At 48.6% G+C, this 141,263-nt stretch overlaps 4 protein-coding genes across 14 annotated transcripts; 2 read left to right on the plus strand and 2 right to left on the minus strand.

Annotated features, from left to right (window-relative positions):
* Positions 1 to 5,176: 5,176 nt before the first annotated feature.
* Arsa (arylsulfatase A) lies at positions 5,177 to 9,030 on the minus strand. Of its 2 annotated transcripts, none has more exons than XM_075960354.1 (8): positions 8,293 to 9,030; positions 7,908 to 8,148; positions 7,588 to 7,806; positions 7,345 to 7,514; positions 6,894 to 7,018; positions 6,675 to 6,802; positions 6,340 to 6,442; positions 5,177 to 6,241 (listed from the first exon to the last, which is right to left on the minus strand). In XM_075960354.1, the coding sequence occupies exons 1-8, from the start codon at positions 8,508 to 8,510 to the stop codon at positions 5,922 to 5,924; spliced, it is 1,524 nt and encodes a 507-aa protein (XP_075816469.1). In that variant the 5' UTR covers positions 8,511 to 9,030; the 3' UTR covers positions 5,177 to 5,921. The 2 variants fall into 2 exon arrangements, with proteins under 2 accessions (XP_075816469.1, XP_075816470.1); XM_075960355.1 differs by having other exon boundaries at positions 5,177 to 6,257; positions 8,293 to 8,997.
* A 24,512-nt stretch (positions 9,031 to 33,542) lies between these two features.
* Positions 33,543 to 94,071, plus strand: Shank3 (SH3 and multiple ankyrin repeat domains 3). 4 transcript variants are annotated; one of them, XM_075960358.1, is made up of 23 exons: positions 33,543 to 33,665; positions 34,801 to 35,460; positions 35,755 to 35,958; positions 36,912 to 36,983; positions 38,561 to 38,669; positions 38,761 to 38,912; positions 39,004 to 39,171; positions 39,248 to 39,364; positions 39,752 to 39,829; positions 41,402 to 41,468; positions 56,240 to 56,513; positions 59,221 to 59,414; positions 60,340 to 60,453; positions 66,558 to 66,633; positions 66,859 to 66,941; positions 67,351 to 67,475; positions 67,585 to 67,717; positions 68,660 to 68,740; positions 73,052 to 73,075; positions 77,187 to 77,317; positions 77,900 to 77,984; positions 81,694 to 83,953; positions 91,610 to 94,071. In XM_075960358.1, the coding sequence occupies exons 2-23, from the start codon at positions 35,173 to 35,175 to the stop codon at positions 92,196 to 92,198; spliced, it is 5,424 nt and encodes a 1,807-aa protein (XP_075816473.1). In that variant the 5' UTR covers positions 33,543 to 33,665; positions 34,801 to 35,172; the 3' UTR covers positions 92,199 to 94,071. The 4 variants fall into 4 exon arrangements, with proteins under 4 accessions (XP_075816473.1, XP_075816475.1, XP_075816474.1 ...); XM_075960360.1 differs by lacking the exon at positions 33,543 to 33,665 and adding an exon at positions 90,628 to 90,655 and having other exon boundaries at positions 34,512 to 35,460; positions 91,610 to 91,775; XM_075960359.1 differs by lacking the exon at positions 33,543 to 33,665 and adding an exon at positions 88,935 to 89,051 and having other exon boundaries at positions 34,512 to 35,460; positions 91,610 to 91,740.
* Positions 94,072 to 100,206: 6,135 nt separating this feature from the next.
* Acr (acrosin) lies at positions 100,207 to 106,978 on the plus strand. The gene is given in 6 exon segments (XM_075960356.1): positions 100,207 to 101,045; positions 101,917 to 102,123; positions 102,311 to 102,594; positions 105,614 to 105,759; positions 106,294 to 106,876; positions 106,879 to 106,978. Coding segments are annotated over 6 exon segments (1,320 nt in total). The 5' UTR covers positions 100,207 to 100,968; the 3' UTR covers positions 106,902 to 106,978.
* Positions 106,979 to 111,989: 5,011 nt separating this feature from the next.
* Rabl2b (RAB, member of RAS oncogene family like 2B) lies at positions 111,990 to 121,670 on the minus strand. 7 transcript variants are annotated; one of them, XM_075960367.1, is made up of 10 exons: positions 121,592 to 121,629; positions 119,879 to 120,032; positions 119,264 to 119,298; positions 117,940 to 117,969; positions 116,609 to 116,688; positions 115,592 to 115,671; positions 113,789 to 113,900; positions 113,398 to 113,495; positions 113,040 to 113,123; positions 111,990 to 112,872 (listed from the first exon to the last, which is right to left on the minus strand). In XM_075960367.1, the coding sequence occupies exons 4-10, from the start codon at positions 117,963 to 117,965 to the stop codon at positions 112,792 to 112,794; spliced, it is 561 nt and encodes a 186-aa protein (XP_075816482.1). In that variant the 5' UTR covers positions 117,966 to 117,969; positions 119,264 to 119,298; positions 119,879 to 120,032; positions 121,592 to 121,629; the 3' UTR covers positions 111,990 to 112,791. The 7 variants fall into 7 exon arrangements, with proteins under 7 accessions (XP_075816482.1, XP_075816479.1, XP_075816480.1 ...); XM_075960364.1 differs by lacking the exon at positions 119,264 to 119,298 and having other exon boundaries at positions 121,592 to 121,670; XM_075960365.1 differs by lacking the exons at positions 119,264 to 119,298; positions 121,592 to 121,629 and adding an exon at positions 121,385 to 121,558.
* Between the last annotated feature and the right edge of the window lie 19,593 nt (positions 121,671 to 141,263).

Consider the following 141,263-nt stretch of genomic DNA (forward strand, 5'->3'; position numbering starts at 1 on the left):
TCCATCATGAAAGAAAGTCAGGGCAAGAACGGAGGCAGAACCATGGAAGAAGGCTACTTCCTGGCTTGCTCCACAAGACTTGCTCAGCTGCTTATACAACCCAGTGCAACCTGCCCAGGGGTGTCACTGAATACCCCTGATAGCCTGGAGCCATCCACATCGGCCCTCAAGCAGGAAAATGCACACAGACTTGCCTACAGGCCGATCTTATGGAGGCAATCTCAATTGAGATTCTCACTTCCCAAATGACTCCAGCTTCTGTCAGCTGACAAAAACCAAACCAAACCAAAACAAAACAAAACCTTACCAGGACACCTTGTAAATAAACAATAGTGACTCTCCTCTTCCGCAATGGAATATTAGAAGGACCTGTCTCTTGAGAGTCTCAACCCGTGCAGGTAACTGTAACTGCTTTGATTTTGAGAGGGGAATGGCCTTGTCTTGTCTGGAAGATAGAGCCTCACCTCAGCTCATACTGGGATGGTCTCAGTTAAGAGCCTTATTTATTTAGGAGCAGTACAAAGGGTCATACTGTCCAGATAAAGCTCCTTCCTTAGAAGGGCCCTTCCTCTTCTTTTTTTTCTCAAGACAGGCTTTCTCTATGGGACAGTCCTAACTGTCCTGAATTCACTCTGTAGACTAGGCTGGCCTTGAACTCACAGAGATCCACCTGCCTCTACCTCCCAAGTACCGGGATTAAAGGTGTATACCACCATTGTCTGGTTAGGGTTCTTTTTCTTTCTCTTTTGTTTTTTTTTTAAATTATTTATTTATTATATATACACTTTCCAGGATACAGTGCCAGATCTCATTACAGATGGTTGTGAGCCACCATGTGGTTGCTGGGAATTGAACTCAGGACCTCTGGAAGAGCAGCTAGTGCTCTTAACCTCTGAGCCATCTCTCCAGCCCCCCTTTTTTTGTTTTTGTTCTTTGTTTGTTTTTTCGAGACAGGTTTTTCTCTGTAGCTTTGGAGCCTGTCCTGGAACTAGCTGTTGCAGACCAGGATGGCCTCGAATTTCTAGAGATCTGCCTAGTTCTGCTCCCCAGTGCTGGAATTAAATGCGTGCACCGCCACCGCCTGGCCTCCAGTAGAAACTTCTAAAAGGGAATTTATTATTTACTGGACAGATACTGGGGTCAAAAGAAGGAAGAGCAAAGGAGACTAAAAATACAAAGTCCTCTTCCTTCACTGCTTCTTGGCTCCTAAAAGGAGTGTGTTCATGGTGAAACAAGGGTAAGACGATTGCTGAAACCTCTCGGGTTAAATATTTCAGCTCCGCAGAGAAAGATGCTTGGCTATGGTATCACTCCCTTCCCAGACTGAGGCTGCTGAGTGTCGTGTTTGTTCTGATGATGATACATTGTAACTGGCAAAAGTATCTAGTTCGAGGAGAACCAACAGACTAGGCTATCCATTCCAAAACACAAATAAAAAAAGCCAGGCGGTGGTGCACGCCTTTAATCCCAGCCCTCAGGAGAGAGAGGCAGGTGGATCTCTGTGAGTTCGAGGCCAGCCTGGTCTACAAGAGCTAGTTCCAGGACAGGCTCCAAAGCTACAGAGAAACCCTGTCTTGAAAAAAAAAAGGGGGGGCAATGGATGGGGTCAGGGTTGAGAGTTTTCATAACCGAGAGCATCTAGATGATCTTGTGGCGTGGACCACATGACGACCATTGCTGCTTGACAAGGTTCCAGCATTTCAGCATTGCAGACCACACTTGTCCAGCACAGTTTACTTTCAATTTTAACGATTCTTAATACTAATCCCTTTTCCTTTGGGAAATTTTGTGTGGGCTTTGGCAAAAGGATAAAAATGTGCACAATGGTAGCCTCTAAACAAAATAATTCATCGGAAAAAAAATCCCCGCAACCACGGAACCAGGAATCCCATTGTGCCCTCCTAATAACACCAAGTGCAGGCAAGTGAGAGATTTACTAGACACACCTGATTCCAAGGATGAACTGCCTACAGCTCAGATCCAGAGCCTGAGGCCATTAAGGGCTACTGTTCAGTTAATAAATACAGAGAAATCAGAACGGTGGGGTATAATGGGAGGAGAGTAAGACTTTCCCTTTTGGGAGTGTATGAGGGGAACTGGCCAAAAGAGTAAGACTAAGAAACTGTAGTATGGTGTCTGCTCCCCAGAAGTCCTTTTCCCAAGGCCAGGAGTTTGGATCAGGGTCTCCATTCCCTTGAGGACTTGAGAAAACTTCCTGCTTGATAAAGCAACCATTCCTTTATCTAGCAAGAGGAACTTGTGGCCAGTCGTAAAAACAAAGGACTGGGGCCTACTGTCAAGATCAAGGCTAGTTCCTCAACTCCTGATCTCAAGCCACACCCCAGCTCACGTGCCCCTTGTCGTCTCTAGTTCAGTCCTAGGTGAAACTACACAGTATAAAAGCTGTAATCTTTTCTCAATTAAAGGTTGCAGGCAGCCAACGTGATTCACCCTCAGACCGTGTCTGTCTTCCTCTCCTCAGAGCCTCCCCCTGCCCCCCAACACTCCACACATCCTCTTTGGGAACCCCCTGCCGAAGCCGGTCTCTGGCAAGGCAATCTTGGTCAGGTCACTTTTTCAGTTCTTGTTCTCCAAGGGATGCTGCAGAAGTCACCACTGTCATTACTTAAGAGCAATCTGGTTTCCAAAAGATTGCTCATTCTCCATGGTGCAACCTTGCCATCCTAGGTAGTCACCCTCATTTGAGGGATGATCTGTTTTGCAAAGCTCAGCTGTTGCTTTGTGGGTGGTTCGAATCCCTGGATAGAAAGATGTTTATCAAGCAGTTCTAACCAGTACTGTCGTCCCCAGCACAAAGAGGGAAACACTGACACGGGGGAGAAGAAAGTTAAAGAGGTTAAAAACAGAGCCAGAGAGGGACAAAATGGAGTCAGCCCAGTGACTTGTGCCCTCCTCAAAAACTACGTTTGTAATTAGGAACATGGGAGAAGAGGTAAATTGAATCCAACATTATTAGTCCATGAAACATTCCCTTTTACTCCCCCTTCTGGTCACTTGGGAAAATGCATAGGCAAGGACAGCTAGGCCAGCTCCTAGGGAGAGGTGCTGGCTCCCCCCCCCCCCCATATCAACAGTATAGAAATGAGAAAGATAGAAGTCCTTTGATGGCACCTTACTCCAGCACTGCACAGAAAACATTATGAAATCAAAATCACGTGGGGACAGCATCTGCGGGCATGTGTATATGCTTGCCCATCCTCCATGTGTGAATATACCAGCTACTGTATGCACGTATCTGCACAAAGACCCATGCTATGCCTGTGTGGATGTGTGCACGCATGTGTCTAAACACATGTGTATATGTATCGGTATACCTGTATATTTGTGTGGGCACATGTAAGTACACACAGATGTGCCTCTGTGAGCAGATGTTGCATTAGGGAAAAACGATGAAAAACAAGCATTTATGCATGCCTACGAATATAACAAAGACAGAGTTTGGCTGTTAGAGTGTCTGGCTAACTCCTACCCCACAATTATGCTCTCATGGTAATATGACCAGTATTGCGTTGGGGGGTGGCTACTGGTTTTATTGAAGTGTAAATTACAGAATGATATAAGGAAGTATGAAAATCCTGAGTGTGTGGCCGCTGATTGCTTTATTACATACATGTCTCATGTCACCTCTTGTTCAGACTGTAGAATGCCCAGGTTTCCTTTTGCCTGTCTAGGCAATACCCACACACTGCTCTCTGCAAGAGCCAATGGTTTCTATGGCACGGAAATCTCACATGTGCCTGATGTCCCCATGTTAAGATCATCTTTATATTTGAGCATACCTTGCTCCAGCACTCCAGTGCAGTAAATATGATGGGATCAGCATTAAAATACACTCTATGCTGATGAAAGAATGGAGCAGAGGTTCTTCCCCAGGGTTGGACTCAGGTGCTGACAGGGACTGGTTTTGGGGGGGGGGCAGGTTGTTGTTTTCAATGTGACGTATGGATGACCCATGTTTCAGTTCTCTCCTCTCTTCACCTCAAACTGCGGTATCGATCATCTGACACCAGCCCTCCAGTTAGATAAATTCCTGCTGGGTACCCGCAAAAAAAAAAAAAAACAAAAAACCCTTTACCTTGTGTGCATAGCCTGGGATGCGGCAGTTCTTGGAGTGTGGCCAGTGTAGCTTCTTAGCCAGATAAGAGGTTATGGAAGAGTTCTATGGAAAATGGAGTTGTGGAAGACCTCAAGCAAATATGAGGTGTCCTTTCCCCACAAAGTGGGTCCCATATACTCCATTCAGGCCTCATTCAGACCAGGCCACGTCAGCTGCAAGTACTTTTGATGCTCTCCAGGCAGGGCAGCTGGAGACACTGGTTTAACGATCGCCTGGTTCTGTCCAGGGCCAGCAGCATTGCTAAAGTTAGGTTCTCACTCAGATCACCCCAACCTTTCACTACCAGGACCCCTAGTCACATGCCACTACTGGACCAATCACTGGAACGTAACCAGCTCAGACGGCTCACCACCTTGAAGGACAGAGGCTGTATGCCTGACTCCTGGAAGTCTGTCCCCATTGAAAAGAGGCAACAGTAGAAATATTGCTGGAGATATCGGGACACCCTGAGGTTCTGAGGTGACCAGTACTGAGGGGCACTTGGGATGCACAGCACACCCTGCCATACAAACACAGCTCAAAGGTCTCTTTCTACAGAAGCTAACATCTGAGGCAGAACAGTGCCATAGGAAAGAACAGCCAGGCCAGCTCGCAGTGGGCCTGAGGGAATGGTGGGTCACTGAACGAGTTTGGAATTTGAATATGGTGGACTCCAACCCAATAGACTTCTTCTTTTTTGACATTTATTATTAGTATTATTGTTGCTCATGTGAGTGTGATATATGTAAGTTCAGACATGTGTGGGCCACAGAGCGTGTGCAGAGGTCAGAGCACAACTCTGGGGATCTGGTTCTCTTCCTATCTCGCTGAGGCGGGATATCTCTCGTTTCTACCATGCTGCATACTCTAGGCTAGCTGGCATACAAGATTCTGGGCAATCCTCCTTTCTTCCTATCTTCCCTGAGAATGCTGAGATTACAGGTGTGGGGCCCCTTTTATCAGGCTTTTTCATGTGAGTTCCTGGGGATTGAACTCAGGTTGCCAGGCTCGCAGAGCCAGCATTTTACCCACAGAGTTATCTCACTGGCCCCTGACAGATGTTTTCGGTTTTTTTTTTTAAAGATTGCTTTGTAGAAAATTAGAAGGGATGAGGAGACTTGAAGTATTACGCAATGGAGGAATGCAGAGCTGGGGAGGCCGGCGAGCCCCAGGGGGCTGTCTCAGGAGCTGCTCATGTTCCTTCTTGGGATCTAGCAGGGCCCCCAATTCCTTAACTCTATCTGGAATGGGCAGTTTATCACCTAATTCCAGATGACAGATTTTTTGTAAGACCCAAGGTGGCCAGCTGCAGTGCCTCTACTAACAATGCTTCTTGAGGAAGACCTATGTTCCAAGGATTGGGCACTTTTAGGGTCTCCTGGATACCATGCCTTCACCACCCTTCCCTCACAGTTCCTGGCACCTGAATGCACTACTGGCTTCTGTGAACAGACATGTCCATTGCTTCAGTGACAGGGCAAATTTCAGACCCTGGATGCCCGGGTTCAAATCCTAGATCAAGTTCTTTCTAGTAAGGTGACTTTGGACTTGGACAGGTCCATGAGATTTTCCCCGTGCCTCAGTTTCCTCATTTGTAGCACAGGAGAATAATAGCACTGATCTCAGAGTTACCACAAGGACTAGATGAATTAGCACACCTGCAAGTCTCAGCTGATGTTATTACACTACCAGATACAAACTACACACTTGCCCCTGCCCTTCTTCTGGTGACCATCACACACTCAGGATACGGTTAGGGGTCCTGGGCTACCCTTGGGGGACCCCTGTGATTTTCTCCAGGACCTTAGGACTGGGAGTCTGGGCAGTGGCAGCAGGCTGGGTGGGGAGTGCAGCTCGGCTGACAGCAGATCTGCAGGGCAGGGTCCTCACCCTTGGCTATCTGGCTGGGGCTGAAGGTCACAGCTGCATCGTACTGGGCCTTGAGCAGCTTGAGGTGTTTCAGAGCCTGTAGAACTTCTGGAGGGACCTCTTCCATATTTTCCAAAAGATTGTAGTTCTCACCAGGGTCCACAGACAAGTCATAGAGGAGCGGGGGATCATGGGCAGTAAGAGGGTTGGCAGCGTGACAGGCAGGATCGAAAGTGGTGTCGCTGTGAGCAGAGCCTGGGGAGGGGGCCAGCTTTTTATACAAGAAGGGGCAGAGGATAGAGCAGCTAGGGGCCAGCAGGGTTGGGGAGAGGAAGCCAGGGAGAGAGAGTTACCCTGAGTGAAGAAATGAGCCTTGTATTTCCCACTCCGCACAGCAAAGACTCCATGAACCTCGTCTGGGTAGGGCGGGTAGAAGAAGACAGACTTCCGTTGGCTCTGAGGGAAAGTCAGGGTCACAGGGTAGGAAAGATGTCTAAGACCTCTTGTGTAAGGCAATGGTAGTGGACTCCCTTTTGGCCCACCCAGGAACTTGAGAGGTGGTACTCAGAGACCACTCATCAAAGGAGACATGAGGCATGGACTCTCCTCCGCCACCGCACCAGATTCATACCTAAAGGAGGAGCAGTATGGAGTAGTGGAGTTGGGATCAAGGGATTATCGGCCCTACCTTGCCTGTGCCTAGCAGCACGGAGCTGAGGTCAACACCATCCAAGGTGACATTGGGCAGTGGAGCTCCAGTCAGGGCTGCCAGGGTAGGCAGCAGGTCCAGAGAACTGGCCAGCTCATGGGTTACACCTGTGGACAGATGGCTGTTTGGTGACTCAGATAACATCAAGGCTGTGGAGATGGGGTCAAGGGTCTACAAAAAGAGGGCCAGAGGACTGACCAGGCTTAATGTGGCCTGGCCAGAAGGCCACGGCAGGTTCTCGGACACCACCTTCATAAGTTGTTCCTTTCCCACATCTCAGGAGGCCAGAGCAGCCACCTCTGGACATACGCATCAACTCGGGACTAGGACAAACAAGGAAGTTATCAGTAACGAGGGGCCAAGGGCCCTCACCCACCACTGGTGACCACCAGCCCCATATTTTAAAGTTATAAATCTTGCCAAGAATGACTGTTATGTGTCTGTTTCCTCCTTTTCCTACCAAGACCAGCAACTCTGTGTGCCTGTGGTCCCCAGAGGTCCCCATTCTGTGACCCATGGATTACTGTAACAAGATTAGCATTTCTCTTAAGAGCCTTTTATAACAGTCTTCAACAAACAGCTAGTGTGGATGGACCCTAGAATCCTCACCTATGATCAAGCAATGTGCATCCCCTGCTCTGGCTCGTACCCATTGTCTGCAGTGAAGATGACCAGTGTCTCTCCGAGCAGACCCAGGTCTCCCACAGTTGTCATCAAGGCCCCTATAGCTGCGTCCAGCTCCATCAAGGAGTCCCCAAAAGGCCCACGGCCTGAGCTCTCTGTGAAGCTTTGTCCACCGAACTGAGGGTAGTGGGTGTGCTGGGGGCAGAGAGTGGAGTCAGCACTGAGCACAGTCTTGGGCAGCCAGGAGGGTGAGGCCAGGGTCACTCACGTGGGAAGCGTAGTACAGGAAGAATGGTCGGCCCTGGCGCTGGGCATCAGCCATGAGGTCTCGGGCGAAAGACACATAACGGGCCTCTAGACCAGGCAGCCAAGGGGGCTGGGCCTCCACAGACAAGTTAGCCAGCAATGGGATGGGAACCAGGCCCTGGTCACAACCACCATCGCAGGGGGTGTCTGGTGGGAAGCAGGTTAGGTTCTGACAGGGACCCTAGGGAAACAGTTCCAGTGAGGGAGATCTGGCTATGGGTTAGAGGACATTGATAAGAAGATTGGGGGGGGGGCAGAGGAGGGCCCAGGTAAGGTTTGTACCTGGTCATGGGAATACGGGATGCCTAGGAATCGATGGAAACCTTGATGTGGGGGCAGGAAGGCCCCTTCTGGCCCCACTCCAAGATGCCACTTGCCAGCCATCCCTGTAAGATAGCCTCGAGCAGCCAGGATCTCAGCCAGGGTCACCTCCTCCAGGGGCAGGCCCCCTTGGGAGCTGGGCCCCAGAACTCCAGGGTACATTCCTGATCGAACTGGGAGCCGGCCAGTCAGGAGAGCAGCCCTGTAGTACAAGCCACATAACCCATACTCTGTGAGACCCACAGGGAGGAACACAGAGAGGCCAGGGACAACTGTGGATCCACCCACAGAAAGACTCAAGTGGGATGGGCGAGGGGGAGGGGAGGGGTGAAGGTCCCTCACTCACCGAGATGGTGTGCACAGAGACACAGGCACATAGAAATCTGTGAACCGCATTCCCCCTGCAGCCAACTGATCCAGGTTGGGGGTGGTGGAACTGGGGTGCCCATAAGAGCCTAGGTCCCCGTAGCCCAGGTCATCAGCAAATAACAGCAAGATGTTAGGTGGGCTGGCAGTGCTCAGGCCTGCAGCCAATGCCAAAAAGACGGCCTCCAGGGCCCCCATGGCAGAGATACAGATGGGCCTATGTCTTCAGACCCGTGGTAGGGAAGGCAGAGCTATTCCAGCAGGCTCGTTCCCTGAGTCCCGAGGCCAGCCTCCACCCCTCGCCTGAGTCCCCAGGCCCAGTCCTTCTCCTCCCCTGAGTCCCCAGATCCAAATACTCCTTCTATCTATCAGAAGGCCCACTTTCTGAATCTTCAGCGAATCTGTCAGAACTCGGGAGGTGGTGGTCTGGGGAGTAACTCCTCAGAGTCCCTAAAGGACCAGGGCTTCTTTAGATTCACGCGCGGGAATCTGACCCTGTTCACCCAGGCTTGAGATCAGAAGCAGACGACACTTCACGTTTACCCGGGGGAGCTCCGGCGCCAAGGGACAAGGGCGGTTCAGAACTGAGGAGGAACTGGTCATAGACAGCGTCGATCTCAGGCCGTCTGGGATACGCCCGTGGTCACGAGACACTCGGCTGCTCGGGAACGGCGGGGCTGGGATCGGGCGGTAGCGAGTCGGGGCGGGGTGGAGCTGCGACGGGGCGGGACGAGTCGGGGCGGAGCTGGGCAGCTGAGCGAGGCAGGTTTGTGTGTCGATTGGCCTTTCCGGGGTGGAGCTTGTGAGGACCTGGGCTCTGGGAGGGGTGGGGTGAGACTCGGGGATTACTCGCGCGCTTCGGACCCTTTTCTGCGCCGGTTGGCGTGTCCCGTGCTGGACTTGGTAACCTGCGCTCTTTGCTCCTGCGCGGTGGGCTCAGCTGCTAGACCTGTCTAGCCGTGCACTATATCAATTATCTGGCTCTCCTGCTGTCTCCCGTTTTCAGTGCGTGTCTGGAGTTCCTCTGGCGAGGGGTGGTTTGTTAGTCCCATTTCCCCTGATGAGATATTTGAGGGATCCTTGTTGAAAAGACCTCAGCATCCCCTTCTAAATGAGCAAAGCAAAGAGAAAACCATGCAGTCGGGTTGAAACGAAATCAGGAAGACGAATCGAATTAGGCTGGCGGCTTTTTGCTCACAACCACCTTTGGTACATTTTGTGAAACACAAGCTATAAAATCTTTTAAAAATCATTTTCCTTTTACATGTGTGCCTGGTGTTTAAGGTTGAATGTGTGTGTGTGTGTGTGTGTGTGTGTGTGTGTGTGTGCCTGTGGTGTTAGAGGTGGGGTGTGAATCTGTGGGATTTGAATTAGCATTGTACGTGTTTGAGTTTTTTTTTTTTTTTTTTTTTTTGTGTGTGTGTGTGAGCGTTTCTGGCTGGTGTTTGAAGTGGGAGAGTTGTTGAGTCTGTGTGTGACATGACTCGGTACATTAGTATTGAGGAACTCGTGGAGACAACATGACTTGTTTCCAACTCTTTGTTTATGCAGTCTTGAACTACACCATTTTGGGGACCAGTTTTAATTGTCAAGGGAGAATAACAGATAAGCCCATCTGAGGGTGGAAGTGTGGGTACTTAGTGTACTTTAACATCTAAAGGACCCTGTGGTAATTGGATTTCCCAGATCACTCCACCCCCAAAAGTCCCTGACCTGAGTCACTTTTCCAGGGCAAGTTTCTTCCAGGGTATTTCCCTGCAAGTGGTTGTTCCTAGAGCAGTAATTTGTCCAGATTCTTGGCCTCTTTCCATAAACTAGAGTTCCACTCGAAGACTCCTGGCATTTAGAAGGCCATGACCTCAGTACCTAGGAAGGAGAGACTTTCCCTGGTTACTAACTCTGGAGCCAGGGGGAAGATAAACAGGGTTCTGGAGGGCCTCCCGACTACAGTAGGGGTCAGGACTCAGATTCACGTGGGGAGAAATGACCCTGTTCACCCAGAGGTCCAACACTGACTCGGGGTTGGGTCAGGGGCAGACACCCTGTGTTACTGGGTTGAGGGTGCCCTCTGGCAGGCAGAATGAGAGATTTCAGAACTGTAAACTGGTCATGGACTTCCTCTGAAGCCTGGCTGCTTGGGCATCTGGAATTTTCCTGATGAAATCTGCTAAATAACAAGCACCACAGGTGCAAAGTTTGGGTGGCTGAGACCCCAGAGATGGCACAGAAAAGGAACCTGGTCTGAGGCTACTGTGGCGGGGGGGGGGGGGGGGGGTGCTCGACAATCTTCAGTTAGTGATTCTCTTAGAGTCACATTCCAGCACTGTTTCTGGGCCTGTGCAAAGGGTGGGGGTTGCCGGTAGTTCTTCTATTTAGAGTCAGGACAGAAAGCTCTTCTGTGGCCCAGAAATCTTTGAAACTGTAAATTGGAGCTCGCACAGCTGGTGGGCACTGTGGATTGTAATTTGAAAGGAATCAACCAAAAGCACTTTCTTCTCTTTCAGTGGCAAGCTGGGAACTACCCCAGGGCCTGCCCATTATTTTCTGGGAGAGCCTGTGTGGGGCTGTGATGGTATGCAAATTGTGGTACTTTTCGCCCAGGTTCCTGACGACCCTCAGGTGCCTTTACACGTGAAGGCTGCCAGGGCTCAGCTCTGACCTGGAGCCTTGGAAAACTTGGAAAGAGTCTGCTGCCTGCTCTGTTCAAAGCCACGCTCTGAAGGCCAACCTGACTTTGGAGATGTGAACTCTTTTTTTGGAAATAGCCTGCTAGGGTTCAGGAAGTGGCTTCAGATGATGCCTGGGGAGTTGCTAATTTTGGACAAACGTCCACAGTTGAGAAAGGAACCTTGCAACAAGGGGCAGGTCTTAGTTCTGTACCTTGGAAAGGGATGGGCGAGGCTTCTGCATGGGGGTAAGAGGGGGTTATTGTAGCCCGAGTAGAGTTCTGTGGCTGTTCTTGCACCAGCTGCCTTGGGACCTGGGACACATCAGGCCGTCACCTTTCCTCCCCCATTACCGCCCCATGATATGGCTTGCTGTAGTGTGGGGGTTGGGATGCTGAGCAGGACCAGAAAGGGTAGTTCTCCCAGAAGAGGAAACATCCTAGCTGAGACCTGATACCTGACGGAGACCAATTGATATCACAGGGCTTTGGCGGGTGGGGGGGGAGGGAGGCGGCTGGAGAGATGGCTCAGCAGTTAAGAGCATTGCCTGCTCTTCCAAAGGTCCTGAGTTCAATTCCCAGCAACCACATGGTGGCTCACAACCATCTGCAATGGGGTCTGGTGCCCTCTTCTGGCCTTCAGGCCTACATGCAGACAGAATATTGTACACACAGGGTTTTGGGGATTGCTGAAGGCAAGTTTTCAGTAGAGTTGTGATCAGGGCTTAGGTTTTGTTATAATCACAGATCTGAGGGAAAACCCTGAAAGATCCCCCTCAAACATACTTAGGGGAGGGACAAGAATTGCTGTCAGGTGACACAGAGATGACCTCTGGTAGTCACGTGACCTGTGAATGACAGTCTGCTGGGCAGGTAACTAGTTTCTAAAAATAAGTCCTACAGTATAGAAAAATTTAAAAAAATGTTGTAAGCATTTTATTAGGAATGCTGGTTCTGCCACAGCAAAATTCCTTCCCAGTGCTTTCACAGAACCGAACAGAGCTAGCAAGAAGGACGTCCTCAAGCAAAGCCAGGCCCCAAAGTGACTACAACGATAGACATTAGACCCAGGAGTAATGGTAGCCAGGAGCCAGAGTCAGTGTGGCTGTGAGGAGGGCGGGTTGAAATGCAGCTACCAGCGTATACTGTACAAGTCCAAGGACCTGGGAAATGCACAGACTGTGAGATGAAACATGGGTAGATTGACAACCAGAACTTTCTGAAGAGGGAGGAGTCATTTCAAGTGAGTCTGGGGAGAGAATACTCAAACGCCGAAACAGTTGTACCATTTCACAAATCTTCCTCAACCACGTCTCGAAGCATGGATATTGGAAGGAGTTGGTCCCAAATCAGATGGACCAATTTGCTGATTATTGGTTTTGGAATGCAAGGGTGGTTGGAAAGGCTGGAAGGACTGTTTCTACTTGGATAATTAAGAGCGGGGTTTAAGAAACCTATGAGAACAATAGCAAAATATTAGGAGCTCCTGGATTTAGCATAGAAAAAGACAGGAATATGCATTGTGGATCATCAGCTCATCTCTCTCCTGGGGAGGGGGGCGGCTGGAGGATACCCTCCAAGACTTTAACAGGTGTACTGTGGACGTGTGTTGAGGGGAACGTAACTCAGGGGGAGCAGGACCTGCAAGCATGAGGACCTGAGCCCAGATCCCCAGTACCCACACAAAACCTGGGAGGCCAGCTCCTGTAGCACCTGTGCTAGGGGAGGGATGGAGACAGATGGGTTCTTGGGGCTTGCTGCCACCATCAAACCGTAAGTTCTGGAGAAAAAGCTGGGCAGCGATGGCGCACGCTTCTTTTCTTTTCCTTTCTTTCTTTCTTTCTTTCTTTCTTTCTTTCTTTCTTTCTTTCTGTCTTTCAAGACAGGATTTCTCTGTAGCTTTGGAGCCTATCCTGGAACTAGCTCTTGTAGACCAGGCTGGCCTCAAACTCACAAAGATCCGCCTGCCTCTGCCTCCTGAGTGCTGGGCTTAAAGGCGTGCGCCACCACTTCCTGGCCCTGGCACACGCTTTTAATCCCAGCTCTCAGGAGGCAGAGAGGCAGGTGGATCTCTGAGTTTAAGGCCAGCCTGGTCTACAGAGTGAGTTCCAGAACAACTAGGACTACACAGAGAGATTCCGTCTTACAAACAGATAAATAAAAACCAAGGAGGAAAGCAATAGAGAGAGACAACTGGCATTAGCCTCTGTCCTCTACAAGTTCATACACATCACATACACGTATATTACGCACACGTGCACACGTGCACACATGCACACATGTATGCACAGCAAAGTCCTTGGAAAGCCCTGAAGAGGCTGCTTGTCAGGCAGGAATGAAGGAGAAATGCAGCTAAGAAGCAGAGTGATGGAGTGAAGAGGATGCTGGTGGGCCACAGACCACGTGATTAGCCAGGCTGGTGAGGTCACCTTTATCGGCACACAACCCTAGGTAGCCCCCGACACCTTTGACTCACTGACCATGAAGTCACCCTAGCCTAGAACAAAACAGAAAGCAGCACTGGGGACGGTGGAAAAGATCTGGGTTTTAGGAATATGTCCTGGACTTGGTTGTAACACAATGGAGCAATTCCTGGATATGAGTCATTCCTGGATCCGGAGCCCTGTGTTGAGTGCCAATCCTGATGGAGACATTCAAGGCCACCCCCTCCCCCAAGGGAAGTACAGGCTTTAGCCAGAAAAGACGTGTCTTAGGGGAGCAATTCCATGCACTCGGGTTATTGGCTTTGGCTAGGAGTTTGAGGTTCTTAACAAACTCTGATAGCCTTGAATTCACCGGGGATTTCAGAAGTCAGGTGATGCACTGTATTTTGTTTCTTGAGATTCTGCCTTGCTATGTTGATACCCATGCTGGCTTCAGACTCATGGGCTCGAGTAGCCCTACCACTTTAGCCTCCCTGGTATTACGGTTGAGACTGTATGTATCACCATGCCGGGCTGGGACATTCATTTTGGATCACAGACCATCTTACAACGGGCACAGTGGATATATGGAACATCCCGTGTCAATTTCCAATTCTCAATCCTCTGAGCACTCAGACAAAGAGTGCTCAAGCTCTCTTTGTATGTGTGTTATTTTATAATGCTGAAGATTAAACCCAGAACCTTACAAACGCTAAGTAAACATTACCTGTGAGCGACACTCAGCTTCCACACCAAATTTTTACACCATTCACATCTCCTCAAATCCCCGAAGCTTCTCAATGCGTTTGTCTTACTGGTTATAAGAGTTCTCTAATATGTATATATTCCATACTTTCTTCATCCATTCTTCCAATGAAGGGCATCTAGGTTGTTTTCAGGTTCTGGCTATTACAAACAATGCTGCTATGAACATAGTTGAGCATATATTTTTGTTGTATAATAGGGCATCTCTTGGGTATATTTCCAAGAGTGGTATTGCTGGGTCCAGGGGTAGGTTGATCCCGAATTTCCTGAGAAACCACCACACTGCTTTCCAAAGTGGTTGCACACGTTTGCATTCCCACCAGCAATGGATGAGTGTACCCAAACACTATCCTGAGTGAGGTAAGCCAGACCCAAAAAGAGGAACATGGGATGTACTCACTCATAATTGGTTTCTAGCCATAAATAAAGGACATTGAGCCTATAATTCGTGATCCTAGAGAAGCTAAATAAGAAAGTGAACCCAAAGAAAAACATATAGGCATCCTCTTGGATATTAACCTTCATCAGGCGATGAAAGGAAACAGACACAGAGACCCACATTGGAGTACCGGACTGAAATCCCAAGGTCCAAATCAGGAGCAGAAGGAGAGAGAGCACGAGCAAGGAACCCAGGACCGCAAGGGGTGCACCCACACACTGAGACAATGGGGATGTTCTATTGGGAACTCACCAAGGCCAGCTGGCCTGGGTCTGAAAAAGCATGGGATAAAACCGGACTCACTGAACATAGCAGACAATGAGGACTACTGAGAACTCAAGAACAATGGCACCGGGTTTTGATCCTACTGCACGTACTGGCTTTGGGGGAGCCTAGGCAGTTTGGATGCTCACCTTACTAGACCTGGATGGAGGTGGGTGGTCCTTGGACTTCCCACAGGGCAGGGAACCCTGATTGCTCTTCGGGCTGACAAGGGAGGGGGACTTGACTGGGGGAGGGAGAGGGAAATGGGAGGCGGTGGCGGGAAGGAGGCAGAAATCTTCAATAAATAAATAAATAAAAATAAAATAAAAATAAAAAGAGTTCTCAATGCGTTTGTCTTACTGGTTATAAGAGTTCTTTGTGTTTTCCTTCTGTGTCAAGTGAGCAAGCACTGACTTTGGCAGACAAAAATCTACAAACCTGCTGGGCGGTGGTGGCATATGCCTTTAATCCCAGCACTCAGGAAGCAGAGGCACGCGGATCTCTGTGAGTTCGAGGCCAGCTTGGTCTACAAGAGCTAGTTCCAGGATAGGAACCAAAAAGCTATGGAGAAACCGTAAATAAAAAAATAAAATAAAAAATAAAATAAAATAAAAAAACAAAACAAAAGAAAACAACCACAAACCTCAATCACTTACGAGTGGCATTTATTTATTGCTCACAGTGAGTCTACACCACAACATAGTTAAGGGTTGCAGATGCTTCTTGCTCTTGTAGTCATTTAGGAACCCAGCTAAAGGAACTGTATCATTAAAATGTTTTAAATTATTATTTTACTTTATTTTTTGTATATGGGTCTTTTGCCTGCATGTGTCTGTATACCATATGTGTGCCATGGCGGCAAGGCCAGAAGGGCTTTAGTCCCCTGGGACTGGAGTTACAGACAGTTTTAATAGTCATATGGGTGCGGGGTATTGAACCCTGGTCTTCTTGAAGACTTAAACCAGTGCTCTTAAAGGCTGAGCCGTCTCTCCAGCCCTGGAACCAACCAACCAGCCAGCCAGCCAGCCAGCTAGCCAGCCAGCCAGCCAACCAACCAACCAACCAACCAACCAACCAACCAACCAACCAACCAACCAGCAGGAGGACTGAAAGAGTGTGTCACTTGGAAATCAGAGGCAATACAATTGTCTCAAGCTTGAGGCTAGCCAAGCCAATCATATCTACAGAATAAGCGTCTTACAAATAACAACAAAACCACACACACACATGAACAAATAAAATTGCAAACCGTCTAAATAAGTTTTTAAAAATAGTTCTATAAGATTAAAAAAATGCACTGTGCAATGTAGTGCAGGATTCCAACCCTAGCACTTGGAAGACAGAGGCAGGAAGACCTCTGAGTTTCAAGCCAGACTGACTTACAAAGTGAGTATCAGGCCTGCTGGGACTCCCTAGTGAGACTTTGCAAGCCCCCCCCACCTCTAATTTTTTTTTTTTGACAGGGTTTCTCTGTGTAACATCCCTAGCTGTCCTGGATCTCACTTTGTAGAGCAGGCTGGCCTCAAAGTCAGAGATTGTCTGCCTCTCTCTGCCTCTCAAGTGCTGGGATTAAAGATATGTGCTACCCCTCCCTGCCTGGTTCCCACCCCCAATTTAAAAAATGCAATTAAAACTGAGCATGGTAGAGCCTGCCCATCATCCCAGCATTTGTGAGGCTGAGGCAGGAGCATGGTAGAGCCTGCCCATCATCCCAGCATTTGGGAGGCTGAGGCAGGAGCATGGTAGAGCCTGCCCATCATCCCAGCATTTGGGAGGCTGAGGCAGGAGGAATACTACAAGTTTTAGGCCAGCCGGGACAACATAGGGAATTTCAAGACAACTTTAGCTACAAGAGTGAGACCATCTCAACAAAGAAACAGCTGACAAAAAACAAACAAACAAAAACCAGATAGACAGAACTAACCAAACAAAACAATGTATCCCAGGCCTGGCTTAAATTTCTGATCTTCTTGTATCAGCCTTTCAAGTCCTGGAGTTACAGGCAGGCACTACCACATTCAGCAACCGCCCTCATTCTTAAGTGAATAGAAACTGTAATTCTAAATTTGTGCTTATTTTCTTTTTCTTTTTCCTTTTTTTTCTTTTGGATTTTCTAGATAGGGTTTCTCCTTAGCTTTTTGGTTCCTGTCCTGGAACTAGCTCTTGTAGACCAGGCTGGCCTTGAACTCACAGAGATCCACCTGCCTCTGCTGGGATTAAAGTGCTGGGATTAAAGGTGTGCGCCACCACCGCCCGGCTTGTGTTTATTTTCAATAGCTCTTATTTTATTTATTTATTTATTTATTTATTTATTTATTTATTTATTTATTTATTTATTTATTTATTTATTTATTCCTCACACGTAAGTGCTCAAGGAGAGCTCACAGGACAGTTATAAAAGTCAGTTCTCAAGCTCCTTCAGCCCCTAAGACTGAACTCAAGTCATTCAGGTTGGCAGGCTTGGCACCAAGTGCCTTTGCCCACTGGACTGTCTCACCGGCCCTTTTTGTTTTTTGAGAAAGGCTCTGGCATAGCCCAAGCTACAGTTTGAATTTACTAGTAGCTGAGGAAGACCGTGACCTCCTGCCCTTCCTGCCTGCTCCTCCCCCGCGGTAGGTCTATGTCTACCACTTCTGGTCTCCAGCCCTTTTCTTAACCGTCATTGTTGTCTCTGGGAATGTTTTCTAAAACCGACAGATACGTTTTATTTTATATTTGTTTTATACAACACATTATTTGGAAATTCATATAACACTACCAGATCGAATCAGTCTCTCTCTCTCTCTCTCTCTCTCTCTCTCTCTCTCTCTCTCTCTTCTCTCCCCCCCCCCCCGTATGTTTATTGTCTAACATATTTTTTTTTTCTGGTGAGAAAATTGGTCTCAGCTTTCGTTCCCCATCAATTCTGAGGGTTGAATCTGGGGTCTCACAAATGCTGAGCAACTGCTTTACAATTAATCTCAACAATATTCTTTTCCTTTTAAAAAAATTAGGAAGATATTTTATTTTCAGTTTCCTCAAAGATTATTATAAACACAGAGGAAATATCATTCTAACGTATCCCAAATTAAACCAAAGACACATCATCCAAGTGAAAAACACTCGCGAGGCCAGGCATGTGGTACACAATTTTAATCCCAGCACTAAGGTGGCAGAGGCAAGTAAATCTTTGTAAATTCAAGGCCAGCCTACTCTACAAAGAGAGACTCTGTCTGAAGTCAAAACAAGCTAAAACTGTGACACGAAGGGTTCTTTTACTTTGCAATATTTTCACTATTTATTTATTTATTCATTCATTCATTCATTTTGCATTGGTGTTTTGTCTGCGTGTCTGTGTGAGGGTGTCAGATCTTGAAGTTACAGACAGCTGTGAGCTGCCATGTGGTTGCTGGGAATTGAACCTGGGTCCTCTGAAAGAGCAATCAGTGCTCTTAAGAGCTGAGCCATCCAGTTACCTCATTTTTTTAAAACCACTTTCAATATTTGGTGTATAAATCAGGTTTAGACTTTAAAAAAATTTAAATGGGTGATGGTGGCACACGCCTTTAATCCCATCACTTGGGAGGCAGAGACAGTTGGATCTCTGTGAGTTCGAGGCCAGCCTGGTCTACAGAGAAGGCTCCAAAACCTACAGAGAAACTCTGACTCAGAAAACAAACAAACAATAAATTTAGGTTTCTTTTTATAAATTTTTAAAGAAGTTATTCTTCTCTCATACAATATATCCTGACCACAGCTTCCCCCCCCCTCTTCTCAGATCCCCTCCTCCCTCCCCTCCCCCCAGATCCACTGCTCCTCTATTTCCCTTCAGAAAAGAGCAGGCCTCCCAGGAATTTCAACTGATGCTATAACAGGATGAAATAAGACTAGGTATAAACCCTCATATCCAGGCTGGATGAGGCAACCAGTAGAAGTAAGAAGGTCCCACCAGCAGGCAAAAGAGTCAGAGACACCCCACTCTCATTGTTAGGAGTTCAACAAAAACCCCCAAGCTAATGCCTTAAAAATACTTATTATTTAGCCAACACGATTTAAAAAAGCAACGAAGTGGTTAGATTTATACGATCTTGTTTCAAAAGTTACTATAAGATGTTAGAAATTAGACAGGCTGATCCTGAAGAAAGTCTATGAATACAGATCAGTGGAAGAATAGAGTCCAGAAATAGGCCATACATATGTGGCCGGCCGATTTCCAACAGAAGTGCAAAGGCAATTCAAGGTAAAGGGACAGTCCTTCAAAAAACCAGTGCTGAGCTGTACCTAGAATAGGAAGACCGTAGAAAGTAGAACAGTATTACAAGGGCCGTCAGTGGAAAGGGACAGGAGGTGGCTGGTTAACAGTAGCCTAGAAGGTTTCCTTTTTAACCGTGTGTTAGCGTGCAGCTGTGTATATGAGGTATGTGCATATGTATGCAGCTATCCATTTCTCAAAGTTTCTCATGCCCCATGAAAATTTTATGCTATGCAAATTTTACTGTAATTTTTTTTTGAGTCAAGGTCTTGTTATGTAACCCAGGGTGATCTTAAACTAATCCTGCCTCAGTCTCCCAAGTGCCAGAGCACAGCTGTGCCACTACATTTGGTATAAAAGTACTTTTTCTTTTTTAAAATTTTTTAAAAATTTATTTTACATAGCAACCACAATTCTTCCTCCCACCCTTCCCCCAGTCTTCCTCTGGCCCCGCCTACCCCCCCCCCCCATCCACTCCTCAGAAAGGGTAAGGCCTCCCATAGGGAGCCAACAGAGCCTGGCACATACTGATGAGGCAGGACCAAGCCCCTCCTCCCTGTATTAAGGCTGAGCATGGCATCCCTTAGGGAAGGGGCTCCAAAAAGCCAGCTCATGCACCAGGGATAGATCCTGGTCCCACTGCCAGGGGCCCCTCAAACAGACCAAGCTACATACCTGTCTTCTATATGCAGAGGGCCTAGTTTGGTTCCCTGCAGGCTGCACAACTGTCAGTGTCATCCCAGTCCCCAACACCTTGCTCATATCTTCCCTCCTCCCTCTCCCAACTGAACTCCCAGAGCATGACCTGACTGTGGATCTCTGCACCTGCTTCCATCAGTTCTTGGATGAAGGCTCTATGATGACAGTTAAGGTCATCAAACTGATAACAGGGGAAGGCCAGTGCAGGCACCCTCTCCACTATTGCTAGGAGTCTTAGCTGGGGTCATCCCGTGGATTCCTGGGAATTTCCCTAGCACCAAGTTTCTCCCTAACCCCAGAATGGCTCTCTCTATCATGAAAGTATTTTTAAAGGGGCTGGTGAGATGACTCAGTGGGTGTCCTGGTTCATTCTTTAATGTAAACTAGACAAGGCCCAGAGTCACAGGGAAAGAGGGAACTTCACCTGAAGACTTGCCCAGATCAGACTGGCCTGTGCTCGTATCTGGGAGAGATCATCTTCATTGATGATTGATGTGGGAGGGTGCAGGCCACCACGGACAATACCTTACCTGGGCAGGTAACCTTGGACTGTAAAAGAGCCAGCTGAGCACGAGCCAGTGAGGAACCAGTAAGTTGTGTTCTTCCATGGCTTCTGCTTCAGTTCTTGAACTGACGTCCCTCAGAGATTGATTGAGTCCTGGAAGTGTAAGCTAAATAAACTTTTGGTCATGGTGTTTACCACCCCAACAGAGAGAAAACTGAAACCCCGAGTTTGATCTCTGGGATCCACACAGAGAAAGAGAACCGACTCCTGCAAGTTCTCTTCTGACCTCCACACTCAGTTACATGTGAGTGGCTCCACCCCTTAAGTACATGGAATGAATAATAGTTTTAAAAGGCTTTTAAAATCAGAGGGCAATGGGTTTTTGATCCTACTGCACGTACTGGCTTTGGGGGAGCCTAGGCAGTTTGGATGCTCACCTTACTAGACCTGAATGGAGGTGGGTGGTCCTTGGACTTCCCACAGGTCAGGGAACCCTGATTGCTCTTCGAGCTGATGAGGGAGGGGGACTTGATCGGGGGAGGGGGAGGGAAATGGGAGGCGGTGGCGGGGAGGAGGCAGAAATCTTTAATAAATAAATAAATTAAAAAAAATAAAATTAGAGGGCTAGGGGGTTGTAGTTCGGTGGCAGAGTTCTTGTCTAATGTGTATGAGGTCCTGGAATTGGTTCTCAGGACACACACACACACACACACACACACACACTTAACTCTTTATGTGTGTGTGGTGCTAGGATTGAACCCAGGTCTCACCCATATCAGGCAAACATTCTACTACTGAGGTATATCTCCAAACTCTAAAAAATGTTTCTGAGCAACTTGACACCCCTGGGGTAAAACATAAGCATCTACTTTTTTTTTTGACACCAAAACTAGAAATAAAATTATTCAGGGACCTAAAAAAGTAAAACTGTTGGGCTGGACGTGGTCGCAGACACCGTTGGTCCCAGCACATGGGAGGCAGAGGTGGGCAGATCTCTGTTCTCTGTGAGTTCTATGACAGCTTAATCTACAGAGTCTGTTCCAGGACAGTCAGGGTTATGTAGAGAAATCCTGTCTCGACCCCACCTCCCCTCACCTCCCCCCCCCCCCAATAAGAAGAGAAACTATTGGGAGTGCAGCTGAGTGGTAGAGAGCTTGAAAAACACACTAAAGTTCCTGCACTGGGCAGTAGGCGTCTGAGGAAGGCAGGAGGAACAGGAGCCAAAACTATAAAACACAGGAGAATTTTTTTGTTTTTTGCTTTTGGTTTTTTTGTTTTGTTTTGAGAAAGGGCCTCACTATGTATCCTTGGCTGGCCTGGAACTCATTATATAGATCAGGTTGGCTTCAAACTCATAGAGATCTGCCCATTTCCACCTCTGGAGTAGCGGGATTAAAGTTGTGTGCCACTAAGCTTGGGAAAAATTTGTTGACTATGATGTAGGTAAAGATTTCTTGGGTAGGACTCAAAGAATTTTAATAATGATATTGAAAAAAAGAGCATTGAATTCTATAATAATGAAAACTTAAGCCAAATGGTGTGGCATAAACCAATAATACTTGACCAGGCTGAGGCAAGACCGCAAGTTCAAGAGCAGTCCGAGACACATACTAAAACTGTGTTGAAACACCAGAAACAAAAAAGGAACACAGCAAAACCAAAAGAATTCACTGTGGGATGTGGTGGTGCCCACTTTAATCCTGCCATTCTAGAGGCAGAGGCAGGTTGATGTCTGTGAGTTCGAGGCTAACCTGGTCTATTTGGTCTATATAGTAAGTTCCAAGCCAGACAGGGCTACATAGTGAGATGTCTCAAAAAAAAATCCACAAAGTTATTATGAGGCATGAAATTATAGTGTTTTACTAGGTTGTAAATATTATTTGGAGGCCAGTTGTGGTGGCAGACGCCTATAATCTCAGAATTTGGGAGGCAGAGGCAGGTGGATTTCTCTGAGTTTGAGAGGCCAGCCTAGTCTACATAACGAGTTTTAGGATAGCCAGGGCCCTGTCTCAAAACCAAAATAAGTAAATGAATAAATAAAAATTATTTGGAGGGCTGTGAGATGGTTCAAGGGGTAAATGTACTTGCCAACTAGCCTGATAACCTGGGTTTGATCCTGGAGCCCACAGGGTAGAAGGAGAGAACCAACTCCTGCAAGCCTCCCCTTACCTCCACATGTTACGGAACTCATTAAGAAAAAAACGTTTGGCCGGGCGATGGTGGCGCACGCCTTTAATCCCAGCACTCGGGAGGCAGAGGCAGGCGGATCTCTGTGAGTTCGAGACCAGCCTGGTCTACAAGAGCTAGTTCCAGGACAGGTTCCAAAATCACAGAGAAACCCTGTCTCGAAAAACCGAAAAAAAAAAAAAAAGAAAAAAACGCTTTATATGTAAGGCTGTTTGCATGTATGTTTGTGCATCACATGTATTGTATGCCTGTGGAGGCCACAAGGGGGCATTGGATCCCCTGAGACTAAAGTTACAAGTGGTTATTAGAAACCATGTAGGTACTGGGAATCGAACCAGGGTTCTCTGGGAGAGCAACCAGCCAGTGCTCCTAACTGCTGAGCTATGTCTTCATCCCTGGCCTAGAACTCTTGATCCTTCTGCCTCAGTTTCTTGAGTGTTGACCTTCCTGAGATCAATAGACTAAAAAAGATATTTCATGAAAGATACTTGGAGACCAATAAGCCCGTAAAATATGGCTCAGTATCAGGTAGTGATCTAGGAAATACAACTCAGACCTACTATGGGCAAACAGCTTACAGTTTTGGGAAGACTGAGGCCTAGGTCTTATGATACCAAATTCCGGTCATGACACAGAGGAAGTGGGAGACGCTGGAATGTAAGCATGCTGTCACTCCAGGAGCCTGCTCAGGATTTAAAAAGCTAGCAAGTATCTACCACAGAGGTACAGCCATTCTTTCAACCGGGAGAAACAAGGAGCGTAAGTTTAGATCAAAAAGTGTGTGACTTTTGTTTATGCTGCATTTGTTTAACTCTGTGTTGAAGCTGTGATTCTTGGCCTGTCTAAAACACTTGATGGTCTCATAAGGAGCTGAATGGCCAATAGCGAGGCAGGAGCAGGGATAGGTGGAGTTGGCAGGCAGAGAGGATAAATAGAAGGAGAAATCAGCAAGGAGAGAGAGCAAGAGGCAAACAAGGAGAGGAGGATGTCATGGGTCAGCCACCCAGCCAGTCACAAAGTAAGAAGGAAAATAAGATACACAGAAGAAAAGGAAAAAGCCCAGAGGGAAAAGGTAGTTGGGATAGTTAAGTTAAGAGAAGCTGGCAAGAAATGAGCTAAGCTAAGGCCAGGCATCCATGGGAACTGGGTGGTGGGCCCCTCAAAATCTCAAAAGAGTAAAACATCACACAACATTTTGCGTTCCAAAATGAGGCTTGAATAGCCATCTAGAGCCTGGTAAAGCTGGGGGTTCGGAAATGTGGCTCCTTTAAGAGTTTGTGTCTGCTGGCGAGCACTTGAACAGCCCGTATGTTAAGTAGTACCAAAAATGAAGTAAAAACGCCTGCCACAGCATAGGTCTCAGTATTTTAGAGCTCTAGGAAGGTTGAATGCATTTCCTGGTCACGAACCTCTGACCTGCTTGCGAGCTTTGGGCTTGGCTTTCACTACCCAAACTAAGAGTGGGCAGAATCAGTTGCTAGTGCCCGCGGAGGATCCAGATATGAGAGCAAGGAAAGAGATATCTGGATTGAGGGAGCCATTATAGGGTTAGCAAGAAACCTGGCCCTAGAAAAATTCCCAGGAATCCACAAAGATGACCCCAGCTAGGACCCTAAGCAATAGAGGAGAGGGTGTCTGAACTGGCCTTGCCCTGTAGTCAGACTGATGATTACCTTAAATATCACCATAGAACCTTCGCCCAACAACAGATGGAAACAGAGGCAGAGACCCACATCAGAGCACTGAATTGAGCTCCTAAGGTCCAGCTGAAGAGCAGAAGGAATGAGAACATGAACAAAGAGGTTAAGACCATGAAGGGTTCATCCACTGAAACAGCTTACCTGAACTAATGGGAGCTCACCAACTCCAGCTGGACTGGGAAGGAACAAGAATAGGACCAAACTCTGAATGTGGTTGACAGTTGGAGCAGAGTGAGGGGCCACTGGCAGTGGCACTGGGATTTATCTCTACTGCATGTCCTGGCTTTTTGGGATTCTATTCTCTTTGCATATATACCTTGCTCAGCCTAGATGTAGTAGGGAGGCCCCTGGACCTTCCACAAAGCAAAGTGCCTTACCCTATTTTAGGATTAGAGAGGGGTGGGGAGGGAGGGTGTGTGGAGGGAATGACAGGAGAGGAGAGATTGGGAATTTGGATTGTTTTTTTTTTTTTGGTTTTTCGAGACAGGGTTTCTCTGTAGCTTTTGGTTCCTGTCCTGGAACTAGCTCTTGTAGACCAGGCTGGCCTCGATGGATTTTTTTTTTAATAAATAAAAAGTAAATAAAGTTTGCTTGTGCAGTCAAAAAAGGCTAAAAAGATATGCATTAAAAGAAGTTCACATGGAAAAAAACCCTCTAAACAGGTTCTGGTGTGTTTTACAATGCATGTAGGATTAAGAAATAAAGAAAATGGGTTCAGGCAGTCATAGAAAGAAATAAATAGATTAAAAACAATGTCTTTAAAGAGACAGTAAAAGTAACATAAAAGGAAAAAAGCCATGTAAAGATGGGAACCACACAGGGAGTCTGGACCCTGTATAGTATTGTGTTGATTTTGAGTTTTTTGATTGCTGAAAAGCAAAGGACAGGTGCTAAGAGACCTGGAACTGAAAGAGGGGCTGTTGAAATAAACCAGCCTAGGTATTTTAAGAATGCCTCAACTTCAAAAAAGTCAAAAAATAAATTTGTCAGCCAGGCAGTGGTGGCACATGCCTTTAATCCCAGCACTCGGGAGGCAGAGGTAGGCGGATCTCTGTGAGTTCGAGGCCAGCCTGGTCTATAAGAGCTAGTTCCAGGACAGGCTCCAAAGCTACAGAGAAACCCTGTCTTGAAAAAAAAAAAGTATTTGTCAAATGGAAACCAAAAATGCTTTGGAGAAGCAGTTTTGCTTTTGTTTCCACAGGAAATAAGAGGCTGTGGATTCATTCCAGGTTGATTTGTACCTGGTTTGATCAGGGGAGACCTCCTGAAACCTTATAGGTGATATCTATCAACAAAGGTTATCATTGTGGTCTTCCCAGGACTTGCCCACTATTTCAAATTTTCCATCTGGGACCCTAAAAATATTTTGTCCACATTCAGCAAGAAGCGGTCTAGAGAACACAACATCCACATTCCCAAGAGAAAAGGGGGTGTGGGTAGCCCTTGGTTATTTTGTGGGTCATAGATGCTTGTTGTATTTAGGGGAATATAGGATAAAAAGACAACTATTAATCTCAGATATTTTGCATTGGCATGGATTTTGGTATTTGGGTACAAATTCAAAGTCAATTTTGTTACTCTATATATATGTTTTTACTCTTGTTTAAAGAACTTTTGTATATTGATACAAATTTAAGGTAATTTTTGTTATAACACACTGTATATCTATTTCTTCTCTTGTTTAAATGATTTTGTATATTGATACCAATTAAAGGTTACAGTATTACATATTGCATACATATTTTTGCTCTTATTTAAGGTATTGTACCTATGCAGTTCATTTTAAAATTTAAGGTAAAATTGTAGTTTTGAAAACTATTATTATGAACTATTTAGAATAATCAAGAAACACAGGCCAGTATTCAGTCATCTATAACAATCAATTTTGTAGATGATGCTAGGTATGTTTTCCAGATCATATAGAAATATATTTTAGATCCATAGATGATCTTTAAACCTTTCAAACCTGCAGAATATGGGTTTCAAAATGTTTTGTTAATTTAGGGCTTTTCATGACAATGAGACACCTCTGCTCCTGGCAGCACCAATTTAGAGACAATAGGGACAAAATAGAGACAATAAAACTTCTTATGGAGTTTGCTTTCATTGTAGCAAGATTAGCCACTCAACAAAGAAATTGCTCTTGCCTTTGCTGACTACATGCTGTGCAGACTGGACTTGCAGAACCTGCTGTAAACTTTGCTGAAACAAGGTGGGATGGTCATTCAGGGTTCCTGTGTCACAGAAGAAACTGCCAGACATTCCACAGGACACAGAGAAAAGTGACTGACAAAAGTTGCCAAAATAGGCAGGACAGTCTTTCAAATTTCCTGTTTCATTGAAAAGTCTGCCAGATAGTGTGTACCTTTAGGTTGAAGATAGATGTCCCAACAATGCAGAGGAACTCTGGGTGACTGTCCAGGCCGTCAGATGTCTCTGTCATTTCTAGAGTTTTTGGTAGTTGTTTGCAATGCACTCTTTGTTTACTCAAATAATATTATCTTTCTGGGGTCTTTGATGGAGTTGAAGGCTAGATAGTTACAGTTGCAGTTTTCCTTTGTTACAATAGAGAGTAAATTAGAAGTAACACTTTAGATTCAATAAGATAGGATAGACAATAGGGTATTTTCTTTTAATTTGCCAGACACAAATGAACTGGAATTCATTACATTGTAATCTTTACTTGATAATTGTTCTTATTGTGTACAGTCTTATTACATTAAAGTTAAAACCTTTTTTTGTTTAAACAAAAAGGGGAAATGTAGACTATTATTTTAAGGTGTGTTACTTTTGTTTATGCTCTGGAACATTTGTTTAATGTTGCAAGGATGTGTCTGATTAAATAAAATTCACTTGCAGTCTGGAGGCTGAGTCAGCAACTGACAGGTAGCGGGGAGGAGGTGGTGGAGAGCATTTATAACGAGGGGCAGAAAAAACACGAGGACTTCTTGGGAAACAGAGGAGGTGGGCTGCTTGCCATTCAACCTCTCTGGGAAGCAGGATTCTACCTCAACCTTTGAATCTTGAGTTCTTTAGTGAGACAGAGATTTAGATAAGTTCTCTTAGTAGCATTGAAAGAGTCGGTGCCCGAGGAAGCAGAATTTCCTCAGGTTGCGGTTCCTGTGGCCTAGCTGCTGCTGCTGGTGGGGTTGCAGTTCTGACTAGGATAGCCATAGCTTAAAAGGCAGCAGAAATTAGAAAAGAGGACAAAAGTGTGTCACTGAGGGGATGGCTTTGAGGCTTCAAAAGATCAAAGTCTCAAGCTCTCTCTCTCCCTGCTGTCTGTGGATCAGGATGTAAGCTCTAAGCTACTGCTCCAGCACCGTGCCCACCTGACTGCTTACTGCCTGCCTGCTGCCTGCTGCCATGCTCCCCACCATCATGGTTAACAACTAACCTGAAACTGTAAGCAAGCCTCCAAGCAAATGCTTTCTTTTAGGAGTTGCCTTGGGTCACGTCGTCTCTTCACAGCAATAGAACCGTAACTGAGACACTCAAATAGTTACATCCTAGATAAATCGATAAGCAAAATGTGCTTTTTCTTTTTTATAATCCTCAACCATCAAACCTTCCGTGAATCTACCTGCCACAGTAAGATACTCTTCTTCTCTCCCTCCTTCTCTTTCTTTTTTCTCCTCCTGCTTTCCCAGAATGTGTTCATTCCACCCACAACTCCCTAGTCTCAGGTATCTGTAGTCCAGGACGGCTCGGAATTCATATTTGTGAACGCTCTGCTTCGTCCTCCGGAGTGCCGGGATCCAGGCTTGCGCGGCTATGAATAGCTCCCACCGGTTTTTCGACTGCCTCTGTGACTTTGAAGAGACTTACTTAATCTTGTTTGTGAAATGCAGACCATAACAGTGATTTGCTCAGTGATTCTGTAACCACGGAATGAGTTAATACATGTAATATACTCAGAATGGCTTGTTAAGTGCCCAACATAATTGCTATTACTCATTTCTTTTTAACTTAAACAGTTTTCCCAAAGCTTTGCCAAGATCTGGTTAAAAAAAAAAGCCTCTCCTCTCTCTGTGTGTGAAATAGTAACTGTTATCTCCCCCGACTAGTTTTGGGAACCCTATTATCCTCTGTGTTCCTCAAGGCTACATAAAAGCTGTTGGGCTGGTGGTCATCCCCTGAAGGGACATATCAAGGTCCCTCGGGATTCTCACTTAAATCCAAGGTGGTTATGAATTTATAATCCTGAACCATCAAACCTTCCGTGAATCTACCTGCCACAGTAAGATACTGCAGAAATCTCAAAGGCAGAGCAGAACAGCCTATCACCAAAGTGTCACACTAATAAAACAAAAATTTAAGATAGTTACATTGCATTTTTATTTTCAAGACAGGGTTTCTCTGTATAGCTTTGGAGCCTGTCCTGGAACTAGGTCTTGTAGACCAGGCTGGCCTCGAACTCACAGAGATCCACCTGCCTCTGCCTCTCGAGTGCTGGGATTAAAGGCGTGCGCCACCACCGCCTGGCGTTAGATACATTTGAAAAGACTAAGAATGAAAGAAACTTCAAAATTGAAATAAGTGAAAACCAAAAAAAAAAAAAGGTAAAAAAAAGAACATGAAGATTTAAGAATGTACCATGTGGAGTTTCTAAAAATAAAAATTACAGTTCCTAGAACGCAAATAGGGTTGATAGCAAATTAAACACAGTCAAAGAGAATTCTGTTATAGGAGTAAGAATTTCAATACTATCCAGAAGGTAGCACACAGAAAGAAAGCTTCACAGTGGGATGTAGCTCGATGGTAGAGTGCTTACTCAGCATGCATAAGGCCCTGGGTTCGAGCCACAGTACCACAAGAACGAGGGGAAAAAAAAGACTTCAAAAAACTTTGAGGAAAGTAATTATTAGTTTAGGATTATAATATTGACTCAGTTGTCATTCAAAAAAAATAAAGGTTATTGGCTGGGTTTGTGTGTCAACCTGACACAAGCTAGAGTCATCAGTGAGGAAGGAGCCTTAGCTGAGAAAATGCCTTCATGAGAGAGCCAACTGGAAGGCATTTTCTCATTTAGTGATCAACAGGGAGGGCCCAGCCATTGTGGGTGGTGCCATGCCTGGGTTCTATAAGAAAGCAGGCCGAGCAAACTAGGGGAAGAGAGCTAGGAAGCAGCTCCCCTCCATGGCCTCTGCATCAGCTCCTGCTTCTGGGATGCTGCCCTGTTTGAGCTCCTGTCCTGACTTCCTTCAGGGATGAATGGCAATGCCGAAGTGTAAGCCAAATAAACCTTTTTCTCCCCGACTTGCTTTTTGGTCATGGTGCTTCATCTCATGGCATTTCATCTCAGCAATAGAAACCCTAGTTAGGACAAAAAGCAAAGCTGTAAGTATGGTGGTATAGATCTACAATCCCATCGCTGAGGCTGAGGCAGGAGGATTGCAAGTTTTAGGCCAGACCAGGCTGTTTGGTAAGACTCTGTGTCTTAGTCAGTGTTCTCTTGCTGTGAAGAGACACCATGACCATGGCAACTCTTATAAAAGAAAGCATATAGTTGTTTACAGTCTGAGAGGTTTAGTCCATTGTCATGATGACTGGAACATGATGGAGGCAGGTGGACATGATGCTGGAGAAGCAGCTGGAGAGTTCTATATCTGGATCCACGGGCAGCTAGAAGAGAGACTGGCCTTGGCATGAGCTTTGTTTGTTTATTTTTGGAGGCCTGGTTTCTCTGTGTCAAATCCTGGCTGTGCTGGAATTTGCTTTGTGGACAGGGATGGCCCCGAGCTCAGGGAGATCTGCCTGTCCCTGTTGCCTCGGAATGGACTTTTTGAAATCTCAAAGCCCAACCCCAGTGACACACTTCCTTCCTCCAACAAGGCTACACCTCCTAATCCTTTCAAATGGTACCACTCCCTGGTGATCAAGCATTCAGATCTATGAGCCTATGAGCTCAGCGATCAATTGTGTGTTCTGCTCTTGCAGGGGACGTGATGTCGCAATCCTCTTCTGGTCTCTGGGGCACCTATGCTCACACATACAAATCCACACCCAGACACAAATATACACATGATTGATAAAATACATCTTAAAATCTCAAACGAAAGCAAAACAAAACAAGAGTGGGGCAAAATGAGACATTTTAATGAAAGACAAAGCTTTCACCCCACTTTACAAGCCAGTCCTGGGAAATCTCTAAGGGATGTACTTTCAAGAGGGTGATTTAAGCCCCCGTTGTTTAAGAGTGAGCGTCAAGGAAGAAGGAAGGGCAAGTAAAGAAACTCATCAACATACGATGAAGACTGAAGAAGTTCTTACTGTTTCACCTCGGGAACAGTAACAAAACCAGCAAAGACAAAGACCTGTAGGATGAGAAGATCAATTGGAAGTTGCTATAAATTCTTTTTATTATATGAGAAAGGGGATACTAATTAGCTTTAATTTTTATTAACTATGGGATTTAAATATACTTGTGAAAATAAAAGAGACTGCGTCACTTCCCACCCAACGGGAGAGGAAGAAAAGAGGAATGAAGAAAACTTGATTAATCGGGAGGTGGAAACATAGAAGAAAGCCACACAGAAAGGACAGCACAAAATGCATGAGAGAAATTAGTTAACATGATCTTTAATCCCAATAAATACATAAATGCAAATGGTTAGACTGGCTTTGCTTTTTAATGCTGAAAAAGGTATATTACATGTATTAAACATATATCACATGTATTAAACCTTAAAAAAAGATTTTAAACAATTCTATGTATTGGAGTGTGTTGCTTGCACTTTATGTATGTGCACTGAATACATGCAGTTCTTACAGGGGCCAAAAGAGGGCATCCGAACCACTGGAACTGGAGTTACAGATCACTGAGTCATCATGTTTGTGTTGGGGACTGAACTGGGTTCTCTCCAAGGGTTGTAAGAGCTCTTAACAGCTCAGCCATTTCTCTAGTCCCATTCCCCCCCTCCCCAGGGTTTGTATAGCTTTGGCTGTCCTGGAACTCCCTCAGTAGATCAGGCTAGTTTTGAACTTAAGAGAACCACTTGTGCTCCATGTCTGGCTTGCTTAGGTTTTTGAGATTATGTGGTCCAATTTGGCCTAGAACTTGTTACTTTTCTTCCTTCAGTTTCAGGATACAAGGAAAACCTCTGCAAACTGCACAAATATCAGTGTTGTTCAGACCATCTTTCCTGACCATAATGCAGGAAGAAATCATTAATCGTCCACAAAAATATAGTAAACATTTGAAAACTTAAATAAGCACATTCCTGTAATTCCCGAGCCAAACTATACGACATCAGAAAATCAGTACAAAATGAAATAAAAGCATTACATAGCAACATTCTAACGCAAATGATATTGGAAATTAACAGTGCTGAATGCTTGTGAAGAGCTTAGAGGAAAGGGGGACACCGAAGTGAATCGGATAAATATCCAGGGGGTTTGGCAGGAATGAAAAGTAGAGAGAAACATAACAGTGTACAATGAAAGAAAAGAGATGAACAAATCCCAAAACTTGGAGGCTGATGCGCTGATGGTTAAGTCTGAGGCAGCCTGGGATACAGAGCAAGACTTTCTCAACCAACATAAAACACAAACCGAAAAAGCTGAATCTAAAGAGATTCTGATTCCCGGGGGGGAAAAAAAATCAGACTCAAGATGAGATAGAATATGAATCTACCTTTAGATATTATATAACCAGGAGCAATAAAAACTACACACACACACACACACACACACACACACACACACACACACACACACGATCCAGACAACTTTGTCGTTACTCCAGTACCTGAAGTTCCAGCAGCAAGGAGGTCAAGAGAAGTTCGGTGTTATCTTGTAGACGATAGTTTAATCTCTGGCTTACTTACAGTAAACAAACTGTGTAGCACGGCTTGGACACAGCAGAAATGGAAAGGCTAAGACCTCTCTGCAGGGAGCCCACCTTGTGGCAGGGAAAGAGAGATGCTGAGCAACAAATTAAGGAATTACAGCGTGTCGAAAGATAATGGCGGCTTTACAAAAGAGAAACCAGATTAGTGCACTCAGTAAAGAAGCATAGGGGTGAGGTGGGTCCACAAAGGGAGAGATGCAGGTTGGGAGAAGGACATCTAGGAGATGAGAACTTTCTCTAGGTTGAGTGCAGAACCTCCTGATACTACGGAAATTCAAGGAAGAGCTTCAGCAGGAGACAGGTTAGACTAGACAGAAGCTTGCCTGTGAGCCGTTCAGCAAGAGGTCCACGTACTCGGTAACCTAGGGGACAGGCCAGGGTCAGCAGAGTGGCAAGAGTGAGGTGTGTGCAGGGGTGATGGGTGGAAGGTGGAAGAGAGGCAAACCAGCTAGCATACAGAGGGAGCCTACGGGTCAAGTGAGGTCAACCAGAGGACCCGAAGGTGGCATGGGAGTAGGATGTGGAAGGGTCAGAGCATGGAGACTCCAGCGAATGCTAAGCAGTGGGCACTCGGAGCTGCGCGGCAGTGGGCTGAGGACTAGAGTTACCCGTTTGCTCCCAATCCACACGCCATGCACTATTCTGGATGCACTAGTCACAAATCCTTCTCCACCCCCAACTCTCTTGAAGCTGTGTAGCTTAAAGTGCACTGGGAGGTGGGGAAGAAGTGTGGATGGTCAAAATAAGATCTTTCTAGAATTTTGGCCCTGGTAAAGAAAGACGTAAGCAAAAGGCACTGGTATTTGAAGGCAGGGCCAGGCAAAGTGTCACCTTGCCTGGAAGATGGGGTCTGGCGGGCCTGCTCAAGAGACTAACAGTTTGCAGATAGCTGGTTAGCAAAACGTTAGGCTGTCTCCCCAGCCTAACGTTTGGAGGGTTGGCAACAAAGATGCTAGGCCTATAAGAATAGTTAGATTCACCTAGCAAGGGGGTTGTCAGTGGAGGCTCAGGGGCTTCCATGAGGTGCAGTTTTGGACAGAAAGCTAGAAGGGGTAACACTCAGGACTCTGGGTTCATTCAGGTCAAGACAGGTTTACGGAATGTCCAAAGGGGGTCTGCTGTCAAATTGAGGGCACAGGATTCCTCCATTTCAGTCTCATCACTGGAGGATTCTGGTCATCATTTCCTGCCAGCAGGCAGCTAATTGAGGGAAAAGGCAGGCTGGAAATAAAGGTAGGTGGAGATTTGCAGGGCAGGGATTGAGTTTAGCCAGGAAGGAGTTGGGGGCCTGGGTCAAGGCGGAGAGGAAAGAGGGGAGGGAAGAAGATGGCCGACAGGCCAGGAAGCAGAGTTTCCTCTCTGGGCTGGGACGCAGGAAACCCAGCCCTGAGCTTCCCAAGGTGCTTCCTGGAGATAAGAGAGACCCTATCCTGCTCCAACCCCTCTTACATCCTGCCCTAGCCCCTAGGGTACCCTCAGTTGCACCACTCAGTCAGACCTTGGGAGGGGCTTGGAGGTCAGGGCCTTCTGGGGCTTCACTCCCTCCAACACTGAGGGGTCCACCCAGGCTTGAGAGCAGCCGGGAACAGAGGCACAGAAGCGCTGGAGACTTAGTTCTGCCGGGTAAGAGTTCTTTTGAGGGGACAGATTGTTCCTCAAGGGTAGCCAAGTGGGAATGGGCCAGGTGGGCCATGGAGGACAGGGCTGTGGGGTTTGGATTGGTCAGAAGGTCCTGTATGGAGTCACGAAACACTTTTAGAAGGTGGTGGATCGGGGAAATGCAGGCTGTTTTGGGGAGCAAATCTAACCAATCACTGTTCTGTGTGGGGTGAGGGCATGTCTAAGGTGAACTGGGTGGTCAGGGGGGTGGGATTTGGTTAGGCTCTATAGGTGTATAGGACCAGGGCAGTCCAAGGTTATTCCTGGGATGTTCAGGAATAACCAGTTTTGTGGGCGATCCAGGGCTGCTCATGGAGAGGGTTGGGGAGGCTGGGGCTGAGGGGATGCTTCCTGCCACTGGCAGAGTTCCCGGCCAGGCTGCTCCGCAAAAGCTGTCCAGTGTGTGCCGCCAGCGATGTGTGGCTCTCTGGGGCCGTTAGGGGGTGGGGTGTAAGTCAAGGTAGGTGGGAGAGTGCTGTGGAAGGCAGGACTAGACCCTGTTATTAGTAAGGCAATTCATCCATTCAGGGGCTGCACCTTTCTGGGCATTCGGAGCGGGGTCCCCGCGCGTTGGGCACTTCCGAGGCAGCGCCGGGCTAAGGCTGGCACGCCACGCGGGCGGCGCCTGAGTTGGTTCACTCGCAGCGCTCCCCTCCCCGCCCACTCGTCACCCCCTCCCGCGTTGCCACGACAACGTGTGAAACTAAAATTCAGTTCCCCGTCGCAGGTGGAGACTAGTGGCGCCCCCTCCCCTAAGCCCTTCCTCGTAGGTCGCGCCCCCATCCTGCTGTCGCTAAGGTGACGGGGAGGGGGCGACCAGCTGCAGGGTTGGGCCAGCCAGGGTTGGGGAGGCCGCAGAGTCCGGACAGACCCCCCAAACTCGGTTGCAGCGGGGGCCGAGAGGAACACCCTGGGTGCGGCTAGAAGGGCTGATTTGGGGGGCCCTTCCGTGGCACAGCAGCTCCGCCCTGATCGAGCCTGGGGTCTGCGGCCCTCCACCCAGTACGATACCCTGGCTGATCCCACCACCTCCTCGGGGTCTGGAGTGTGGGGTCGGCAGACTGGGGAGATTTCCTGCTTATCTCTCCCTCTCCGTCAGCCTGTGGTCCTCTTGCCCCGACGCGTAGAGGTCCCTCACCCAGCTCCAGAACCCTCCGTCACCCTAGTACGGTGGTCTGCGACGCTCGCCTGCAGCGGAAGCGCGGCGTGCCATCCCCCCCCCCCCCCGCTGTGTCAGCCACTCCCCCTCGACAGCCACCCCCCCTCCCGCGCGGGCCCCCGGCCCCCGCCCTCTGCACCACACGCCCACGCCGCCCGACCCCGCAGGGGACCCCAGTTTCCCGGCCCTGGGCTTCCCGTCCCCGCCTCCGGCGCGGCCCCCTCCCCGCCTCCGCTCAGCTCCGGGCTCGGGCCCCCTCCCCCCGCCGCCCCCGCCCCCGGGGAAGGCAGGCGCCGCTCGAAGCCGGGGCCGATGCAGCTAAACCGTGCCGCCGTCGCCGCCGCCGCTGCGCCTGCGGAGCCCCCGGAGCCGCTGTCCCCCGCGCTGGCCCCGGCCCCGGCCCCCCCCGGCCCCCTCCCGCGTAGCGCGGTCGGCGGGGCTCCGGCGGGGGGTCAGGGGGGGCCAGGGCGCCGCGCGGAATCCCCGTGCGCTCCTCTCTCCGCCGGCAACAGTCCGGGCCCCGGCGCTAGCACCGGGATGGACGGCCCCGGGGCCAGCGCCGTGGTCGTGCGCGTCGGCATCCCGGACCTGCAACAAACGGTGAGCCCTCGCGATCTCGCCGTACCCCTGTGTAGCCCACTAGCGGTGACCCCTGCCGGGCGCGCCCTGCGCCAGGACCCCCGGCCGCGGCCACTCGCCCCTCCCCCGCCGCCTCCGCGGGACCCTCCCCATAGCCGGGGCGGGGCCCTGGAAGCCCAGCCCCGGGGCGGGGCCCCGGCCTCGGCGCGGTGGCGCGGGGTCCCTGCTCTGGCTCCCCAAGTAGCCCTCCAAGCGGGCCCCGGGGCGGGGTGCCCTGCGCTCGCAGGTCCGGGCTCACGACTCGCTCCGCTGCAGAAGTGCCTGCGTCTGGACCCAACCGCGCCCGTGTGGGCCGCCAAGCAGCGTGTGCTCTGCGCCCTCAACCACAGCCTTCAGGACGCGCTCAACTACGGGCTATTCCAGCCGCCCTCCCGGGGTCGCGCCGGCAAGTTCCTGGATGAAGAGCGGCTTTTACAGGACTACCCGCCTAACCTGGACACGCCCCTGCCCTATCTGGAGGTGCTGGGCAGACCAGGGTGGGGGTGGAAGGAGCGCACTGGGTGTGATCTTTGAGCTCCGTGGCTGGAGCAGTGAAGGGCAGGCCGGGAGGAGTTGGCAACAGGAGCGGTGGGGGGCTATGTGCAGCCTGAGCAGTGTGCTGAGAGCCCAGAGGTGGGTACATTGAGTGCAGCGGGTAGGGTGAAGTGTGAGCTGCATGTGTGGTAAGTGGTGTGTTGCAGCTTCGGCGTGGAGAGCGGAGTGAGCAGTGTGTAGAGTACTTGCAGCAAGCAATGTGTGCAGCACACAGTGAGCACCTGCAGCACATGCACTCAGCATGCGTGGTGTGAGCAGTTTGAACACGGGAGGGAGAAGTGTGAGAAGGACTGAGTGCCTTAAGGGTCATGCGGTGTGAACAGTGTTCTCTGTGTGCACATCGGAGGTTGGCCGAAAATATTAGCACCATTTGTGATGCATAAAGCTGATTTGAGTGCCACTCCAGGATGGAGATTCCGTCCTCATGGGAAGGTCTTGTGTGTGTGTGTGTGTGTACCAAGGTCAGAGTTGGTCCAATCCTCGTGGTAGCACCAGGAATTGGGTTATTTCTACTTGGAGAGAAAGTGTCTAGGAATAGAAGCTTAGTTTCAGATCTTGGGTGAGCAGTCAAGTTTTCCAGGTCCTGGAGGTGGGAATGAGACAGACAGGCTGCAGGCCCGCCAGGCCATGAATTTGCCGAGTGAGTACTGTCTCCTCGGGACCACACATTGTTTCTGTGCAATGGGTAGTCAGTAGCTGCCAGTTGTTTGTTGTCTGTCCCCTCTGTCAGTGCGTGTCTGGGACTTGTCTGGCTGTGTTGCAGTGAGAGTGTGGGCAGGAGGGTGGTGAGCAGGAATCAGCCTGCGGTGGTGGCCACCACCCCTTGCTCACTGGACCTGTGTGTGCGCCTTCTCTCCCCCTTTTCTTTATCCGAGCAGTTTCGATACAAGCGGAGAGTTTACGCCCAGAACCTCATAGATGACAAACAGTTTGCAAAGCTGCACACAAAGGTAAAGCAGTCACTGGAGGGGACCTTCCATGACCGCTGCTCCTATTCAGGTTTGGCCCAGTCTGCTTTCTCAGAAGTGGGTTTCAGGACCTGGTCCGGGGCTGGGCTCAGGCTCCATGCATGACTGGTCTAGTGATGGGTTCCCACTAAATCAGAGTTTTGCTGGTAGTGGGGTGAGTGTCTTACTTGAGGCTGGGGGAGAGGGAAGCGGATAAGTGTCCAGTGCGTTGACTGTGAGGGCAAGAGGTCCAGTGGTTAGTGCTCCTTAGTACGAGGAAGACAGAGTTAGATATCTCACTAATTCCCTCCCAGGAGGGATTAACCACCTCATTTCACAGGTGAGGCAGAGGGGTTGAGTCACCTGCTGTGACTGCCCACTGCCCAGTGAAGCTGGCCCAAATCTGCCTAGGTAGGCCCTGTGTGGCCTCTGTACACCTGTACAGTGTCTTTGCTCCTGGGGCCTGCAACCAGGTGTACCTGACTCCGTTTGCTTCTTTTTCTTTTGTATTTTGAGGGACACTTCACTCTTATGGGTGTCCAGAGGGCAAGGAGGGTGTCCTAGGCCTTTTCCAAGTCTGCCAGCTCCGCGGGCAAATGGGAATTTGCTTGTGGGAACTTCGCTGATGGTCTCTGGAGCTTCGGAAAGGAACTTAGTGACCCTGCCTAAGGTCCTAGATCCTTAGGCTTCTGTCAGACTTTTCTGCTGTCCCAGGGCAGGTGACAGTCAGTGGCTCTGGCTCTGTATTGGGCAGAGACCATGTCAGAGAGAGAGGTATCTGTCTCCCTCCACTAGCCCTTGTGTGACCCTGTCATCCTGGGTTCTCTAGATCCTTTCTCAGGCCCACAGACACGAGGGATTTGCTTTTCAGTGAGTCTTGTCTGTGTTTTGGACGAGTCTGAACTCCTCCCTGCAGCCCTGTCCTCTTGCTTGCCTGGGGTCAGGCTGTCCCTACCCTCTTCCCCTGTGACCTCGAGGCTGTCTTAATGTTCTTCCTAGATGATTTGTGTAGATTCTTCCTCTGGTTTTGTCACTTTGACCCCGTGATACTGGTCCACCAGGCACCCACCCTCTCCTGTCTATGATACCCGCTGTTTTTAGATGCCTGGCTGGGGACACTATGCCACCAGACAAGGCTAGTGAGGCTTTGCTGGGTGAGGGATGAAAAGACAAAGTCATGTTGTGGGTGCTCCAGGGGTCTACCACAGAATGAAGGAGGAGCTGGTCAGAGGGATGAGACTTCGGCTCCTGTCAGAATGGCCTCAGTGTTCTTTTAGGCTGAGGGAAGGAACTCAATTGGGGTGTCTGTGACTAAGGTGACCTGGCTGTGATGAAAGCGGCCAGGCTCAGGCTGGGGTTGTATGAAGGGCTTTGAAAGCACAAGGGGCTAGCCAAGATGGAACCGGCGTTGAGGTAAAGGTATGGGGTCGAAGAGGGATAAGACGACAGACAGGTTAGACAGAATGGGGCTAGGGACAGTGTATGCCTTACAGGCGGTTCGGGAGCTTGCTGGAGGAAGGGGGTGATGGGAAGGTGACCATGAATGTGACACCCCCTGATTGGGATGGTTGGTGTTCTAGGCAAACCTGAAGAAGTTCATGGACTATGTCCAGCTACACAGCACAGACAAGGTGGCCCGCCTGCTGGACAAGGGGCTGGACCCCAATTTTCATGACCCTGACTCAGGAGGTAGGAGAAGAGCAGGGAGGGGATGGTTTGTTTATTTGTTTTTGTTTTTTGAGAAGCTGGGACTCTAACTTTTATTTATCTCTAAACCCAGAGTGCCCTCTGAGCCTTGCGGCACAGTTGGACAATGCCACTGACCTCCTGAAGGTTCTTCGCAATGGCGGTGCTCATCTGGATTTCCGAACCCGTGATGGGCTAACAGCTGTCCACTGCGCCACCCGCCAGAGGAATGCAGGGGCATTGACGGTTAGTGAGGGCAGGACCCCGGTCTGGAGGGACTCACGGGCTCATGCAGAAGGCTGGGCCTGGCATGGATCCTGAGGTGCCTTATCCTCAGACCCTGCTGGACCTGGGGGCTTCACCTGACTACAAGGACAGCCGCGGCCTGACGCCCCTGTACCATAGTGCCCTAGGGGGCGGGGATGCCCTCTGCTGCGAGCTGCTGCTCCATGACCATGCACATCTGGGGACCACTGATGAGAATGGCTGGCAGGAAATCCATCAGGTGAGCAAGGGGGCCTGGGCTGGGTCCAGGCTGTAGGCCTCTGTCTGGGATGCTTCAACACCTCTCTTCTCCTCAGGCCTGCCGCTTTGGGCATGTGCAGCACCTGGAGCACTTGCTGTTCTATGGGGCCAACATGGGTGCCCAGAATGCCTCGGGAAACACAGCCTTGCACATCTGTGCCCTCTACAACCAGGTATACCTTGAGACTCACCCCCTTCAGGTTCATTTACATTTTCTGCGTGTAGTAAAGTATGACTATATGCCTGCACACAGGTGACCATACATCCCAGCCTGTGTGACACTCTGTGTTGTATGTTCTGTGCCCGGTCTGGTTACTGGGTGGCCTACTTAAACATGTATGTTTTCTTAACACACGTGTGTCAATATGTCCGCGTGTATGTTCTTAACAGCTAGCTCTCCGATGAGAGCGGCGTACATAGCCCTGCCTAGCCCAGGCATGCGTCTCTATGTGTGCGATTCCTGTGCCCTGCACACCTGCGCATGCCTATCCACGTGTGTACCTGCCATGGTTGGCCCTGCCTCTCTGCAGCCCAGTGTGATTGTTGTCGCCTCCCAACAGGAGAGCTGCGCTCGTGTCCTGCTTTTCCGTGGTGCCAACAAGGACGTCCGCAATTACAACAGCCAGACGGCCTTCCAGGTACAGGATGTGTAAGCCTGACCCAGGGGGCTGCTCATGTGTCCTACTGACTTTGAATTTGGATTCTTCTTCAGAGGGCAAGGAGGGAGTGCTCGCTCTGAGGACTGCCGCCAAAGGTGGAATTATGAGTGGGCTAGTGTGCTCAGAGTTTGAGGGAATGTTTGGTGTGGTGTAACACGGATAATAAAAACACAGAGACAGATGTTGGAGTTCAACCCGAAAACCAGAAAAGCAAAGCAGCCAACCCACTAGAGAAGTCTTTCCTCTACCGAGGCTGGGTGACCATAGACTAAGCAGACTCAGCAGCCTAAGCAGCCAAAACTTTAACTAAGCCTCTCTCCTCTCATTTAATATTCCCACTAGTGCTGGGATTAAAGTTGTGAGGCACCACCACCTGGATTTGTTTCTGCGTTATTCTTTTGTAGCCCAGGGTGGCCTTGAACTCACAGAGATCTATCTGCCCGTTTCCCAAATCCTGGGATTAAAGGTGTGTACCACCACTGCCTGACCTCTATAGTGGCTTAGCTTTGTCCTTCTGATCTTTAGGCAAGCTTTATTTATTAAAATATAAATAAAACATCTCTGTAGTGTGGTGGTTGCCTCTATCCTCCTCCTATGGATAAATGCCATGTGACTCCAGGACTTTGGGGAAGGGCCGAATGGACAGGTGTGGTTGGCCTGATTCCCTGGAAGCAGGCAAGAGTGCAGAGGACAGATTTGAGAGGGATATGTGACCGCTACTACACCTGACTTGACCCAGGTTATGTTTCTGAACTGTTAGTCGCCAGGCTCGTTGGCACTGGATAGCCAGGTAGTTACCTAGAGTTTTGGAGGAGTTGAGGGTATCATGGGAATTTACGAACCATGAAAGCAGTGTGGAAAGGGGTATCTATTATTATTATTATTATTATTATTATTATTATTATTTTTGGTTTTTCGAGACAGGGTTTCTCTGTAGCTTTGGAGCCTGTCCTGAAACTAGCTCTTGTAGACCAGGCTGGTCTCAAACTCACAGAGATCCGCCTGCCTCTGCCTCCTGAGTGCTGGGATTAAAAGCGTGCATCACCACCACCCAGCATGTATATATTATTCTTAATGGGAGCACAGGCCCTTGAGAATGTCAGAAAGGCAAGCTGTTAAGGCCATGTCTGCGAGTGTAGAGGTTGAAGATTTGGGCACACCTGGAAGTAGATACACCAAGGTGTATTAGATGGGCCAGGTTTGGGGACAGAGGTAGGAAGAATGAGGGCTCAAAAGCTGTGGGACCAGGATTGATATGGGAATCGTGGCTGCATATGGGGCAGATTAAAAGTTCTACTGTTGGGTTCGGGTTTGTTCATGTTTTAACTCTAAGCCTTGTGTCCCAGAAGCACTCTTGGACTTAGGCAGAGGAGGGCAATGGGCCAACCCCAGCTGCTGGTATCCTGTCTCTTGTCCAGTAGAAGTGCTGTGTCCACAGACATTGACTGCTGTGACTTGAGAGAAGGGTGGCTTTGGGAAGATCCCAGTAGGAGCACCTGGGGTTTGGGTGCCTCCCTCCTTGCCCTCCATGTGTTGATTTCTCTCTCCCAGGTGGCCATTATTGCAGGGAACTTTGAGCTTGCTGAGGTAATCAAGACCCACAAAGACTCGGATGTCGGTGAGTTCTGCCCACCCACAGATCCTTTCTGAATGTGCTGTGGCTGTCATAAGCCTGTCATACACCCTGGTGGTGTAACAGGGTCTCCATACTCCAAGGCAATTGTCTGCTAGTGGCCCTTGCAGACACGGGAATGCAATGAAAAATGGCCTGTGGGGACCGAACAGAATTTTTGGTCGGGGCCTAGAGCAGGTCTGGGCTCTAGGCTGTGATGGCACGGACCTCGGTGGTCAATATCTAGAATGGGCTTCCCATTGTGTGCTAGGGCAGTGCTTAGCATCCTGCAGAGAGAGCAGGACACAGTGGTGAGGATGAAGACAGAAGTGGGAATAGGCTTGCGGCTATTTCCTTCCACAGAAGGTTTGAGCTCCCAGCAGGTAGCGCACAAAAGAAACTTGGCATATGTATAAGCGCTTGGAGGAGGACCAGAAGCTGCATGTGTAGTTTTTGCTTCAAGACTGGCAGGCAGAAGGCTCTAGCCTATGCTTTGGTGTGTGTGTGTGTAAGAGAGACAGACAGACGGACAGAAAAAGTGTGAGAGGTGTGGTGTGTGCGTGTGCATGCGTGTTTGTTTCTGGAGCCTGACTGTCTTATCCTGGGTACAGGTGAGTAAGTCTGCAGGGTACTGTGGGTCCTTCCTCCAGCAAAGGGTTGCTGTCTGGCTACAGCAAAGCCTTCTAGCCGTAGGGATCCCTTAATGTTCTGGGTAGGCTTTTCTGCCTGTGGCTCTTTCTGGAACATGGAGCCCCAGGCTCCCCTTTCTTCTGTGAGCGTTACTTGAAGTGTCCCCATTTCTTGTTTCAATCTGCAATGACATTGGGCAGCAAAGGGATGGAGCTGGCATTAAGGTTAGAATATTCCTCAGTTGATGACAGTCTGGCCTGGGGGTTCATCTTTGGTTGGGGTTAAGATTAAGATCAGTTTCATGTTTAGGGCACTTCCTTGAGCTGCTCTTTGCTAATAAGGCTTGGTCATGCGCCCCTTGAACCTTGCAAGTTGGGGCCATAATGGTGGATGAACTGAGGGTGGGTGGCTTCCCCAAGAGAGATCCTGCAGCAGTGCTAAGTGACTTCACGATTCATGGTGCAAAGCTGGGCCCTAGTTCAGGTAGAAAGATTTTGGGTTGATATAGATGCACGTGATAGCTACAGTTTGCTTGGGGCTGACAGCATCAGAGATGGAATTTTCTGGGATCATCCTGTGTGTGGATGCCTCGTTGCCCAAATGTCTAAACTTGAGAGAATTGCTAAATCTGTGGTGCCTCCCTTTGTCATAAGTGAAATATAGTGTCTTAGGTACCGCATCTTCTTTTCACCTTGGTCTCCTGTAGCATTTGATCCTGGAAGGGGCTGAATTCTAGTGACTTGTTTGTAACTGATTTCGCAAGAGATGAGGGACTTGTATAATATCTAGGATGAGCTGTAGGACTATCCCTCTGCCCTTTGTCCCAGGGTTCTGGGGGTCACCAGCCGGGGCGCACGTTCATTTTACCGAAGCGTGCTTGCCTCAGCTGGGGCTAGGCACATCGTGGCTGAGCAGAATGGGAATCAGTGTCATCTGCTCTCACAACCGTACAGAGCACTGTAACGTCTCAGTGTTACAGCCTGTCCTAGGTAGGTTTCTACTGCTGTGATAAAACACCATGACCACAGCAGCTTAGGGAGGAAAGGGTTTGTTACAGCACACACATTCCAGTCACACCCCATCAGGAAGGGAAGGCAGGATAGAAGGCACGAACTGAAGTAGAGGCCACGGAGACATGCTGCTTACTGGCTTGCTCCACACCGTGGTTTGCTCAGCTTGCTTTCTTACAGGCTCCAGAACCACCTGCCCAGGTGTGGCACCGCCCACAGTGGGCTGGGCCCTTCCACATCGGTTATTTAATAATAATGAAAGAAGTGCCCCGCAAACTTACCTCTAGGCCAATGAGATGGAGGCGTTTTCTCAGCTGAAGTTTCTTCTTCCTAGATAACCCTGACTTGTGTAGAGCTGACAAAACACTAAGCACTGACCCTGTGCAGTATGGTGTGGTCATGAGATTTACTGTGCATCTCAGTTCACCTTCCTAATGTTCTCTTGTGAAACTGATTATTGGGCCTTTATTTATTTATTTATTTATTTATTTATTTATTTATTTAATTATTTATTTCAGAGAAGAAACCCAAATCTTAGACGGTTAATGACAAAACCTATCATTAGACCTGGGGACTCAGGTCTGGGTTGCCCACCTCCCTCTGCACATATCCATCCACTCTAAGGACATTTCTTTTTTTCTTTTTTTGGTTTTTCGAGACAGGGTTTCTCTGTGGCTTTGGAGCCTGTCCTGGAACTAGCTCTGTAGACCAGGCTGGTCTTGAACTCACAGAGATCCGCCTGCCTCTGCCTCCCAAGTGCTGGACATTTCTTAAGTGACAGATCTAAGTTACTCTGTCTCCCTCTGGGGCTGTGGGACCCCACATAGGAGCTGCGTGGAGCTCTCTGCCTGGCTGTCCTCCACTTCCTTCCTCAGGGTAGTGTCTTGCACGCACTCATGTCGTGTTTCAAGAGACACCTCCTTACTTCTCTTTATGGACCAACAGACCCTTGGGTGGGACTCTGGTCAGTGGCTTTCTCTGCTTCCTGTTTCAGTTAGTGAGCTATGGGCTTTCAGTCAACCTATGTATACAAAGCATTCTATGTATATATGCTCACGTGGACTGCCTAGCTCATGTTTTTGGTAAGTGCCTCGGGCAATGCTCCTCATATGGTGACGTCACCTGGAGAGCTTGTTCAGTGTAGGTTCTGAGTCTGGGCCCGGGTGTGGCCTGAGCGTCTACACTGGTCACCAGCTCAAGGTGAAGCCTGCTCGGCCTATCCTGGCTCCCACGCTTTTTATAATAGGTGTAGACAGTCTTGGCAGGCAGTGCTGCAGGCCAGAGCCTGCCCACGGTATAGTTTTTGTTTTTAAATCAAGACGAGATGTTCCTTACTTAAAATTGACTACTTTTATTGACAATCCGGCAGCATTCCTTACATTTACAGTATTGAATGCCAGTTTTGTTGAATCCCAAAATGTTTTCATTGCTCCAAAGGGTACCTCAGATATGTTAAGTTCTGTATTGCCCTCCTCCCCAGCCTGTCAGCTGAGAACATAATTTCTCTTGGCATTTACCTGTTATTGCTGTTTCGTATCAATGGAATTACACGATTACCCTTTCTTTGTGCCTTCGAACTTCATCTGCCTTGCAAGATCATTTCATTCCTTCTTATGGCTAAAATGTATTCTGTTGTCTGTGTGCATGGGTATTTGGCTTATTCATTCGCCTACTGGTGGATAAATAAGTTGTTTCTACTTTAAAACACACAGACACACAGACACACAGACACACACATATAGTGTGTATGTTGTGTGCTTGTGTGTCTGCCTGCTTGTCTGTACGTGTAGAACATGCATACAGGTGCCCTTGGGGGCCAGAAAAGAGTACGGATCCCCTGAAACTGGAGATACAGATGGTTGTGAGCCACCCAGTGTGGGTACTGGGACCCAAACCTGTGTCTCTCTTCAAGTCAGTATCCACTCCTAAGAGCTGAAACCATGCTGGGCTGTTGGTGGCGCATGCCTTTAATCCTAGCACTCTGGAGGCAGAGGCAGGTGGATCTCTGTGAGTTTGAGGCCAACCTGGTCCACAAGAGCTAGTTCCAGGACAGGCTCCAAAGCTACAGAGAAACCCTGTCTTGAAAAACCAAACCAAACCAAACCAAAACAAAAAGCTGAAAGCTGAAGCCATCCCTCCAGCTGGTCTTTACTTTTTGATTTATGAATATTGCTATCACAAACATGTTTGTACATGCATTTATATGAATAATAGTTTACACTTCTTTTGGGCTTATCCCAAGGAGTGGAATTGGCTAGGTGATATGATAATTATTACATTTTTGAAGAGTTTCTAAACATTTCCACTAAACTTCTTTCATCTATTCGTGGGTTTCTAGCTTCTTTACCTTCTTCCCAATGCTTGCCTGCTTTTTTTTTTTAAATTGTAGTTACCCTGTTGGATATGGTGTGGTATTTCATTGTGGTTTGTGGTTTCCTAATGTCCAATGCTATTAAACACATTCTCAGGAGTTTTTCATTTGTGTGTCTTTGGAGGAAAGTGAAGGCCTTTACTCACTTAAGTTTTTTTCCTTATTGTTAAACTATAAGAATTCTTTATTTACTTTGAATATAGTAAAGAATATAGGGCCAGCAAGATGGCTTAGTGGGTAAATGTGTTTGCTGCTAAGCCTGGGAAATGCACATGGTACAAGGAGAGAGCTGACTTCTTCAGGACCTTGACGTGTTTCACAGGGCCATGGCATTATGTTCATGTATGTACACACACAAATAAATAGATGCAACAAACTGAAAATACATTGTATATGGTTTGGGTGTTGTTTGAGATAAGTTTTCACTCTGGCCCAGGTTGGCGTTGAGCTCTGTACGTATCCCAGACTGGTCTCAACCTCTTGACAGGTCTTCTGCCTTAGCCTCTGAGTATCCGGATTACAGGAAAGAAACTACCATGTCCTGCTTTGTTTCTTGCTCAGATTGGTTTTGAATTCTAGGCTCAGGTGATCTTCCTGCCTCAGCCTCTTCAGTAGCAGGGTCTATAGGCACTTGTTATCATACTCCATTTTGTTTTTTTTAATTAAAATTAAAACAAATTCTCGTCGGGCGGTGGTGGTGCACGCCTTTAATCCCAGGACTCAGGAGGCAGAGGCAGGCCCATCTCTGTGAGTTCGAGGCCAGCCTGGTCTACAAAAGCTAGTTCCAGGACAGGCTCCAAAGCTACAGAGAACTCTGTCTTGAAAAATCAAAAATGAAAAAAGAATTCTCATGCTTTTGATGTTGTACCTAAGAATCCATTGCCAAACATAAGGTCGCACTGTTTATCACTGATAGAAGAATACGTAAGCATGCTTACATTTTGTGGAGCTTTTTAGTATTCTGCAACTCCTAAACGGAGGCTGCACTCTGCTGAAAGGAGCCGAAGGCCAAGTATTTGTAGAGACAAGACAGGACAACCTTTGTTTAGAAGTTAGCTGGTTGGTCTGATTACTGTAGTTTCTGGCCTCAGATGATGGGCTCTACTGTGTTTGGCATTAGGGTGCCAGAGCCACTCCCATTAACGGCATCCCAGTGAGATGACCGGTCTCACTGTGTAGCCCCGCCTGGCCAGGAACTCACCATGTAGATCAGGCTGGCCTTAGACTCATGGAGACGGGGCTGGGATTAAAGACACTTACCACCGTGCCTTTTTTTTTTTTTAAACAAAAATAGTTATTCACTTTGACCAGAACTTGGGCATAAGTATCATTATAATGTGTCATGGCTGGATGGATGTCTTTGACTCAAATCATACTGTTAGATGTTGAAGATTGTTGCTGTTGTTGTTGATCTCATTTTTGTTGTTGGTGTACTGTGGACGGCTGTGAAGACACATTTGAGACCCTAGAAGAAAATGTAGCACACTGGATGATTATGATAACTATGAGGCAGATGCCCAAGACTACAGTGTGCCCTTAGCTGAGGATTCTAGCAACCAAAGTATGTATACATCTTTTTGTTTTTTTTTTTGAGATAGGTTCTCTCTACATCCTGGAACTCATTATATAGACTAGGCTGGCCTCCAACTCAGAGATCCACCAGCCTCTGGGATTAAAGGTGTATGCCGTCATGCCTTGCTCAAAATAATATTTCTATTGAACAAAAGCATAGCAAAGGTGAATCATTAGAACAAACAGAATCAGTCAGAGTCCAGAAAGAAGTTAGCCAAGATTTCTGGAGTTGAGCTCGAAGCATGTTTCTTGGCTTGCATCTCAAATGCCTGTATTTCTGGCACTGGGAGAAGGCTGACCTCCCTTGGTGGCCAGCGCTTGGGCAGGGTTATCCTCTGGAATTGCATCAAGGTGTCTCTCTCCAGCTTTGGAGTTTCAGGAACAAACAGCTCCTGTTCTTAGTGATTCTAAGTTGGAGAAGTGGGAAAACATTCAAATGGAGGAATATAGAAGATCAATATCCAGTTCAGCTTATAGGTAATAAATAATACTAATAACAATTTCAAACCAGTGAGCAGGCCCACGGTCTCAGAACAGTGTTCTGCGGTTTTCTCTGAAGCAGAACTCTCTGTAGCTATGTCAGTCTTTGAACCTTAGCCTATTTAGACACATTTAGTAGGAGAGGCTTGGAATGTAGCTAAAATTGGTAGGGTGCCTGCCCAGCTGTGCAAAGCGCTGGGTTGTATCACTAATTCCAGCACTCTGGAAGTGGAGACAGGATCAGAGGTTCAAAGACATCCTCAGCGCAAGTGAGTTTGAGGCCAGCCTGGGCTACATCAGACTGTCTCCCAGCAACAACAATAACACAGCAACACATTTAGTAAGGAGAGTAGTTAACCACAGAGGTTCTTTAGTTTGTTTTGCTGAAACTTTTGGCAAGGAACCTCAGTTTGGACTTTTTTTTTTTTTTTTTTTGAGACGGGGTTTCTCTGTGTAGCTTTGGAGACTGTCTTGGAACTCGCCCTTAGAACAGGCTTTCCTCGAACTCCCAGAGATCCGCCTGCCTCTGTGCTGGTATTAAAGGCGTGTGCTACCACCGCCTGGCCTCAGTTTGGACTTTTAAAAATCTTTTATGGCTCAGAAATTAAAGTCAAGATGAACTGCAGATCACCCTTGTAGTAATTCATGTTTGTTTTTTTTTTAAAAAAGGTTTTTCAAATCCCCTCAAGTTTCTGAAGGAAACAGGCAGAAAGTGACATTTTACTCACAATAAGGCTTGGAACAGCTCTTGCAGGTTGGCATCCTGTGTAGATTCTCAAATCACATTCTAATCAAAGCTTTGGTAATAGGATCGGTTTCTCCAGTTGTACGCTATCGAAAACAGCACAGTTTCTTAGTGAACTTGTGCGGATAATATATTACCATGTAATACACATGCCCATGCTTAGCTCTAACAGTGCCGAGGATCCGGTAGTGAGAGAAAGTGAATATTTCAGGGTTTCTCAGTGTAGCCCAGGATGCCCTGGAACTCACTCTGTAGACCAGGCTGGCCTTGAACTCAGAAAGATTCACCTGCCCCTCCCTCTCCAGTGCTGGGATTAAAGGCATGCACCACCACTGCCCGGCAAATATTTCAGTTTTAATTTTCAAAAAGATCACCAATAGGCCACAGACAGTGGAAAGGGAAAGCATAGTCCTTAAATCTAGAACATTAAAATGAAAAATTCAAATAAACATAAAATTACTCACCTCATTTTTTTCAGTTTTTTTTAAAAAAAAACTTTATTAAAAAAGTTGCCAAAAAAAGTCATCCACTGAAATTAACCAGACTCAGATACCTCATCAGTGTTTTCCTTTTGTGTCATGATTTATTTTTCTGTTTGTTTATTATTTTGAGACAGGGTCTTATTCTACATCCCAGAAGGTCTGGAACTCACTGTGTAGTCCAGGCTCATCTTGCGCTTACAGTGACCCTCTTGCCTCAGCTTCAGAGTGCTAGAATTTCAGGTCCAGACCCATGTCCCTACTTCTTTTGCTTGGACTTGGTTTAGTGGTTGGAACAAACCACCAGGTATTTATTTTCTTCCTCCTCTTCTTCTTTTGTCTGTTTTTCGCTCCTCTTTCTTTCTCTGCTCTCTCTCCTTCCCTCCCTTCTCTCTCATTTGCCTTTTCTTGTTCTTTCTCTCCTCCTCCTGCCCCCACCTCTTCTCAGTGTTATTGCTCAGGCTGGTCCTGAACTCCTGGGTTCAAGAAGTTCTCTGGACTCAGCCTCCGAACTGTCAGGACTTCAGGCTCAGGCCACCATTGCTGGTCTCATTTCTTCATTACAGTTCTGAAAATTCTTCTCCAAGCTAGTGGTATGATTGTGAAGTTACTGGAAACCTAGATTTCATAGTACTTGTCTGAGTCCAACAGTGTTTTTGAAGGATAAATGATTTTGGGCTGCAGCTAATCGCACATACTTCTAGAGAAGAATGACAATAATAACTGTACACTTGGCAAGACTCCAAACAGCTATGGCTGAAAGCTGGTGACAAAGTCAGCAAGGATTGGGTTTCTTTTTGTGGCTTACAAGACTTTAACACAGCCGGACTTACACGACTGATAGGATTGTACCCAAAACAAGTCCAATTTCCAGGAATTTTACACACTTTTATAATATTTGTATTTTGAAATTATGTGAAAGTATGGTTTAAAATTTGGTACCGGGGTGGTGTATGCCTATGGTCCTAGTACACTGGAGGCTGAGGCAGGATAAGGACAAGTTTGGGTCCAGCTTCGGCTATATCCCCACCCTCGACCCCAAAAGGTTTAGTACTACAATGCTTTCCATACAATTTAACACATCAAACAAGATCAATTAATTCAGTATCTCTTTAACATTGCAGGGGCCTTTCTGGATTGTTAAAGTTAGTTTAGGATTAAAGACAAATCAAGGAGCCAGGCATAGTGCCAAAGGCCTTTAATTCCAGCACTTGAGAGGTAGAGGCAGGCAGATCTCAATGAGTTCCTGTCTATCTAGGGCTATACAGTGAGACCTTCTCTCAACAAACAAATAGACAAGCCCAAACCAAACAAAAACCCCAAATTACCTAGTGCACTCTGAAATCAGTAACGTATTTTTCTTTTGTCCTTAGGTCTGGTTGACTATAGCATGGGTAAGAAACACTTTAGGAATGACTTTCAATAGGTTTCTAGTTTTTCTAATTCACATGTAACCTGTATGTGGACTCCATGGGGCTTGTAGCCATGGAGCTGGTGATCTTCAGGGTGACACCAGGTCCTATTAATGTGTTTAGATTATACATGAGCTCAGGTTGGCACCTATGAGAGAAAGGCAAAGTGTTATTTTGTTTGTTTTCAAGACAGGGTTTCTCTGTGTAACAGCTCTGGCTGGCCTGGAACTCAATCTGTAGGCCAGGCTGGCCTTGAACACTCAGAGATTCGCCTATCTCTGCCTCCCAAGTGGTGGGATTAAAGGTGTGTGCCATCACTGCTTGGCTGCAAAATGTTTTTTATCTAGACAGGATTACCTTTATTTATTTCTGAGCTCAAGATTTTTTTTTTTCAAGATTTTGATTGAAGTCTAACAGTGGTTAAAAAGCAGACTGAAGAACTTGATTGTGGTATATGCTGTAATTCTGGAGGTAGAGGGGTAAGAGATTGAGGACAACCTGAGCTATGAAGCAAGACACACACACACACAGACAGACAGACAAACATACAGACACACACATACACAGACAGACTCTCTCTCTCTGTCCCCCCCCCCCTACTTTGTGGTTTCCAAGATGATAATTTTTCTTGGTAAGATTTACCCTTTGTCTAGAAAAGAGCAAATTCTGAGATAGAGTCCCAGTTGCTGGATTTAAACAACCTATTATTTCCTGTCTTCCTGGGAGTTTCCTACTGTGATCTATTCATTAGACCCAGTTAAGACACCCAAAGACTCCCTACAGGACCCAGGACAGTCTTTATTTCAACTTCAGAAGTCAGTGTGACTTCAGGAGCCACCGTTGAGTCAAAATACTCTCAAACAAACCCAGAGAATTTCACACAGAATGTGGTGCACCAGAGGGTTGGTTCCAAGTGGTGGCCAACAGGGCTCAGCAGCTGACCGCTCCTATTTGTCTGTGGCTCCGGTAATTTCTTCTTATATTAGATCTGATACAAGAAAAACCTAAGCATGTTTAAATTTTATTCTGTAACTCATGAATAGAGGGGCAAGAAACACTGCCAGGAGAAGCAAGATAAGAAATACGGTTTTGATCGCTTAGATGTTAGTTGGTGCTTCCTAACTGGTACAATGTCTAATTTCGGTTCACAGTTTACATCAGATGTTGATTTGCTCAGGTGGAATTCAAAGTGTGAGAGTCACCACGCTGAATGGCATCCAATGGCATCCCCCCCCGCCCACCAGCCACTGAGTTTTCCTCTGACTTTCACGGGCTCAGCGTTTATATTTAGGTCACTGATCAATTGTAGCCTAATTTTTGTATGAACTGTGAGTTCAGAATTGGCTTTCGTGTGGCTCTTTAGTTGTTTGGCAGTATTTGGTGAAGGATGTTTTCTTTTTCCACTGGTACTCACTGCTGGTGTGCAGAAACGGTAGCTGGCTGTTACCAGTTTTTCTGTATTTGCTTTAGTGGCTTTCTTGGCACATTATTGGGATTTTCCTCTTCCTTCCTCCCTCCCTCCCTCCCTCCCTCTCTCTCTCTTTCTCTCTGTCTCTCTTTCTTTGAAGCCTATCCTGGAACTGGCTCATATTGACCAGGCTGGCCTCGAACTCACAGAGATCCACCTGCCTCTGCCTTCCGAGTGCTGGGATTAAAGGCGTGCGCCACCACTGCCCAGCTTGTTTTTACTTTCCTTTCTCTCTCTTTTTAAAAGCAGCCAGTTCTCTTAGCTTCGAAGCCATCTCTCCAGCCCTTTTCCTTCTGTTTTGGAGGTAGTCTCACTACGTAGCCTTGGCTGGCCTCGAACTACTGAGGGCCGAGGTTAAAGGCGTGTGCCTCCATGCTCAGCCTCCCTTGCTTTTGTTCCCTAGTGCTCTGGTTTGAACTTCTCTGCCATGTTGAACAGCAGTCATGAAAGCAAGGACTGGCCTTGCTCCTTGTGCTTGAGGGAAGCTTCTGAGTCTTTCACCACTGAGTATGATGTTAGCTGTGGCTTATAAAGATGCCTTAACACATCGAGGAAGTTTCTGTTCATAGTTTTCTGACATTTTATCATTAAAGGGTGTTGGATTTTTAGTGAATATTTTTTCTGAAATCAACTCAAATCATGATGTTGTTTTTCTGTTTTGTTCTATGGATGTACCACACTGGTTCCTGAAGTGTTTATCGTTGGAATGTTTTATCCAGCTTGGGGATCTAGAATACAAGTCAGTTAGGAATTGTTTTCTTCTTCCTGTTTCTTTGGGCGAGTTTGGGAAGGGTTGATGCTGATTCTTCAAGTGTTTCTGGTCATGCCATCTGTTACCACCTTTCCGTTGTTGGTAGGAAGTTTGTGATTTCTCAGCCAGTTTCCTTGTTTTGAGTCCGTTGAGATTTTCTATTTTTTCTTGAGTCAGTTTTTGTAATTTGTGGATTGAAAAAATAATTGTCTGTCTAATTAGCTTATCTAGTTTGGTGGCAAATGATCGTTCATAGTATTATTTTATGTTTTATTTATTTCGAAAGATTGGTGACAATACCAAGTCATTTCTGATTTTATTGTCTTTATATATATATATATATATATATATATATATATACACACACATATGTTTTAAAGTCAGTTGTAGCTGGGCGATGGTGGTGCACACCTTTAATCTCAGCACTCAGCACTCAGGAGGCAGAGGCAGTTGGATCTCTGTGGGTTCAAGGCCAGCCTGGTCTACAAGAGCTAGTTCCAGGGCAGGCTCAAAACTACAGAGAAAGCCTGTCTTGAAAAACCAAATAAATAAATCAGTCAGTTATAGCACAATTAATAACTCAGAGACAGATATTGGGGTTCAATCTGAATATCAGAGAAGCAAAACAGCCAGCCACTGGCTCTTACTTTACCTCAGTCTGAAATGACGATCCTGCCTCCAGGAATCCTCAGAATGAGACTGCCTGAGAGCTGTCTCCTGTCTTACATTCATTCCTCTCTAGTGCTGGGATTAAAGGCGTGCACCACTACTGCCTAGTTTCTGTGACAAACTAGGGTGGCTACTGGGATTAAAGGTGTGTGCCACCACTGCCTGGTCTGTAAGGCTGACCATTGCAGCTGTTTTACTCTCTGATCTTCAGGCAAGCTTTATTTATTAAAATACAAGTGAAATATTACTACAGTCAGTCTAGCTAAAAGTGTGTTGACTCCTTGCGTTATTTATGTGCATGAAGATTCTGCCAGCATGTTTGTCTGTGCACCATGTGAGCACCCTCGTGCCTGCAAAGGTCAGAAGAGGACTTTGTGGAGTCCCTGGAACTGGAGTTGTGGATGGTTGTAAGCTATCAATCATGTGGGTGCTGGGAATTGAACCCACGTTCTGTTGACAGCCACTCTTAATGGCTGAGCTATCTCCCCCAACACACCTTTTTTTTTTTTGAGACAAGGTCTGTGTTACCCTGACTGTCCCCTTCACTATGAAGACCAGGTTGACCTCTAACTCACAGAGATACAACTGCCTTTGCCTCCAGTGCGCTAGGATTAAGTGTATGCCACCATACCCAGAAGGCTGACTTTGTTGTTGTTGAGACAAAGTCTTGTTATGAACCCCTGGCTGGTCTTGAACTTGTACTGACTTTCCTGCCTTTGCCTCTCCAATGCTGGGATTATAGACATATGCTACCATGCCTAGGTCTTCCAACTCTTTTTTTTTTCCAAAACTGGGATGGAACCTGACACTTGGGTGTGCTAGACAAACACCTCCTTTTTACATGAAGGTGTTAGCTATCTAGAAGTACCGCAGTTGAATGAGAGGCCCTAGTGGTTAGTCAGGTCTCATTGGCTTGTCTCCTGTGTCCTCATTTACGTTTTTTGATCTTCTGTTCATTATCGGAAATGAGTATTGAAGTTTTTGGCTATAAATTGTAGAACTGCCTATTTCTCTTTTTTGGCTTGATATTTTGGTATTCAGGACAGGATTTCTCTGTGAAGTTCTGGCTGTCCTGGAACTCACTCTGTAGATGAGGCTGCCTTCGAACTCACTGCGACCTGCCTGCCTCTGCCTCCCGAGTGCTAGGGATTAAAGGTGTGCGCCACCACTGCCCCGCTTCTATTTCTGTCTCTCTGTCAGTGCTGTTTGTTTCCTATATTTTGCTTTTGTTTTCTTTGGTGTATATATGTTAATAGTTAATATTCTTGATGAACTGACCTTACTGACATATAATGTATCTTTCTGACTCTTGTTACACACACACACACATACACACACACACACACACACACACACACTTTTTTTTGTGTGTGTGTGTGTGCGTGCATGTCTGTGTGCAGATGTATGTGTTTGTATGACTGTATAGGCCTGAGGTCAGCCTCCAGTGGTGTTCCTTGGCAACCATCCTGAATCTTGCTTGTTGAGACATGGTTTCTTACTGGACTGGACTGCTGATTAGATTCGGCTAGCTGGCCAGTGAGTCCTAGGAATCTCCTGTCTCTGCCTCCTCAGCTCTGGGATAAGTGTATTCAACAACACTGACTTTATGTGGGTATAGGGAATTGAACTCAGGTCCTCATGCTTGTATGTCAAGCATTCTACTATATGAGCTATCTTTCCGGGTTTACGTTTTTTTTTCATTTAAAGTTTATTGTCTATTTACATATGTTAGTTTTTTAAAAAAATTTATTCTAATTTTATTCAGGCATAGTGTCATATACCTTTAATTCCAGCACTTGGGAATCAAAGCCAGACAGTTCTCTGTGGGTTGGAGGCCAGCCTGGTCTACACAGTGAGTTCCAAGACAGCCAGGGCTACAGAGTGAGACCCTACCTTGAAATAAAACACAACAAACAAATGAAAATATTCTAACTTTCAATATATATGTGTCTTTGGATCTAAAGTGATTCTCTTATACATAACGTACAGCCAACAACTCATCTGTCTTTAAAGTTTTACTGGAACATAGACAAGCCCATTTGTTGACATACTGTTTGTAGCAGTTTTCATGGTACCACGGTAGAGTTTGAGACATGGCAGTGGAGACTCCGCTTTGCGGATCCTGAAATAGTTACTGCTGGATTCTTTTTAGGATGTTTGCTGACTCTGGTCTAGAACGCCTTTTTTAGTTTCCTTGGCGATAGTCAATAGTACACAGTCTCACATAGCAGTAGCCTGGTGAGATCTGTCATGTGTAGCCTGATTTATCCCGAACCTTGTAAAGTGGGAAGTTCTAACAACGTATCTGGGCATTCCAAAGCCTTAGCTGCGTGAGAAGAGGAGCAAGTTTAAAACCTCCAAGTTAGGGTTGGAGGCAGCATGGCTTGGATGTGATCACCTGTTGGTGACTTCATTCATGTGGCTAACTGTTCTGATTTCCTGGGATTGGGACACTTCTGGAACACATTTTAGACTCCATTTGTCTCTCTCTGTGTAGGTTTATCTATATACAGGTAGGTGTGTGTGTATATGTGTGTTGAAGCAAGGAGCCAACCTTGGGTATTTTTCTTCAGGAGCTACCCACCTTGATTTTGGAGACAGACTCTCTCCCCAGGCTTGGGGCTCACTGATTATGTAGGCAGGCTGGCCAGGGAGCCCCAGGCATCTACTGCTTGGCTTCATGTCCCCAGTGCTGGGATTACAAGTGCATGCCAACATACCTGGCTTTTTCTGTGAGTGCTGAGGATTGAACTCAGGTCCTCAGTTTTGCACAGAAAGCACTTTAATTACCTGAGCTATCTTCTAGCCCAGGATTTTAGTCTTAAAAGGTCAATTGCCCTACAGAAAGAACTACAGACAACTGGGGCATACTGGGAGTGGGAGAAACAGTGTTGCCCAGAGAAGAGCAAACTGATTGGTTATCCAGTACCAAATGGTCAGCCCTGAAATCATCCTTATAAGTAACAGTATATGTACTGAACAGCTTATATTTAGGAATATATATGCATATATGCATGTAGTACCAATGGAAAAAAGAGGCCATGAATTTGAAAGTAAGGAAGGGTATATGGGATGGTTTGGAGAGAGGAAAAGGAAAGGAGAAATGTAGTCACAAAGTCGTCAGCTGTCCCCGTCCCCGTGCCCCCCCCCCCCCCCCGCAAATCACTTAACTATTGCCTCTCTGCTCTAGTACCATTCAGGGAAACCCCCAGCTATGCAAAGCGACGACGTCTGGCTGGCCCAAGCGGCTTGGCATCCCCTCGACCCTTACAGCGCTCAGCCAGTGATATCAACCTGAAAGGCGATGCCCAGCCCGCAGCTTCTCCTGGGCCCACTCTCCGAAGCCTCCCTCATCAACTGCTGCTTCAACGGCTTCAGGAGGAGAAGGACCGGGACAGGGATAGTGAGCCGGAAAAGGACATCAGTGGCCCTGCTGCAGGCAGGGGTAGCCACAACAAGATCAGGTAGGAGGGTACGCGTGGTCCTGGGGGGCATCAGGGTGGGCCGAGAGCTATGACCAACCAGAGCTGAAAGGCAGGGAAAGACGGTTCATGGTACCTGCGCTGGCGGTGATGGGTGGGGCTCGTGGCCGGAGTTCCTGGGTGGCTTTACTCAGGCTGATCTCCGGTAGAAAATGGGGCTTGCTCTTGGGATAGCGGGCAGCAGAGGGAGTTGTGGGTGGAGAGGGTATGGTCCAGCTTGTTGTTAGAAAGCTCATTTGCAGCAGGGAAACTGGTGGTACTGGTAGGAAGTGGGTTGGGACATGCCTTTCTATGTAGGCTCAAGGCCTGCAAGTGAGAGGTAGCGCATCCCTCCCCCCCTTGCATCTCCGCAATCCAGGCCCAGCCCTGTAGACATACCTACTTTTAACCTCCCTCCTGAGTCCTGGAATCGCGAGAAACCAGGATATTTGCAGCACTGATTTCCCCGTAACTTAAGAGTAGGAAGTGTAACCTGGAGCTCTTAGCCTTTATAGACTTAAGAGTAACCACCTTGCTGGCTCCTCACCAGTCCAGTGCAAGGTGTTTCCTTTGAGAAGCTCTCTGGGGGTGCCTGTGAGGGTTCGACTTCTTAGACCCTGGTACGCTGTCTGTGTTAACCACTGGTTGTAGTCTTAAATTTGCCTGGCGGTCAGGAGCTATCCTTCTGGCCTCCTGCCGTATCTCCAGAGCCAGGTCTAGAGAAGGTGTTTGGAAGCCTGTTGGATGCAAGTGTTACATAAGCAGCATGTTGTTTTCACAGTGTCGGCCAGCTCTTACAGCCCTATGGGTTGGTGTACCACTGGGCTGAGCAGCAGAGCCTGTCTGTCACTCAGCTAAGCTCGATCGCTTAGGCTGTCTGTGTTCACATCATTGTACAGGCTGGGGTCCTGAGGCCCAGCCTGGGCCGGAGACTTGTTTAAAGTCACAGGGAGTAGGGACCAGCTGACCTGGGTACAGGTGTTTGGTAGAAGGCATTTGATGCAGATTATATGAAGCTTTCCCTTCTGCATTGTTCCTCTGTGTATGCCGCCCGCTTCCCAGGCTGTAGGCGCCTCCCGCCCCCCCAAGGTTGTCAGTTTGGTTCCATATCACAGTTCTCCCCTGAAGCTTTTGCGTTGCCCCTCTGGTTTTCTAGGAATCGAATGGGTTGGTGGCTGAGTGCATTCTAGGATGTCGCAGTTTGCCAGGAGGGCTGCTTTCGAGTGGAACCTGTGTGGCTGCCACTTTGGTCCCTTTCATTTGTGCTTGCTGAAGCTTGCAGCAGGCACAGAACAAACGCCTCTATTCTAGGGTCTCCAGCTCACCTGCTCTTTGGGAGGGCGGAATTCCTTCTTCTCCACATTTATTAGGTGACTCGAGTGCCCGATCTGTGTGTCTGTGCGTGTGTGCGCGCGCGCGTGCTTGTGTGTGCGTGCAGGCACCTATGCTTGCGCAGCTTGCCTCTGGCTCACCCCACCCCCACGCCCCAATCTCAGCAGTGGTCCTGACTGGTTCTGAGGAAGTAGAAAGCTAGGCTTAGGGCTGAGAAGCACTTAGAAAAGTTGTGTTACAGGTTAAGGAGGCTTACCTGGTGTGACAGTGGTCTGTCAGGATGTGGAGAGCAAGTTGGGCGCACTGAGGAGGGAGAGGTTCAGGCACAGGTTGCCTGTTTTGCAAACAAAACCAAAACGGATGGCGTTCGTGGACCCTGGTAGGGCTGCAGTGGCTCATTGTTGCTCGCTGTTGGCTGAGCCTGGCATGGAGCCCAGAAATATGGTCTGTAGGTTTTTGCTCCAGCACCATAGTGGAGCCCACAAGGGCAAATTTGAAGCGGATTCAGTAACTTAATCTCTGGTCAAAAGGGCAGGGTCACAGTTGTCTAGGTGGTGTTAACAGTGTAGCGTATTTCTTAAGTCTCAGAGAGCTGGTCATTGGCAGAGCAGGTGAATTTGTCCTGTCTGGGAACTAGGGAGCCCAAGCAGGCTTTTGGGCAAACAGGAAAATCAAGACCTCCGAGTCTATCTATACCCAAGCCCAGAGAAGTGGTATGGGAAAGGTGGTTAACATAGAATGAGCATGGGCATTAGACAGGTGTCTAAGGCGAGAGGAGACAGGCCCGGAGGCAGGAGAATTGGGGCGCCCAGTGCATGCTGGTGGTCAGGGTGTGAGGAGGCCGGACCGCTGCGCCCCGCCTGTCCTTCCCTGATGCCCGAAGCATCGGTGCCAGTCCTTCTCCAGCTCCTACCTGGCACTTCTGCCCGGCGTCCCCCGTGCGCCCACCTTCTGGCTCTCGTTTCTCTCCAGCCGCCCTGCGGGGGTCGGTCTGTTGGGGGCACCGCGGACCCGGGGCTAGCCGGCCGCCGCCGCCCGCAGAGGGAGGAGCTGGCGGAGGAGGCGGGGCGCGGAGCGGCCGTGGCATGGAGCGAGCCCGGCGCGCCCGGGAGCGCAGCCCCGCGGCCCCCGAGCCCTGAGCGGGCGCGGTTCGTGCGCTGGCGGGAGCGGGCCGGGCGCGGCGGCGCGGCCCATGGAGCGGCCCCGGGCCGGGCCCCCGGCGGGCGGGCGGGCGGCGGGCGGGCGGTGGGCGCTGCGGCGGCGGCTGCGGTGAGGCCGGCGGCGGGGCCGGGCCGTGCGCCATGGAGGCCCCGGGCGCCGGCTTCGCGTGCCCGCTGCCCCCCGGCATCGCGTCCGTCACCTACGTGTTCGTCTACAGCCCCAGCGGGCCCGGCGGATCCGGCCCCGCGCCCGGCCCCGGCCCGGCGTCTCCCGCGCCCCCCGCGCCGCCGCCCCGGGGCCCGAAGCGGAAACTTTACAGTGCCGTCCCCGGCCGCAAGTTCATCGCTGTGAAGGCGCACAGCCCGCAGGGCGAGGGCGAGATCCCACTGCACCGCGGCGAGGCCGTGAAGGGTGAGGGGCGCGGGCGGGCGGGGTGAGGGGCGCGAGCGGGGTGGGGGGCGGGCCCCGGGGCACGCGGCCTAGTTCATGTCATTTTGGGGTCTCTGTGGTTGGGGTGTCCCTGGGTCATGACAGCAAGCTGCTGTGCTGGGGTCTCTGCCAATGGCCCTGGGCTTACGGGCTCCTGGCGTGAAGCTCTAGCTCTGTCATGGTAGAGGCTTGGCTCTTGTGGGGCGGTTCTTGTTATGATGGGGGCCAAGGCCAACTGGGTTCTTGTGTTGGAAGGACCCTAACCCATTACAGAGCTCCCACGCCTTGTGGGGTTCCTGTGTCACTCTGGGGCTTATTCATTGGAAATCCTTGGGATACAGGTGAGGGGGGCTTGTCATCTTCCGGGGATCTGTAACAGTTGTGGTTGTCCGTGCACAGTGCCCATTTCTTCCATGGATGATGCCTGTTTTGGGGAGACAAGCCCCTCTCGTCACGGGGCCCCCTGTCGTTATTGGGTTCCTACCTTGGGCACTGTGGCTCTGAGGTGGAGGTAGTTGTGAAATCAGCCCCCCTGGTACATCATGTGGCTCCCTCCACTGCCTGCCTCCCGATGACCCTGAGCTCTTGGCAGTGACTCTTGGGTGGACGTCAGTTACCATGGTTGGGGGAAGTGGTCACTGTGGGCAGGAGCAGTAGCGTGGCCCCTGCTTCTGCCTCTGTCCTCTTCAAGTGTGTCCATCTGGGTCTGTCTGTCTCCCACATGTCCATCCTTCACTGAGGCCATCTGTTCAATTCTCTCTTCCATGTGGATCCCAGAATCTTCCCAGGGAAAAGGCTAGGGGGAATGTGGGCTTGGGAAGAGAGCAGAGCCAGGGTTAGGGCTGTGGGCACACCTGAACCCCCAGCTCTGCTTTGCCCTGACAACCTGTCTGGCTTCTTTCCCCAGTGCTCAGCATTGGGGAGGGCGGTTTCTGGGAGGGAACCGTGAAGGGCCGTACCGGTTGGTTCCCAGCTGACTGTGTGGAGGAAGTGCAGATGCGACAGTATGATACACGGCATGGTAAGTGACCCCAGTGTTGCCCAGGTAGCCCCCAGAGGGCGTATGCTTCTAGTCTCTCTTTGGTCTTCTTGGTAACAAATATGGACGTTCACTAAGACTGCGGAGCTAACTCAGTTACACTCAAGATACATAAAGATTTGTACATACACATTGCTGGTAAGCCTACATGTCCTTAGGAACATGAATGTGTGAACCCGACAACAGTGGAGAACCTTTGCCATGCCAACAGGAGGTAGACACTCATGGGCATCCTCTCTCCGCGTGGGGGCACTTGAGTATCCAGGGATGGTGACCACCCCTCTGGCCCTGGTACAGTCTTCACAGAAATCACAGGTTCTTAGAGCTCCGGATCACGAGTGACTGGTAGATACGTAAGGAGGTCAATGCGAGAAAAGAGGCGCTTTTCCAAAGTGGACAGATTGTCCAAGTGGGCAGAGCAGGAGGCCTGGACCAGCTAAGAGGAAATGAGGCCAGTTGGGCTCCAAGGAGTCATTCGGGGTCCCCTGGGGTTGATAAGGTCTCAGGGAAGCTAGCTGATGAAGGATGGCCCCTGTTATATAGAAACGGGAAGGTGAGGGCTGCAACTCGGGGCTGCTGAGCAGCTATGGACCAATGCTGAACACTTGGACTTCTAGGAAGGCTCCCTTTAGGCGTCAGTGAAGCAGTGGCTGGTCCTCTGGAGCCCCCATGTGGGCTGGGTACCCGTCCGCGGTATACCCCTTAATTGAGTCCTCAGGTATGCTGGGAGGCCTCATGATCAATGGTATTATTTCCGGTCCAGACAGTGAGTATGACAATTGACATATTGGGGGGGGGGGATGCCACTCCTCCTAAGTGGTGGTCCAGGATGGTTATCAGTGGTATGTCTGGGTCAGCATACGTGTGTCCCTTTCTCTGTACATAGAGGGTTTGGGCCATGGGTTTAGGGCCTCTACCTTAAGTTGGCAGTTTCCCAGGGGAGCCCCCCACCATGTGGCCAGGAGCCTTGACTCTGTGTCCCACTTGACTGATGCCTCGCTTACACAAGAGCTCAGTTGCTGGCCTACTGCTGGATAGCTGCCTTGTTTTCTCTGCTAGTGGCTGGGAGTATGGGAGGGAGTAGCTTCTCTTATTCACAGTCTGTGGAGAGTAGACAGAGTGGGATCCAGGTGAAAATGATTTCTGGGGTTTGGATCCTAGTTCCAACAGGACAGAGAAAGGGACAAGGGGTAGGAGAGGGTCTGCACACCTGTTGAATAGGAGCTAGTCTTGTGCCTTCCCGTAAGGATTGGGATACGGTTCTGAGAACCGTGGCTCCAGGAGGGAGCGTTGGAGCCAGACTTCAAGAGGGGCGGATGTTTGTTTGTTTCTCTCCAAGCTGGACCTTATGCTGGCTCTTTGTGGCTATGGCAAGTATTGTCCCATGTCCTCCCCTGCCCCCAGCCCCACTCCGGGCATAGGCCGTTGAGAGTGGGTGATCCAGTTAGCCTGAGGAAGTCAAAGAGGACTTCAAAGCAGAGGTGTTGTTTAGGCTGACTTCTCTGGGTAGTTTGCAGGTGGGTCTCCCATGTTTATAGGGATCCAACACAGTGTTTTAGAACTATGCCCATTGCCAGCTTCTGTATTTGAGCAGTGCCAGACATGATTTTTAGCATTTTTTATATGAATAAAGTTCTGTATGTATCCTAGCAATCTTGGGAGGTGGGGCCAGTGGTCAGTATGTTTCCGGGACATCATTAACCGCAAGGGACAGGGATGTTTAATTTAGCTTTTATTTTGCTATGCCAGCAGTTAGCTTTGTGAGGCATGGCACAGCTGGAGTAGGGGAGCATGAACCTAGCGACCTGTTCTTGGGGTCAAGATAAAGAGTAATCTTGTAGTAGGAGCTGACTGAGCAGATATTTTAGGGTGAAGATCAAGATCTGGACAAGGCAGATCGGAGAGTAGGGAGTGTCAAGGTCACCGAGAAAGGAGAGGACCACACGGGGAGTAGTGGAGTTTTCTAGCAAGCACAGGACTCCTTAGCAGGGCCACAGCTGTCACAGATGACCTGCGGGAGTGGGATTCAAGAGTACCTAAGTGGACGGGAGCCACATTTGCGGGCCTTGCTATAGCTGCCTTCTGGGAGGGGGTAGGAACAGTTGTAGATAGCCTTCCTCTGACCTCAACTACAGTGCCCGTCTTGCTGGTCTGGGCAGAACTTGTCTCGGATTTAGGCCGAGTTGTGCCAGAGAGCAGAGGGCATCCTACCAACAGGAACTTGTTTCCAACACCCCCACCCCAACTCTAATTCAGGAACCAGAGTGGGAGTGAGGGACTTTTAAAGACCAAGGACCAAGGACAGGTGCTGAGGTGCTAGGTTAGGTCGGCATGAGCAGAGGAGACAGCCTCCTGCAGCTCTATAACCGGAAATGCTGAGGCCAGCGAGTGCAAGGATCTCGAGGCCTAACATACCTTCCCATGCTGTCTGCCTTTTCCCTTCCAGAATGTTCCACTTGGGAGCTGGTGCTGGGCATATTCCTTTCAGCTGGCTTTCCCGGGTGTGATTAATAAAACCAGAACATGAATTTGTGTTATATAATAAATAGTTTGTTTGGTTGATGAAAATGTGCAAAATAGGAGGCTGTGTGATAGAAAGTGACCAGGATAGGACTGCTCCACTGTGCTTGTCTCTTAGGGTCAGGGGTAAGATCTGGGTAGGGCACAGCAGAGGGGTGAGTGGGGTCAGCCAAAGTCACAAAGAAGGATGCAGGCTGCAGAGGAGCTGCTGTGAGGCTGGTGGGACCTGGGGCTTCCTGTCCACTGCAGGACCCCCAGATACGGTTCAGCTAGCATAGCATCTGTGTGCCTGGGTCAGCTTGAGGAAGGATGTGCTGGAGATGGGAATTTCAGGGCCTGATTGTGCGAGGGTGAGGCTTTACCTGCACTGGTCTTGGGGATGGGTGGCAAGGTGTGCTTGTCACGTAGAGTGGGACAAATGCAGGGAGTAAGCAAGCTGATGCAGCTAGAATGTAACAGGCTATTCGAACCCGGGCCCTTCCAAGCCGGCTTTTCCTGCTGTGTCAAGAGAGGTTCAGGCAGAACAGCTCACGTATTGAGAGTCTCACACATAGTGAAGTCTGGACCAGTCCTTTTCTTGATAGCCGTGTCATCCGATATGAAGATCACCCAATCATTGCTCTATTCCTGTCTGTGTCCTTCTGTCTTTTAGCTCATTGATTCATCTGTCTGTCCACCTACTTATCCAGCAACCTATCCAGCCCTCAGCTCCCCCTTTTCTCCACCCACATATCCATCTATCCATCCATCATCCATCATCCATCCATCATCCATCCATCCATCATCCATCCATCATCCATCCATCCATCATCCATCCATCATCCATCCATCATCCATCTATCTATCATCTATCCATCATCCATCCATCATCCATCCATCCATCCATCCATCCATCCATCATCCATCCATCATCCATCCATCCATCATCCATCCACCATCCATCCATCCATCATCCATCCATCCATCATCCATCCATCATCCATCCATCCACCATCCATCATCATCCATCCATCATCCATCCATCCATCCATCCATCATCATCCATCCATCCACCATCCATCCATCCATCCATCATCCATCCATCCACCATCCATCCATCCATCATCCATCCATCATCCATCCATCCATCCATCCATCCATCATCATCCATCCATCATCCATCCATCATCCATCCATCATCATCCATCCACCATCCATCCATCCATCCATCATCCATCCATCCATCCATCCATCATCCATCCATCATCCATCCATCATCCATCCATCCATCCACCATCCATCCATCATCCATCCATCATCCATCCATCATCCATCCATCCATCATCCATCCATCCATCATCCATCCATCCATCCATCCATCCATCCATCATCCATCCACCATCCATCCATCATCCATCCATCATCCATCCATCATCCATCCACCATCCATCCATACATCCATCATCCATCCATCCATCCATCATCCATCATCCATCCATCATCCATCCATCATCCATCCACCATCCATCCATACATCCATCATCCATCCATCCATCCATCATCCATCATCCATCCATCATCCATCCATCATCCATCCATCCATCATCCATCCATCATCCATCCATCATCATCCATCCATCCATCATCCATCCATCATCCATCCATCATCCATCTATCATCCATCCACCATCCATCCATCCATCCATCCATCCATCCATCCATCCATCCATCCATCCCCTCAAGCCTTCCTCAACCCATCCAGTCGTACGCACTTGGCAAATGTCTCATCCATCCGTTCGTCCATGTGTCAATGCAGTCACCCACTCACCTGGCCGGTTGTGTCCCACCTGCTGTATGCCAGGTGCTGTGTTGAGCTCTTGGGACCCCAGGAGTAATTACATCTCATCTTTTGCTTTAAGGAGTTCACAGTTACTGAGAAACCAGGTCATAAAAAACTCTTACGTTTTTGCCGGGTATGGAGGCTCATGCCTATAACTCTAGCACACAGAAGACTAAGACAGATATCCCCGAGTTCAAGGCTCAGGCTATATGTAGTGAGATCTTGTCTCAGAAAGAAAAAATTTCAAAACAGGGTGCTCTAAGACTCTGGTACCCAGTACCCACATTCTATCTAGAGGATCTGGCTCCCTCTTCAGGCCTCTGAGTGCCCCAGACATATATGTGGTACACGTATATACATGCAGGGAAATACATAAAGTAAAAACAAACACAACTCTTTTTTTAAAACCCCAGACAATAGAGAACCTAACTGAGAAACCCATAGGTTCCCTCTGATCTCATTTTCTATCCGTGCGCCTCCCTCTGCTCCTGCTGCATCGGTTCCACACTGTTCCTGTCTGCTTCGGATTAACGCCATGTGCATGATCTTCTCCTTGGCCGCCTCACCCTCCTCCCTGCAGGCTGCTCCCTCGGCTGTCTGGACCTCTGCTCAGCTCTTCTTTCTGCCGAGGCCTTCGCTGTCCCTAGAACTGTATTTTCACACCCCTTTCCTGCTTGCGTTTCTCCTGTTCTTACTTGTTTATTCCATTTCTCAGGGTAGCTTATTAACTCCTCAAAGGCAGGGACTTTGCTCTGTTCTAGAGTAAACAGTGCCTGGCATGTAGTAGAGGCTTAGTGAATGGATGCTGAAGTGAAAAATTGAGTCTTGAGAGGTGCTATAGCAAGAGGGACTGAAGGAGGGAGGTGCTGAAGGATGAAATTGAAAACAGTGGTGGTGCCATCTTGCGGCCTTCTGCGGTACTGCAGGTGCAGCCAGAGGAGCCATTCTGAACCTTGAATCGGTTGTTGATTGCAAGGCTGAGTGAGGGTCAGCGGGAGGTGTGTGCTGACCAACTCCATGGTGTCTATGAAGAGCTTTGAGATCAAAGGACATATTAACATATTCTCTGGAATTTATTAATATAGTCCTATGGGATACGGTGATATTAACATAGTTACTGTTGCAGTTATTAATCATTATATTACTATAGCTCACTGGGATACAGTGAAGTCAGGGTAGGGGCAGAGCTTTTTGTAAGCCCTTTTCTCATTCCTTGAGGAAACTACTGGGCACACTGGTGCACATACGCTCACAGCCTAGACACATACTTGGATACACTGTGGGTTGTACACACCCGTGTTTGTTACTAATGACTGGAGTCATGTCCACATAACAGATATGGCTCTCACTTGGACAACGTGAATGGGTCCCAGACACACAAGCACCAACACAGCATTCATACTTTACCGTGAGGTTCACATACATGTCCTCTCAGTATACGACTTGCTGACTGGACCAGTCTGGCCTTGTATGGTTTTCTGTGTCTAGCCGCATGTTAAGTAAGGGATTGGGTGGGGGGCTGCTTTCTTCTTGGACCCAGCTCCCAGAGGCCAGAATTCCCTGTATGATTATCTGAACCTTCCGACCTCAGGACTTTTGGTCCTTGAGCCCCAGTATTTGCCCTCCTCCGCTCCCCGTTGCACCTCTGCATCGGGGCGTATGGGGACACAGACTGATCAGTGCAGTTTGGGGAGATTCAGCTAGGTAGAAGCCATGATCATTTCTTGGCCCTTGCTGCTCCCTCCAGAAACCCGAGAAGACCGGACAAAACGTCTCTTCCGTCACTACACTGTGGGTTCCTATGACAGCCTCACTTCACACAGGTATTGGCAGGGGTGTGGACACATGGGGACACTAGCTGGACCTAGTATATCCTATGAAAGGGGAAGTTGGGGTGTATGGACGTGGGAGGTGGGCGAGGAGTGGGTGGCTAGCTACCTCTGTTTTTCTTGTTCTAAGTTGACGGTGCGTGTGGGACCCCGTAGGGTCGGCCTCTCTGCTAGGCTCCCTCCAGACTCCCCTCACTCAACCTTGCTTTCCTCTGTCAGTGATTATGTCATTGATGACAAGGTGGCTATCCTGCAAAAACGGGACCATGAGGGTTTTGGCTTCGTTCTCCGGGGAGCCAAAGGTAATGGGTGTGGATTTCATGAGGAGGGTACTGCATTGCTGGTGATGTCTTCTATGCCCTGCCCTTTTCTCCCCCTTTTTAAGCCCCCCCACCCGCGCCCCATGGTTGTATGTCTTGATTTGGAATGTCCCAGGACAAGGCCGCGGGTCCCTCTCTGTTGCTTCCCATTCAGTTGTGGGGAGTCTAACAGAGTAGAGATCTATTTGGGGAGGGTAAATAGGGGGCTTCACAGAGGGATGTACACTGGTTTGGGTATCCCCATCTGCTGCCCACCCCACCCCAGGTTTCTGCCCACCCCACCCCGGGTTTCTGTGCACGAGTAGTCAGGTGCCCCGTGCTGGCCGAGGTTGCTCTGTTGAGCTGTCACGAGCTGTGCTTGTGAATGCCTTTTCTCTTCCTCTCCCTGCAGCAGAGACCCCCATTGAGGAATTCACACCCACACCCGCCTTCCCTGCGCTCCAGTACCTGGAGTCTGTAGATGTGGAAGGTGTGGCCTGGAGGGCCGGGCTTCGAACTGGGGACTTTCTCATCGAGGTGAGACCCCTACCTGTCCTTGCCCGGCAGGAGGGGAGAGGGCTCCTAGCTCCTGAGCTCTGAGGTGGGTGGCACTCAGACACACTGCCTAGCTGCTTATCTGTCCCAGGTGAATGGAGTCAACGTCGTGAAGGTGGGGCACAAGCAAGTAGTGGGTCTCATCCGTCAGGGCGGCAACCGCCTGGTCATGAAAGTCGTGTCCGTGACCAGGAAACCTGAAGAGGATGGTGCTCGGCGCAGAGGTGAGTTCAGACGGCTGTCTGTCGGGTCTTGCCCCTGGCACTTGGCCCTGGCCCTTTAACTTCAGGCCCACATTCCTCTCCCCTCCTCTGATCCCACATTGCTGACATCCCATTTCTGCCTGAGATGACATGAGATGCCCTCATTTGCTGCACGGGTCCTTGATGTCAGATAGATAACCTGACCCTCATGACCAGGCCTCTGACCCTGGTCCTTGATTCCCCCGCCTCAGATCCCTGTCCTCCTCTTCTGTGAATCCCCCAGCCCTGGTGTGGCAGAGCCCTCCTTCCCAACGCCAGCAGCTGCCTGGAGGCCGGGTTGTCATGGCAACTGTGAGGTTGACGCTGCTGCTGCTGCTGCTTATTGTGCAGGGAAGGGGGAGGCGGCACCTGAGGGAAGAGGAAAAGCGTCTTCTCCCCGCGCCGACGCCAAAGACGCGGCACAGCCTGGGCCTAAGAGGCTTTACCGCTGGCCCGGCCCAGGTGTGTGGCTTGCCTGGCCGCACTGGTCTCATAAAGAGCAGTGGTACCTGGGCCTGGGGGTGCTTTAGGCAGCAGGAGGTAGTCTGGCAGGAGATCCACCCAGCCCCCCATGGGTGGTGCCCACTCACTGGGGCCTTGGAGCCCGCAGGGTGGATGCTCAGATCAGAACCAGCCAGCCTCCTAACGTCTGCTGGTACTCTTACTACCATTTGAGGCCTCGGCCCTGGGAGTCTTAAGGGCCCTGGGGGCCCAACTGCCCTGGCTCCACTGCTCCCTGAGCGCCTCACGCCATGAAGAAGTTCGCGTCTAGCCGCAGCCTGAACAAGATCTTGGCACAGTGTGACTCGTCTTCAAGGGAGTACGAGGAAATCCAGGCAGTGGAGCGCAAGTGGCACTTGCACCTGGCCACGCCGCGCCGCCTGCTGCTAGACAGGAGGGCCAAGGCCTCCCTCTTCTTTGCAGCCCCACCACCCCCAAAGAGGGCCCCCAGCACCACGCTGACCCTGCGCTCCAAGTCCATGACGGCTGAGCTCGAAGAACTCGGTGAGCATTGCGGGTGGACGGTGGGTGGATGGTCTGCGGCGGGCTGGCCAAAGTGGAGTGGACACAGGCAGTTCGGGACGGTCGTGGTGCCGAACTGGGGCTCAGGCCAGGTAGAGACAGAAGGAAGAACAAACAGATGGTTGGCCAGACAGATCAGCAGTTAGGGTACGGACTGGAGGGATGGGGAAACCGGGTACCTGTGTGGTGAGGAACGCGGAAGCAAGTGAGGAGATGAGAACTCGGGGCAGCAAGAGGAGCTGGAGTTGGGCAGGGACAACCAGGACAGATGGCTGGGGAACAAGGTCTGGCCCTGTAGCATGCCCGCATGCATGCACATGCATGTGTGTGAGTGCTTTCCCTGGTTCTGTGCTTTTTCCACTAAGACTTTGCTCTTGCATTTCAACCTAGCTGGCAAAGAGCGGTGGTAGGGCAACCTAGAGTCTGCTCCTGGATCGGACTGGCATGAGCTGGGTCCTATTTGTGTTCCTTTTACTCGGTTGGTACCTGTTCACTTATCTGCCAATTGAGTCTACTGACCTAACAGAGGCATTGTAAGCACTTCTAACAGTGAGGGGATGGGGCCTGGCGGGCTGTGGGGGGGGCGGACCAAAGTATGTGAGACTCTGATGGATACAGTCCCAGGTGTACTACAAACAGCCTCATTGTGGGCATGTCCTGATCTACATGACCCCATCCTGGCCTATGACAGTTACCAGCTTTCTCCTGGCCATGTTCCATATGTATAACACATCCTGTATGCATGTGCACACGTATGGCAGTTTCCAGGCTCATGTACATGACTGCAATGTAACCAGGCTCACCACGGACCTGTCCCCATGTACATGACCACCACACCTTGACAAGTGTAGCAGTTACCAGCCTTGTCATGGGCATGTTTCATATGCGTGACCGTATCTTGACACATATGCCAGTTAACCTTGTCATGGACATGTCTCATATTTACAGCCATGTCCTGACATGTGACATTTACCAGCCTCGTCATAGGTATGTCCTATATGCATGCTCACATCTTGACACATAGGACTGTTTGTCAGTCTCATCCTAGGCATGTGCTGATGTGTGTGATTTTTATTGTCGTTGTGGGCATGTGCTAATATCTCTGGCTGTTGAGAGCCTCATTGTGGGTGGTTATTGGTTAACAGTTTCATGGTAGGTGTATTCCAACACATGTGATAGGTTGAAGCGGTCTTTGCTTCTGTGGTTTGAGCCTAGTCTCAATCCCAGACTTTCCTCTGGCTTCAGGCATAAAAGGAAACCTTAATCCTGGCTCCCAGAACTACCCCTGTCTTGGCCGACCATGTCCCAGCTGTAGGCTGAGCTGCCACATTCTGAGCAGGTGCCTTGACTGAAGTTTGGAAAACACTTACCAAGAGATAGAATGGGCTGACATGACCAAGGTTCCCCATGATAAAACTCTGAATGAAATAAATAAAAACTACAGACAGTGTAAAGGAGGAGGGGTTCTCTTGCTTCAGGAGTAAAGCAAGAAATCAAAGCCAGAGGAGTGGGAAATTGGCGCTTCCAACTCCTGATAGAGGTTCTCAACAAGGCTAGAAGATGTGCTGTAGACTTGGGAAAGCCGGAGACAGCCATAGGCACTGGGGTTAGCGAAGATGAACTGGAGGGGCTGGAGTGATGGCTCGGCACTTAGAGCGCTTGTGGCTCTTGCAGAGGACCCTGGTTTGGTTCCCAACACCCACGTGGTGGCTCATGACTCCAGTTCTCATGGATCCAGCCCATCTGACCCCTGGGCAGGGAGGGGGCACCAGGCATGAATGTGTTGCACACACATATATACATACATACATTCAAAATAGAAAAATCTAAAAAAAAAATTTAAAAAGAACTAGAGATAAGAGTATGAGAGGTTTAAATTACTATAAAGGCAAGAAAACCAACAGAATCGATGAAATTAACAGGGTAAGAGGAACAATAATAATAGCATGTTTGGGAATCCTTAACTTATTGCAACAAGCAAACAAACAGGCACAGATGAGAAGGGTCTGCAGCTCGGTTACACAGGATCCAGGACTCCCTAAAAAACATAGCAGTGAGTAAGAAGATCAGGCAGAGCCTGCCCGGAATCAGCTTAGGAAGCAGGTGAGGTGGAGCATCAATAACCAGTCAGGAGCCATGAGGACAGGTGAGGAGACCCCAACATCCACGTGATAGGAATTCCAGAGGAAAATAATAGAAGGGCTAAGGATTCCCCAAAAGTTAACGGAAATGTGAGACTCCATTCTGAAGAAATATGTCACAAATAAACATCATCTGTCAGAGTCAAACTTTAGAATACCATAGGAAAGCAGAAAGATGTTACCCGGGCCAGTAGAGGGAGCCAGTTGGCTTAGCCGTGAGTGGTGGCTTGCTTTCTGACTTCATCAGTTATGATAGAAGGTAGAAAGAAGATGGTGAAAAGTGGGGTGCAGATAGTAAGAGAGCAGACCCATGACATGGGTCAGTACACTAGTGTAAGTAGACCGCTGGGCCTGACTGGACATTTATGCCTGGTCCTGGAGTCTCCTGCTAGAAGCTGTCCTCCAGGAACCGAGAGTGGAAGAGCTCCATTTGGCTACGGCTTTTGCCTGTAGAAATGGGAGCAGAAGAGTCCAGTCTTCCCCTCTGTCCTGGAAGCCTCTGGAGAGGGTCACTCCTGTTATTACAGACCTTGGTGGGCCAGAGGAGCAGGGTAGCATATTTCTGAGTAGAGTCTGGAAGAGGTATGGAGGTCATTCAGCAGGAGCCTCTGCCTACTGCCACTTCTGGGCCCAGGATCAGAGTTATTGAAACTGGAACCAGGTTTAGAGAAAGACCCAACAGTCAGGGGCCCAGTGAGCAGCTCTGCCACAAAGACACTTATCTTAGGAGGTAATCTGGTCCTTCTGGGCATGCCTGATAATGAAGAAACCAGGCCAACCAACATAGAGTTCTCCAAGTACCCAACAGAACAGCCCACAATCCGGTGTTCTTTCTTTCTGTAACCGAGGCTGCTGTTGGTTGGCCATGCCTCCTGAGTTCTGGGATTACGGGCATACACGACCAGGCCTGGCTTTGTTTGTGGTTTTAAATAGGACTGCTGAGTCAGCACGGTTATAAGCATGTCTGTCCCGCCACTCCCCGATGCGTCCCTTTAGGAGTCATGTTTATCAGTGTGAGGTGAGGGGGATGTGGGTGCAGAGGTGGAGGCTCATGCCCTGTAGAGGGTGAGGCAAGGCAACGCAGGAGGAAGAAGAGGGGTGAGTTCCCCGGGAACGAATGGAGCGAGCAGAGGCTGATCCAGAATTAAGTAAATGAATTAAATAAAAGGAAACTGGTGGTGGCTGGCAGACACCAGTGGGAGAGCTCTGTGGTGCGGCACATCCCTATCACTCAGGAGGTTGAGGCGGGAGGATTTCTGCGAGTTCCAGGCCTGTGTGGGCTACAGAGTTTAAGGTCAAGCTGGCCTGCGTAGCAGAATCCTGTCTCAGAAAGAGAGGGTTGTTCATATTAGTCGGGGGTGGGGGAGGATCGAGGCATAGATAATCCCATGCTCCACTCTCATTCTAGCCTGGGACTCTACCTTGTACATATTTGCTCAGCATGAATCGGACACGGGCTAATGGGGACCCGTGTCTGGGCCCTCGCGTAAGCAGACTGTTCCTGTTCATTTATTTAGGGGAAATTAAGACTACCCTTTAATTTCTGGGTCTTTCTTTTGTGATGAAGTCAGGGTAGGTCCCTGCTACTGCGTTAGCCTAGAGAAGATGTCTTTACTGTGCGCTTTGCTGCTCACATCTGCTTGTTGCTAGCGGCCTGCTTTGGAATATGGAGGTGTCAGTAGCGGAGTGCTTGCCCAGCATGCTCAGGGCCATGAGTTCCACCTGCAGTACCGCAAAAGCAAAACACAGCCGAAGTCTCAGTACAGAGTGCTCATAGGTGACCACTTTAACTGACTATCGCAGACTCTGAGCTTTGTTTTATATAGTTCCGAATCTTCATTCTGAACACACATTTGGCTTTATTGTGCACATCTTTGTGTGTGCATGTGCACATGTGCATGTGTATGAGTGTGCATGGACACACAGTGTGAATTCTTGCTTTTGCTTGTTCTCTTCTAGAGTTTTAGAGCATTGGTAGGCTTGTGCTCCTGGCCTAAGAAGGAGGTTATAGATGGGGACAGACCCACGAAGGCCTGGTTGTTGGGAGGTGGGGGTGGGGAGAACGGGGTGGGAAAACCATTGTGCAAATGGTCTAGGTACCATGGAAAACAGCCTTCCTCTTACTCCCTTTGCCCTGTTTCTCAATTCCAAGCTTCCATTCGGAGAAGAAAAGGGGGTAAGTCTCCTGCTATGTTTTTAGGCCTGGCTTGCCTGCCCCTGCCGAAGGGTACTGACGTGTGATGAGGCTCCAGTCCAAATCAGAGTGGTCTTGTTCCTGCCTGGGGATTTGGTGGGGATGAAGTGAAGGTCCTTGGAAGAATGGATGGGGAGTTCCCAGGGGTATCATTGGGATTAATAGGGGGTACAACCATAGTCCTTGTGGGTTCAGGTGAGCTCGGGGATGTGATCTATGGAGATAGTATGGTGGGGAGAAGGTCGGAGAATTCCTGGTGGGGGCTCTTGCAAATAACATGACCCAGAGTGGGGAGGGGATGGTTTGTGAGGGTCAGGGTATGGAACTCAGGGCAGCCAGGTGCCTAGGCTGTGTTGGAATGGTACTATGAGTGTATTAGGCTATGCCTTGTGCTATATCTTTTGTTCCTTTCTTTGCCTAGGCCAACTTCATGCTGATGAGTTATAGAATTGAGCCCAGAGCAGAGCTGCCTTAGAATAGGGGTTTGAATCTGTTGGCATTGAGAAGGGATCTGGACTCCCTTGCTTAGAGCCCTCACCGCCCACCCCCCCACCTCCCAGTCTATTGACTTCTTTATCCCCTCTTCAGGTTCCACCCCTGTGTACTTTGAGGCTCCTTCTCCTATGACTTGTGTGTCCAGCATGGCTGCATGAGACACAGGGTCCATGTGGGGCCAGAGACACCAGGGCCTCAGTGGGTTCTGAGGTCCAGCATCTGGGGACATCTACCCCAGCTTCTGTTGCTTCCTCTGCCTCTTGAGTGGATGGGAGTCAGCCTCAGATAGGCTTATAACCTGGTGTGTGTGGATTTGGGCATCCAGCATCCCTTCTCTGCTTACTTCTGATGCACTGGGCTTTGCCTGGGCAAGGGAACTCTCTGGCTCTCAGCATATGATCCGTAGATTCCCCCAACTGACCCCCAGTCTCCTCTTGCTGAGATCTGCATTCTAGCTCCCTGATAGTAGGGCTCCTGTGATGCTAGGCTGTGGCCATGCACCTCTTCCAGCTCTGGGGGAAGTGACTGATTGTCATTTCTGTAGGCCCTTCTTTTCGTCCCTGCTTGGGTTCCCAACGTACTTTCCCGCATGGCTGGCCGGTTGAAAGGCTGGTGGAAATAACTATACTTGGTTCCTAAGGGGTTCTATTTCATTTTTAAAATATCAACTACAGAGAAACCCTGTCTCGAAAAACCAAAAAAAAAATCTAAAATAATTTAGGATTAAGTTTTCTAATTTTGTTGTGGGTTTATGTTGGCAAAAAGTGTCCAACTTTTCATATGTAGAATTCCTAAATTCTCCCTCTTGGAAACAGTTCTTGCTGGGCCTCAGCACTATTGCAGCATGACCCTAAACAACTGCTTTGTTAGAACTGTGTGTGCACTGACTGCTTGGATCTCTTGGACCAGGTTCTGTTGGATTTTTTAGTTAAGAGACACGCATTCTCTAATCCGTGGCTCGGCTGACAGTGTACCTTGGTAGGACACGTCACCACGGTGTCATGGACTTCTCATTCCCCTTATGTCTTTACTTCTGCAGTTTCTGGATGGTGTGGCCGCAAGGCTCTGTGATAAGGGGAGTGCTCTGTGTGCATCGTTTTGCTCCTGGGAAACAGGAGGACGATGGCAGCATCTTGAGGTGGTTACTATGGCAGTCATGTAAAACTTGGCAATACTGTATATCATCAAGGACCTGGCCAGGGTAGTGATTCTGCCTATCAGAGCTCATTTCATTGCAAAGACAAATGAGGACTTTGGCATCTGTGGTCTCTATACTGTTACCTGGTGGTACCAGAAGCCTTGCTTGGGCCCCCTACACACTTCTCTACAGAGGGAGCATGTTTTGTTGGCCAAGTGCTGTGTTGTTCAGGGCTCCAGAGGGGCAGAGTGTTTTCTTTATGAGGAACTCACAAATTGTCGATGAAGATAAGGTAAATGTCCTGACTGTGTCTTCAGCATCTGCGTTGGTCCGTATGGTCTGCATTGGCTAAAGTGGCTTAGGCTCCTTTGTGCTAATCTCCCCTAGACCTATGCCACATAGGTGCCGTTTCTGATTGTTTTATTAGGTGAAGGCACTGGGGCTCAGAGGGCATACATCTGAACAGAGTCCGTGTGCAAGGTGGGGGTCTCAATATGCTACTTAATAAGACCAACTTCGGAGTTAATTTTGTTAGATAGCAACAGTAGGTGCTGGGGCTTAGGTTTGGAAAGAATAGGAGGTTCAGACTGGCTTTGGAGTTGAGTTCTTCAGCAAAGGTTCTTTGAGAGTAGAAGGGTGTCTAGGACACGTGTCCCCTGAAGATGGGACTAGACTGGGTGGCCACTGAGTCCCTGGGACCTATATGCCTCTGTTTCCTAGTGCCGAGGTTATAGGCATGCACTACCAGGCTTGGCCTTCAAGAGCTGAATATGGTCTGGAGACAGGTGGAGCCTGAGGGCGCTGAGTGAGGACAGATACATAAAGCAGCGCCCCAGCCTCCAGTGTGCACCTGGACACTGGCCCTGAGGGACTCTGGGTAGGAATTACATAGCCATATCTCAGACAGCCGTCAGAAACCCCTTCCTCCTGCTGAAATGTTTTTCTCTTGTGGTTTAGTCTGATCTCAGACTTGTAACTTGCTTCAGTCTCTCAAAAGAATGGGATTACAGGGATTGTTCAACCACGTTCCCTGCTGGGAGGATAAAGTACTGTGAAATAAAATGCTTGAGGAAGGAAGGATTTATTTGGCTTCTAGTTTGAGACCTTTTCCATCCCTAGTTGAGAGGAGAATGATGAATATTCTTCCTAAGCTGGTCCCTGCCCCCCCCCCCCCTTTTTGAATGGAGTTTCTCTGTAGCTTTGGAGCCTGTCCTGGAACTCACTGTAGACCAGGCTGGCCTTGAACTCACAGAGATCCACCTGCCTCTGCCTCCTGATTGCTGGGATTTAAAGGTGTGTGCCACCACCGCCCAGCTTTTGCTCCAGATTTTTAAGCAGTTTGGGACCCAAGCTCAGGAAATGGTGCTACTCATTTTAGGATGGGCCTTCCCACATCAGTTAACAGAGTCAAGAATCCCTCACAGGTGTGTCTGGAGGCACGTCTCCTGGGTGCTTCCGAATTCTGTGTCGGGTTGACAGCGGGAGCAGACCTATGTGTCTCTCCTCCTGGCTCTGAGGTTACAGGCGTGCACTCCCAGGCTCAGCTTTGACGTGGGTGCTGAGGATCTGAACTCAGGCCTTAGTGCTTAGGTAGCAAGCACTTGACTTGCTGAGCTGTCTCCACAGCCCCCAAAGTCCCATTTTTTTTTAAAAAAGGTTGCTTTAATAAAATTTGACTACACAGAGCTTTTCATTTCATAACGGATATGACAAGAATATGCCTGAGGCCGCCCGGTGTCTCTGAACCAAGCCTTTCTGAGGCATCAGCCTTAAATGGAGCTGAAGTCTGAGGAGTTTGGGTGGGTAGGCTCTCCGTGAGGAGAGTCCTTTCGACGGCCCACCTACTTCTCCTCTTTCCTCAGCTGCCATCCTACTGAAGCAATCCTTCTGTGTGGGCAAGGAGGAAGGAGCTGTGGCCTCCTGTTTTGTATCAAACTACTCTTAGATCCCTAGCTCAGGTTTAGTTCTTAGGAGAAACTTCCTATTGGTCTGTTCCTCCCTTGGTTATCAGCTGAATCACTCACTCGGCACCTCTTGCTTTAACGTTAATATCTGTCCCTGGGGCCATGGTCCCACTAGAAGTAGCTTCCTGTGGGGAGTGGATAGGCCTTGTGCCAAGAAAAGACAGTGGGCAAAAGGGAGAGGTGAAAGACCAAGGGAATTCATCTAAGTGGTCTGTCTCTGAGTCTGGTCTCCTTATGGCCGGTCATTGTGGTCACGCCAAGTGGTCACAAAGATACCCTGGGTCTCCTTAAGGACAGACTTTGTCTGGTTCAGGAACTGGGTCCTGAGGTCTGAGGGGGCACTGATAGGATCTAAGATCTAGGGCTTCAGGTCGTGAGAGACCTAGGGGAGGGCAGGGTTCATGGACTCATTAGTGCCATGGGGCTGGCATTGGTGGGTGTGGCGGTGAGGCCAAGGTGCCTCTGGGGCTGAGGTTGCATCTCTTTGGTTGTGCAGAAAAGTTGGATGAGATCCTGGCAGTTGCTGCGGAGCCGACCCTGAGGCCAGACATTGCAGATGCCGACTCCAGGGCAGCCACTGTCAAGCAGCGGCCCACCAGTCGGAGGATTACCCCTGCCGAGATCAGCGTAAGCCAGCCTTGGGCCAGGGCTCTGGGATGGTCAGGTCCAGGGCCTGGGGATCAGAGGGTCATGCGCCTCGCTTTTGAGGTAAGAGTTCTTTATTTGGCTCCCTTCTCCAGAGGAGGCAGAGCTCTCCATGGCCCCTCTGGGAGACACGTGGGATCGTCTCAGTCTGTAGAATGTAGCATGTAGTTCAGCTCGCTTCTATGGTTGCAGCTTTTAGTGCCTCTGACCTCAGTCAGATTCGGTGTCACCCTGGGACTACTAAGGTCCACAACTCTACTGAGTCTATGGCACGGCATATGCCTGTTTGGAAGGCATCCATAGCCCACATGGCACTGTGGACTGTTCCTCCCTCTTTATTCAGATGATGCCCAGGGCCTGTAATTCTGTGTTTGATGCCCAGGGCCTGTAATTCTGTGTTCATTTCACCATCCATACAACGAAGGCCTCAAGTGAGCGTGGGCACCAGTGCCTTTGGGGTATCTGGTGTGTGGGTGTCTAGTCTAGCTTAGGATGGGTGGGGCTGGATGGAGAACTGGGTGCTCCAGAGCCCTGGAACTTCCATGTTCCTCCCTGACCCCACAGTCATTGTTTGAGCGCCAGGGCCTCCCAGGCCCAGAGAAGCTGCCGGGCTCTCTGCGGAAGGGGATTCCACGGACCAAATCTGTAGGTATGGCTGGGCTGAGGGACCGCTTGGGGTTGGGATGGCTGGGCTGGGGTGGGCAGCTTCAAGGGTTGGAGGACCCCATCTCTCTCTGCGGAGTTCAAGGATGCCATTTTGTTTATGGATCTGAGTTTGTTCTCCCACCCAGACGTGCCGTGGGAAGACACCCTTGAGGTTCTTTTTCCAGTCTGCTTCTCTCCATTCCTGGGCACCCCTTAGTCCTTTTCTTCCTGTCCTTCACTCCCGCCTTACACAGATAACAGCTGCCACCCGGACAGCTATTTCCTGTCCTGTCAGCCAGAGTGCAGGCCCAGGTTTTTATTCTATAATTACTCTTTCCTTGAACCTACTTCATCTCTCCAGGTAGCATCCTCTCCCTGTCCCTTCATGGTCAGACCCAAAAGGTCACCTGTTACTGCTCTCTTGTCCCCATATGCTCATAAATTGGAAGCAGCAGGGTCTCTGCACAGCCAAATTGAAGCTGCTTCCACTAGGGTCGCCTCTCACTGAGGTCACCAGCAGCCTCAGGGCATCCCTCCAGGCAGATACTGTTAGCCTCCCCTTCGCTGACTTCGGTTGGCATTCATTTCTTTGCACCCTGCTCTGAGAGACTCCTTGTGGGAGCGAGTTTCTTGCCCTCCCTTCCTTTCTTGTATGCGTTTGGTCAGCATATCCAGACAGTAGGCCAACTAAGGGCTGTGCCTCAGCCTCCTTTTCTTCTGTCCGTCATCATTCCCTGCCCACCACCACCCTCCACGCTTGCCTGCTGCTTCTAATCTCAGGTCAGAATCTCTGACAAACCCAGCTCACTGTGTGTTTCTCAGGCATCTGGTCTCCTTGCCATGCTGACCCATCCATCCACCACTCCCAGTGTCTGTTGGGCATCAGAGTAAACTCCTGCCAGGCCAAGGACAGGCCAGACATGAGGTGCTGTATGCACACGGGTTCACTTAATATCTACAGTAACCGTGTGGGGGAGGGGGAAGGAAACAATTATTCATTTTACTTAAGGAGAGTGAGAATGACTTGCCCCGAATCACATAGCTGCCTTGCTTATACCTCCTGTCCGTCCTTAAGCCACACTAACTCTGCCCGTTACCCATCTTGGGATTCCTGCTTACTCTAAGCTGGCCCTAGGCTAGATCTGGGTCTCAGTTGGAAGGTGACCCGTCTGTAATTAGGTCAGTTATAATATGGGTGTCAGAGGTACACTTATAAATGAAGATGAAGTAGGGAGGTCCAGACATACACGGACATCTGCATTTACACTTAGCACAGGACAAGCAGAAGTTTCCCGGGGATGATGGGGTGAATGTCTGTTGGAGGCCAGTGCGTAAAAACACGCGTGTATATACGGGAGAGTCCATGAGCTGGTAGTGAGGATGGAGGGCAAGGGCAGCAGGTACTCTGGACCGCAGAGTTGCTACTCTTTGCTCTCCCAAGCGTCTGGGAATCCTCCGAGGTTTCTTTATTTCCTGCCTCACCTGCCTTATCCAGCACAGGCTTGTCTTTCCCATGGCCTCCTGTAGTGGATCTGTTCTCTAGCCCATCTCTCTGGCAAAGGAAGCTTTTGTAGCACATTTATCACCTGATAGCCCTCTAGCTGGTCCTGCATGAGCTCCCGTTGTCTCAGGGCCCTGGAACAGCAGTCCTGCCCTGTTTCATCGGGGGTATCTGTTGCAGACTTTCTAGGACACTAGTCCCATACCCATTGCTGCTTGTCTGCCCTCACTCTTCCTGGATGGCCTTTCCCAGAGTTGGCTACTGTAGACCCAGATCTATGTACTCCTCATATCGGCCTCAAGCTCCTTGGCAAGCCGGCTAGCTCTTCCCAGCTGCACATAGCTGACCAGTCGGGAAGCAGGTGCTCAACTTTAGTTCCCCATGGCTAGGACACTGCCAGTTGCCAGCATGACCATCGGCCGAGTTCTCAGGCTCCTTGGGCTCCCACTTCAGATCTGACTGCTTGTCCCTGGGCATGTAATACAACTGTTGGAACCCTAGGACAACAGTCTGCAAACACGGATACTGCCGGTAGGGACTGTTCGGGATCTTCCTTGAGTTGTGGTCGTTGCAACGGTCCTTTTATCCAGGCCCTGTGTCTTGAGGACACATCCGGTACCCAGGAAACAGTCCTGCTGCAGACCGGAAGACAGAGAAGGTCTTTCTTTATTCTAGGGTCTCCAACAGACCCTTATTCCTTTCGAGGCAGGTGATTTTGCTTTTCCCTCAGGCACAGCCTACCGTGCCGTTTGTATTAAATTCCACCCCCTCTTCCATTGTCACACATCATTCCTACCTCCTGTAACCTTAAGATCTATGTGAGTTCTTCCTACATAGCTCCACCGAGCACACAGGCTTGCGAATGTTCAGTACATGTTCTGTGCTCTGTAGGAATGGCATCGGGAGGAGGCCCAAGACCGGCTAGGCAGACCTTGAAATAACCCGCTGTGGCCTCAGTCGTCTTTCTTGGTGTCACTCCCTGTAGCCTTGAACTGTAAGCTGTAAATAGCCCTGTGATAGGGGCAAGAAAGGTCCTGGGATGAAACAGATTCCGAAAAGTGGCTAAGCTGGAATTCAAGCCTAAGTCTGCAGCAGCCCTACCCTTGCTAGTCCTGAGCGGACTCCTGATAGAGCTAGAGACAGTGGGTTGCTGCCAAGCCTGCCTTCTACTTCTTCGATCGAGCCGCTCAGTGTTTACAAGTCTCACTGTATGGAACACAGGTCTTATGTCTGAAATGACACGGGAGGTTCCGCATGGATCTAGGCTAATGACACATCTCTGGACAAGAGGATGGGGCTCGTTTTTAGTCAAGTGTAGCCTCTGAGAGAACAGGCCCAAGTGGGGCTTACCCCCTGGCTTGGGGGTATTAACACGAGACAGTAGGGGTAAAACCGAAACATGTCTTCATTTTCAGTTTAGTTTACCCATCCATTCTTCCTTCCGGCTACCTATCCAGCTTCTCTAAATTTTAACCTCTGGCTAGGGTACCAACTTCCTAGTATCCTGCAGGCCAGTGCTTGAGAGTCTCTCCAAGGAACCAGTGTGGCGTATTTCCCAGCCACCTACCCTGGGTATCAGTGCCCAGGATCCATTACCACTGTCCTGCATCCCCTCACTGATGTGTTATTACTTTGGGTGCTGGGGGGGGGTATCCTTTCTGACCACCTTTCTTCTTTCCATCTCTGGTTGCTACCAGGGTCTCTGTTGGCTCCTGCTTGTTCAACACTATGAATGTTTCTGAGTTAGCTTTGCTCCTCCTTGTGTGGGAAGCCCTAACCCCCACCCCCACCCCATTCTCCTAACAGTTTGTGTGTGTGTGGGGGGGGCTATACACTCCTGGTGTCTTCTCATGGCCTGCTCCATATGTACAGGGCTTGGAGAGATTATGGCCTCAGTCCAGGCAGTCAGAGTTTGGGTCCTGTCCCAGTTCCGCTGCAGGAGCAGCCCTCCACACTGTGGGTGGGGGTCGCTTCTGGACTTTCAACTGAGCTCTCCCTACCTGTGCAGGATTTGGCACAGAGTGTGGGTGGCCTGCTCAGAGCTTTTGCGCTCTTCCTTGACCTTCCACGGGGCCCTGATCCCATCTTCTTTGGTGGGGCTGTGGCCACTCAGGGTTGAAGGCAGGATAGGACTAGCCAGTGGCACTGGGTCCAGAGAGGTCTTTCAGTGGCCAGCATCCTTGCCAGACTTACCTGGCCCCTCCGTCCCCAGGGGAGGATGAGAAGCTGGCATCCCTACTGGAAGGGCGCTTCCCACGCAGCACATCAATGCAGGACACAGTGCGTGAAGGTCGTGGCATTCCACCCCCTCCGCAGACCGCTCCACCACCCCCACCCGCGCCCTACTACTTCGACTCCGGGCCACCTCCCACATTCTCACCGCCGCCACCGCCAGGCCGAGCCTTTGACACTGTGCGCTCCAGCTTCAAGCCAGGCCTGGAGGCTCGCCTTGGAGCGGGGGCCGCTGGTCTGTATGATTCTGGAGCTCCTCTGGGCCCGCTGCCCTACCCTGAGCGTCAGAAGCGTGCGCGCTCCATGATCATCTTGCAGGACTCTGCGCCAGAAGTGGGCGATGTCCCCCGGCCGGTGCCTGCAGCTACACCACCTGAGCGCCCCAAGCGCCGGCCTCGACCGTCCGGCCCTGATAGCCCTTATGCCAACCTGGGCGCCTTCAGTGCCAGTCTCTTTGCTCCATCGAAACCACAGCGCCGCAAGAGCCCACTGGTGAAGCAACTTCAGGTGGAGGACGCTCAGGAGCGCGCGGCCCTGGCCGTGGGTAGCCCCGGTCCAGTGGGTGGAAGCTTTGCACGAGATCCCTCCCCAACGCACCGTGGGCCCCGGCCGGGTGGCCTTGACTACGGCTCTGGAGAAGGTCTGGGGCTCGCTTTTGGCGGCCCTGGCCCTGGCCCCGGCAAGGAGCGGCGCCTGGAGGAGCGACGCCGTTCCACTGTGTTCCTATCTGTGGGTGCCATCGAGGGTAGCCCTCCCAGCGCAGAGCTGCCATCCCTACAGCCCTCCCGCTCCATTGATGAGCGCGTCCTAGGGACAGGCGCCCCCACTGGCCGTGATTTGCTGCTCCCCTCCCCTGTCTCAGCTCTGAAGCCATTGGTCAGTGGCCCTAGCCTTGGGCCCTCAGGCTCCACTTTCATCCACCCTCTCACTGGCAAACCCTTGGATCCTAGCTCACCCCTAGCCCTTGCTCTGGCTGCCCGAGAGCGGGCTCTGGCCTCGCAAACGCCTTCCCGGTCCCCCACACCTGTGCACAGCCCTGATGCTGACCGCCCTGGACCCCTCTTTGTGGATGTGCAGACCCGAGACTCCGAGAGAGGGTCGTTGGCTTCACCAGCCTTCTCTCCTCGGAGCCCAGCCTGGATTCCGGTGCCTGCTCGCAGAGAGGCAGAGAAATCCCCTCGGGAAGAGCGGAAGTCACCAGAGGACAAGAAATCCATGATCCTCAGCGTCTTGGACACGTCCTTGCAGCGGCCAGCTGGTCTTATTGTTGTGCATGCCACCAGCAATGGACAGGAGCCCAACAGGCTGGGGGCTGAAGAGGAGCGCCCGGGTACTCCGGAGCTGGCCCCAGCCCCCATGCAGGCTGCGACTGTGGCAGAGCCTATGCCAAGCCCCCGGGCCCAGCCCCCTGGCAGCATCCCATCAGATCCCGGGCCAGGCCAAGGTAGCTCAGAGGAAGAGCCAGAGCTGGTATTTGCTGTGAACCTGCCACCTGCTCAGCTGTCCTCCAGCGATGAAGAAACTAGGGAGGAGCTGGCCCGCATTGGGCTAGTGCCACCTCCTGAAGAGTTTGCCAATGGGATCCTGCTGGCCACCCCACCCCCTGGACCGGGCCCCTTGCCCACCACGGTACCCAGCCCGGCCTCAGGGAAGCCCAGCAGCGAGCTGCCCCCTGCCCCTGAGTCTGCAGCTGACTCTGGAGTAGAGGAGGCTGACACTCGAAGCTCCAGTGACCCCCATCTGGAGACCACAAGCACCATTTCCACAGTGTCCAGCATGTCCACCCTGAGCTCGGAGAGTGGGGAACTCACTGACACCCACACCTCCTTTGCCGATGGACACACTTTTCTACTCGAGAAGCCACCAGTGCCTCCCAAGCCCAAGCTCAAGTCCCCGCTGGGGAAGGGGCCGGTGACCTTCAGGGACCCGTTGCTGAAGCAATCCTCGGACAGTGAGCTCATGGCCCAGCAGCACCATGCTGCCTCCACTGGGTTGGCTTCTGCTGCTGGGCCTGCCCGCCCTCGCTACCTCTTCCAGAGAAGGTCCAAGCTGTGGGGGGACCCCGTGGAGAGTCGGGGGCTCCCTGGGCCTGAAGATGACAAACCAACTGTGATCAGTGAGCTCAGCTCCCGTCTGCAGCAGCTGAACAAAGACACACGCTCCTTGGGGGAGGAACCCGTTGGTGGCCTGGGCAGCCTGCTGGACCCTGCTAAGAAGTCGTCGCCCATTGCAGCAGCTCGGTGAGCAGGGTGATGTGGGGAGGGGCCCGTCCCCCTGTCTTTGTTCCTTCCGTTCATTTACAGGCTTCCTTCTGTCCCATCTCTCATCTGTCCATGGCATTGGTGTCCCCCATCCACCTCTTTATCTTCGTCTGGTCTTGCTTTGCTGTCTGAGGTAGAAGGCTCTTTAGTACAGTTGCTCTCTGCATCGCTTTTGGTGCAGGCAGTGGGCCTGGGTACCCACAAGACTTAGGTCCAGGAATCCTATCTTCCAGGACTCTTTGGAGGTCCTGCTGCAGGTTCGCAACTCTTTACTCTGGTTTCTAACTCAGGGTGCCTCTGCCGTTCAGGGTCTTTTCCTGTTGTGCTCCGGGGCTGCTCTTCCTTCCCAGCAGCTCTTTGGCCCCGTGTCTTCTGTCCCCTGGCTCCATTTCGTTTCTCTTTCTGATAGTATGGCTGCTCCATATGACAGGTGTCACCTCTCCTAGAGCAGCCTTCTTTCTGCCTTGCTTCTTTTTCTTTAGGGACTTGATACAAATTTCTTAGGTTCTGCCCTAGAAATATTTGTCTTGTGGCACCTTGTGGGACCCTTACACACAAAGTCCTGGATGTGATATATAAGGCTCCATCAGGAAGAGTTGGAAATCACACCATCTCCTTTTTCATCTCTTTTCCTTCCTTGTCCTGTCTGCCCCTCCCCCTAGTAATGATGGGGACAGGAGGAGTTGCTGATCTGGGGTCTGGATGTTGCTAAGGTTGTTGCTAACGTTTTGTAGGCAGAAGCTGTCAGCACTTTGGGTTGATCCTTCAGGTCCTTTCTTGGGAACGTTCTCTGGGGCTCCCATGTGGACTGCATGGGTTCTTGTGACAGCTGACCAGTTCTGGCCAGCTTCTTGTCTGTGTTTCTCAAGCTGCTTCTGCCTTTGCCCCAAGGTCCCCTTGTGCTGGGTTTGGGTGGAAGGCCACCTCCTGATTCCACACTCCTTGTTTCTTAGGTGCCCTTCACTGTCAACTGTGGAAGACAGAGTTCCCAAAGTGGTGAGCAGGTCTTACTCGAAGGGCCTGCTCATTTTACATTCTTCAGGTTAGGATCCAAAAGATGAATGGGAGCTTGTGAAGTTCACACTGCCTCTCTTAAGAGGTTCAGGGACATCGCTGACGTTCAAGTGGCTTGTTCTCAGGCCTTCTCCCTTTGTGGCCTCTTTTCTCAGCCAGAATTGAAAGCCCTTCTCAGTAGTTCAGTGATGAAGGCACCCTTAGGGTAGGTGTGGTAGATATGGACCAGTCAGGATGAGTGGCTGGGCTCTCAGGTTTGCCTACAAAACTGGATCCTCAAAGATAGAGGTGTCCTGATACAACCTTCACCGGACCTTTTTCTTCATTGTCTTTCCACCCATCACTAGCCCTTCTGTTCCTTCCTGCTGCTTTTCTCGGTGAAAGTTGTGCATAGCTTATTGCTTAGCCCATTGCAGGGCCTCAATAAACATATATTAAATCAATAAAAGGAAGCTTAATGCAAGTGCTATATCATGGGCGCACAGGCAAAGATCTCTTAGGTTCCTAGTAGCACCTTTCGTAACACACTGCGTTTGTACTCCGTAATTTTACATTGCAGTGGTAGACTTTTGCTGTATCGCTGTTACTCATGGCATTTCTTAGCTATATAAGTAATAAATTATACTGAGCGCTCACTCAGCTTAGCGTCACTAAACTGCCTCGTACCCTGTGTTCCTCCATTTGCCTCTGTATTTCGTTCTGTTCCCACTCACTTTTCTTCTACCTTTTGGTCTCTTTATTTTTGGTTTTGGAAACAGGGTCTTGCTATGCTGTCTGAACTGGCTTTGATCCTCCTACCTCTGTTTCTTCAGTGCGGGCAATCACATTGTCATATCTGGGTGTAACAACGGTCACCTGGAGTGTGTCCTGCTGTCTGCCACAGGGCTTTCGTTTCTGGCTACAGGCATGGGGCACTTGTGACTTTGTGTACATCCAGCTTATTTCAGACCTGGTCTTTTGTCTGTCTTTGTGGACACTCTGGCTTTGATGTCTGTTGGGGGCTGTAGCTCACACTGGCCTGGTAGCCAGTGGGGGCTGGAATCCAGTATTCATGTCTGACTTTGGGATCAAAATCACCAATGAGCCTTTCTCTTAGAGAAGTGTCTAATAAAGTGTGTGACGTTCTGGTGTCTGGGTGTGACTGTGTCCTTCTCAGGATCTGTCCTGGCAGAGGTCACATCCTTGTGCCACATCTTTGGTCCGTGTGTGGTCCCCTGGTTTTACCTACCAGGCTCATCTGTCTCTTGATGGATTCCACCAAGTTGGGAATGACCCTTTTTTGTCTACCTTCTCTACAGATGTCTTAGTCCAGGCAGTGATAAAGTCTAGCCACAGGAGCTCAACAGTCTGAACTTTTTGATCAGCTCATTTACATTGGGCCCATTGTTGGTTGAGGCTGGAGGGTAATGTTGTTCTTGGTGCTGCTCCATGTTCCCACCTGTACTTTCACTTCTGGTTGAAGTTCTAGCTGGACAGATTCTCATGTCTGAAAAGGCCTGACTTAGGCTGTGTGTTATTTGTTCATCATTTCAAACCCAACCTTGGGCCCCGCAGCTGGTTGTGGAGCCCCAGCTGTCTGTCTTGAGACCTGCGCCTGTCTCCAGATTCCACTTTCTTCTGGGTCTCGTGTTTGGGCTTGAATCTTCCATGTGGTTTGAAACCTACAGCAGTGCTGTTTTGCCTTGGCTTTCTGGGGAGGGATTGGTGCTGAGGATTGAACGCAGGGCCTTGTGCATACTAGGCAAATGGTCAGCTGTTGGGCTACGCTCCCCTGCTTTGTTTTATTGAGATATAGGACCTTTCTTTTTTCTTCTTTCTTTCTTTCTTTCTTTCTTTCTTTCTTTCTTCCTTCCTTCCTTCCTTCCTTCCTTCCTTCCTTTCTTTCTTTCTTTCTTTCTTTCTTCCTTTCTCTTCTACCTTTATTTATTATATGTGTATGTGTGTGCGTGTGTGTACACATTTTATGGTGTACATGTGGAAGTCACATAATAACTTATGGGAAGTCAATATTGTTTTTGCATTTTGTGGGTATCAGGGATTGAACAGGTCATCAGGCTTGGCTGCAAGAGCCATCACCTACTGAGCCATCTCACCCACTTGAGATAGAGCCTTTTTATATAACTTTAGGGTAGTATTGAACTCACTGTGAAACCCAAATTGGCCTTAAGCCTAAGATCCTTCCCCTTGTTGCCTCCCAAGTGCTGGGATCACAGGTGTGTGCAGTCATGCCAGCTGACTCAGTTTTATACCTGGCAGATCCTCACTTATGTTTAAAGAAACCATGGTGAAATAGCTTTGGAAATATTTGCCGCAGTGTTTCTGAGTGCCTCCCCCCCGCCCCACATGCTTGTGTGTGGGTGGTCAAAATGTGCCCTGTTCATTCGACCTGTTGAGGTCACTGAGATCTCACAGGAGACCCATTTTCCAGTCAGGTGGCTCTGCAAAGCCCTGCCCTGTCTGTCTGATACAGGTCCCGCTTGCATGTTAAGGGTGTGGACAGAGCCTGTGTGCTGGCACAGTCATACATGAAGGTTCTTGAGACCAGGTGGATACTGGGGATGGGATGCATATGTGTCTCTGCAGATCAAATGCACATGCATTCTCAAAAGTCCAGACTCTGCTAGGGTAGAGAAAGAGATCATAAGAGAAGACAGAGGGACCCTGGGCATGTCAGTGTTACACAGGCCAGGCAGCAGAGAGGACTTACGGAGATTCTTAGATCCTGCTTGATCTGTGTTCCTACTAAGAATTGTCCTGTAATGAGATGGGGCCTCCAAATTGCCAAAATCCACAGGCCTAGACCTGACCCACCTGAGTGCAAAGGCAAGTAGGCCTGAGGTACTGGCCAGGCCCGAATAGGAATCTTTGCTTGCCTGTTGGTATCAGTGGGCTGACAGAGGTAAGGCGGTCTCTGGAGGAAGATGTTGTGGTGTGTTTGTAGGGTGACATCTTTTTGTCAGGGTGTATTCTATTCCTGAGTTTGCACCCGGATCCAGGAGTCAAGGAAACTGCAAAGAAGGAATTGAAGGGCTGGGATGTCGCTGAGCTGTGGAAGGCTTACTGGCATGCATGAGGCCTGTCTTTTATCCCCAGCGGAGAGAAAGGGAGGGGGAAGGAGAAAGAGAAGGGAAGGAAAAGGTGAAGGGAAAGGAGGGTGGATGGTATAAGGACCTGAAACTATGAGGGGCCTGGGCTCCTTTGATGAAAAAGGACCTGGATTAATGTGAGGAATTGGTGACATTTGCCAAGGATAAAAAGTAGAGGGGCCCCAGGTCTCTCATGTGGGTGCTGTACACCGAGGCAGGGTTGGATATCCTGTATGTTAAGAGGGGTTAAGAGATCCCAGTAGAAACCTTGAGCTCAGAAGAAACCCATGGGTTCTCACATATGGCATTCCTGGGCTTATTAGTCATAGCAGAGAATGGGGGTAGATGACTCGGCCTCAGAAAGTACAGCTTATGAAAGAGTGTGGGCTAGAAAATTCATCCGGGAAGGAAGCCGCTGAAGAAAGGGTTCCTCCAAGGAAGCAGATAAACCGGCTGGTCAGCCAGGGGACCCTGCCTACAGCCTTGGTGGTGGCCAGGGGCAGAGGTCAGTCTCACTGACTGGGACTGCCTGAGGGGGGCAAGGTCTTAGAGACGGCATCAGCCAGGAGCACCCTGGAGGGCAGCAGATGCTGTGAGGTGACCTTGTGGTGGACACAGTCTGACGATTTAGTGGTCAGTGTGTAAACATGTTGAAATCAGATTTGTACAAACTGGGGTTTCTGCCCTGGGGACAATGTAGGTAGAGCTCTTCCCCAAGAGGTGGGCAGGGAACAGACACTAATAGTTTGGCTACTCCTTGCATACACACCCTTCCTTGGGCTTCTTTTCTAGGCTTCCCAACATCTCCAACACTGGTGGAGGTTGTTGAGGTTTATGACCAGCCCTCTCTCTACTCCCAGTCCACTGGCTACAGACTCATGTTTCCGGACCCTGGGTGCCTCTGAAGCCAGTTTGCCCTCAGCCCAGGCCTCCAGTCACCCCTGCCAGGAAGGAAGGCCTTGACGCTATCCAGACAGGTATAGCTGCTTGGCCCAGCTTAGACCTTTTGGACCCAGACTCTCTTCTGAGCTCTGCTTAAAGCTCCCACTGCACTGCCTTACGACTGTTTTGTAGCCTCCAGTGTAGCTGCTGAAACCTAACCCTTGGAGTAGGTCTTGTGTAGATGTCTGTTCCGTGACACAGATGCCGGGTGAGGGTCAGCATGAGTTCAGGGGGAGAAACAGGCAAGGTGACATTCCTGGCTTTGTTTTACTCCGTATGTGACTACAATCTGACCTCACAACTATGCTTCCAGCGCACCTCACCTCTGTTTGCCACCCCACTTTGCCCCCAAAGCCAAGATGGCTCCATGAGGCCAGGTTCCATAGGAGTGAAAGTTTCTTCTGGGGGCTTTGCCTGTTCCCGTGTGTATACCTGGGATGTTCTTGGAATATTTGTGTTGGGGCCACTGTCTGGCTTCTTCAAGAAGCTCTACCAGGGGGTCTGAGCAGTTGGGAGGAAGCAATATGGACAGGCTGAGGAAAGAGCCATTAAAATAATGTCTCCAGGGAAGGAGTAATCCGTGCAAGGGATAAGTAGAAAGTTGCTTTAACGGAATGTGTTAGCTTTCTCTTCTCTGTGACAGATTTTGCCTTACAGGAACAACTTGAATAGGGAAGATGTATTTTGGTTTATAGTTTCAGAGATTTCAGTCTGTGGTTTCTTGGCCCCATTGCTAGGGAGAGCATTATAATTGGGGAGGGGTTTGGGGTAGTGAGTCATTTCAGGGCAGCCAGGAAGAGAGAAAGACCCAGAAGGGGAAGGAATAAGACCATCAAATTATGAATTCATCAATGTATTGTTGTGATCATTATTGATGTTTTTTTTGAGGGGGAGGGGAGCAGAGTCTTAACATGTAGCCTTGGCTGGCCCGGGCTTGCTATGTAGATCAGACTTGCCTCAGAGTGACAGAGATCTGCCTGCCTTTGCCTGCTGAGTGCTGGGATTAAAGGTGTGTGACGCCATAGCCAACCCCCAATCAGAATATTAATTCATTGGTTAGGACAAAGCCCTCATGATCCAGTTACCGCTCAGTGATTGGATACACCACTGCACCTTCAGAACGCAAACCTTTTAAGGGAATATTACATAGCTGAACTATAACAAGGAGAGAGAGGTGTTGAGGGGACTCTGGCTGGTGTGGAATAGGCACTGTGGATACTGTACAGAGTGGGCAGGAACTTAGGCCAGCTTAAGAGAGAAGGCATTGTGGGGGTGGGGGGTGAGGTGGCAGCTGGAGGGAGGTTGGTCAGACAGTGGAGAGACTTAGCAGACTGCAAGACACTGCTAAGCCGCGCTTAACAGTCTGCACTGCACAGCGGAGAGAGCCAGAGAGAGGTGGCAGGTAAATCGGACACCTTCTAGCCTAGCTCTCCTAGGGACTTTCTCTTCCCCAGTACCTTCTGAGTTCCAGCCTCCATAGAGTGTCCCACAGGGGTCCCTGAACCTGGCTGCCCACTGTGTGGTTGTGACCGAAGGCGTTGTGGGCCTGGCCTGCTAACACTCTCTCTCATTGCTCTTTCCTGCCCATCTGCATGTGGCTGCTCTGTCTAGCTGCGCGGTGGTCCCGAGTGCCGGCTGTGTAAGTGAGCATGCCCATCCCATGCCTCTCGCAGTTCACACGCTGTGCCTGGCTGCCCCTGGCTGCTCTGCATGGCTACGTGGGGCTTTGGTGCTACTGACGGCGACCGAGACTGTCCTTGGCCGTAGTAAGGGGTCGAGATGGGAATGAGGGGCCATGGGAGTAGGCTTCCTTTAGGGCAGCCACCTCAGGCTGGCCTCCAGCCAGGCAGGCTGGGGCAGGGCTGGAAGTCCAGGATCCTGCCAGGTGAGGCTGGGAACGGAGGTACCATGTGCCTTGTGTGTCTGCCCGTGTGCTACTACATGTCTGCCATCACTGCTGCATGACCGCAGCACATCTCGTCACCATTGCTGCTGTGGTGTGCTCTTCTGTGCAGGGAGACTGTCTTCCAGTTACCGTGTGCTATTGCCTCAACCTCTTGTGGGTGTGAGCCCTGCCTGGTGTTTGTCTCCAGTGTTCGTGGACCTGTTTGGTCTTCTGCCACTGCCAGCCTTTACCATGACTCGGGTGTCTCTGAGACTGGCCCGGGTTTTCTGGGTCTGTTCGAGCTTGGGAACTGAGTTGTATGTGGAGAGCGGTCAAGATACTGTTCTAGTCTTACAGTCCAGAGCATCTGTGCACGGAACCCATGCCCGCAGACGACTGTGTTAGAGGCTGGCAGGGAGGGGCAAGCGGCTCTTGTCAATGAGAAACTCTTCTTCTTCGGTGGAATGCCATTGGGGCCTCCATGGAGAGCTCTGTGGGGGACTAGTCTTACTCCTTAAGATTCCAGTCAGTCTGAGAATCCCCCAGAGTAAGGCAAGGCACAGGCCAAGATGTTTTTGGTTTTCATTTTTTAAAAAAGTGACCACAGGATATTCCTCCAGCCCTAGTCCTCCTGGCTCTGCTCCCCTCTGTCCACCCCGACTTTACTTTCCGCCCCTCACCTGGCCCTCACCCACTCTCCCTCCGCAGGCTCTTCAGCAGCCTCGGTGAGCTGAGCACCATCTCAGCGCAACGCAGCCCCGGGGGCCCGGGCGGAGGGGCCTCCTACTCGGTGCGGCCCAGCGGCCGGTACCCCGTGGCGAGACGAGCCCCGAGCCCAGTGAAGCCCGCATCGCTGGAGCGGGTGGAGGGGCTGGGGGCGGGTGTGGGAGGCGCGGGGCGGCCCTTCGGCCTCACGCCTCCCACCATCCTCAAGTCGTCCAGCCTCTCCATCCCGCACGAACCCAAGGAAGTGCGCTTCGTGGTGCGAAGTGTGAGTGCGCGCAGCCGCTCCCCCTCGCCATCTCCGCTGCCCTCGCCTTCTCCCGGCTCTGGCCCCAGTGCTGGCCCCCGTAGGCCATTCCAGCAGAAGCCCCTGCAGCTCTGGAGCAAGTTCGATGTGGGCGACTGGTTGGAGAGCATCCACTTGGGTGAGCACCGAGACCGCTTCGAGGACCATGAGATCGAAGGCGCACACCTGCCTGCGCTCACCAAGGACGACTTCGTGGAGCTGGGCGTCACACGCGTTGGCCACCGCATGAACATCGAGCGTGCGCTCAGGCAGCTGGATGGCAGCTGACGCCCCACTTCCTCTCCCGTTCCTGCTGCGCCCTGCCGGCAGGGCCCCTACCCCTACTCCAGGCCGCAGGCTCGGCTCGCCCCCTACCACGGCGCCCGGGCCAGGAATGTTGCATGAATCGTCCTGTTTGCTGTTGCTTGGAGACTTGCCCTGTACATTGCTTAGTGCCCTCCCCTGCCGCTGAACCCCACCCAGCACACAGTAAGGGCGCGGACCAGGGGGGCTGGGTGGAAGGGGGTTAGGGCAGGGTGCTCTGGCCTGACCACCTCCTTCACAGCTCCTGGTGGCCATTCTCCCAGAGGGGGAACCTAGTCCAGCATGCGAGGTCAGGACACGCCTTGGTGACTCGGGGGGAGGGGGGAGACATTGGGGTTCTCGATGGGGGCCACGGAGCCCCCTGTTTTACATATTTTAATCCACTCTATATTTGGAACGAGAAAAGGAACAAATATCTCTGTCCGTAACAGTTCCCACCCTCTTCCCCTCTAGTCCTCTCGCTGGTCCCGCCACAGCTGCCCAGTCTTCCATCTCCGGCCCCTCACTGCCACCCCATACAGGGCAGGGGACACTCCAGCTGGCCTGGGGTTAGCCAGGGTCCTGGCAGCCCACCCTGGGGACCCCGGCTCAGCCCCCTTTCCCTCGCTGAGCTATAGTATGCCCCACCCACCCTTTAGGTGCTGCTCAGGGGGACGGGTGGCAGGCATTGCCTGCTGGGCACTAGCAGGGCCAGGTGGCCTGGGAGATTATTGCCCTGGGGCTGGGCCCCGGTAACCCAACCCCAGCCATCATCTTCACAGGGTCTCTCCCAAAGGAGGGGTCTAACCTTCCCACTTCTTGGGCAACTACAGCAGAGAAGCCTCCCTGCCTCGCACCCCAAAGACTCCCCATTCCTGCCCTGTGTGTGTGCCACATATGTGTGTGCACGCCTGTGTGCTTGTGAAAAGTGGGTGTGGCTGAGCGCATGGGTGCCCTGTATGTGCCTGACTGTGGAGTGGTCCCCAGGGGCTGTTCTGGGTGGGTGGGAGGTTGCAGAAGCTTGCGCAGGGTGCCTGCATGGGTGTGTGCCTGTGAAAGTGCCCTGTCTTCTCCAAAGAAAGGCTGCTCTCGCGAGTCGTGCTGTTTTCTCAGCCTGCTCTTGAGCCTCACCCAGCTTAAGCAGGATTTCTTGGTGAATCCTTTTAACTTCGGGAGGCCTCAAGGGCCCCCTGCAGGCAGTATCCCCTTTGGGCTTCTAAAGGGATTGTGGGGACCACTAAAAAAAAATCAGGCCACAACAGCCCTTGGAGAGAGGCAAAGACTCCTGAGGGTGCCCTGGCCCCCTTACTGTGACTCCCCACACTCAGCAATGACCTGTGGGGTGGGGGCCCTGGGGCGTTTTTAAACATAGGGTTTGGAGTCTGGACTAAGCTCCATCCACGTCACTCACAAGTTTCTGTTTCTATTTCTAGCTTTTTTTAATAAAAATAAAAAAGACAGAAAACAGATGTTTTCATGGCCCAGGGGCTTGGCACGCCGGTCTGTGCTGGCCCACCGGCCCCATTCCCTAGACAGAGTCACACCCACTAACCCCCTCACCAACAGACCAGGTCACACACAGCAGCGGTCACTGTAACGGACTGCCACATACACAGTCTCACCTTTACCTGTGGGTTTTTGGTTCTGTTCAATTTGGGTTTTTAACTTTACAGGGTCAGTTCTGCTTCACCCCTCCTTTTGTATGGAGTTCCATCTGGGGGCTTTCACCCCCTGCTCCAGTCCTGAGGCCTCCTGACCCTGACGTTGTGATACACCCCACAGAGATCTATGTTTCTTATATTATTATTAATAATAATAATTATTATAATATTATGTAATAAATTTATAAGAAATGAAACCCTGTCTCGGTTGCTTGCTTAGGGTTAGGGAGTAGCGCCTGCTCTTCAGGCAAATCACACAAGCCCACAGCCTCAACCCACTGTACTCTTGACCCAGCGATGTCTGGAGCAATGCTTTGTAGGCTTCCTGTTGGACCAACCTATTCTAGATTGCTAGACCCTGGCTGAGGCTTTCTACAGACTGTTGAACACACCTCACTAGGTAGCACTTGAAAATATGTATTTTTATGTCTGTCCATGTCTGTATAAGTGTATGCCACGTGTGTGAGGGTGCCCTTGAAAGCTAGCTGGCATTTAGGCAGGTGTGAGCTCTCCAGTGTGGGTGCTGAGAACCAAACCCCAATCCTCTGCAAGAGCAGCAAGTGCTGTTAACGTCTGAGTCATCTCTCCAGCCCTAGATGACAACCTCTAGACTGATGGGCCTCTGAGATCCCTGCCACTTGTTTTTCTTCTGGTGTTGGGGATGGAACCCAGGTCAGTACTTTACCACTGAACAATGCCAGCCCCACTCTCTAACCTGAGATTTAAAACCTGCCTCCAGTGTCCATTTGTTTATAAAATCTGCTTTAAATTTCAAGCCCTGCGTCCCTCCCCGTTGTGCTGATCCTCAGCTGCTGGGTTGCCCACCCTTTACCACCCTTCGTGGCCCTGCTCTATATCCCTTCTTCCTGGAAACTCTCCTGGTTCTGCTGTTTCCGGAGTCCCAGATGGTGTTGTCTCATGTTAGAGGAAATTGGTGCCTCTCGCCTCGGCCACCTCTGCTCCCTCAGAGGCCAGAGCTAGCTTCTCGAGGGCGTGATGTTTGCCTTTTCCTGTTACTCTGAGCCACGTGCCGTGCCGGACACAGACTTGACCTCCGAGACCACATTACAGGCAGTGTGAGCACCATTTGTCACTAGCCAGTCACATAGCGGGGAACCCACACTTCGGGGCATTGGAACAGGTGCCTAGCCGCAAGCGTAGTCAAGTGAACAGGCAGACGGATTCTGACTCAGCACGAAATTGGAGAGAGAGCTAAGAAATCAAGAGATGGAACATGCCTGAAGGAAGGAGCTTCGGACAGGCAGGTTAGTGGCTTCAGCATCATGAACACCGATGACAGGTTCTGGAGTTATCTGAAGTTGTTCTGAGTCAAGGGTGGGGCTAGGAAGGAGCTGGTTAGGAAACGGGGAGCAGAAGGAATCCAGGATGGCGGGGGAAAGAAAGTGTCCCAGGTGGCTTCAAGGAGCAGATGAAGGTCTGGCGTCCTAAAATCGTACTCCCTTCAAACGCCTGTGTTTCCTAGAAGCTTTATGACAAACTCAAACCCTGAGGTGGGCAGAGAACCTCACTTGTCTTTGTAACCCAGGGCAGGTGCCAGGCATCTAGTCTGTTCCAGAACTGGAGTAGGCTCATTCTGCAGTGACTTGTAATCATCTAGAATGTAGACACAATGTAGAATGATCTCCAGACTCAGTCTTCTCGTGTGCATGTCTGTGTTAGACACATAGACACACAAACACACACGCGCTTGGTTTTTGAGACAGAGTTTCTCTGTGTAGCCTTGTCTGTCCTGGAAGTCACTCTGTAGACCAGGCTGGCCTCGAGCTCAGAGATCTGCTTGCCTTGGTCTCCCAAGTGCTGGAATTAAAGGCACCCATCACCACTGTCCAGCACCAATTTTTTTTGTTTTTAAAACATATAATTGCATTTTAATTTATTTTGTGTGTATGTGTGTGAGCCTGTGTGCTTCCTGCACGTGTGGGGGTCGGGTCCCTCCTACCATCATGCTGGTCCTGGGACTGAACTCAGATCATCAACCTTGGTGGTAGGTACCTTTCCGTGCTGATCCATCTCGCTCGCTGCTCCCCATTTCTTGGCCATTTCCCAAGCTTTTGGGGGCTGCTTATCTGCTACGAGCCACAGGATTACGCAGTAATTATACAACCATCTTTTCATGAGGTCCCCCCATCAGAATCAAGGCTTCTCTTGGAGGATTAAACCAAGATGCAAGGCGTATTGGAGTTATTGCCTTATGAATGAACTGGCTGTTTCTTGCTGTAGATTTCTCCTATAGCTTATTCCCATCTGTTACAAGTTTGGGATTTGTCTTCCACAGTTCAGCACTATTTAATCGTTTATTGGGCACAGTTACCCCTATGAATTTGGGGTGTATTGATTACATCCCCTAGCTATGTGTGAAAACAGTCACAGAGTCAAAATACCTGTTTCCCACAACCAGGTGCCTTGCTAACTGTATTTTAAGATGAGCTATTACCAAAGGAATACAATCTTATTTATATAGGACATGTGGCCAACTGTATGATTTGTTGAACCAAGGTAAATAATGCAAAGTAACCCAAGTGCAGTACCAGGGACAATAATGAACTCTTTGCATGGATTCCTAACCTCAGTTTTATGGCCTTTGCTCAAATACCAGGGATTAAGATTCCATGACTGGCCAGGGCTGGCAACAAAATATAAACCGACTTCATAACCCCAAAATAGAGTTACAAGCTTCTCTTTCTATGGTAGGGTTGCATACTGGACAGACAAATACCTTAAGATTTACGATGCTTTTAATGTCACTGCGCCTTACCAAGTGCTGAGTGGGCTCCTCTGCCCCTCGCCCCTGCAGCTCCAGCTGCTGCTGCACTCTCTCTGAGGACACGACGCATGTAAACAAACAAGTCTCCAGTCCGAGAAAGGCTGGCCTTTATGACTGCTAACCACAAAACATTGAAGATGATATGTACCCTCAACAGTATAGGATATAACACACCGTTTCCCTTATTTCTCTTACTGGCTTAGTTCTACAAGGCTCCCTCTATAGATAAGGTGACAAAAGACTTCTTTCCCAGCTGTGGCTTGCAGCCCACGAGTTCAGAGCCAACTGGAAGAAAGTGCTTTTTTCTCCCCGTCTGGGTCTATTGCACTGTGAGTTGTTGGAATGACTCTGTTTCTTATCATTTGCTTAAGACATGGTATGTGACCTTCAGGTAAATGCCTGTGAGATTTTGTGGGTCTGTATAGCTGGATAAGAACAGAGTAAGTACACAGAGGCTGGAGCAGAAGCATCCCAGAAATGAGCAGAAAGGGAAAACCAAGGGGAGGCGGTGGTGGCGGCGGCGGCGGAGGAGGAGGAGGTAGCAGAGTATTGGAATGGGAATTAGAATTGGGAGAGAGAATTAGAGCTAAGACGTTATAGACAGGATAGAAGAATTGGAAGAGAGGACAATAAAGAGACATGCTGAGGAGAAATTACGTGTGAGTTGACTCGTTTTTCCCTCAGATGCCCTTTGTTATTTTTCCCTTGCTGACTGTCGTGCCTTAGCTGCACTTTGAAGGGGTCTGAGGGCCTGGTGCCCCCAAAGACCCCATTTATTATCAGGTAAAACCTGGCACCCATTTACGGTAAGGGAGGTCTTCTAATACTCAGTGGTCAAGAAAAGGACAATCTAACCTTCCTGTGGGGAGGGTGAGACTTACTATCTAACATCAAGGTTGATGAAGGGCCCTTACACTGTAATGCAGGAGAGGAACCTCCTGACACAGAGGAGAGACATTTTTTTTTTTTGTATTTAGATAAAAGCTCCCAGTGATGGTCAGAAGCTCCTGAGAACCCTGAAGTTGACTTAAATATTCCTTTAGATTCAGGTAGAGGAGGGGCCAATTTATGACATACAGAGATAGAAATCTCATGGTCCTCTGGTAGTTGTACCCCTGTACCCCGCTCCCCTCTGACCTTGAACTCATTCTGTAGCCCAAGCAGGATTGGAACCTATGATCCTCCCTTTGCTACAGCCTCCTGAGGAACTGGGACTATGAGCCTTCATCATGAGGTTCTGCTAGCATATGGATATTTAAATCACAACTTTGGTTTTTACAACAGAATTTAGATGTGTGTGTGTGTGTGTGTGTGTGTGTGTGTGACAGGATTTCTCTGTAGCTTTAGACCCTGTCCTGGAACTTTCTCTGTAGGCCAGACTGGCCTCGAACTCACATAGATCCACCCATTTCTGCCTCCCGAGTGCTGGGATTAAAAGGTGTGCTCCACCACCACATGGTCAGATTTAGTTCTTAACAAGTAGAAGTCATGTAAAAAGAATTTGAGAGTCATGTAAATTACGTGAGAATTACAGAATTGCAGTCGTGTAAAAGAATCTGAGGTATTTACTATTTGAAGACAGAGTAATGGTTTAAAATTTTCATTAACGATGTAAATTTGAAAATTAACATTCAGCATTCCTACCGATTAATGAGGAATCTTAGGAGGAATGTTAATCACAGCCAGAGATTATGTTCATTCTTCATGGCTGCTATCTTGCTCTAGCCAGTATGTATTTCTGATGCCTTCCTTTGTCCCGTTAGCTGCTGTGTGGGATCAGGTACGTCTTACTCCCATTGAGAAAGTAGAGTATTACTGTGCTTCAAGGGTGGATGTTCGAGCTGAGGTCCTTTCCCTTAGGTCCCATTGTTCTTATTCCAGTTTAGAGGTTAGAACTCGGGGCAGAGCTTTAAGGGGAGAGCCCATGTTTGCATTAGGGAGGAGGTTCTCAGGCCCTGAGGTCATGTCCCACTGACTGGCTTTGGAAGCTGAGATCTCATAGTTATTTAGGGGAAACAAAACCTGTTGTTAGAATATAAAGGGAGAATACGTTTTCGATACGGAGATAAGAGAGTTAAATCTTCCTGCCACTCAGTGGAAATGAGGTCGTAATCAATTTCTGGTAAAGAAAGGTGAGCTGGCTTGGTACATCTGACCTTGGGGGAGAAAAGGCACCGGGACGCTCACTCGTGGCTCGTAAGCATCAGAGCTAGGATGGAGAGATGGCTCGGTGAGGAAGTGTTCTTGCTGCTCTTCCAGGGGACCAGAGTTCGATTGCCATTGCCAGTATTGGACAGTTCATAACAGTTCATAACTGCCTGTAACTCCAGCTCTACTGGATTCAGTGCCCTCTTCGGCTTCAGGGTAACCCCGCCCCGCCAGCATATAGTCACATAGACAAATACACATAAGAAAAAATAAAATAAAAAATTTTAAACCAAAATAATTATTTTAAAAAGTATTAAAGCTACAAGCTGAGACTCCCCCAGAACAGCTCTAGGAGGGGAAGGCATAGAAATCAGAGGACGATCAGCAAAGGAGAGGAGAATGCTTGATCTTCGGTAGGAGAGAGAAGACTGTACCACTCCGGTAGAGGAGATGTGTTTCTAACCTGAGGTCGGATGAGACCCTCTGGTCACTTACAGAGAGCCAGACGAAACCACCAGCTCAGTGGTTCTCAACCTTCTCCAGGCTGTGTGCAATCCTCATGTCATGGTGGCCCTCAACCACAAAATTATTTCATGGCTGCTTCATAACTGTGATTACGAATCATAATGTAATATGTATGTAATGTAAATATCTGGTATGCAGGATATCTGATATGAAAACCTAAGGGGTCATGTCCCACAGGTTGAGAACCATGGATCCAGATGCATGCCCAAACAGATGAATCCCAATTGTCAGATAGAGACTGGATGTCCCGATGCCCTGTGATACTCAGGGTAAGTAAGGCCTCCTGGTAGTCAAGTAGAAAACAGGGAATTTTGTGACCCTTAGGCAGTGAGGATGAGATCTTGAGACAGTCAGACATGAAGCTGAGGTGAGGACTTTGGACAGAGGAGAGAAGACTGAGATATTCTTGGAGAGGAGGGAAAAGCAATATGATATTTGGGTAAGAGATGCAACTGGACTCAAGTAGGGAGAGGAGACTTCTCGGTAAGGGACATGAATACTTCCAAAACTTCATTATGGAAGTTGAGAATACTTAAGGTACAGTCTTTCAGTATTCAGGTAGAGGATGTAAGATTTCCTGATTCTGGTAGAGAACGTGTGTCAAGGTACCGCTCAGACGGAAGAAATGAGACCTCGGGCCCTGATGTGGAAAAGAGGAGTTGCTTTTACAGGGGGAGAAGTCAGAGCTTTCTGATGCTTAGGTAAGATATTCAAGACCTTGTTGGCCACTTTACGGAGATGTGACCTCCTAAAAGTCACATAAGAAAGTATGACATTTAGTTAGAGAAGACACATGGAGAAATCAAGATCATCCCATAGTCCAAGAACTCAACACACGGGGGTGGGGAGATAAAAATGTCTAGGTGGGCAGGAGAGGTGGCATCTTAGAGGAGATGTAACTGGTCCATCTTATGTGGGCTGGTAGGGACCTAAACTCAGGAGACAAAGCCTTCGGACATTGTTGCAGGGAAGATGGAACATCAGAGTATGATGCTCATGCCATGCTGTCTTCTGATGATATACAAAAATGATACTAGATATTGCAGATAACTGTGATGACAATTCCTGCTGCTCAAGTCTCGGTAACCATCACATGTGGCTGCACGAGGGTCAGGAGAAGAGACTGGAGAACTCCAGGAAACCCTGTGACACTCATCAATGGACAGGAAGTTGGGCTTCGAAGTCACATGTCAAGCAGATTCAAAATGGCGATTAAAAGTGTCCTGATGGCGTATACTCCCACCCCCACCATGTACCGAGGATCTGTCAGTCAGTGGAAGCTGACTTCTTTTAGCCATGAACTTACTGTACCACCTTATTATAGGAAGGCCAGGCTGTCTGTAGTCCATGACTCTGTAGTGATTCCAGCCCCCAGAGGGCCTATCCTGAGCATTCACACAGTGCAACTTCAGAAGACTCACCAAGGATGAACGAAGGAAGGTTGCATGTGAGGCCCTCACCTCCCCGAGAGAGTTTATGCAGGAAGTTGGGACGCCGCTCCAGCATGGATCAGTTAATCAAGGAGGCCTGCCTGGCCTAACTGCTGAGGTGGGGGTGGGATATCATCTTGCTGATTGGCCAGAAGGCCGTGGAGCTTTGTGAGGTCACAGCTTGAAGACCGGGTTAGGGCAGGAGTATGGTAGAGATGCTGCCAACTGTCATTGTGCTGGTCTTGGCAGTGTCCGTGGTTGCCAGAGATAACTCCACGTGTGAGTAAGTGTCGGGGGCACCTTGGTGGGGTTAAGGACATTCCATGAATATCAGGTCCTACCTAGGCTCCCTTTGTCCAGGGCTGGGATGAGTAGTAAGCTGAGCTATAGCAGGCCCTGGATAGTCTCACAGTTTCTGTGACCCACAATCCCGACTCAGACCCTTCCTGCTTCCGGACCTATGATCCCAGAAGCATTAGGTTTCCAGCTGCCCATGGTTTCCCAGAGAAAGAGACCCCTCATCGCTAGCTCTCTCCCCACTGCTTCTCCAGTGACTGGCTTCATTGCTTCTCAAGCATTGGGTCCTAAACTTTAGGACAGACAGCTGAGGTAAACCCCCGGGGCATGAATTCAAAGGCATCATTGCCTTTACACCATTATCTGCCTGGAGACACTTATTCCTAATGGACCCACAGAGCAAGCAGCTCCAAAACTGTTGGTAGCCTTTCCACTGTGACACAGCTCATAGAATTTCCCACTCAGGAGTCTCACTGTGGCTAGCATGACCCCAATGCTTGTGAGCCAATTGCATCAGCTTGCAGCTCCTTTGTCCAGGTGATATAGCCCTGAGACCTCCTTAATCATGTGACGCTTGCTTGAGTCTCGCATCCAAGACTGGTCCTGAAAACCATCACACCCCTCCGCCTCCGTAGCACTTTTGACTTCTGCTATGTCCAGGGATCCCTCATTACCTCTAGGGCCCGTTTAGGTATTTCCTGGAGACTGTGGCCTCCTGCATACCCACACTTGATTGCCTGTCTTTCCCCAAAGTTCCTCCCCATCTTTCCCAACCCTATGTCCCTGCCTCCCCCCAGGTGAGGTACAAAGACTGGATGCCTCTTCTTGGTTTGAGCAGTGTCCTGGTCTCTCCTCAGTGGCCCCTGTGGGTTACAGTTCAGGCAGCACCCACAGGCAAGTGTCCGGATTGTCGGAGGGCAGACTGCGCAGCGTGGGGCCTGGCCCTGGATGGTCAGCCTACAGATCTTCATGTCCCATAACAGCCGCAGGTACCACGCCTGTGGAGGCAGCCTGCTCAACTCCCACTGGGTGCTTACAGCTGCTCACTGCTTCGACAACAAAAAGTACGTGTGGGACTCAAAGAGGGAGGTCTCCAGAGAGCTTCTAGTGGAAAGGGACTCGCCCCAGGGGCTGTGCCCAGGGTCTCTGTGGTAACCAGCTCCTGACAGGGCTCTGAGGGTCACTCTCGCCACAGGCTTTGGTCCAGTCAGTCTGTAAATGAGAACGACGGGCTTACCTTTGTGCCCACAGAAAAGTCTATGACTGGAGACTGGTTTTTGGAGCCCAGGAAATTGAATATGGAAGAAACAAGCCAGTGAAAGAGCCTCTGCAGGAGAGATATGTGCAGAAGATTATCATCCACGAAAAGTACAACGTCGTGACCGAGGGCAACGACATTGCTCTCTTGAAGATCACTCCTCCGGTTGTGTGTGGGAGCTTCATCGGGCCTGGCTGCCTGCCTCATTTTAAGGCTGGTCCTCCCAAAATTCCACAGACCTGCTACGTGACTGGGTGGGGATACATGAAAGAGAAGGGTGAGTATAGGTGGGGGCTCCTTGGTGGGCACTGGCATTCTCCGTGCAGCCTTTTCGTGGCAGGGCTCATGTATCGATGTGTGGCTGAGCTGTTTCAGTTCTCCTGGAAGCATGACTAGAGCCTACCATAGGCCCTTTCATAACTGGAGGATTCAGTGTGAGAGAAGCTGAGTCCAGTGTCTAAGGTCATGGTGTCCCAATTGTCAGAGGGCATGACTGGCAATAGCCTACCTAATGGGAAGGCTGAATGGCAGGCACAATTAGACCCTTGACATACTTTACAGTGTAGCAAAGCTGTGTGGTATATCAGCCAGAGGCATACCCGCTAGACTCTGAGCATTGGAAACTTAAACTGAAGCAGTATTTGCAAAAGACCTCTGGAGATGGCTTTGTGGTTACGGTGAAGGGCTGGCCTCTGGAGCTGAGCATCTCCAACTTCTGTGGTCTCAGATGCATCGGTTCATCACCATCAGCAAGTACCTAGCCATTTTTCCTTGGATGGTCACAGCACCATGACTCATCATTTCCTTCCAAGTTACTTGGTGCTCTCTATGTGGACTGGGAAGGATGTAGGTGCTGGGTATAATTTTCTTTGGGTTGTTAGTTCAAGGCCCTTGGCATTGTCCAGCAGATCGCTTGCCATTCAAGATGAGTCTAGCTGTCTTTCTAGCCCTCTGTCCTTGCTCAAAGTGTTTGCCCTTTCCCTGGCTCAGGCCTTTTCATGCACTAATGTTACCTGGCCCACATGACACCAGGTGAGTAGAGGAATGTCTTCTGTGGTAGACAAGCTGACAGGGGTACAGGAAATGTTCTAGAGTCATTAATGACCCCAGAGTTATAGCCTGAGTCCCAGACAACCTCCCGCATCCTTAAAGTCTAGGGCCACTGTTGGTACCAGGAGTACAGTGTCACACTCTAAAGTCACAACACAGGCGGCAGGGCATTGTAAATGGGCCAAGACCAAGTAGAACGTTTCTCTTGGTCACGGGCAGTGCTTTCAGCTTCGGTTCCAGTGGTTGTACAGATTTTTATTGTCACATTAGGGATGTGGAAATGTGACTGAAATTTGCTGAGCCACCATTTCTTCTTTGATCTTGGAAAACTTAGGTTTTCTAATCTGGAGCAGCTGAGTCATTTGGAATGTACAACTCAGCCCTTTTTAAAGTTTGGAATTCCCCTGCTCCCCTCGCTTTTACTCTCTTTTCCTAAGGTGATCTCATTCTCTAGAGCAGTGGTTCTCAGCCCGTGGGTCACGGCCCCTCTGACAAACCTCTGTCTCTGAGAATGCTTACATTACGATTCACAACAGTAGCCACATTACAATTATGAAGTAGTAATGAAATAATTTTATGGTTGGGGGTCATCCCAAACATGGAAAGACTGTATTAAAGGGTTGCAGTGTTAGGATGGTTGAGAACCGCTGTTTTAAAGGGTTACTCCCTGTCTTGTCCTTCAGGGGAGGGGACCTTCACCCTAGCTACTTTTGTTGGCAGGTGACTGCAGCTCTCTGATCTGCTGGTGCCTGTGGCTCTGCCCAAGTCTGAGGACACATGTTGCTCAGCCCCGCTGGAGCTGCCTTCTGGTCATAATGTGTGCATTGTGTTCTTGTGGTCCTTGGGTAGCTGGTCTCCGGTCCTAGAATCCTCTGAATCAGTGGGGGTGTCTCTCGTTTTTGTCTTGCAAACAAATATCTCCTATAAAGGCCCCAGTCTTTAAAAAATCCCCAGGCTTCAAACTCCCATGACCTGTGTGTGTATATGCTTGGCTCTGCCTCTGTTCTGGGGCTGGACGAGCTACCTAGGTATTGTTCTTTTCCCTGGGATTTTAAGTTCTTACAGGCCTCTTATTTATATTGTCTGGTACCAGGAACATTCTGTTTCAGAACGCCTGGCTTTTCGCAGTGAGGTCCATGACTTTCAAGACTATGGCCTCAGCCACAGATCTAAAAAGTTACCTTAATGGCTGGCAGGTTAGGGCTGTTGTTGTCTTACCGTCATTCCCTCCTCAGGAGCAGTGTGTTGTACAAACTTCTCACTGATGCTTGCATGTGAGGAAAGGTGGGAGTTTTATTGAAAACAGAAAATGAAATAACCCCCCCCCCCCAAATCCTTACATACCCAAAGCTCAGGAAACATGTATTGAGCAGATAGCTACTGCCTGCCTACTGTTTAGCCCTGCATATAAGGACTCCATGCATTTCCTGTCTTACCACCCGCTCTCACGTGTCTTTCGTGCCTGTCTTGCGTCAGGGTGCTCCATATCTGTGCTGCCCATGACATTCAGACCCACACTGCCTTGGGAGGGTGCTATCCGAGGTGCCGCTGGTAAGGACCCTGGCTGCTTGTGACGAAGAGACAGAGCCGTGCTGCTTCTGAGCGTGTGTCTAAGTCAGATGCATGCTGGTTGCATGAGCTGAAGTGTAACTGTCTTTCCTAACCCCCCTGGTAGGGTCTGTGGTAGTGAATGAGGCCCTGACTCAGCTCTCCTCTTCCAAAAATCTCCTCAAAGCAGATCTGAGAGACATGGGAGGATCCCGTCTGAAGCTGGGTGGAGGAGCCCTAATGGAGGATAAAAAACAGGGAGGGTGACTTCTAGCCATACAGTGGAGGATGAAAGGTGTGTCTCAGGCATGGGCGTGGAGAGGGGCAACCCTGGCCAAATGCTGGACGTTGTGTGGGTGGTGCTCCAGTCCCTCACCCAAAGTGGGAGTGATAGGACCATGGACAGTGCTTGGCATATCCTAGCTGTGCCCATTAGGGCTACAGCTGACTTCCACAGTCCCTCATCCATCATGGATCTAGGTGTCATCCACCCTTCCTTTCTTGGTCCAGGCAGCCCCCACCTGCCCTTTTCACTGTGCATGTCCTCCCCTTGAGCGTGCGAGGTGAGCCTGAGGGATCTTTGTTTAGCCACAGCATGACACAGGACAGGACGGATGGAAGTGCAACGAGTGGGGGGAGGAGGCGGGGCTTTCTTCGTCTCCTCCTTGAGCACTGACCGCTGTGTGGCCTGGCTGCAGCCCCCAGGCCATCGCCTGTCCTGATGGAGGCACGTGTGGATCTCATTGACCTCGACCTGTGTAACTCAACCCAGTGGTACAATGGGCGTGTCACATCAACTAATGTGTGTGCAGGGTATCCTGAAGGCAAGATTGACACCTGCCAGGTAACTTCCTTCTGGTGCCCAGACCCCTGGGTCCCTCTAAGGAGCTTAGCCTCCGAGAAAGCCTCATTTTAGGTCCCTGATCTCCAGCCTCTCCTCTCCTTACCCAAGAGCCCACTTTAGTGACATCCACCATCACAACTAGTATGGGGACGATATCTACCATCTGTCCCTGCTGAGAACCAATGATCACGCTTTGAATACCAACATTAGCACACAGAATACACTGCCCAAACTTAGTCCTGGAAGACAGTGTTTTCCTCTTCCCCAGAGCACACAGTACCCAAAGCCACAGTGTTCTTGGATGCAGGGAAAGCCACATGCATGTACATGTGAGCTCGTCTTATTGCAGGGCATCTCAGGACCATCCCCCTGCCCTTCATATCCCAGTGGATATTGGTAGCTCTGACTTTACCAATGGTATTGAAGGCAGCGGGAGATAATGTGGTTACAGACAGTGTTCTCCCACAGCCCCATGGCCTTCTGGGAAGGGAGAGTGGCTCAGGCTGAAAGTGACCCCTCTGTCCTTCTGGACAGGGGGACAGTGGTGGGCCTCTCATGTGCAGAGACAACGTCGACAGCCCCTTTGTGGTCGTGGGGATCACGAGCTGGGGGGTAGGCTGTGCCCGTGCTAAGCGTCCTGGAGTCTACACAGCCACCTGGGACTACCTGGATTGGATTGCTTCCAAGATCGGCCCTAATGCCTTGCGCTTGATTCAGCCAGTCACCCCTCCCCCGCCGACTACTCGACCACCGGTGGTCTCTTACCACCCTTCTCCTCCTCGCCCTCCTTGGTATTACCAAAACATCCCACCTCGACCACCTCGGCCACGACCACCTCGGCCTCTACCACATGGATCGTCTCCAGGCCAGCCCCAATCCCCGTTCCCACCCCTACCACCCGCAACCCCACTCCAACCCGTACCCTTTACTTTTGGTTCACAACGCACGAGACGCCGCACAACACTTTCTTTCGCCAAGCGTGTACAGAATCTCATAGAGGCCCTGAAGATGAGGACTTACCCTGTGCACGATTCCTCACAGTACCATGGATCAATGGACGACTACCACTATCACCACCACGACGACGACTCCACATCTGAGCCTCTTTCCAACAAATCATTGAGCCTCTCCTTCATTCCTGAGAAAAGAAAAATGAAATAAAGCATATATTTGTATTAAAAATATTTATATACATGAGGACATGCTTTCTGGACTTCTGCCTTCCCTAACTCCACCCAAATCCCCCTCCATCAAATTTATCCCCTCCCTCTCTCATCCGCCAATAAAATGGAATTGCTCACACATTCATATCGGGTTTTTCAACGTTGAATTTTAACGTTTTGATAAGGCAATTTCGGGCCATAGACCAAAGCATGGTCCTTATTCCATACTCATTGATGCTGGCGGGTATTATATGACTCTGTTTATGTAGCTGGGGGAGGGGGGGTTGAAAAAGCTCTACCAGCTGCACCAACTAAAAAGAAAGGACAGGCTCCCACTAGGAGGCCATGCTCTTTTAATGCTATCAGGAGACTGGCCCACAGAGATGCCTCTCTGTGAAAGGCCAGGCTCCTTAGAGGCACAAGGGATAGCAAGGCTGCTTGGCAGCCCAAACCAGTGTCTACCACCAAGTAATCTTCCTTGTGACTGTCCGGACATCACTTCTTCGGGGTTATTACCGGCCTGTAGCTAAAATCTATTAGTTCCTGAATTCAGACACATAAGAACTTTTCCACTAAAGCTCTCTGGGAATGACAGTGGGGGAAGGGGTATCTTACAGATGCGCTGGAGTTTGGAATGTCTTTTTTACCATCATCTGATACTTAAGAATATCCATGGTAAGGAACAGAAATTGGTTTGAAACTTGTTAGTGAAGCTATGCAGAACCAAAAGGAAAGGGCCAGAAGCCTGCTCAAGGATCAGAGAGCCCAGCAAGGCATGGACAAGGGCTGACGTTTCCTCAGAGTGACTATTGCATGCTCAGTCTAGGCGTCAGACTTGTCCCATGCAGCTTGAAACGGGGGTCGGCCTTCAGTCAGATCACATTTGTTTGCAAAGTCCTGGGAAGGAAGTCCTGGTGGGCTCTCTTCTGTGGTTCACTCTGGTCAGGAATCAAATCTGGTGTTTGGATTAACTGCTTGTGTTACTAAAGGTGGCAGGGCAGAGAGAGGCAACACCTCTTGAAATCACAATGAGCTTAATGTTGTACTTTGTTTTTTAGCTGTGCCGTTTGGAATTAGTAGGAGTGTGAGGCCACACTCCGACCCCTTTGTGTTAGAAATAAGATCCCGGTAGGACTTCCGCTTGATTTGACATGGCCATGTGCCTGTGTGCAGAAGCGAAGCTTTTCACCCCACTGACACACTTCGGGTTGTATGGTCACTTTCTTGGGATCCCCCCCCAGTCCTATTTCTAAAAGCTTGGCACCCAATGTGAGAGGCTCTTTCTCTGTGGCCAAAGGTCCTGGGAACTGATTCCCATCCTGGGAGGTGCATCCTGCTGCCTTATTGCAGTGGCCCTGGATATGGATACATTACCAAGCTCCTGAACTAATGGAAACCCAAATTGGAAAATAAATCGGCATTGTCGAGATAGGGGCCTCAAACGAGGAAGACGACAACCAGGCAACTTTCCGCGCACGAACCAAGGGAAGAAAATCGGACTATAGAGCAGTCATGTGGTTGGGCATTTCTTTTGGAGGGTGGAAGTGGCTGAAATGTCAGTCACAGGCTTCTTCAAAGTGGAAAACAAAAGGCGCAGGGGAACACAGTGCAGGGGTTTGAGGAACTCCAGAGAGGATTTGGGAAGAGGGGAAATGAATATTGCTTGTCTGGCCTTGTCTGGTGTTCCCCATTTAGTCCATTAGGGTGAACTTTGAGTTTCTGAACCAAGAGAAGAAGAAAACCAACAAAACCTGGATGTGTTAATACTGCTTTGGTGGGTGGACACCCTGGGGGTTGTCTGAGTGTGACAGAAATGTTCACTCCCGTGGGATGCAGCTCCAGCTTCCTGCGAGGGCAAAACAGTTTGCATGGAGTTCAGGTGGTATGAGGGTATCCACACAAACTCCCATGTTTTTCAAGGGTCTTCACTACAGGAGAAGAGAGGCAGTTGAACCTCTGATCAAGACATTACGGTTCAAGAGAAGTATGGGAAACCCGGTTCCCTCCTTGGGTAAGCAGAAGGACAAAAGTTCTGAGATTAATAAGAATCAAATGTCTTCTAAAGTGCATGTTCCAGTATCTGGGAGAACAAAAGGGGGACATAAACCACAGCTTAAGACTGGGTGTCTTAGGATTTCCATTACTGTGATAAAACACGACCAAAAGCAACCTGGGGAGGAAAGGGTTTATTTTAGCTTATAGTTCTCAGGTCTATACTTCATCATTGAGGGAAGTGAGAGCAGGAACTCAAGCAGGGCAGGAACCTGGAGGGAGAAGCTGAGGCAGAGGCCATGGAGGAGTGCTGCTTACTGGCTTGCTCCTCATGGCTTACTTGGCCTGCTTTCTTATACTACCCAGGACCACCAGTCCAGGAATGGCATCACTCACAGTGATCCACATCAATCATTAAGACATTGCCTATAGGGCAATCTTATGAAGGCTTTTCCCTAAGATTCCCTCTTCTTGGTATACATAGTTTTGTGTCAAGTGGACAAAACCCAGCCAGGACACTAGGTAGGTGAGCTTACAGAATATGTTAATAAAAGGCCAAGAGTGTGGAGGAGGTGATTATGCTCTTTGCTGGAGAAAGGTGATGTAGGAGGAGGGTCTTCTGTCTATGGGTTACTTTCATTGGTCAAATAAACTGCCTTGGCCTTTTGACAGGCCAGCCCTTAGGTGGGTAGAGTAGACAACAGAATTCTGGGAGGAAGAAGGCAGTGAGGCAGATGCCATGAAGCTCTGGCCCAAGATGGATGTAGGTTAGAATCTTCCCGGTAAGCGACAACCCCGTGGTGATACACAGATTACTAGATATGGGTTAAAGCAAGATGTGAAAATGAGCCAATGAGAGGCTAGAGCTAATGGGCCAGGCAGTGTTTAAATGAATACAGTTTCCATGTAGTCATTTTGGGTAAAGCTAGCTGGGCGGCGGGAAGTGGCCCGCAGTTCCTCATTACAACAGAAAGGGACCTGGGGTCCTCTTTTCTCTGAAGCAACAGCAATAAAGTAAACAAGAGAAGAGAGAGCCCACCTTTTAAGGGGTCCTCTTGATCACCTCTCTTTCCATCTGTGCTTGGAGCCCCAGTTCTGAACTGCCAGCTCTAGTACCAGGTTCTCTTTATTTCTCAATCTCTAGATTAAGAATGAATCTTGAGCAATGACACAAGGATACCCCAAATTTTCCCTTTTCAGCAAAGGAATCCCCTCCATTCATATTCTCCTTCAGTAATATTCTGGGTGGGAAAAAGACAGTATTGTCAGCATCCCCCTTCCCAGTTCAGAGGCCTTAAATTCATAAAGGGAGCTAATGCCTTTGCTAGAACACCCATATGTGATGTCTGGTCAATTGGACCAATACCATGGGCCCCAACTTTATACCTCTCATACCATAGCTGATGCAAAAGCATGAGGATTTTATTAATTCTGTCATGACAGGGTCCCTCAGCATTTGGGAAGCCGAGAGACCTCAAATAGCTGGTACAGGCTACTTTTAAAGGAGAAGGCCACAGAAGCAAGGGGGGGGGTTGTTCTTTGACTATTATGATTGGCTTATTTGAAAGGGCTATTACCAACAATTGGCTGGAGAGCTGTTGGCAGATCAGATGAGGTAAGAGGTCATTTTGACCCCGTTTCCCAGGGGACTGAATCAAAACATACATGTATGGGTAATTGTTCAGAAACTGAGTCAACATCTTAAAGGTTATCTTGCCCCAATTTCTGGAGAACGTACGTGCATGTGTAGCTGTTAGGTCCTTGGTTCCCAGGGGAGGAGGGTAAGCACTAAGGCACGGAGGCTGAGAGGGTTCAGAATTGTCAGAAATGGCTTCAGAATTGTCTTAAAGTTTTATACTTCAAGGAAACCTCATACAAGACAGCTATGTGGAACAAATACTGGTATATTCTTTAGTACATAAAGTATATCTCAATAAAGCTATTTACATAAAAGAAATACTGGGAGAGAATGTACTCTGTGGCAGAGCACTTTTATGAGGTCCTGGGTTCAATGCCCAAAACTGGAACACACGTGTGTGCAACACACACACACACACACTCTATTAACCATTTACAATAACTATTTTCTTTCCTTTTTAGGTAGAGTTTCACTCTATAGCTCTGGATAGACTGGAATTCACTATGTACCAGGCTGGACTTGAACTCAGAGATCTACCTGTTTCTGCTTCCTGAGTGCTGGGATTAGTTCCACCATGCCCAGCCCAGCAACAAGCTTTTATTTTTGTTCTAGAAATCTTACCTCGTCTGTGTCATGCATTCCTGAAAATTCCTGATCAGAAGTCCAAGTTGAATATGCGACTGTGGCTTTAAGGGGAAAACACACTTGTTGCTGAGCTCTCAAATCAATGTTTAATTAAAAACCCCCACAAACAATAAATTCCACTGAAATGGTCTCCTGTAGTCAATTAAGAGTTAATATGGAGCGAGGTGGTGGTGGTGCACATCTGTAATCCTAGCACTCGGGATCTCTGGGAGTTTGAGACCAGCCTGGTCTATAAGAGCTAGTTCCAGGACAGGCACCAAAGCTGCAGAGAAATGCTGTCTCGAAAAACAAACAAACAAAAAAAGAAGAAAAAACCCTAAAAGAGTTAATTTGGACTCCAGCACGGTAGCAGATCAAGGCAGTCTTCCTCCACCAGTGTGGTTGATGATGTTTTCTTTGTATATTTAGCGTCATAAAGAACAGATACTTAGTGTGGTGGTCTGAATGAGAATGGCTCCCATTAGTCCATCTTTGAATGTTTGGTTCCCAGTTGGTAGAACTGCTAGGAGGGATTAGTGTGGCCTTGTTGGAGGTGTCTCACTGGGGATGGGCTGCAACCGACCCCGCCATTCACCATTCCCCACTGGTTCTCTCTGCCCTGTGCTTGTGGATCAAATGCAAACTTCAGCTACTGCTCCAGCTCCATGCCTTCCTGCCTGCAGCCATACTCCCCAGCACAATGGGCCTGGGCTCGCCTTCTGGAATTGTGGGAGCCCCTTAAATGCTTTCTTCTGTAAGTCATGGTCATAGTGTTGTGTCACGGCAACAGAAAGAAACTAATACACTTAATGTTTATGAAATTGAATCTTTATTGTAAAAAAGGAAACAATACAAACAAAATAATACAGACAATGCAAACGATGCTCAAGACAGTCATAAGAGCAAACTAACAAGCTGTGGACGCACGGCAGCTCTTCCTCGGCCATTTCCTGCCATCCACAGAGGATGAGTGTTTAACCTGCTCTAGACAAGTGGAGTGCTCTCTGCCCTGAGATGGAGGCTTTAAAAGCTGTTGTTTATGTGGTGGGGAACAGTAATGTGTGTATGACTAGATATGGCTAGACTTGCCGTGCTGTCACGTGACTGCAATAGCCTGCTCCTGTGCTCCCAACCTGACCAAGAAGAGCTCCTCAAACAGCACTAAAAAAATATGGAATTAACAGTTGTCTGTCCAAAATAATGTTGAAAAAGTTGGCTGGGAAACTCAGAGGGAAAACGGATAGAAGTGTCACAGATTCTGCAGGACACATTCTGTCCACAAGAGTGCAAGGAGAGTCCCTGAGGTCAGTTTGGGATGAAGGACGACAAACTTAAGTGTCTAGTAAGAAGACATGAATGTGTTCACTGACTCTACACTGCCAGGCTGCTGGTGGGGTGGAGAGATGTCAAAGACAGGGATCCCTCACCATGCTGCAGGAAGGTGGTGGGATATCATGTCTGTCTAGTGTGTTTGTGTTGACCTCATCATAGACCACAGAACAGTGGGTTTGCAGGAAGCTGAGCAGGGGCAGCCTGGAGAGGTTCTCCAGAGATACTGAATATTCCAAATGGCTTCCAGTACCCCAGCTCAGGCATGTGTGGGTGTCCTCTTGATTAAGGAGGGGATGGGCTCTTGATCACGTCACTCTGCTCTTTGTCTGGTGCGTCCTCCTCTTTCTGTTCCAGCTTAAAGTTCTGTGGACAAGGTCATAGGTAATGCCCGTCCCCGCATTTGTCCAATTGTGGTTCTAAGGCACTTAGGGGTGGCAAAGCAGGCAAAACCCCGTATGTTGGGTTACAGTTTATATCTCTGAAGAAATCATCTACTTTTTATATCATACCAGAAACTGGCCCAGACTTACCTCAAGCTCCTGTAAAACCTCATCCATGAAGTCCTGGGAACTTTCCTTGTAAGCCACAGCTAATCGAATTGCATCATTGAAGAGCTGAAGGTAAGGCAGAAACGGCAGAAGTCCAGCAGTGGGCAGGATCCTGGGCTCTACCTTTATAATCCGCAGTCTCCCTCTCCACTGGCCCTTCTCATCACCCTGACCCCACAGTCAGTGGACTTTGTCTCACCAAATGTGGTCCTCCCAGCCTCGTTCCTCTCCGCTGCACCCTGCCCCTCACTGTCCTAGTTTTCCCCCTTTCCCTTCCCTCCTCCCTGGAACTCCAGGGCTTATAAGCCACTTAAGCAGACTGCCTCTGGTTTGCCATTACCTTCACAACATTAGTTCCATCAGCAGCGGAGACAAAGTACAGGGGCAAGGAGAACTTCTTGGCAAAACTGAAGTTCTTTTGAGTCATCTGTATGTCTGCTGCAGAGAGAAGAGCATTGGCCTGTCCACCCAGGGAAAGGGAGGAGTTCAGAGAGAGGGTCAGTGGAGGCTCTGCACTAGGAAGTAGGGAAGGGACAATCAGGGACTGCCCTCAAAATAGTTAACAGGGATGTGCATCTTGGGAGGGCAGGTTTTGCTGCTGGCATCCCGGTGGGGAAGGGAATATCTTGGGAAGGAAAAATGACTGACAGCTACCCATTCTTTGAAAGAAGGAAATGTGTGGTGCTGGGTCCCCAGGAATTACTGTCACCCAGGTGCAGGGATGGCCCCACCATCAATTTTATTGGCCACCAGGATGCATGGGATCTCCGGCCTGAACTCCCGAAGTTCTGCATACCAGGTACCCAGGTTCTTATAAGTGATTTTCCTCTGGACATCAAATACCTACAGAGGGTAGAAGACAGTTTAGATGTGCCAAAGTACTTTATCAGTTCCAGACAACACACACCCAAATAGGTATATATAAAAGACCAGCTCCAGAAGAGGACCACAGAGAAACCAATGGGCATGTACCATAGATGAAGTTGGTCCCAGACAGAAACTAAAATGGTTCCCTCCTCTCCCCCCCCCATCCCTCTCTCTCTCTCCCTCTCTGACTTCTGGGGTTATACTGCTCCATTTGCCTTATTTCACACTTTTATTTAGTACCCTTGGTTATCAGAATTAAGAATTTTTAAGTTTTCAAGAAAGGGCTTTTGTGCTCAAGGAACTATGGAGGAAAGGTGATGAGTTCCTCCTGTGACCCCCTCTCACTGTCTTTACCTACCTGTGCATACCACTATCAGTCTATATGCACAAGGAGTCAGGAGCCCTGTGCATGCACACAGGGAAGAGCAGAGAAACAGGTGGGAGATGGTGCCATTTAAGCAGAGACTGAACCATGAGCAGCAGTTTCACTGCAGGGGTATAAACTGCAGAAGGTTGAGGGAAGAGCAGATGGGTGATGCTGAGAAGAACAGACCAGTCCTTTCTGTATCCCCTTTGTGCTACTCCTCATGGATGAGATGGTACCCACTCAAATGAGAACACTGGTAGGCATATTGTAGGAGGGAGGGCTAGACCGGTTAGGTGGTGTCAAATGCTATAAAATGCCAGGGCAAACAACATTTTGTAGATAGACTTACACCAGTGGTGTTAACTTATCCACCCCGTGGGTTCTTATCAGACATGTGGCACCTTGTTTCCTTCCTTTGTGATAGAGCCAGAGTGACTTACAGAGCTGTCACCCAACAATATGGTTGCTACCTGGTTCTCTTTGGGCACTCAGCCATGAGGTGTAGCTGCCATTCTGTGAGCAAGTCCATACCAGCTTTTACTGACAAAGTGTTCTCACTTGGTGACAATGCCTAGGGTTCACAATTCAGAGAACTAGACTATGGGGCTGGGGTTCAGCTCAGTAGAGAACACATACTAAACATGCACAGAATCTTGGGTTTATTCCCTAGTATTACACCCAATCCGAATCAAACCAACTCATGCCACAGATGCTTGGTATGTTATTCATGAGAATCTTTTATCCGTGGCTTAAAATAAAAACATATTCCTTCAAAGCATGTAAGAGTGGTAGCCTAGAAAATGAGCCTGGGAGCTGCGGGGCAGGAGCGCCCAGGAGACAGATTTTCGATCTCACTTGAGTCCTGTGCACACTGACTTTTGGGTACTTTTGTGCCATCTGGGGGACCCATGGTAACTATCCTAGGTAGCACAGTGAGAGCCTGGGAGGGAGGTGAGGGCTGACCCGAGAGGAAAAGGTCTCAGAGGCAGTGGGTGATAGTGGGGGTTCTCTTCAAGTTTCACTGTGGCCTTGTCTCAGCCATGTTTTCCTTGGACACTACAATGGCTACAGGAGCCCAACTTCTTTGTCTTTTCTTTTCTTCTTCTTTTTTTTTAATCTGCCCTCATCTTAGGATAGCTCCTCTGTCATATTTTTTTTTTTTTAAGCAGCTCTAGGGTGAAGCGTTTGGGTGGTCTTGAACCCTCTCCTACACATCTATATCTGGTAGTGGGGCCATGGCTCCTTACCCCTGGGCCAGAATTGCCTAGTGCCATTTTTTACCACACGGTTGGTTTCATACCATGATGCAGGCGTGAGCCTTGTGGTAGTAGGAGGCATGCATGCTCTGGAACCGCTCCTGGCCTGCTGTGTCCCAGAAGTCTGCAACATGAACACAACTCTGTCTGCCCAACGGGGTTGGAGGGCAGAGACCCCCCACATGCCCCAGGCATTTCCATGCAGGTCTCTATGCAGAAACATGCATGCACTGGGAGAGGTGTGTGTGCACTGGTAGTGTGGGAAGACATGGAACCAGAAGGAGGACAGTGTAGATAGCAGCCCCAGAAGACATGGAACCAGAAGGAGGACAGTGTAGATAGCAGCCCCAGAAGACATGGAACCAGAAGGAGGACAGTGTAGATAGCAGCCCCAGAAGACATGGAACCAGAAGGAGGACAGTGTAGATAGCAGCCCCAGAAGACATGGAACCAGAAGGAGGACAGTGTAGATAGCAGCCCCAGAAGGGAAAAAGGAGGTACCCTTTGTCCTCACACTGAAGACACGGGGCCCTTCAAAACTGAAATTCCCAGATGGTGGACATTCAGGGGTGGCCTAGTGACCCCACAGGAAGGTCATGTTCTACATTTGAGAAGTAGTCAGACCACAAATGTATTTCTGTTTTTCTTTTTCTCTTTCTTGAAACAGGGTTTCTCTGTAGCTTTGGAGCCTGTCCTGGCACTCACTCTGTAGACCAGGTTGGCCTGGAACTCACAGAGATCCACCTGCCTCTGCCTCCTGAGTGCTGGGATTAAAGGCATGTACCACCACCACCCAGCAACACAGATGTATTTCTTGGTACTGGCTGAATGCTAATCCCTGTCAAAGGCCTCTGTGCTCCTCTTCCCTCTTCCAATGTCTGCTTTTCTAAATCCCGACTTCCACATTCGTCCTGGCCTGGGTGTTACGAGACTGTATGTGCTGTGTGCCTCTATACATGCTCTCTGACTTCCCATTCTTCTTCTTCTTTTACTCTCCCGTGAGCCTCTTTCCTACCACCCCCATCCCCTGCTCAGCGTGGCCTGGGGCCCATGCTGCTCACCCACAAGGATGGTCTTGCCGTCTACTGTGGCCGTGTGCTTATACAGGGTCAGAGCATATGTGGACAGTTGTTGTGGCTGACTAGATGAAGGTTAAGGAGCAAAGGTGAATACAAAGAGCTAAGGAAATGGGGAAGGGGGACATTTGTGTGATAGAATGGGCCCCCTTCTTACTTAGCTTTTCTTAATTTTTTGAGACAGGTCTCACTCGGTAGCTCTGTCTGACCTGAAACTCACTATGTAGACCAGGCTGGCCTCAAACTCATAGAAATCTGCCTGCCTCTCTGCCTCCCAAGTGCTGGGATTAAAGGCCTGAGCTGCCATGCCTGGTCCTTTTTTTATTGAGATAGTTTTTCCAATGTAGCTCAGGGTGGTCTCAAATTTGTGGCTATCCTCTGACTTTGTCCTCCCTAAAAAGAAGTTAGATTTCAAGTTGAATGAACTCTACAGACAGACAGGCTCAACTTTAGTGATACAAGGTTTAAGAAAGGGCCTGGGCACCTCAGTGTGAGGTAACATGGAGCAGGGTTTTATAGAAAAGCTGTCTTAAATGGTAACACAATGCAAGAAAATGTAACTGTGGACACTTGGAGTCTTTTGTGGACAGAGTTCTTATAGGCTAGAGCATCATGACTGCCCCACAGTAAACACCAAAGGCCAGGCAGCTGACAAAGTATCTACAGATTAAAGTTCACTTGTGTGTAACAAAATACCTGAAAAACAGCATCCTTTGAAGCGGAAATATGCTGGACAGTTTACTGAGCAAAGATGAAACAATTAGGTGGGGTTTGGTACAGATTGAGAGATATCAGCCTTTGGGGGCTAAGGCCAGGGGAGAGAGTCACAGGTCTTGCACTATTGCATGCAACCCTCAGGGGTCCACTTGGGGAACTTTAAGAAGCTCTCAGTTATGGCTCCTTACTCCAAATCTGTACAATGCAACAGTTCACAGTATGAAGGAAAAGCCAACACTCCACATTTTATAAAGCTTATTCCTATCAAAGACATTTTAGGCTCTGAGGAAAGGGGTGAGATGATTTACCCAAGGTCAGAACTAAGGAGGAGGCAAGACTGGCATCCAGGCATTTGATACAGACTAAGTGCTGTCTGCTATTCTTCCTGTCTTCCTGGCAGAAACCCCACTATACGTTAGCTCTAGACCCAACAGCCTGGATTCTATAATGCAGTTTGGGTCAACCAGTGAGGAGCTGGTGTGCAGGAAAACCATTGATCTTTCCTGGGCTGCGGGTATAAAGGAGTGGACTGGAGGTTAAGATGCACGAGAGTGGGAAAAGCCACAGGGACAAAGGACAGTTCAAGTCTTTAAGGATACAATCCATCCATGAGAAACCTCTCCATGAGTCTGTAAGGGAAATGTGTGAGGTCACAGGTCACGTAGCATCTCTAACTTCTTGTCTCTACTTTATCACCCCTGGGCTGACAACCTGGAAGCCACCTGGGGCTTCTTATCTCTTGTGAATTTTCAGTCTGTTTCTAGTCAGCCTGCACCGTGGGAATCACCATGACCAAGGCCAAACAGCCAGCCCACTGGTGCCACTCTCTGACCCCTTATTTCCATCTCACATACCGCTACACACAGAATTACCCATCTATGCAGGGGAAACTGAGGCCAAGAAGACTATTCTTCAATCGGTAGTCATTTTCTCAAGACTCTGCTGTTCCTTAAGGCTTTGCTTAGATGTCACCTGAGCAGGAAGGTGACTGTAGGAGGTAAGAAGTTCCACCCGGTTTGAACTCTTTCGTTTCTCCCTGACCTGCATAGAACCCCAACAGAAACACTTGTTGATTTACCTTAATGCCTCTACCAATCAGAACAGAGGATGTGGCACAGCAGTTTGGGAAGCTATAGTCTACGGGTATCTCCCAATGTCCAGGCAGTGCACTGGTGCCCAGTCAGCATCTGAACACATAGATGTGAATACAGCTAACAAGCTTAGTTTGGTATACGTCTTGGAGCCACAGGACAGCCTTGAAAACTTTTCTTGGTATTATAACTACTGGCTCCCAATCAGACCATACAGTAAATCTAAAGAAAGAACAAAACAACAAACGTCCCATCTCCTAGAAAGATATTAAAATCATATGTATATGTATATATATATACATATAATTTACATAACAGTCATGTAAGTTTTAAATAAAAACAAACAGATTTTAACGCTCCTATGATTATTAAATTTCAAATGTCAACATGATGCAGTCTAGAATCACCTTGGGGCCTTGAAATACTGAAAACTGGCAGAGAATTCTTGAGTCACATGAAATGAAAACGAGGTTTTCTCTCCCACCAACCTTCTTCTAGACACAGATTCTACCATGGTCTCTCTCTCTGCTTAAGGTCTCAAAGGGACTGGGAACTACTAGTCTTTAAAATGTCCTAAAGGCCAGAACTGTGTTAGTCTTTCGATGTTCTGTTAACAACTTAGATTTTTTAAAAAAAACTACATTAAGTTAGGCTAATGCTGACTTAGGAGGCCCCCTGGGCTTCTCGGTAGCCCAAATTTCCCTAAAGGTCCATCAGTTGCTAAGTCAACAACTGGTCTTTCCTTGTCTGCCACTTTGGTTTTCTGTGTCAGTTCTAAATTCAAGTGTGGACGAAGGACTGCTATTTACTGGGTAAGCTTCCAAATCCTTACCTTAATTGTAAGGGATATTGTTGAGGTTAAGACAACTGTAAAATATGACAGCAGAACTTTAACATAAGGTAGAGAAACAAATGTGAATTCATGAAGCTGGCCTAAAACCAGCAAGGCCTCTAGGGACTCCTCATAGCTATCTGGGTCTAAAGTAGAATGTGAGGTGATCTGGGATCTGGCGGGGTGGAAGACTAAACCAGACATTTATGTAGGAACAACTCTATCCTTATTCTTTGACAGCAGAAATGGGCATGCACCCTCGCTACCTCACCCTGGATGGGTGAGAGGTGGGATGCTGGTGGAGATAGGCCAAAAAAGGACCCCAGAGCCTTTCTTCCTTACTCTGTACTATTCCAGCGATTCCCAGGGTGACCCACTCTACAGCTTCTGTCAAGACTCAGAAGGTTCCCCGATTTCTGTCCCTTTGGCTCTCTCCCATTTCCTCATAAATATGGTTATAGACATGAGCCTGTTGTTCACATATACACACACTTGGGCTCCAGTCAAGCCTCCCCCTCTTCAGCTAATAGAAACCACACTCTTCTTCATTTCTGGAGGACTTTTCTAACCAAGCCATTCTGGGATTGTTTCTTCTTCCCTAATCTCCCAACATACTTGGACTTGCCCACCGCACTGTCCCCCAGGCAGATGATCTTCACGTTGTCATGGGCATCGTATTTCTCTTGGTCCAGCTCACAATGTTTGGCTCTGTCCCCTGCCATTAGCTCTTGGCTGTAGACAAGACCCAGCCTTGGAGTCTTATCACTGTCTGGAAAAGTCAATGAGAAGCCACTGTTAGAGATGAGAGCTCCCTTCAGTTAAATCCACTTTCTTCTTTTTCTGAAGAGCGGACGGAGGGCCCAAGGACACACACACATCCTGACAACTGGGCCACCATCTACTGAGCCTTAGGGCTGCAGCTCTGCCTCTGGATTCTTCTGTCATTTCCTGTTGCAGATGTGTTCAGGCCACACCTCTCCTCCTACCTTCCAGACTAGATTTACAAGTTCAACATACAAGTGTCCTTACTTGTAAAACACAAAGCAACAACAACAAATAGTGCCTAAGTCACACAGTAAAAACGAGGGGACACTAACCATACAATCTGTGATGCCTGACCTATATTATTGGCCTACCTTCCCGTTCCACCTTGTTGCCATCAGCAGCTGCCTCACACCCCCTTCACCTTAGTATTCCTCACGACTTTCTTTTGTAGGTGCTATTTTAAACCTCCAGTACAGTGGTTCTCAACCTTCCTCTTGCTGCGACCCTTTAATATCCTCTCATGTTATGGCGACCCCAACCATAAAATTGTTTCATTGCTACTTCATAACTGTAGTTTTGCTACTGTTACGAATCATAATGCAAATACCTGTGTTTTCCGATATTCTTAAGGGACCCCTGTGAAAAGGTCGTTCGAGCTTCCAAAGGGTCGTGACCCACAGGTTGAGAAATGCTGCTCTAGTAGTTTCTAACGTTTTCTAAATGTAGGTGATACAAACCATACCTACATCAAGATTTTGTCCTTCACGGCCTGAACTCAAATATTCAGCTGCTCATTAGATTTGTAACCAGGGCATATAGGAACGCGACCCTAAACATAAACAGTACTTTAGCTCCGTGCAAACTCGTATTCCTATTTCCATAAGTACAAGACATTGGTGTCAGTCAGTGTCAACACCGGTGTGTCGCAGCGTCTCTAGCCTGGTCCACTCGCTTCATACCCAAACAAAACTGCTAGGGTTGCCCAATCCAGCTTCTAACTGGGCGCACAGCAATTACACTCCAGAGCAGCGCAGTTCGCACTCACTAATCATTAACTCGAGCAGACATTGAAGCAGGGCTCAGCTGGCTGCAGTGAGGGACATGACACCAGTCTGGAATACAAATCAGCAACAGGGTCCCGCGTTTGCACGACTGTATTTCGGCACAGCCTCGGCCCACGCAGGAACTCAGGCTCCAGCAGTGACTGTAGGAGAGCACAGCGGGGACTCTGCCCCTTCAACCTCCATCCTGCAGAGGGAGTGATCCGTTCGAAAGCCAACCCCCCAGTCTATCGATTCGTGAAGGAACCCCTCAGTGACTGCCACTGTCCTCACACACTAGTGGCGGTAAACTCACTTTCGTGTGACAAACATTTTTAGGCGTCCCACCAGGCCTAACCGCCGTCTCTCGTAAAGGACTCGCGAACCGCGGCCGGGCCTCCGCCCGGTCCCCGCCTTCCCTACCCCCCACCTCTCAGGCGGGTTTTCCAGGCACTTTGTCCTCGCCTCGGCCTCGATGCGCTCGCCCACCACAGGCCCTGGGCCACCAAGGCAGCCGGCTTACCCGCTAACAGGAGACCACGCTCCGGTAGCGGCTCGGCCGCGTCTCCGCCGCTGCTACGCGACCGCACCAGGACCCCGAGCTGGGCTGTCCGGCAAAGGCCCGAAGGACCCCGGCGCGCGGGCTGGCTAGCGCAGTGCCTGGCTGCCTGGCACCCTCCAGGATGGCACATCTGTGGCATTGACCAGGAGCTCGGCAGAGTGGCTGCACTCGGCTACTGGCCAGGGGTGGGAGTGGGAACCGCAAGTTGGAGAGGCAGCTGAGCAGCCACAGGTTGCTGCAGGTTGTGGTACCTTGATAGGAGAAATCTAAGCAAGTTTCTCGACTTTCTCAATCTGTGGGCTATCACTGTATTCTGTTTATGTGGTCGGATGAATGTGTGGGTTGTGGGACACATTTGGTAAGTGTATAAAATCTCTGAACGTGCGATTGAATGAAAAAAAAAAGAAATAAAAAGGAAGGACATGACTGCTCCTAAGTATGGTTGATAAAGTTTATTGTAGATAAAAGAGGAGGAACCACACCCTGCCCCACTACAGTTATGGGTTTCTCTGGCAGATGTTTGGAAGTAGACCTTAATGCTGTGTGCTCTCTAGGACCTGCTGCTACTGGGTCCTCCTAGAATAAGGGATGGGGTTGTATGGTCACAGTCAAGTCTCTGAGAAGGTTGGAGGACTGGACCAGACGCCATAGAGCCGGATAGACAGCATACATGGACAATTTGGCTAGCAAGCCTTTGCAACCAAAGGCTCGCGAGAAATGGGGAGAATTGTTCCAAGTGAGCCAGCAGGAACACCTGACCACCACAGCGACTCCATTTTTATCCTGAGCTCAGGGTGCTCCTTGAAGATTAAGGGAAGGAACCTATGGCCAGAGCTGTATTTTTGGATACTGGGAGACTGAGATTTTTTCTGGAGGCTGGTGAATTGAAAGATATTTAAATATAAAATTGCTAGGGAGGCGTGATGTCAAAGATGACTCTAGATATTTGGTAAACATCCTACTTGTTGTTTGGTTACTTTATGCCTATAATATTAGAGGGAGGGAGCTAGGCAGGAATTGCAGTGTAGTCCTTCAAGTTGATGGATTGACACCCTCGCTGGGGCCAGCGCTGTGATGTCTGGTTTTGTTTGGTTTTGGTTTTTTGAGACAGAGTTTCTCTGTGTAGTTTTGGAGCCTGTCCTGGAACTCACATTGTAGACCAGGCTGGCCTCAAACTCACAGAGATCCACCTGCCTCTGCCTCTCAAGTGCAGGGATTAAAGGCACGTGCCACCTCCCTGCTCAGGGCTGTGACTTCTATGACCTCAAGGCCACTTTACATAACCTGATTGTTGTCCTGCATTTTGTCTTTTGTTACAGGCTGCATTTCAACTGTGAATTTAAAACTTTTTTCTTTCTTTTTTTTGAGACACTCTATTGGCCCAGATGACCTCAAGTTTATGACAGTCTTCTACCTCAGCTAAGATTACAAGTCTTGACCCAACTCTTCTTGACCTTACCTTCTCTTGACCTTACCTTCTCTTGACCCAACTCTGACCTTTTAATGGCTGTTGAGGAATTACTTTTCCTTTGGACTAGAGAGATGGATAAGTGGTTAAGAACACTGACTGCTGTCCCGGAGAACCTGGGCTCCATTTCCAGCACCTACATGGTGGCTCACAACCATCTGTAACTACAGTTCCGGGGACCCAACACTGTTTTCTGTCCATTGTGGGTACCAGGGATGCACAGACATGCAGACAAAAACTGCCTGCACGTAGGAATAAGTAAATGAATGAATAAAAGGAATTGTATTTTCTTCCTGGCAAGGACCACGGTTGCTTTTGGAAACCCACCGGCCTAAGCAGCCTTGCCCTGAGAGACATTTTCATAGGGATGATGGTAGACTACACCGTTCTTAAGGACTGGATGGGGTGCACTGCTCTGTGTGTGAGGTAGTGAGCCTTCTGCTTCCTTTTGGGACAGAAATGCCTCCTACACAGTGCTGCTGGGCCACCTCTGTGCTCTGTGCCAAAGCTTTGACCCTCTTCCTTTCTCCTCGGAAGCTTTGTTTGTTTGTACCTGGAGAATGTGTTGCTCAGAACTTCTGATGAAGATCAGGCTACAGCATCAGTCTGGCAATGCTTCCCCCTCAGCCTTTCCCATTTCCTCGGGTTAGGGTTGCACAGGTGTTGAACTCATGGTCTGCTTTTACTATAAGTTTAGCAGCTAGCTGTGTTCATAACGCCAGTTTGATTAAATAAAAAGAGGCACAACTCACGTTACATTAGGGATTCTGACGGAAGGCGCCAGCAGGGATAGTTCTTTGTTTCTCCTGACTCTGAGTGTGAGCATGCTTGTGAAACACACGAACCTGTTCTTAAGGCTTTTAGTGCTCCATTTTAGAAAAACCCGTATTCAGTTGCTCATTCCATTTCTTTACTAGGCCATTACAAAAACAAAGCGACAAAAAGCCCTCAGTGTCTTTCTGAGCTTTATCGGTCATTCTGGACCACACAATGGGTCCGTAGCCTGAAGAAATGTTGGATTTTTACCCAAATCTCTACAATTGCCCTATTTCTGTTTTTAATTCGTTCTTATTCTTTTTTTGTGTGGATATGTATGTTTGTGTATGAATGCATATGTGTGGAGATTAGAGGTCAACACTGAATATTTTTCCCACTCACTCTCCTGTAGTGATATTTCATTTGTATTTTAATAAATAAAGCTTGCCACAGGGCAGGGCACTCTGACTTTTCTTAGGACTGGAGAGGAAGGGGGAGAGGGAGGGGAGAGTGGGAGGGAAATGGGAGGAGGGGGAAATTTTTAATAAATAAATAAATAAAAAAGAACCAAGCAATCACATCCTGAGTTGGGACATGCAATCTCCAACTCTTTGTCAGACAAGGTGGAAATTGGCCCACATTTTTGTGCCTCCACACTTCTCCCCAGGTGAAGGTTGAGAATTCACCTCACCAGAGAACAATCTTGTCTTTCCTTTCCTACGCCAATGTTTGGGACAATCTGTGCTCTTACACAGTGAATATAGTGGTCCGTCTCCCTCCTATGTCTTTTTTTCCCTCCCTCATCTCTTTCTCTCTATTCTCTCTTTCCTTCTGCTAGTCCAGTAGCACACATGAAAATACAGATAAAGGAATGTGCGTGGGTTCAATATTACAGGAATGGTCACATATGCTCTCACACGGCAGCACGCCTGTGCCCTGGGGCACAGCGAGGCAGGAAAAGGGCAGGCAGCTATGCTCTTGGATGCTGCTAATCTGGAACAGCAAAAGCACGTGTGTTCAGGAGTGCCCCTAATCAGGGAGGGAAACTGGCACAGACGCCTGTGCTAGGGCTTCAGCTAGTCAGGAAAAACAAAGACACCTGTATTAAGGCTGGCAGATAACCAGCAAATCATAAACACTGGGGGGAGGGGCACAGCCAACCAGGCAGAGGACAGACAGCTGTGCCTAGGGCCACATCTAACTAGTAAGCGTGCAGACACAGTATCCAGGTGATTATATAATTGGGAAAGGAAAAAAAAAGATGCCTTTTGTCCCTGCCAGTGCTGTTTGACTAACCGTGTGGTGATTGTGCACATTAAACCCAAGAGAGTGTCAGGCTTCGAACTCAGGCAGATGAAACTGGAAGTCAAATACATGAAGGCAGTCCAAGCATGGATACAGGTTTGTACACACATTCCAGTGCTGATGGGGAGCCGAGAATGACTTTTTGCCTATAACCAGTTAAACTGTGGTGGGCTAGTGTAGGCTTGGTGAGTCAGTATGAGCAGTATTGAGTCGACTTCAGGAATCAAACACTGACCAACAAACCTTTCTACAGTTTGTTGCGCGAAAGTAGAACCTAGGAACGTTGGAGGAAAGAAACAGGAAAAAAGATCTCCATCATCTGTCATTATGTTTCTGTGCTTTTATAATGCCAATCCGGGTCTGTTCAATATACCCAGCAATCGCCATTAAGTATTTTTTTTTTTCGTCAGGTGTGGGATGTGAGTGTATATGCTTGAGTGTGAACATACTGAAGGTGGAGGGAGAGATCGGGGCTCAAGTGTCCTCTGACTTGAGACCTTACCACAGAGCAGTCTGATGACCTGGCAGTGAGTCCAGGACCAGGGTGAACAGGTTCTGAATGTGAGGAGTCCTTCCCAGTCACAACGAACACTTGACACTTCAGTGCCCAGCTTTGGTTAGAGACATGCTTTAAATGTTTGTTTAAGCAAATGAAGACAATTTAGAATTAAGTCAAAATGTCCTAGCTTAAATGCCCATGAAGTCTTCTGTGTGGTTGTGTGGTGTGTGTGTAAACCAGACTGTTTTTTTTTATTTCTGCTTTTTAATTGATTTTATTGAGCTATACATTTTTCTCTGCTCCCCTCCCTGCCTCTCCCCTCCCCTTCAACTCTCTCCCAAGGTCCTCATGCTCCCAATTTACTCAGGAGATCTTGTCTTTTTATAATTCCCATGTAGATTAGATCCATGTATGTCTCTCTTAGGGTCCTCATTGTTGTCTAGGTTCTCGGGGATTGTGATCTATAGGCTCATTTTCTTTGCTTTCAAATGACATTTTTATCAATTAAAGAAAAATAAACCCACCTCTCCCTTCATAACTGCCCAAGCCCTTGCACCCTCCAGTCCTGTGCTGCTGCTAATGACAATATGATGGCTTACTCTGCTACTCGAGAACTACTTTTATGTAATTAATGTATGCTTTCTTGTTTATAAATGCCTGATTTTCAAAAGGAAAAAAAAAACACTTATGAGTGAGTACATGTGATAATTGTCTTTCTGGGTCTGGGTTACCTCACTCAATATGATGTTTTCTAGATCCATCCATTTGCCTGCAAATTTCAAAACATCATTATTTTTTTCTGCTGTGTAGTTTTCCATTGTGTCAATATACCACATTTTCCTTATCAATTCTTCAGTCGAGGGGCATTTAGGTTGTTTCCAGGTTCTGGCTATGACAAACAATGCTGCTATGAACATAGTTGAGCGTCCTTGTGGTACATTGAGCATCTTTTGGATGTATACCCAAAAGTGGTATTACTGGGTCTTGAGGTAGGTTGTTCCCTAATTTTCTGAGAATATCACCATACTGATATCCAAAGGGGTTGTACCAGTTTGTACTCTCACCAGCAATGCAGGAGTGTTCCCTTTACCCCACATCCTCTCCTGCATAAGTTATCATCGGTGTTTTTGATCTTGGCCATTCTGACAGGTGTAAGATGGAATCTCAGAGTTGTTTTGATTTGCATTTCTCTGATGGCTAAGGACGTTAGGCATTTCCTTAAGTGTCTTTCAGTCATTTTAGATTCCTCTGTTGAGAGTTCTCTGTTTAGGTTTGTACTCCATTTTTTTTATTGGATTATTTTTAAATCTGAGACAGTTCCATGTAGCCCAGGCTCACTATGTAAATGAGGGTGACCTTGTACTCCTCACCCTTCTCCTGCATCTGCTTCTAGCTATGTATCAGCCCTCCACCCCATCCCGACCTCATACTGAGGTTTGAACCTAGGCACTGCATTAGGCGATTACATTGCACCACTGTGCTATAACATGGCTCATTGTGATGTCATAAAGGTAACGTGAGATAATCCAAGGTTCCTTTGTACCATCATGTGACATTATGATTCCACAGGGCTCTTGTGATCTCACAATGCTCCATGGACACTCGAACGTCCACTGTGACAGCACAGTGTTCCACAGTGTGCCTCTGTGCATGGCCATATGCACTGTGCCATCATAATTCCCTATTGTTCCATTGTGTCAATACAATACCCCACTGCGCCATCACCGTGTGATTATGGCACAACAATGCGGAGCTATGCCATTACAATATTAAATTATGACATCACAGTGTACCATTATATTACCAAGCTGACCCGAGATATCATAAGGCATTATTCCGACATAGCAAAACCCCATGGGAACATTCGATATCTCCTTATGATGTCACAATATTCAAATACTATGTCACAATGCTTCACTGTGATCCCATGAAGTGAATTTTGGTTCTTTAGTGCTGGGTGTGGTGCTGCGCTTCTGTAAACCTCAGGAAGCTGAGCTGGGAGGATGGAGAGTTTTGAGGCCAGTTTGCGTTACATAGAATTCCTTTCAAAACCAAAAGGGAAAATGGACTGGAGATTATCTTGGAAATGTGCTTGTCTAGCATGCTCGAATTCTTGGGGTTCATCCCCAGCACTGCAAAACTGGTCATGATGGTGCACAATGGAGGCAGGAGAATTTGAAGTTCAAGGGCATCCTTAGCTATATAGTGAGTTGCTACTGGTGTGGTGTACAGGAGAACTTATTAAAAATTATGGAAAGGAAAAGGAGAATAGTATGAAGCACTTGAACCCTTGGATTCCCACTTTATCACTGATGCTCTTGCTATCATGATAGGAAATATGTGATAGCAATTTATAATGTTTTATATCTCTTAATGTCTGTGTGTTTTGGATACTATTGTTATCATTAAGTTTGCTAATTGCTTGTTTTCTCTCTCTCTCTCTCTCTCTCTCTCTCTCTCTCTCTCTCTCTCTCTCTCTCTCTCTTCCTTTCTATCCATCCCCCACTATGAATGTGCATGTGTGTGAGTGAGGAGAGAGAGAGATAAAATACCACCAGGTGGTGGTGGTGGCACACGCCTTCAATCCCAGCATTTGGGAGGCAGAGGCAGGTGGATCTCAGTAAGTCCAAGACCAACCTGGTCTACACGGTGAGTTCCAGAAAGCCAGGACTATTACACAGAGAAACCCTGTCTCATAAAACCAAAAAAAAAAAAAAAAGAAAGAAAGAAAATGTCCCCCCTAAAGAGAGTGGCACTATTAGGAGGTGTGGCCTTAATGGGACACTTTGGAGGCAGGCTTTGAGGTCTCATATATGCTCAAGCCACACCCAGTGTCAGAGACCATTTTCTGTTACCTGCAGAAGACATAGAACTTTCAGCTACCTCTCTGGTAGCATGTCTACCTGCCTGCTGTGGTGTCCTGACATGCTAATAATGGACTGAACCTCTGAACTATAAGTGAGCCCAATTAAATGTTTTCCTTCATAAGAGTTGCTGTGGTCATGGCTTCTCTTTACAGCAATAGCAACTCTAAGACAGGTTGAGAATGACTTCTTTCAGGAAACGGATCTCTCTGTCCACCTTCTTTGCCATGTTTCCCTTGTTTCTGCTGCGCTGTGGACTCTGGGTTAGCTAGCTCATAAGCCTTTAGGTTATTCTCCCTTTTCAAGTCCCCATTTCACCGTATGAGTGCTGGGATTACAGATGCACGCCACTTCATATGATTTCTCTGTGGGTTCTGGGGGGTAAAGTCAGCTCACAGGGCTCATAAGGTAAGCACTTCTATCACATGAGACATTTCTCCAGTGCTCAATAATATTTTTTTTGAGACAGGCTCTCTTGCTGAATCTGGAGCTCAGCATTTTATGTGGGTGCTGTCAATCTGTGCTCACGTTTTCGAGGCAAGCACTTTACCCAGCGAACCATCCCTCCCGGCTCTTATATGAACTGATTTGATGGTAACAATTCTATGAGGCAGATGTTACTCATCTCATTCAAAACAGGAGGTAACTGAGGCCCGAGAGCGTGGATAACTTGTCCACAACAGTGAGGCTGGCTCGAGTCTTATCTTCCTTTCGACAGGACAAGCACGGCCGCTGTAGTATTCTGAGCAACAGAAAGGAAAGACACAAAACCACTATGTGGATGAGATCTTTGACCTCTGAAGTGGGGCCTGAAATAGGGGACAAGATTGCCCTGTGATGACTAGTTTTAAGTCAACTTGACATAAAGCTAAGACATCTGAGAGGAGGAAACAAATGCCTTCAGTAGACTGGGCAGTAGACAAGGCTGTAGGTCATCTTCTTAATTGGTGATTGATGCGCGTGGAACTGTAAACAGCTCTTACCCAGTCCTCTTCCCCCAAGTTTCTTTTGGCAGGTGTTTCCTCTCAGACTTGAGGACGACGGGGTGTCAAGATAACAGCAGCATGCCACTAGGTGGCAGTAGAGCCTAAGAGCTGTAGTTCACAGTCGCCTGCCTTTACAGATTAACAGAAGTACAGAATAAGTCAGGGATTTGTACTCTGATGTTACCCCACCCTCCAGGGTCTCCTGTATTCCAAGCTAGCCTCAGACTTGCTGTATAGCTGAGGATGACCTTGACTTTCCGGCTTGTTTTAGTCTCCCCAGTGGGACTGCAGACGTGTGCCACTATTTTGGTTTTGCTGTGCCGACAGAAGAATGGGAAATCTGTGTCATCAGGGAGGTTACAGCTCTGGCCAGATGGCACCAATTTTATGATCTCTGTGGTCATAAATAACGCTGTCAGCTCTGGTGCCCAGAAAAAGAAACTCAAGGCATTTGATACTTGCCAAGCATGGTTTCTGTGCAAATGCTATGCATTAACCCTGCTCTTCTTCAGTCATTTCATTTCCAGGATCTTCTGAGGTCTGGGAATCTAAGTGGGTGTGCATGCAGGTCAGAGTTGCGGTCAATGAAGGGAAGCAGAACCCTAGAGAAATTCTTATTCCTTCACCTGCAAGAGAATCTGATATTGGGGTAGTGTTACAAGGTGATCATTGGCATTTTTTTTTCTTTTGAAGAAGTATGTTTTTATTCTACTTCTGTTTTATTTATTATTTGTCTATTATGTATACAGTGTTCTGTGTGCTTGAAGACCAGATCTCATTACAGATGGTTGCGAGGCACCATGTTGTTGCTGGAAATTGAACTCGGGACCTCTGGAAGAGCAGCCAGTGCTTGTAACTTTTGAGTCATCTCTTCAGCCCCTATTTCTGTTTTAGTACTTCGGTAAAGGGTAAACACTGTGGATTTTTTTCTCCTTATTTTGGAGAGGAAATCTCTGTAGCCCAGGCTAGCTTAGGCTGATCTTGAGTTCCAGATCCTCCTGCCTTCACCTTGTCTGTGCTGTGCCTGTGATTGATGAATTTTTGTTTCGAGACAGGGTCTCCCTGTGCAACTCTGGAAGGCTTAAAATACACTACTGTAAGAAGTAAAACATGGCGAATGAGATGGTTCAACTGGCAAAATAAGCTTTATGTGTTTGTGTCAAAAGCTGATGACCTGAGTTTGATACCCAGAATCTACAATGGAAGGAAAGAACTGATGCTCAAAAGTAGTCAGTCTGTTAACTCTGTGTTAACACACACACACACACACACACACACAGACGTATGCACGCACATGCATGTGCACACACACTAATAAAATAAAATGATTATATTATTTTTATGTGTGTGAATGAAATTTTAATGTATCTAAGTTTTTGTACATATAATGTATGTATACACAATTTATTTTTATGCATGCATTTATGACTATTTTACCTTCATGTATTTAAGTGTACTGCGTGGGTGCTATGCTTGAGGAAGTCTCAGATTCCTTGGAACTGGAGTTACAGTCAGTTGTAAGCTGCCATGTGAGTTCTAGGAATGAATTCCAGGTCGTTTCTAAGAGCAGCAAGTGTTCCTAACCACCGAGACAACTCTGTAGCTTCTAAATTGATCTTTTTAAAAGAAGTAAGCAAAGTGGAAACAGATTCTGCAGCACGGAGTGGTGAGTGCTGTGATGAAAAACAAACCAAGAAATGTCGCGGGGGCTGGAGGTTTCATGCTAATCCAGCACACATGAAGAAGCCCTAGGACTGATCCCCAACACGGTATAAAACAGATGTTTTGGCAGCAGTAAGTAACAACAGAAGTCAAGTGAACTGAGCACGGTCCCCTGGCCAAACGTCATTCTTACCATAGGAGCAAGAAGCCGCTCTTCTCTTCCCCTCCTCCTACTGCTTTGTTTTGTTTCTGAGACAGGGTCTCACTGTGTAGCCCTGGGGTGGCTAGAAACTCACTATATAGACCAGGCTACTCTGGAACTTCAAGGTCCCCTGTCTCTCCCTCTCAAGGGCTGAGATCAATGACATTTGCTATCACGCTGCCTTTTGTTTGTTTGTTGTCTTTAGTTGTGGTTTGTGACAGGATCTTGTGAAGCCCAGGCTGGTGTCCAACTCTCTACGTAGACAAAGACATCCTTGACCTTCTGATCCTCTTGCTGTGACCTCCTGACTGCTGATATTACAGGTATGCACCTCACAACCGGCCTGGGATGTGAAAAGCAGACGACCCCCCCCCCCCCCGAGCCCAGAAGCACTAGAATTCTTACTATACACTGAATAGGACCACTTTCACAGCTCCTCTGAACTATCCAGAGCTACACCTCAGGGAGCTGTAGCCTCAAAATAAAGTCAACTCCTGAGTGCTGGGATTAAAGGCGTGTGCCACCACTGCCTGGCTAATCTGCAACGTTTAATAGAATATTTTTGTTGCCTATAACAGAAATTAAACTGAAACTGCTTTCAAGGGGATGAAAGGAAATTACTGACATAATCAAAAAGTCAACAGATATCAGGTATAGCTGGATCAAGAGACTTGAGAGCATCAGAAAGCCAGCTCTTTCCATTTCAGGGCTCAGGAGGGAGAGGCAGGAGGATCTCTGAGTTGGAGGCCAGCCTGGCCTACAGAGTTCCAGGACAGCCAGGACTGTTACATAAAGAAACCCTGTCTCAAAAAACCCCCAAAAGATGCAGATTATTGTTACTATTTATGTGAATGGGCATGGAGGCCTGTGTCAGGGGTCTTCTTCCACCCTCTCTATCTTCATAAGTGTGTGTGTGTGTGTGTGTGTGTGTGTGTGTGTGTGTGTGTGTGTGCGTGCGTGTGTGTGTGTGTGTGTATGAGTGCATGGTGTGTGCACCCGGGGAAGGTTCTTTTATGACTCCAAATTATTCTTGTGAGACAGTGTTTCTTTCTAAACCTGGAATTCATGTTCATCCTGCTAGGTTGGGCCTGGCAAGCTCCATGGATCTTCCTGTCCAGTCCCCATCCCACATGTCACTAGAGTTGTGTGCAGCTATAGGTTATAGGCATATCCAGCTTTTTAATATGGTGCTGTGGGTCCTCATGCTTGCAGGGCAAGCACTTTACCCACTGAGCATCTCCCCAACCTCACAGGTGGATCTACAGCAATGGTAGTCTTAGGAAAGTTAAGTCAGATCCTAACACAGATTGAAAATTGTACCGTCACAGATGAGCTTGAGAATGGTGGGCCATCACACAGAGGCTGCAGGGGACCCCAGAACATTCTGAAAGCCATTCCCACCTGACTCAGGAAGTGAAAACTTCACTCTGAGTCTTCCAGTTAGCAGGTGTTTCTGCCTATAAACAGAGCTTCCCAAAGGAGAACAAGTACTTTCTGAAGTCTATAGAGAAATGTTTGTTGGCTATTTTGTTAGTAAAATGCAAGGAGGCCCTACATACCTTTGCCACCCCAAGTGGAGCGATGGGGATGGGGGAGTCTGGTTTCCTGCCTCCTGGGTTGTCAACTTGTCTTGCATAATTCAGCCTCCCTTAGTCTGGTAAAACATTCCACACAGCTGCCTGGTAGTGTGTGTGTGTGTGTGTGTGTGTGTGTGTGTGTGTTGGGGGAGACCAACAATCACTGCATATGTAGGTATGTGAGAGAAGAATTCCCATGGGGCAGCAGGGACACCAGCCCTGTGGAACACCAGGCTGTAGTGAGTACAGGAGAGCAGTTAATTGCACCACCCAGATGCTGCATGTGCCAGGATTTGTGGGCATTCTTTGATAGTAAAATAAGCAGATATGTATGTATGTTTTTCAAGGCCAGGTTTCTCGGTAGCTTTGGAGCCTGTCTTGGAACTCGTTCTGTAGACCAGGCTGGCCTCAAACTCGTGTCCTAAGTTCTGGGATTAAGGACGTGTGCTACCACCACCGCCTGGCTGCAGATTTTTATGTTTACTTTTACTAGAAATCTTTTAAACAGACACCATGGCCCCCGTGGTAAAGCTCTTCTTTATTTTCTCTTCAAAAAAAGTCATGTTTTCAGATAGCCATGGTGGTGCAAGCCTGTAATACCAGTCATTGGGAGGCTAAGGCAGGAGGATTGCTGAAAGTTTGAGACAAGCCTGGGCTACAGAGCAAGACATTGGCTCAAAAAAAGAAAAGAGGCCGGGCGATGGTGGCGCACGCCTTTAATCCCAGCACTCGGGAGGCAGAGGCAGGCGGATCTCTGTGAGTTCGAGACCAGCCTGGTCTACAGAGCGAGTTCCAGGACAGGCTCCAAAGCTACAGAGAAACCCTGTCTCGAAAAACCAAAAAAAAAAAAAAAAAAAAAAAAAGAAAAGAGAAGAAACAAAACAAAACCAAAAAAACCCAACAACAACAACAACAAAAACCCAAAACAAAAAAACCAAAACCAGGTCTGGGAGACATTTTAGCTGATATGGTAGCTTCTTTGCTGTCAGATTTAACTACATCTGTAATTAACTGAAACTCACACTGGGCACACTTGTAAGGAATTTTTTCTTAACTAAATCACCTGAAGTGGGAGGATCTACTTCTAATCTGGACCTTTGAGGTGGGCCACATCTTCTCCAGACAGCCTATATAAATGAACCGGAAGAAGGACTCTTGCTGTCTCTTTGCCTGCCTGCTCTCTATCTCACTGGCAAGTCCATTCCTTCACTGGCCTTAGAGCCTATATCTTGTATTGTAGACTGAACAACTACTGGATTCTTGGACCTTCCGCTGGTAGACAGTTATTGTTTGACTAGCAGAAACACAGTCTGTTAGCCATTCTAACAAATCATTGTTATAATCCAGGCAAACACAAACCTGGCCCCATCCCTTGGGGACCTGGCAGAGGCAGAGTGGCCTCTCCTGCATGCACTCAGGCAGTATCCTGGATTGTCCAGGGTCCTATGGATGATATGTCACTATGTAGCCTTGTACACAGGTGCAAAGCCCCACCGACTCCTACTCTCTCTTTCTGCCATTTCTCTGAAGAGGCAAGTCACTGTCTCTCTGTCTCTCTCCTTCTCTTCCCTTCTTTTCTCTTCCTTTCCCTTCCCAATAAACTTCCTTCCCATATAAGCTCTGTCTGATGGTGTGTTTGTCCCCCACCATGGGATCTAGGATCCTACCTTGCACTGCATATCATAACATTGGTGCCGTAAAAAACTCAGTAGGCTCTTTCTTGCAGCTCCTCCTGCTTGCCAGTAGTCTGAGGAGCACCTGGGATCCTGGAATCCTTCAAGCTGACCACTCTTCCAACTAAAGAATCGCTGGAGCCTTCCACCCAACACCAACAGAATTGGCAGTAATAGTAGGCCCCTCCCACCACCTCTGGCCTTGCTTTCATGACTGAGGATTCATCTTGTGACTGTGGTTTCTCATCTTTTGACTCAGGTTAAAAGACCCAGTACTGGGAAACTATGCATCTCTTGAACTCAGAGCCCTTTGGGCCCTGTACCCACATGATGGTGTTGGGGTACAGCTTGTGCCCACCTACTTGCTAAGGCCCCTGGACCTTTCAGTGTTGAACTGAAGGTCAGCTTCAGGTGTGGTCCTCACTGAACTTCTGGGATGCTGGGGTACAGTCCCTGGACCTTGTCTGTACCTCACTCATGAAAAATGTGCCTACCCCAATACCCCCTCTCAGAAATCAAACCACATAGCTGCTTAGAGGCACCCTACATTCTGCCAGTGATCTGGTAGTTGGAAGGGTGGCTCTGCTCTTTTTCCCTGTTCTCTTTGCCTGCCTGTCTGCCTCTTGTTCCTGACATGCTAAAACTCTCTATCCTGCCCACTGCAGCTGTCTCCCACTATGGCTTAGCCTGTCTTGGGGTAGGACACCTAGGAGCATCTAACCCCCTATAAAAGTTCTGTTTCACTAGGTATCCTGGCCTGGTTCTCCTGCCATTGCCACAGCACCATCCTGCCCAATGTAGGGTGTGGGTCCCTCTTTCCTGCCTGGTTGCAGGCTGGATATTTCCTGTCTGGTCCTTATGCATGAAAGATATGTGTGAATGGTATGGCCACATGCATGTTTATGAATGTCCTTTATGCCTGTCTGTCTTGTTAATTGGGTCTATCTAAAATTTGCATGACTGCTATAAAAAACATGTGATTTCTCAGTGCCTTGCAACACATGGGCAGGTGCCATCTTGACCAAGGGCAGGTCAGATGACCTAATCGCCATCTTTACTAAGGGCGGTCACGTGACTGGCTACCCCTGTGCCACTCAGCCCTGGGTGGAGACTGGGCAGGGAGGAGTTCAGGTTTATGGGTGGCCTTGATTCTTCACTTTCACTTTTTTCTTTGCTCTAGAAACCTGCACGTGTCTGTCTACTCTCTCTTTAAATGCCCTGTTTGTTACAAAGCATGAGTCAAAGATGGGAAAGCCAGATTCCTCTCACTCAGTATTCATGTGACTTTTGATTTAACTTTATGTGTGAATGTAAGCTAGTTTTAACTCTGTATGTGTGTTTATGTTTTTATGCAACTTAAGCTCAACTGCATATATGTGTACATGTACTTATTGTGAAAGAAATATGTTTTGAACAGTCCTAATGAGCTCTGTTTACTGTATCCCCTTCTAGACTAAGAAAACAAACATGAAATACTTTAAATTGGTATGTGCTTTTAAAGGATGACAAAAATATATGGTTATCTCTGTTATACTGTACAAGTGATTCAACTCTGCTTTAAAATATATTTTATATACTGCTAAAAATTTTTAAGGTTATGAAGATCAACAAAAGCTAATTTAGAAACCTCTCATCTTGGATCCAGCTCCCCAGGCAGATCCTATTGTAGATGGAAGTTTTTGTCCTGCCCAGTCCCACAGCCATTCAGTCTCAAAGAAACACACAGAGGCTTATATTAATTATACACTGTTTGGCCTATTAGTTCAGGTTTATTATTAACTAGCTCTTACAATTTAAGTTAACCCGTATTTCTTATCTTTATTTAGCCATGTGGCTTGGTAACTTTTCTCAGTATGGCATTCTCATCTTGTTTCTTCTGTCTTGCTGGTGACTGTGCCTCTGCCTTTCCTCTTCCCAGAATTCTCCTAGTCTGGTCTCCCCACCTATACTTCCTGCCTGGCTATTGGCCAATCAGTGTTTTATTAAGCCAGTGTGAGTGACAGATCTTTACACTGTACAAGAGTATTATCCCACAGAATTTCCCCTTTTTTTCTTTTAAAAAAAATCCTTGTTTAGTTTTTTTCCTGACCATTATCTATAACATCTTATACTGTAGTCATAACTCAAATATACCCAATAGACAGTCCTCAAATGCTCAGAGATCTGGGGAATATGGCATTTAAAATGTTTAATTATTAAAAGCTTTTTGTAACAGAGAGACTGATTAGTTCCTGGCACCACCCCCATTTCTCCCAAAGAAGATGGATGGGAGCAGAAGAACCTCCACCCACAGCTTACTTCATTAGTGAAAGCGTTAGCCACTGATAAAAACTGTCGTTTACCTCAACTGCTGCAAAGACCTTCTGTAGACCATGGAAAACAGGATACTGGGGAATCAACTACCTCAGTTGCCTAAGACAAAGGTAAAGTCCTCTCGTGAGTTCTTACTCCACAGAAGCTTGTGAGATCTTCTGGGGCCTGCAGGCCTGCCTCTTCCAGCAGAAAGATGGATATTGCCATAAGAACTGCCCTCAATGACCATGGAGATCCCTGAGGTGGCTATCTATGTAGCCAATCAAGTAAGTCTCTGTCATTTTTAATCGACAACTTAGGTAAAATTTAGCCTTCTCAAGATCTCTGATGCAGTTTGATGACTGATAGCTTTGCCAGCTTAACAGCAGGAACCAAGGTGAAGTCTAGACACTGTTCACCTTGATACCAGACTCAAAAGAGACAAACTCACAAGACAGATTTCTCCTAGGTGTTAAGGTGATGTCATAATGGTGGGGAAAGAACAGGTGCTTTTTGTAAAAATAAGAGCTTAAGCTGTGAGGATCTAAGGATGTTTCAGGGTATAAGAAAGTGTTTTAAGGTGTACAAATGCAAGTTATCATATTTCTCTCTCATTATGCTACTGTTCATAGTCTTAATATTAATCAATAAAGTTCTATTAATTTATTAATCCAACTCTGACAGAGTACTAAATACAATACTATATCACTATCATCATAGCCACGAGCTCAAGTTCAAATTCTCGTTGGTTGCTTTCTAACTATAGACCTCAAAAATACTTTTCATTGTGCAAAAAACATCTGTCATGGTCATTTTATTGTCATAAATATACTGCCATTTATACCATGTAAATTTCAGTACAGATTATAAACAGTGGAAATGCTAATGTGTCTAAAACATACATTTTCACAAACTCAAAGAATTCTTGTAAGTTCCAGGGAGTTGACTTGGAGGATTCACCTTGAACAGGTCAGGAGTTCAAGGTTGTGAATGACAACTCAGTTAATCAGGAGCTTCTAGAGGAACAGAAGCAACAGAATGTATATATATCAGGTCCAAAGCCCCTCCCCCTCACATGGCAATACAGATGACATCATCCTAAACAGAAGGACTCTGGCCCAGTAAACAGAAGGATAGCTACTGGGTAAACAAGCCTAAAGATTTCTGTTTACCAGAAAAGCAGATCTCTTCAAGTAGTTTCTGTTCACCAAGAACCTCCCACAGTCCTCAAGAAACCTCCCTTAATCTTCTCCCAAAGGTCAAATACCTCTGGTAAGGTCATTGTGCTCCTGGATGCCTACGTCAGCTCAGGTTCCCACCCCGTTGACTGTCATATAAAAATCTGCTTGCTTTTCTGATATTTTGTTTTCTTTCTGCAAACCCTGTCTTCTGCCTTGACAGATTGAGCCCCAATGTGGTGGCACTTTTAGGAGGTGCGGCCTTGTTGGAGGAAGTGTGTCACTGTGGGGAAGAGCTTTGAGGTCTCTTTTTTCTCAAGCTTCCTTCAGTGTGATAGTCAGTCAACTTCCTGTTGCCTGCAAGATGTAAGAACTCTCAGCTCCTTTTCCAGCACCATGTCTGCCTGCCTGCTGCAATGATAGACTGAACCTCTGAACTGTAAGCGAGCCACCACAATTAAATGTTTCCTCTAGAAGAGTTGCCATGGTCATGGTGTCTCTTCACAGCAATGAAAAAGGATTCAGTATGTTGTTCCTCTCCAAAACTACAGCTCCCAGCGTTCCGCTGGACTCCAGTGCACGCGAGCGCGGGACACATTTCCCAGAAGCCTTTGCATTCCCCGTTAAAAAGCAAAGGCCGCCATGAGCTCCCCTCTTCTTCTTCCCTGCCTTTTCCAGTCGTGTCTGCACACCCCTTACCTGCCTGTTACCCCTCCCCCATTAAAGTGCACCCACGTGGGACTGCCGCGTGTCTGTGTCTTCTTCCTCGCATAACGTCTTTACCCTCTAACCCGCAGACAAGAAAGCCAGTCAGAAATTAAGAACAACACAGTATACACTGGAAAGTTTGAAGAAGAAGCTGGACTCTGATACCAGCAAAAGGAAGAAGCAGTAGTAGTAGCCATTGCAGCAGCAGCACAGTAGATGAACTCACCAGCTGTCATGAAAGCAAGCAGGCAAGTAGCCTGAGATTTTTCTTTGGAGTTCTCTTTAATCTGGACTGCTGACGGATGATGCCATCCTTGTTTAGGGTAGATCTTCCTTCTTCACTTTTAGTAAATCAAGAAAATCTCTTATAGACATGCTCAGTTATTTGTTTTTTAGTTAACCCATGACCCAGTTGAAGCCAACATTAACTATCATAATAGTTAACAACATTAACTATACATAATGAGGATACCCCAAGTTACACAAGAACTCGTCTCAAGACCCCAAAAATAGGGGCTGAAGAGATAGATGTCTCAGCAGTTAAGAACACTGTCTGCTCTTCCGGAGGACTAGGGTTCAGTCCTCATTACACAATGGCTTAGAATCATCTGCACCCCCAGTTCCAGTATATCCAATATCTTCTTCTGACTTTTGCAGGCAGCAGGCACACATGTGGTGCACAGACATACATGCAGACAAAACTATGATCAAACAGCAGAAAAGGCTATGGATGTATTTGCAGCCATAGTTATGGCTTACGGGAGCCTACAGTTACAGGGATGTTCTATTTATTTTTTTTAAATGCATGATATAACTCTGGGGATCATTTTGGTAGGTTAGACTTCACATATATTCTTCTGTACGGGTAACACCACAGTAAAAGGCAGGCAGAGGCAGAGAGGCTGTAGAAAGTGCAGAGGAAAATGGATGATTGGAGAGCATCATGGAGGTGTTGGGGCATGGGACTGAGAAGGGAGTGGAGGCTGGGAAGTGCGGCTAAATGCACTAGCCACTCTCCTCTTCCAGAGAACCTGGGTTTGGTTCCTACTATTCTCATAGCAGCTGACAGCCAACTGTAACTCCAGTTCCAGGAGATATGAGGCCCTCTTCTGGTCTCCTAGGGTACCTGGCATGCATGTGATACACCCAGTGACATACACGCAGGCAAAAGACTTACAGGCATAAAATAATAAAATCAAAAGAGATAGAGAGAGAGAGAGAGGGAAAGAGTACAGACGGGCAGATGGGGTACAGGTTCTAATTTCAACCGAGGCCCATAAAGCATTCCCTAGGCAGAAAAACTGGAGTTCTTTACCCAACTAGAGCCATAGAATGGCAGAATTATGCAGCTAATTGAAGTATGTGCAACCCAACATCACAGAAATGCTCTCATTCACACAACAAGAATTGCTTTCTGGGAAATGATATACCCAAGACCAAAGAAGACCCTTCTTGTATGTTTAACCATGAAGACAGCCTCTTCAATAATGTTTGTGCCCTGGTATGATAAACCTTTAAGTTGAGGGAAAAGCAGTAGTGGCTGTGGGGTTGAGTCCTTTCTGGTCTATAAAACAGTAATACTTGCCCAAAGAAGATAGAAAACAAAACAAAACTGTTAAGGGCCAGTTGGCTCCATTTTTTCTTCCTTTTTTAGTTAAACAGCATTAGACTTTGGTTTATTTCTACATTGTTCCTTACGGTGCTTTTCTCTTCTCATGTCCTCAGCTAAAAGTCAACGTGTTCTTTTGATTTGCTCTTCCTCTATTCTCTTGTGATCTACACACCATCAATTGTTTCCACTGTTTTATGCTTTGTTACAAGAACTGGCTGATAGCTAACTAAATTACTAACTGCAAAAATTCTGTTTTTGTAATCACTTGCTATGCAACCCAGGCTTGAGTTTGAGTATAAAAAGGCCCCCTGGCTTTTAGTCTTGGCTGCTTCATTCTCTTACCTTGGAGGGGACTGAAAGGTTGTCCTGGATGTAAAGTAAAAAAAAAAAATTCCCTTGCAACATCTTGCTGTTAGCTCCTGTTTCTTTGCTCTGCTGTAACAAAACCAAAACAAAATGAAACAAAAACTCAAAAGGAACTTGAGACCTTTGAAGAGTCTTTAATTAGGAGAAACAGTTGGTGTTTTTATGTGAAATAGTACTGAGTGCATCTAAAATGTTAATTTATTAATTAATTAATTTTAAGTTGTTTTTATTGAGCTATAAATTTTTCTCTGCTCCCCTCCCTCCCTTCCTCCTCCTTCCCCTTCTACCCTCTCCCATAATCCCCATGCTCCCAATTTATTCAGGAGATTCTGTGTTTTTCCACTTCCCATGTAGATTAGGGTCCTCTTTGTTGTCTAGGTTCTCTGGGACTGTGAATCGTAGGCTGGTTTTTCTTTGCTTTATGTCTAATAGCTACTTATGAGTGAGTATATATTCTATTTATCTTTCTGGGTCTGGGTTACCTT

Source organism: Microtus pennsylvanicus, chromosome 2 (assembly GCF_037038515.1).
Source record: "Microtus pennsylvanicus isolate mMicPen1 chromosome 2, mMicPen1.hap1, whole genome shotgun sequence".
NCBI classification, from domain to species: domain Eukaryota; kingdom Metazoa; phylum Chordata; class Mammalia; order Rodentia; family Cricetidae; genus Microtus; species Microtus pennsylvanicus.

Coding starts and splice junctions, on each gene's coding strand:
- Rabl2b (XM_075960361.1), bottom strand. Junction 116,689..117,939: donor AGGTTTCTCATGGATGGATT/GTATCCTTAAAG, acceptor ACCTTCATCTAG/TCAGCCACAACAACTGTCCA. Junction 115,672..116,608: donor CGGCAAGACCATCCTTGTGG/GTGAGCAGCATG, acceptor TTCATGTTGCAG/ACTTCTGGGACACAGCAGGC.
- Arsa (XM_075960354.1), bottom strand. CDS start 8,510: ATGGGGGCCCTGGAGGCCGTCTTTTTGGCATTGGCTGCAGGCCTGAGC. Junction 7,515..7,587: donor TCCTGTACTACGCTTCCCAC/GTGAGTGACCCT, acceptor CTCTGCCCCCAG/CACACCCACTACCCTCAGTT. Junction 6,443..6,674: donor TGCTGCTAGGCACAGGCAAG/GTAGGGCCGATA, acceptor ACTTTCCCTCAG/AGCCAACGGAAGTCTGTCTT.
- Shank3 (XM_075960358.1), top strand. CDS start 35,173: ATGCAGCTAAACCGTGCCGCCGTCGCCGCCGCCGCTGCGCCTGCGGAG. Junction 39,830..41,401: donor ACAGCCAGACGGCCTTCCAG/GTACAGGATGTG, acceptor TCTCTCTCCCAG/GTGGCCATTATTGCAGGGAA. Junction 41,469..56,239: donor CCACAAAGACTCGGATGTCG/GTGAGTTCTGCC, acceptor TCTCTGCTCTAG/TACCATTCAGGGAAACCCCC.